The sequence below is a fragment of the Microcaecilia unicolor genome, unplaced genomic scaffold (assembly GCF_901765095.1).
Source record: "Microcaecilia unicolor unplaced genomic scaffold, aMicUni1.1, whole genome shotgun sequence".
Classification (NCBI taxonomy): Eukaryota; Metazoa; Chordata; class Amphibia; order Gymnophiona; family Siphonopidae; genus Microcaecilia; species Microcaecilia unicolor.
Window position 1 is genome coordinate 15,490 of NW_021963032.1, and position 144,179 is coordinate 159,668.

The 144,179-nt window shown below is 45.3% G+C and overlaps 1 protein-coding gene across 1 annotated transcript; it reads left to right on the forward strand.

Moving 5' to 3' along the window:
* The first annotated feature begins 35,025 nt into the window (after positions 1 to 35,025).
* On the forward strand, positions 35,026 to 94,211 carry LOC115458798 (urokinase plasminogen activator surface receptor-like). The gene is made up of 7 exons (XM_030188610.1): positions 35,026 to 35,246; positions 45,652 to 45,768; positions 62,241 to 62,393; positions 72,830 to 72,979; positions 74,113 to 74,262; positions 85,670 to 85,801; positions 93,807 to 94,211. Exons 1-7 carry the CDS (start codon positions 35,198 to 35,200, stop codon positions 93,974 to 93,976), a joined length of 921 nt encoding a protein of 306 aa, XP_030044470.1. The 5' UTR covers positions 35,026 to 35,197; the 3' UTR covers positions 93,977 to 94,211.
* The last annotated feature ends 49,968 nt before the right edge of the window (positions 94,212 to 144,179 follow it).

Here is a 144,179-nt window from a genome sequence, read left to right on the forward strand (position 1 = left end):
GGAATCTGCACCCCCACATATTTCAATGATTTATCTTCTCACCTAAGCGGAAAGGGGCCCTTCCAAGATTGCCTCAGATTATCGTCCAGAGCCAGTGCACAGGACTTCTGTAAATTAAGGGAGAACCCCAACAGTTCTCCATATTGCTCCACCTCTCTCAGGACATGCTGCAAAAATTTTTGTGGTTCTGATAAGATTATTAATATGTCAAATGCATATGCTAGTGTCTTTATATATACAAAATGTCCGCTGATTAACGGACTCAAGAACCGTCAGCTCCGGGTACTGTCACCGATCTTCCCCGTTGTTTGGTTGTATTTCTGCTTGGTATTGTACGGGACTGCTTTCTTTAGTATCCGTTGAGGTTCCTCATTTCTCCGGGACTTCATTTTCAAAGGGAACACCTCTCTGTTTGAATTTCGGTTGCGGTGCCTGAATCGGGCCTGTGCTAACTGTCACCTTATCGGCCGTGAAGCAGGGCAACTACAATGACAACGACAGCACTATCATTACGTCCGACCGCCGGGTGTACCCGCTGGGGCGCTGGTCAGCCAGAGAGAGACGACATGAAGAATGAGGTCTGTGCAGTGGCCAGCTGAAGGGCAGTCGCAGCTGCGGAGAAGCAGCGAGATAGCGGGAAGGGAGGGATCCAGAGGTTTTGTAATGGTGTGCGGGCGCTGGGAGGTCGCATAGTGCTCCCAGTACCTGCCCCCTTCCCTGCTCTGTCACGGCACGCAAGCACTGGAACGGTGTGAAAAAATTATAAACTTAAAATGTCTAAACTTGAACGGAAAGCGACAGTGATAAATACTAAGACAATATCTGACAGCACATCTCGAAGGCCCAGGGTATTTGAACAGCTTGGACCCAGCACTGGGAGTACTGCTGAGACACAATGCCATAACTGGCTGAAGCCTGGTAGCTGCATCTATGGGAGCTCCTGCAGGTTTGTACGTGGCCCTTCACTGAGAGGTAAAGGATTTAGCGGCAGTTACAGAAGGTCTCCAGATAGGCCTACTGGCGATCTTCGTGAAAGAATGCAGAATAAGCGCCAAGAGGTGGAAGCAGAACCACAGAAACGTAGTACAGAAGAGCCAAATTCTCCCACAAGAAAACAGCCTTCAAGAGGAAGACAGAGAGAAAAGAAAGATATAAAAAATTACAAAGGAGCGAACACCAGAAAGTGAAAAGGAAAATGCAGAATGGGAAACAACAAGAGATGACTCTGATAATGGTGGTGTTAACTATGATTCTGTCCATGAGTTATCACTGGAAATGAAGCGTCAAAAGATCCAGAGAGAGCTCAAGAAGCTAGAACAAGAGAACATGGAGATGAGAGTGGAAATAGTCTTCAAAAAGGAGATTTCTCCTGAAGTGGTTAGATCGAAGATGTCGCCCTCACTGCGAAAATCCAGTAAATCTTCTAAACGAAAATCAAGTCCCAAAGTATCCTCCTCTAGCAAAAAGAAATCTTCTGCAGTGTCTTCCCCTTTGCAGGAGCAGCAGAGGCCGTGATTGTCACCTACACTGCTTGTCTTAGGCATCTGTCACTTCCTTCTCGGGTTTTACTGTCCTTTTCGCCTGCCTTTATGAGTCTCAGCCAGTCAAGACCTGATTTTGGTCTCTTCCTTACTTCCACTTCTTTTTTTGCTTTGTTTTCCCTGCCTACTTATTTATTTGGTTTAAGATTGTATTTATATTCCCTTCCCTTCCTTTCTTTCTCTATTCCTTCTACCCTCTCAATTCTCATTGCAATTATTTTATTAGTTCATTGTAAGTCGCTTTCAGGCTGCAAAACTGCGGCAAAAGGTGGGGTATAAATGATCTAAATAAATAAAAATAAAATTTACTTCTTCCCCTCCTATACGAACTCCCTTTAGCTCTTCTGATTTATTCAGTATTCTAATTAAAGGTTCCAGGGAAAAATCAAACAGAAGAAGAGACAGTGGACACCCCTGCCTTGTCCCCCTGCTTACCTTAAAACGTTCAGTTCTACCTCCATTTGCCAACACCTGGGCCTCTAAATTGGCATACAGGGCTTTTATTGCCCTTGGTACCACTCCGGTATGCCCAACCTTTCCAACACCTGAAATAAGTAATTCCATTTCACTTGATCAAACGCCTTGGCGGCGTCTAAGTTGACCAGCATTGCTGGTTCTTTGTCATTTATGCATTGTGCCATGGACAATAGAACCCTCCTCATATGTAATACTGAATGACGCTTAGGTACAAATCCCACTTGTGCAGGGCTGACCAATCTCGGTAAGTGGTCCCTCAACCTGCTGGACAGAATCTTAGCCAATAGTTTAATGTCTACGTTTATTAATGATATTGGACGATATGATTCTGGATCTTCTGGAGATTTACCTGGCTTTAAGAGTAAAGTTATCAAAGCTGAATTTTCATATATCAGAAATTCCCCTTCCCCAATGACCGCTTGGTAATAATCTAGCAAAGGTGCCACTAAGGACCCTTGCATTAGCTTGTAAAACTCCCCAGTAAATCCATCCCCCCCTGGTGCTGAATAGGGTTTTAACCCTTTAATTGCTTGTTGTAACTCTTTGGATGTCAGAGGGGCATCCAGCTGTTCCACTACTTCAGCCGAAATTGAGGGCATTCCTGCCCTATCCATTAAATCATTTACAGCACTCCTATCCAGGGACCCTTCTCCATGATATAATTTTTGGAAATATTCCTGTAAAATCCTGAGCTCAGAGTCCGGACGATTCCTTATTATGCCCCCCTCATCTTTCAAAGCCACAATAGTGCGATTTCCTTCCCAAGGTTTTACCAGCCTCGCTTGCATGCCTCCTGTTCGATTCCCGTATCTGTGAAACCTATATTTTTGAAACACCAACTGACGTTTTGTCTGCTCATGTATTAGGGAATTCAATGTTATCTGTAATGACACATAATTATCCCTGTTCCGCTGTATAGGAGTATTTATATAGATATGTTTGGCTTTACGTAATTTTTTTGTTAAATTAATGATGCCCGCCGCTACCTTTTTTCTTTTTGCTGAAACATAGGCGATGATGTCACCCCTTATCACTGCTTTCGCCGCCCCCCAAAATAATTGTGGGTTAGCTTTATGTTGTTGGTTGTGTAAGGAGTATTCCTCCCATCTCTTTTATAAGTACTCTCTAAACTCTTTGTCTCTCACTAAATGCCTCGGGAATCTCCATCCTTTCACTGTACTATAGTTCCCAGGGGCTTCCAAGTCTACCCACACTGGTGCGTGGTCAGAAATCACCACCTGTTCTATCCTTGCTTCAGTCACCCAAGGAAATATACACCCTGACATAAAGATGTAATCTATTCTTGCCCACGTTCCATGTGCCCTCGATCTATGTGAGAAATCCTTGACTCCGGGGAGTAATAGTCGCCAGGAGTCTACCACTGATAGTGAAGTAGTAAAGGACGACAACATCCCCCTGGGAGTGCCACCTATCGTGTCTCTATTTCTCGCCCCCTTGCAATCTACCTTGGGATCCATCAAGGCATTCATATCGCCTGTTATGATAAGTAGTTTATTCTGATATGGCAATAATTCTTTTAGGAGCTTCGGGAAAAAACTTGGGTCATGTGGAGTTGGTGCATAAACTAATAGCAAATATACCTCTCTCCTTTGCAACCATAACCTTATCAGTAAATATCTGCCTTGCGTATCCTGCAGTATAATTTCTGAGGTTTGGGCTAAATGTTTGCACACCAGAACTGCTACTCCCCCACTCCTCCTTCCCAATGATGTATATAGCACTTGACCCACCCAAGACTTCTTAAGTTTACTATGCTCTACATCCAAGAGCCTTGTTTCTTGGAGACATGCGATATCTATCTTGAGGTTATTTAAATGAGACAGTATCTTTTTACGTTTTATCGGGGAGGTAATTCCTCCCACATTCCAAGTTGCAATTCTACATTGAGGCATAACCTATTGTAATCAATTCACTTTGCGCTCTCTCCTGTCTCCACCTCCAGGGGTCCCAGCCAGCCCCCAGATCAGTACCACTATCCAGTCCTTCTACCTTCTCACATTCACCTCCAATCATACACTCTTCCACATGTATTTTCGACCCTTTTGAGGTAAATACCCTCACATGCTTCCCTCCCCTGGTTCCCTCCCCCCTCCACATCCCCCATACCTACCTTCCCCTCCCCCCAACAATTCCCCTCCCTCTACCAAATACCCCTCCCCCCACCATACCCTCACTGTATCCGATGGATCCGATACCATTGCTATGTCACATTCCCGAAGGGGTCCCCACTCTCCTCCACACGCCACAACCCAACCACAAACATGGGGATCAGAGCTTTGAATTGCCCCTCACCCTCCCATAAACCAACCAGTACTTTTAAGCCCAGTTCGTGTGCATTTGTATTCGCGCCATTCAGTTCAAGTCCCAGATGTCTGTTCCTGAGTCACTTCCACACTATTTACGAATTCTGCAGCTGCTGACTCCGACTCAAACGAATTCCACTTGCCCTGCATCTGAATCTTCAATAGTGCAGGGTATAAAAGCATAAATCGAATCTTCTTACTTGCCAGGGTCGTACACACTGGGTGGAATCGCCGACGCTTCTCTTGAACACTTGCTGAATAATTCGGGAAAATTCGTATTAATTTGTCTTCATAATTGAGTGAGTCCCATTTCAACCAATATCCCTGCATGATCTCTGCTTTATGGATGTAATTATGTATTTTTATAATCACCACTCTCGGCTTGCTCCCAACTGCGTGCACTTTTCCAATCCCATGGGCCCTTTCAATGCATAAGGGTCCGCTACTAACCGACAGTGCAAACTCCTTTTTTAACCATTTTTCCAGCAGCGGGCCCAAGTTTCGTTCTGGAACAGCCTCAAGTAATCCCACAATCCTCAGGTTACTCCTTCTCGCTCTGTTCTCCAAATCTTCAATTTTTTCCCAATTGTGCCCTTAGTTTCGCTTTTAGGCCTGCAAGCTCCGGTTCCCAGTGGGCCCAATTGTCCTTCTCTTCCGACACTCTCTTCTCTAATTGTACTGTTTGTTTCATTGTGTCAGCTACCATTGAATCCAACTTCTTAAATTGTTCCGCCAGCAAGTCCAGTCTGGGCTCCAACGCCGCTCCCACTGCTGTAGTTATCTGCACAAGCTGTTTATCAGTGAATTCCTGATTCGCCCTTGCTTCCTTGTCCGCCATTTTAGGCTCCGCGCTGCCCGATGGCGATTTCTCTTTCTCAGCCCTTGCACTGTTTTTTGTGGATCCAGGCGGCATTGAGGTCAGATATTTGTCCATGCACACTTCCCAAATTGAATGCTGATCTGGTTGCCGTTTTCAAATTCTTGTGGTGGGGGTGCAGCGTGAGAAACTGGAGCGGGGACCCTGGAGCAAAGCTAAGCTTTGACTATCCCTCTCAGCACATCATGTGACCCCCCCCCCCACTAATTATATATATATATATATATATATATATATATATATATATATATATATATATATAAAAATATAAATATATATATATATATATATATATATATATAGATATATATATATATAGATATATATATATAAGGCCTTTGGGAAAAAACCTGAGGGTCCCACATAATGACAGTGAGCTCACCCAGAACTGTCTCAAAATCCCTCAGGTCCTCTGCTCTTTTATTAAGAATGCATTGTCATAAATTAATTGGTTACATCACAAATCATGGGATACAAACTTTGAAAAATCATTCGCTAAATTATATTCTGCTTACATCTGCAAGTTCAGGAGATTCAGGGTACTTTCCAATACTGTTAGTGGTTCCAGTAAAAATCTAACACTTATAGGAATGCGGAACTATCATGCATTATTCCATACTTCATCTGTATGGTCAGACATCTGCATACATCGCATTCACTTCCCTGTTCTCTTCAAACATGTTTATATCTAATAATAGTTTCCTGCATCATTTTCCATCTTATTTACTGTACTAACATTTAACCTCTAATATTCCTCTCATTCCTCTCTGAATGGGGGGACCATTATTTTCAAATATAACCTTAATATCATCAACACCAAGAATCTTCATTTTATCTTTAAAAGGAAGGCAGTGATAGCCAATGGAAGGAGCCAAAGGAACTAGAGTGTAGAGACTGGGGAAATGGATGGAATTGCTGGCATTTAGAGTTGTGTAGGAAGAGAAGGTTGTCTTTAAGGCAGTCAGAAACAGCTTGAAAGCATGAGTTGAGAACAGATATTAAAGACTTGGAGCTGGTAAATCTATAAAGGATTTGAATGTCATCTGCATAACAAAATGGTATGCAGCCTTGAGATTGGATAATTGTGAGGAGAGGGGATAGAAAGATATTGAAAAGTATTGCTGCTAGCCCTGAGGGACACCAGAGATGATAGGAACAACATAAGACTGTGATAGGCCATGGGAGAGTTGGAAAGTGCGATTTAGGAGGTAGGAATAAAACCAATTCAAAATGGTGTCAAAAATACCAGTGGAGAGGAGGTGATGTAATATAAGGGTGTGGTATACTAAGTTGAATGTGGAGGAGAGATCTAGAGAAACCACAATAATTGATGAATATTGATCTAGAGATTATCTAATGGTATCATGAAATGCAGTGAGGAGGGTTTCAGTACTGTGAGTTGTCTTGAAACTAGCCTGTAAGGGTGCAGAATGAGTGAATTGTCTAGAAGAGTTTGGAGTTGCACGGATACAAATTTTTCTAGGAGTGTAGCAGAAAACGGGAGACTAGTAATAGGATGAAAGTTGGCAGGAATAGAGGGATTAAGTTGTGGCTTCTTGAGGAGCGGAGAAATTAGCGCATGTTTTCAGGTAGGTAGTAGATAGTCTTGTGATATGCTGTAGTGAATTGGTGGGAGGAGTAATGGCAAGAGCTGGAGGGCAAGCCATTTTACCAGATGTGGAGGCTAGGGATCCAAAGGAGAGGAGAAAGGATTCATAGACGACTAAGTTCAGGAGAGCTAAGAGTGGGGGGAGTTGAAAGTTGACCATTTAGTGGAAGGAAAGGTTGGAGGGGTGAGAGAAGTGGTAGAGGGAGCTGGGGAGAGAGATTTAGTAGGGCTAAGAGGAGGAGACGAGCACAGAGGCTGACACAGGGAGGAGACCTTGGATTGCTAGGCAGTCACTAATGTAGCGAGCAGAAGAACTGAAGTGTCATAAGGAGGTGGGAGACTGAGGGGGGTGCCAGTTCATTAATGATGTGGCAGAGCGCTTGTGGTTTGTTAGATGCTGATGAAATTCAAGTGCTATAGAAATGTTGTTTGGCCTTGTGCAAATTAATCATACTCATAGCACTTTATTTTGTATTGCTGGAGAGTAATTGGAGTACATGTCTTGTGCCATTTCCATTTGGCGCTTCTAAGGGCATTTTAGGAGGTGCAGAAGGGCAGAGAATCAGGGAGCCTCTAGAGGCATGACAAGAGGTGGGAGTTCATACTAGGTGGGGCAGACTTGTTCAGAATTTCAGAAAGAGGTTTGTTAATTTAATTAATTAATTAATTTGGATTTATTAACTGCCTTTATGAAGAGATTCACCCAAGGTGGTGTATAGTAGGTAAAGTTTAACATCAAACTTACAATTTTGTTAACAGCATAACAATAGTAAAATGTACAAATATAAACATAAATACAGCAAATTGAAACCTAATAATAGGACTACCATGAAACAGGATCAAAAATATACACATATGCAAACAACAGAGATATAATAGGATGTAAGCATAATACTAATGAATCATCTAATAAGCACACATAACATAGCTATGATACTAATGCTTTTCTACAATACCGCTTACCATATAGCTAAGGAGCCAAGTCCAGATATATAGATGGGGGACAAGATACTTGGTACAGAGTCAGTTGGGATAAATAAATGGGTGGCAAAACTAAAGGCAAGTTCTTTGCAGGGGCGTAGCCAGACTTCGGCGGGAGGGGGGTCCAGAGCCCGAGGTGAGGGGGCACATTTTAGCCCCCCCCCCGGTGCCGCCGACCCCCCCCCCCACCATTGCCGCCCCTCCCCCATTGCTGCCGACACCGCCCACCAGCCATTGTCGACCCACCCTCCCGCCACCAACCCGCCTACCTTTGCTGGTGGGGGACCCCAACCCCCCACCAGCCGAGGTCCTCCTCGCAAAAGGCTTCCTAGTCCTTCTGTTTCTGACGTCCTGCACATCAGGCTCACAGAACGAAGCCTTGCAATCAGCTGATCTGCAAGGCTTCGTTCTGTGAGTGTCATGTCTCTCGTGGAACCTCTGGGTTAGTGAACCCTTGGGCCACTGCCGCGGGGCAGCAGCGGCAGGAGAATCACCCAAACACAGACAAGGCAGAGCAGATGTACCAGCAAACCCAGGACAGGAACTACCAGGCGGAGACCGAAGCCAAGGCAACTCAAGCTGGAGCAAGCAGGACAGGAATTCAGCCCAAACTTCACCTATACATGACCGCCGTTCCTCAGGAGTTGAGCCCCTGAGTGCAGGTGGCCGACAGGACTTACCGGACAGGGCTAGAAGGCAGAACTACAGGAACAGCAACTGGCTGGCGAACAGCAGGAAACTTCCAGAGAACACACCAGGGTTCCAGGCAGGCAGCAAGCTGCAGAATAAACCAGAAAACAAGCTGGGTCTGGGCAGGCAGCAGACAGAAGAATAAACCAGGAGACAAGCAGGGTCAAAGCCAGAATCAGGAAATATCACAGCAGCACTGCAACAAACTCTCACCAAAGGAAACTCTTCTGAGGACCTCTGTTTTAAGGCAAACTAGAAAACTTCCCAGGTGATTAATAAAGGTAGCATATAAGGGAGTTCACCAGGTACGGGTACTGCTTAGTTCCAAAAAACTCCCACAACAATCTGGAGGGCTGGAAGATCCGGACCGGACCAGACCAGCATATCTTCTGGAACATGGGAAATGACAAGTCATCGGTTCACAGCAGCCACCAGGTCTAACCACCAGGGGGCGAGGTGACTGAGAGCAAGGAACCTGGGCACAACCGTGACAGTGAGTCTGACGTCCTGCACGTACAACATGCAGGACGTCAGAAACAGAAGGACTAGGAAGCCTTTTGCGAGGAGGGCCTCGGCTGGCGGGGGTTGGGGTCCCCCGCCAGCAAAGGTAGGCGGGTTGGTAGCAGGAGGGGGGAGGTTGAGCGGGTCGTCGGCAGGGGGGTCCAGGGCCCAATCTGGCCCCCCCAGGCCCCACGTAGCTATGCCACTGGTTCTTTGTACAGTTAATCAAGATATAAGGAACTGGTCTATGTTTCAGTGGGTGTAGCAAGCTAGTCCAAGTCCAGAATGGAAGTATAGTAAGTCAACCTATGTATTAAAGGCTTGGGAGAAGAGCCAGGCTTTTACCTGCTTCCTGAATTAGAGGTAGTCTTGAGTTATACGTAGCCTCTCTGGAAATAAATTCCAGAGCATGGGGGCTACTTCTGAGAAGGCTCACTGGCGAGTATCATATCGTACAATTTCGTTTGATGAGGGGACAGATAATGATGATCCTTGAGAGGAGCTTAGAGGTCTCAAAGGCATGTAGAGGGCTAACTTATTCTTTAAGTACTACTACTACTACTACTATTTATCATTTCTATAGCGCTACAAGGCATATGCAGCACTGTACACCATACTCAAAAAGACAGTCCCTGCTCAAAGAGCTTAGAATCTAGATAAGACAGGTAAACAGACAGAACAAATAAGGGTAAGGGAATAAATAGGCGAGGTAAAAGGACAGGGCAAGTGAGTAGTGGTTAGGAGTCAAAAGCAGTGGTAAAGAGGTGGGCTTTAAGTTTGGACTTGAAAATGGCTAAAGACGGGGCTAGACGCACAGGCTCGGGAAGTCTATTCCAGGCGTGAGGTGCAGCAAGACAAAAGGAACTGAGTCTAGAATTAGCAGTAAAGGAGAAGGGGACAGATAAGAGAGATTTATCTACAGAACGGAGTACCTGAGGGGGGGGGGGCGTAGGGAGAGATGAGAGTGGAGAGGTAATGGGGAGCAGCAGAGTGAATACACTTATAGGTCAATAAGAGAAGTTTGAACTGAGTGGAGGAGTGGCCTAGTGGTTAGAGTGGTGGACTTTGGTCCTGGGGAACTGGGTTCGATTCCCACTGCAGGCATAGGCAGCTCCTTGTGACTCTGGGCAAGTCACTTAACCCTCCATTGCCCCAGGTACAAATAAGTACCTGTACATAATATGTAAGCCACATTGAAACTGCTATGAGTGGGAAAGTGTGGGGTACAAATGTAATAAAATAAATAAATAATACTGAAATGGATAGGGAGCCAGTGAAGTGACTTAAGGAGGGGGCTAATGTGAGCATAGCGACTTTGGCGGAAAATGAGTCGCGCAGCAGAGTTTTGGACTGATTGAAGAGGAGAGAGATGGCTAAGAGGGAGGCCGGTGAGAAGCAGGTTACAATAATCAAGACGAGAGGTGATAAGAGTGTGGATAAGGGTTCTGGTAGAGTGCTCAGAGATGAAGGGACAGATTTTGCTAATGTTATAGAGAAAGAAATGACAAGTTTTGGCAATCTGTTGAATATGAGCAGAGAAGGAGAGTGAGGAGTCAAAGATGACACCTAGGTTCCGAGCTGAAGAGACAGGGAGAATGAGAGTGCCATCCACAGAAATAGAGAAAGGGGGGAGAGGAGAGGTAGGTTTAGGGGGAAAGATGAGAAGCTCGGTTTTGGCCATGTTAAGTTTTAGATGACGGTGGGACATCCAGGCAACGGTGTCACATAGGCAGGCTGAAACCTGTACTCTGGCCCATTTCGTCTGAGGGCCCTGAAAATCAAACATAGAGTTTTAAATTTAGCCCTGTAAGGTACTGGTGGCCAGTGTATTTTTTGCAGGAAGGGTGTGATGTGGTCATGCCATATGCAGCCTTCTATCAGTCATGCTGCAGCATTCTGAATTAGTTGGAGCTTATACAAACTCTTTTTGGTTTGACCAGTGTACAGGCATAGGCGCCCTGTATAAGAGGCTTGGGGAGGCTGTGAGTGACCTACCCCACCTGCCTTGTCTTCCTCCAAATGTCCTGAGACTCTTGTCCCGCTAAATTCTGCCTCTGCTTCTGTTGAGCAGCGACAGGAACAAGCACAGATCGTTAGGCTGCGAGCATTGAAAGGGGGCAGAAGAAGGCGAATACAGCCCGGCATAGGCGCCCGGTATAAGAGGCTTGGGGAGGCTAAGCCTCCCCAGCCAAAAGTGCAGCAAGGGCGGGGCGGGGCGGGTGCAGCTCGTGAACTTCTCCCTCCCTCCCTCCCTCCCTCCCCCCCCCCGACTGGTGCGTGACGGTCCCGATCTTTACCCCCCCCCGTCCAGTACGGTGCCGCTCTCCCCCTCCGCTCCTGTCACGTCGTCTTTCAACGAGGCTTCCCATCCTGTTCCTGTAGCAGCAGCAGCATCAGAAATAATGTAAGCGCCGCTGCTTTCAGCCTGCCCCGGAAGCCTTCTCTGGACAGCGTCCCTCCTACGCGGGAAGCTGTTCAGAGAGTGCTTCCGGGGCAGGCTGAAAGCAACGGCGCCAGTGTTGCCAGGTGGGCGGTTTTACCGCCCAATTGGGCGGTTTTCTGCGACCCACCGTGGGAAATTTTTGCCCGCGGCGGGTTGCGGTTTTTTGGGCTGTTTTTGGGCTTCAGGGCGGTTTTTTCGGCCGCGGGGGGCGGGGTTAGTGACGTTTTTTGGGCGGGGTTAGTGACGTTTTGGGCGGGGTTAGTGACGTGGGAGGCGGGGCCGATGACGTGGGAGGCGGGGCCGATGACGGGGAGGCGGGGCCGATGATGTGGGAGGCGGGGCCGGTGACGGCGGGGGCGGGGTTGATGACGGCGGGGGCGGGGGTGATGACGCGGGGGTGGGGGTGTCAGGGGCGGGGTTTGTGTTTGGGCGGGTTTTGGGCTGTTTTTTGGGCTGGATTGGGCTGGAAAAAAAATTTCCACCTGGCAACCCTGAACGGCGCTTACATCATTGCTGCTGCTGCTACGGGAACAGGAAGCCTCGTTGAAAGACGACGTGACAGGAGCGGAGGGGGAGAGCAATACGGTACCGCACTAGTCCGGGGGGGGAGGGGAAGCGATGCCAGACAGACCGACCAAAGGGAAAGGGGGGTGGAGAGAGGAGGATGTGAGATGCCACATCTAAGGAGAAGAGGGAGGAAGGAAAGCAATGGCAGGGCATGGGAATGGGAAAAGGGGGGGGGGGTGGAGAAAGGAGTAAGAGTGATGGAAGCAAGAAGGGGAGGGAAGAGAAAGGTGGGATGCATGAGGGAGAGGAGAGATGCATGAGGACGCTGGAGGAGAGAGAGAGAAAGTGGAAAAGTGCAGGGGAGAGCCAGAGAGAGATGGGGAGAGAAAGAGGGGACATGGAAGAGAGCAGGGGAGAGCCAGAGAGAGATGGGGAGAGAAAAAGGGGACATGGAAGAGAGCAGGGGAAAGCCAGGGACATGGAAAAGAGCAGGGGAAAGCTAGAGAGAGATGGGGAGAGAAAGAGGAGCCATGGAAAAGAGCAGGGGAGAGCCAGAGAGAAGATGCTGGATGGAAGAGGGGTACAGAGAGAGAGAGAGATTAGTGGAAAGATGGGGGAGAAAGAGGGGACATGGGCAGGAGAGAGAAGCTGCTGGGGAGAAACTTGGGGAGACCCTAGCTGTCAGACGGAGAAATGCTGAATGAAAGGAGGGAGAAAGAGGGAAAAGCTGGAAGGAGGGGGCAGAAAGAGGGAAGACAATGGACGTAAGGGTAGGGAGGGAAAGAGGAAAGACACTGGAAGGATGGGGATAGGGAGGACATGCTGAATGGAAAAGGGTCAAGAGAGAACTGTTTAGAAGGAAGGAGATATAGAGGGAGACAATGGATGGAAGGAGAGGGAGACAATAGACAGAAGGATTGGGAGAGGGTAATGGGTAGAAGGATGGAGAGAGAAAGAGGGATGACACGGGATGGAAGGGTAGGAGAGGAAGAGGGAAGGTGCTGGACATGGATGGATGGATGGAGGGGAGGGAAGAGAGGAGAAATCTGGACATGGATGGAGTGGAGGGCAGGGAACAGAGGAGAAATGTTGGACAAGGATGGAGGATAGGAAAGACAAAGGAAGTACATGCACATGGATGGAGGGGAGGGGAGAAATGCTGGATATGGATGGAGGGAAAATTGCTGAATTTAAGGGCTGGATCGGAACACTTTGAAGGCAGATGCTGAAACTGGAGAAAGGATAGGGACAGGGCTACAGATGGTAGACAGGACGCATAAAGACACACAAGGACGCATAAGGACACAGGAGGATGGTGGACATGGTGAGAGAAAAAATATCAAATGGAAAGAAGAAATTGGGACCAAAGTGAATAGAAAAACTAAATGATCAGACAACAAAGGTAAAAAAAAAAAGTATTTTATTCAGAATTTATTAACTGGAATATGTCAGCTTTTGGAAATGTGCATCTGTGATATTTTGCATGTAAGTTTCAATTTTTCTAGGATTGCTGCATGCTGAGTCTGACTTCTTGAGGTAACTTTCCAGTTTTGCCTTCATATCTGTTGTGTCTTGTGTTTTTCATGTGTAATCAAGGTGCAGTATTCTACTAGTGTGTAGTATTTACAGCCCTTTTTGGTTTTTTTTTTTGTTTCACTAGGTTTTAGAGCCCGGAGTAATTACAGTGCTGCCTTTCCACGCATAAGGTTGTAGCTCGTCCTGTCCTTGGAATTCCTGCTGTTAAGGTTTGCTAAGGTTATGAGTGTGTTTTTGCACAAGTTTGTGTATAGTGTTTTGCAGTGGAGAGATTGTGTATTGGCCTTACTGAGGTGGCACCAAAACATCAGAAAGGGTTTTAGAGCCTAAATCATGACACACTACCTCTTGAAGGATCTACATATAGTCGTTAATAAAAGGAGCTCATTGTGAACACTATCCACCCTAAAAGGGTGTTTTGTGGCTCTACGTGAGAATTGTGATATTATGATCCCTTGTTTCATATTGTTGACGGTCTGCATTTTCCATATGGGTGGTATATTGGTGTATTAGGGTCTGCCTAGTGTTATGGTACAGTAAGGTTTTGAGTGTGCTTTTGCACAAATTTGTGCATAGTGTTTTACAGTTGAGCGATTGTGGTTAGTATACGCTTTGAGCAACCACTTTTTTCTTTGACATATGATACATATCTAATATCTAAATTTAATAAAAGGTATTAATTGTGACTTTTATTTTTATTTATTTTTTCTGTGTGTTATCAGACAATTATGGATTTAAGCTCCACCCCTGGCTCCACCCCTTTAGCCTCCCCAAACAGTTGGGCCACCGGCCGCCTATGCAGCCCGGCGAGGTTCCCTCTCCTCTGAAACCAGTACAAAAGCTGCTGGTGACTGGCAGGCGAGGGTTTTCAGGGAGAAGAGCTATGAACCAGACGCCACAGCACAAGTGCTTGTGTTTGCTCACATTTAAGTCTGTTGCAGGGAACACAGGCTTTTAATATCGGAAGAGAGCTGTGCAAACTCCATCCTGGGCTGTGCACTAATGAATTGGAACCCCGCCCCCTTTCCCCTCTCAAAAGCGATCACCCTTGGAGACAAAGATTTATTATGGATAGGTGTATTAACACCTCCTGGGTCCGGGGAAAGAAACTCAAACCTTTTTTTCTCTCAGGCCCAGATGCACTAAACTTTAATGACCCTTTAACAACCCTTTAACGAAGAATTTTTGAACCGTGGCATGCATTAAAGGCCATTTTCCGACCACAGTAGCAGAAAACGAAAACGGAATGCAGATGAGCAAATTGTGTAGAAACCCCATTGAAACGAGATGCATCAAAGTTTTCCGACTACCCTAACGCAGGAAAACTGCCAGAAAGCTAACGACAGGTCTGTACCTGTCGTTAGGGCTATCCGACTAAAAACTTTAATGTAAAAAACAAAAAAAAAGAGAGGGGGGCGAAAATGCAAGTCAGGGGCGTCTTTTATTGACGCCCAAGGTCGCTGCTGCTCCCTGCTCCCCCTGCATCAATATAAAAGTGAAAAAGAAAAAAAAAAAGGTTCAGGAGGGGGCAAAGGCACTCGTCAGGAGCGTCATTTATGGACGGCCTTGCCCCCCCCCCCCACCGCCGTGGTCGCCGCTGCTGCTCCCCGCTTCCTTCCCCAGCATTAAATAAAAACACAAAACAAAACTCAAAGCTTTAGGAGCCCTGGCCCCCCTCCCTTCATGTCTCTAAACTCTTTCTCCATACAGCTCCGCCTCCCTCCGCCCCCCTCCGCCCCCCCCCCCCCCCCCCCCCCCCCCCCCTGAGATCGTCGCTTTCCCTCCCCCCCTCCACTGGGCCCCCCCCCCGCATTACCGGGCCCGTGCAGCACCTCTCACCTCTGTATGAAGGCGCTGCACGGGCAAGAAGACCATCAGATCGCTGCAGTCTTCAGGACGTCTCTCTCCTTCGTCTTCCCTGACCTGGGCCCGCCCCCGTCTGACGTAGGTTTCTTACGTCAGACGGGAGCGGGGCCAGGTCAGAGAAGGAGAGAGACGTCCTGAAGACTGCAGCGATCTGATGGTCTTCTTGCCCGTGCAGCGCCTTTATACAGAGGTGAGAGGCGCTGCACGGGCCCGGTAATGCGGGGGGGGGGGGCGGTGGAGGGGGGGAGCGACAGCGACGATCTCAGGGGGGGTGGTGGGGGTGGGGCACGGGGGCGGAGGGAGGCGGAGCTGTGTGGAGAAAGAGTTTAGAGACAGGAAGGGAGGGGGGCCAGGGCTTCTAAAGCTTTGAGTTTTGTTTTGTGTTTTTATTTAATGCTGGGGGAGGAAGCGGGGAGCAGCAGCGGTGACCACGGGCGGGGGGGGGGGCAAGGCCGTCCATAAAGGACGCTCCTGACGATCGCCTTTGCCACCTCCCGATCCACGTGTTTGTGTTTTGTTTTGGGTTTTTTTTGGGGGGGGGGGGGTTGACGTTTGTGGCATGCGCAGAGCAGCCAGCATAACACTTGGCTGCTCTGCGCATGCTTTAGGGGCCGATTACCGACGGGGATTCCACCAGATTGATGCATTGCACTTTACAATACCGCACCGAACATGTGCGACTTGTTTTTTTGCTGCATTGTTCGTTTTAAAAAATTCGGTAACAGCTTTTACGTTTTTGCTTTTTTTACGTTTGGTTGATGCTTCTGGGCCTCAGTGGTTACAAGTGGCCTGGCAGCAGCTAAACTGCTTTTATGTAAGTGTTCCCCCCCCTCCCCAATAAGTAAGTGGCTCTTAAAGCACTCTGACGCAGTCTCTGTAACATTGTGCTCCCTGTAAAAAGTGACTTTTTTTTAATCCTAATATTTACTGATTCTCTTTAGGCTAAATCCTGCTGAAAAGTGGAGATGAACAAGTGAATAGGAGTTACAAGCAGGCTGGAGCTTGATTGAAGTACTGATTCAGGAACTCTATAGGGAAGTGACGTGAGGACGTTGGAGGAGAGAGAGAGAAAGTGGAAACGTGCAGGGGAGAGCCAGCCAGGGACATGCAAAAGAGCAGGGGAGAGCCAGAGAGAGATGGGGAGAGAAAGAGGGGCCATGGAAGAGAGCAGGGGAGAGCCAGGGACATGGAAAAGAGCAGGGGAGAGCCAGAAAGAAGATGCTGGATGGAAGAGGGATACAGAGAGAGAGAGAGGGGACATGGGCAAGAGAGAGAGAGAGGGGACATGGGCAGGAGAGAGAGAGAGAAGCTGCTGGGGGAGACCCTAGCTGTCAGACGGAGAAATGCTGAATGAAAGGAGGGAGAAAGAGGGAAAATGCTGGAAGGAGGGGGCAGAAAGAGGGAAGACACTAGATGGAAGGGTAGGGAGGGAAAGAGGAAAGACACTGGAAGGATGGGGAGAGACAGGACATGCTGAATGGAAAAGGGTCGAGAGAGAGAACTGTCTAGAAGGAAGCGAGATAGAGGGAGACAATGGACGGAAGGATTGGGAGAGGGTAATGGGTAGAAGGATGGAGAGAGAAAGAGGGATGACACTGGATGGAAGGGTAGGAGAGAAAGAGGGAAGGTGCTGGACATGGATGGATGGAGGGGAGGGAAGACTGGAAGGAGATGCAAATGGATGGAGGGCAGGGAAGAGAGGAGAAATGTTGGACAAGGATGGAGGGAAGGAAAGACAAAGGAAGGAGATGCACATGGATGGAGTGGAAGGGAGAGAGGAGAAATGCTGGACATGGATGGAGGGGAGGGAAGACAGAGGAAGTACATGCACATGGATGGAGGGGAAGGGAGTGAGGAGAAATGCTAGATATGGATGGAGGGAAAATTGCTGAATTTAAGGGCTGCATCGGAACACTTTGAGGGCAGATGTTGAAACTGGAGAAAGGATAGGGACAGGGCTAAAGGTGGTAGACAGGACGCATAAGGACACAGGAGGATGGTGGACATGGTGAGAGAAAAAATATCAAATGGAACGAAGACACTGCATAAAACAGAAGACACTGGGACCAAAGCGAATAGAAAAACTAAATGATCAGACAACAAAGGTAGAAAAAAGTATTTTATTCAGAATTTATTAACTGGAATATGTCAGCTTTTGGAAATGTGCATCTGTGATGTTTTGCATGTAAGTTTCAATTTTTCTAGTATTGCTGCATGCTGAGTCTGACTTCTTGAGGTAACTTTCCAGTTCAGTATTTTGCCTTCATATCTGTTGTGTCATGTGTTTTTCATGTGTGATCAAGGTGCAGAATTCTGCTAGCTTGTAGTATTTTCAGCCCTTTTTTTGTTTTGTTTTTTTTGTTTCACTAGGTTGTGTACTGGTGTTTTAGAGCCCGGTATAATTACAGTGCTGCCTTTCCACGTATAAGGTTGTAGCTCGTCCTTGGAATTAGTGCTGTTATGGTTTGGTAAGGTTATGAGTGTGTTTTTGCACAAGTCTGTGTATAGTGTTTTGCAGTGGAGAGATTGTGTATTGGCCTTACTGAGGTGGCACCAAAACATCAGAAAGGGTTTTAGAGCCTAATAATTGAGGCTCATTTTCAAAGCACTTAGCCTCCCAAAGTTCCATAGAAACCTATGGAACTTAGCCTCCCAAAGTGCTTTGAAAATATACCTCCAAATCATGACACCCTCCTCTTGAAGGATCTACATATAGTCGTTCATAAAAGGGTGTTTTGTGGCTCTACATGAGAATTGTGATATTATGATCCCTTGTTTCATATTGTTGACGGTCTGCATTTTCCGTATGGGTGGTATATTGGTTTATTAGGGTCTGCCCAGTGTTATGATACAGTAAGGTTCTGAGTGTGTTTTTGTACAAAGTTGTGCATAGTGTTTTGCAGTTGAGCAATTGTGGTTAGTATACACTTTGAGCAACCACTTTATTCTTTGACATATGACACATACAGTATCTAATATCTAAATTTAATAAAAGGTATTAATTGTGACTATTTTATTTTTACTTATTTTTTTTCTGTGTGTTGTCAGACAATTATGGATATAAGCTCCGCCCCTGGCTCCACCCCTAACCCCACCCCCTTTAGCCTCCCCAAACAGTTGGGCCACCAACTGCCTATGTGTACAGGGCATTACAATAATCTAGTCATGATGTTATCATGGCATGGACCACATTGTCAGACTAATCTTTTCAATATATAAAGAGAGATTTCGTAGCTATCATAGGTGATAGAGACAATATTTAAAGGTTGTTTGAATTTGCAGGATTAGAGTGAGTGATGAGCCTAGCAGTATTCCTAGATTCCTGACCTGTGATTTTAGGGGGAGTTCATACTTCCCATAAGGTATCTTAAAGTCAGATATTTGTCCACTTGTGTTAGGTACCCAAAGAACCTCTGTTTTGCTTCGGTTCAGGCAGAGTTTGTTGTTTCCCCATTCCTGAGTCGCGGTTAGGCAGGCAGACAGTTTATTCAGAGCTGTGGGTAGATTTGGTTCAATGGGCATGAGTAGCTGCACATCATCAGCATAGATGTAGAATTTTGTATCCATCAACCGAAGCAGCTCAGCCAGAGGCTTGAGGTAGATATTAAATAAAATGGGAGACAGTATGGATCCCTTTGGCACTACACAGTTTAGTGTCCAGTGTGCTGGTGCTGAACAGAACTGATTATTATCTGTCTGACAAGCAGGATTTGAACCATGTAAGTACTTTGCCACTGATACCTATTTCTGCCAGACTTGTTATGATCCACAGTATCGAAGACCAGTGAGAAATCTAGCAACACTAGTATAGAGGCAGATCCCCTGTCACGATTTCTGTGCAGATCATCAAGAAGGGACACAAGAACTGTCTCTGTCTTGAACCCAGGTCTGAAGCCAGATTGACATGTCTAGTGCTCTAGCCAATTACTTTCAATTAGACAGTCTTTGAGTTGAATGCAGACTGTATTTTCTATAAGTTTTGCTAGGAAAGGAATGTTAGAGACTGGTCAGTAGTTTTCAAGCTTGTTCTGGTCAAGTGAGCTCCTTTTCAGTAGGGGGCGCACCACAGCTCTTTTTAGTGTCGGCCTCTGCCCTTCCACAAGAGAGGTGTTAACAATTTTTGTGGCCCCTTCAATGAGGTCTATGCTTGCTCGTTGTACTATCTTTGTTGGGCAGGGGTCAAGAGGGCACGTTGTAGGCCATAGGCCTTTCTGGATTTTTCAAGAACTTCCTCTGTGACCTGGTTGAATGAGTCCCAGATGGATGGGCATGATGAGGAACAGGGAGTGTTCTCTTCATTAGCTGGTGGGAGCTCTGACTGAAGAGGGGAAGGGCAGGAGAGGGAGAGGCAGTGTTGAAAGTAAATCAGATATTGTTAGGAAGCAGTTCTCAGATTCTAGAAAACCTGGAAGGAGGAGCAGGATATGTATGAGGGAGTTAGAGCAGAAGAGAGAAAGTAAGAAGGAAGTGGTCAGTCCACTGTAGGCGAGTGGACGAGAGGGAGGAAAGAATTAGAGGGGCCAAAGAGTGAGAAAAAACTAAGTCGAGGACATTGCCAGCACAGTGAGTGGGAAAGAAAATGTGTTGGGTAAAGCCATTATTGGAGGTGAAAGTGAAAAATGAAGAGGCAAAAGACGAAGTAGTGGGGAGGTTGAAATCCCCAAGTATAAGAAGTGGAGAGTAGTGAGAATGGGCCAAAGAGAAGAATGTCTCTAGTTCCTCTATAGAAAAATGAGAGGGATGCGGTGGATGGTAGATGAGAGCGATATAAAAATAGAAGTTAGGAGTATCGAAATGCATAATAACAGCATCAGAGAAAAAAAGAGGCTTAAAGGTACAGAGTGAGGTGCGAAAAGAAGAAGAATAAAAAAAGGCCACCCCACCACCTCGACCAGAAGAGCGGGGTTTGCTTTTAAATAAGAAGTTATCAGGTAAGGATTCAACTGGTGACAATGATTCACCAGGTCTAAGCCATGTTTCTGTGATACACAAAATGTCAAGAGAGTGATCCCGAATTAATGAAGCTACAAGCGGCACTTTACGCCTTATTGACCGCACGTTCAATAGGCCAAGTTGAATGTGTTGGGGAGGGGGTGGAAAAGGTTGAATGTAAATAAGGCACCGATATTTGGGACGTTGACGGTAAGGTGGAGTTGGGCGCGGGTGCAAGATTACTTTTATGAATGAAGCAGTAGTCAACAAGGGATCAGAAACTGAATCAGCCATAGTGGATAATTCGGAGGACATACAAGAGAGGAGAGAGAAGAGTAAGAGCAAGATGAAAGAGAGTGGCATCCAAGGAGGCACTCCAAGCTGTGCACAAGTGCAGTGGAATCTGCCCAAGGTGCAAGCAAGATGAGGTTAATAATTCAGCAGATGTGATGTCACCTTGTGTTTGGAGAGGACAAGGGACAGTATCAGGGGAGTGCAATGGTTCAGTGCTACGTCTATAGAAGAGTAAGACAGCCAGTTAGCCAGACAGCTAAATAAAGACTGCAAAAACATAGGTAATATGTACAATCACAAGCACCTTGGGCAAGTTGGATTAAATAATTCAGCGGACTTGACATCAACTTGGTTTCAGAGAGGCAGAGAGACAGTATCAGGAGAGTGCAATGATTCAGTGCAATATCTGTAAAGGAGAAGGACAGACAGCCAGACAGGTAAAGACAGCAACAGCATAAGTAAGATGTACAATCACAAGCACCATGGAACAAGATGGGTTAAATAATTCAGCAGATATGATGTCCTTTTGGTTTTGGCGAGGCAGAGGAACAGTATCTGGAGAGTGTAATGTTTCAGTGTAAAGTCTTGGTTTTGGAGAGGCAGAGGCACAGTATTGGGTGAGTGCAGTGGTTTGGTGCAAACTCTTGGGTTCAGAGAAGCAGAAGGACTGTATCGGGAGAGTGCAATGGTTCAGTGAAAGTCTGTAAAAGAGAAGGATTGCCAGTTATTCAGACAGTTAAATAAGGACAGCAATTGCATAAGTAAGATGTACAGTGTGAGGCAACAAAAAAGTAAGCCCCTAGAGTTTTTTGCTGTTTTCTCAGCAACCATTTAGAATTTCAACATGAAATTTTACAGCTTAATTTATTGTTATTATCTACATTTATGTGCCAAGTGGAATGAGATTATCTTTAAACTTGGAGAAGTTAGACTTTTTAGCATGACTACCCAGAAATGTTTGCACATTCAAAATTTTTGCACTGTAAAACTACCATTATTTGAAAAATAAAAAGGTGTACCAGCTTACTGTTAATGATGTCACAGTGGTGTAGACTTTTGTAAACAATAATTTGAATTTGAATAATTTGTATTTGATAATATGATAATTTACAGATAATTTCTTTTAAAAGCATTTCAGATCGGAATGGCAGTCATGGGTCTGGCCTCTACTAGGCATTACGTTAGCCCTGTATATTACCAGTTACCAAAAAACAAATTTTTAATCCTTAATCCCAATTCCTTATTTATTCCAATTGATGATGAAATAAAAAAAAAAAACAAGTGTCATGGCCCCAGTCTGTAACTCCAACCTGATGCATCTTTTCTCTCCTTCTTCGTGGGTCCCATGGTGTTCGGGGCTCGCAGATCATGGGCAGGTTTGGTGGGCCACTTGTGCGGCCACCTCAGGCATCTCATGGCATTCCTTGGACTCAACATGTTTGCAGCAGCTGGCTCTAGGGCACGGGCATGCACCGAACAGCTGTCATTAAAGGGGTAACACATTCCCATGAACGCCTGCGGAGACCCACTTCCGGCCTTGCAGTTACTTAAGGGAGGTGCCTGCTCTCCATCAACAACTTCACAACAAGGTCTCCAGCCGTGTTCCTGTTCCTGCCTGGTTCCTGTTCTAGTCTTGATTCTGTTCCTGCCTGGGTTCTGCCAAGCTCCAACCCTGCCTTGTCTCTGAGTTCCTGCCAAGCCCCAGCCCTGCCTTTTCTCTGTGTTCCTGGCATGCTGCAGCCTTGCCCTGCCTTCAAACATTGTCCTGTCTTTGACCCAGCCAGTCTTGCCCTGCCTTGGACTCTTGTCCTTGCCTGACTTGCTTGGTCTTGTCTAGATCTTGCCTTGCTTTGTCTTGTCCCAGCCTTGTCTGTCTTGCTCGTTGCCTTGTCCAGTCCTCTCCGGATTCAGGTCTTGCCTTGCTCTTGGCTTGCCTGTCTCGTCCCAGTTCTAGCCTAGTTTCTTGTTTTGCCTTGTCCAGTCTGGGTTCCAGTTCTAGCCCCGTTACATTATTTTCCTTGCCCTGTCTGGATCCGGTCCTTATTTTGCCTTGTCCCTTGTGTCCTGCCTTGTCTAGTCCTGCTTTGCTCTGTTTAGCCCTGTCCTGTCTTGCCCTGATTCCTGCCTTGTGCCAGTTAGGGAAACCTGTCTGCCACAGCTCTGGCTGCAGTCCAAGAGCTCACCGTCCTATGGTCATGGCAGATTGCGAAGGCCATGAGCTTGATGAGTCATCTGGTGTTGGTATTCCTGCCTTGACCTTGATCTTGTTTACATTCTAGTCCTGCTTCAGCATTATGTCTTCAGTTTTGCTTTTGCTCTTGTCCAGCTCCGCCCAGGACCTAGCCATCCACTTGGACTTGCCCCAGCAAACAGAAAAGCATCCTCCTTGTTGGATGAACAGGATGCTACTGATCTCCTGTTGGGAGGCTTCTTTGTAGGAGTAGCCTAGTGGTTAGTGCAGTGGATTTTGATACTGGGGAACTGAGTTTGATTCCCACTCCAGCTCCTTGTAAATCTGGGCAAGTCACTTAACCCTCCATTGCCCCTTGTACAAAATAAGTACCTGAATATATGTAAACCACTTTGAATGTAGTTGCAAAAACCTCAGAAAGGCGGTATATCAAGTCCCATTTCCCTTCCCCTTCCCTTCTTTTACAGCTTGCTTGCATTCAGCCATGGCTGATTGGGTGGCTATAGTCCCTGTGAACTGATGTCTTCAACCTTGTGTTTCCTGTACCATGCCCGAAGAACTGGACCATTGGGATGTGACCTAGGGCCCCTTTTGATTCCAGATGGGCCTGTAGCTACTAGGACTCTTCATGGAAATTTGCTAGTCTTGTTCCTGTGGAGGTTCTCCTATTTCTTGTGCCAACCTGCCAAGAACTGAAAAGAGGAGGCCTTCAAGGAAGGGATACTGTCATGGCCCCGGGCTGTGACTCCCACCCGATGCACCTTTTCATTCCTTCTTGGCAGGTTCTGCGGTGTTCTGGGCTTAAAGATAATGGGCAGGTTTGGCTGACCGCTTGTGCGGCCGCTTCCAGCATCTCTTGGTGCTCCTCGGATTTGACGTGCTTGTGGGGGCTGGCTCTAGGGTGCTTGTGCACATGCTAAACAACTGCCATAAAGAGGCAGCATTCTTGAGTTCTGGGACACCTGCAGAGACCCGCTTCCAGTCTTGCAGGTACTTAACAGCGGTGCCTGCTCGCCTCAGTTTAATACTAAAGCAAAAAACAAAGTAAAAATAACCAAGGAGACAACTCCAAGGGGAGGGGGAGGGATTGTGAGAATATGAAGCCTGCTGTCCTCGGAGAATACCTACTACAGGTAAGCAGTGGCGTAGCCAAGGGTGGGCTTGGGTGGGCCCAGGCCCACTCACTTTGAGCTCAGGCCCACCAGTAGCAGCACACCTATGATGTGGCTGGCAGAGATTCCCAAGCTGAAAACTCCCAACAACTGTCCTTCCTGCATACCTTATAAATAGCAGATCTTCGCCTGCAGGAAGCAGCGACTGATACATACTGCTCAAACCGGCCCCAAAGCCTTCCCCTCTGATGTATTCCTGCCTATGCAGAAACAGGAAGCTACATCACTGGGAAGGATGTGGGGCCAACATGAATACTGTGTATTAGTTGCTGCTTACTGCTGGTGAAAATCTGCTATATAAAAGGTGTGCAGGAGAGGGGGATATTTGAGAGACCATATGGCATGCAGGCGAGAGAAGGAGAGACCAAATCACCTGTGGGATGGGGTGGGGTTCTTCTGCCCACCCATCTTGGGCCCAGGCCCATCCAAAATTGGGTGTCTGGCTACGCCCTTGCAGGTAAGTATCTTCGCTTTCTCCGAGGACAAGCAGGCTTGCATCTTCTCACACGTGGGGAATCCCTAGCATCCAGGCTCACCCAAAACAACAAACATAGTTTAATTGGGCCTCGCAACAGCGAGGACATAATGTAGATTAACCTGAAACTATATAGAACTGAGTGAGAGTGCAGCCTGGAACAGAATAAAATGGGCCTAGGAGGATGGAGTTGGATTCTAGACCCCAAACAGATTCTGCAACACTGACTGCCCAAACCGACTGTTGCGTCGGGCATCCTGCTGAAGGCAGTAGTGTGATGTGAATGTATGGATGGAAAACCATGTTGCAGCCTTGCAAATCTCTTAAATGGAGGCTGACTTCAAGTTGGCTACCGACGCAACCACGGCTCTGACATTATGAGCCGTGACATGACCCTCTAAGGTCACCCCAGCCTGGGCATAAGTGAAGGAAATGCAATCTGCCAGCCAATTGGATATGGTGCGTTTCCCGATGGTGACCCCCATCCTGTTAGGATCAAAAGAAACAAATAGCTGGGCGGACTGTCTGTGGGGCCTTCTCTGCTCCATGTAAAAATCCAGTGCTCTCTTGCAATCCAAGGTGTGCAAGCTGCTTTCGCCAGGATGGGCATGAAGTCGGTGAAAGAATGTTGACAATCAACTGGTTCAGATGGAACTCCGACACAACTTTCGGCAGAAACTTAGGGTGCAGGTGGAGGACTACTCTGTTATGATGAAACTTAGTATAAGGTGCATCCACTACTAAAGCCTGAAGCTCACTGACTCTACGAGCTGAAGTAACAGCCATCAAAAAAATGACCTTCCAGGTCAAGTACAAGATGGCAGGAATTCAGTGGCTCAAAAGGAGCTTTCATCAGCTGGGTGAGAATGACGTTGAGATCCCATGATACTGGTGGAGGTTTGACAGGGGGCTTTGAGAAAAGCAAACCTCTCATGAAGCGAACAATTCATGAACATCTATTGAACTAAGAAATGAACAATATCCCTTCCACATAATCCTATTACTTCAAACTGTATGAATGTTACCATTCCAGTTATAATTAAGTGTACTTCTACACTTATCCTACTCTGTATTGCTCACTAGAAGCTGTAGTCCCATCCCTGGAGACTTATCAGCCTCATTGGGATTACTTCTCTCTATATGCTACTATATATTCGTCCCAGAGTTGTATTCTCTTTTCCGGAACCTTATCAGCTTCCTTGTACCTACTGTTACTCTATTTTCCACTCTGTATATATTCCCGGAGTTGGTACTCTCCTCTCCGGAACCTGTAAGCCACATTGAGCCTACGGCTATGCAGGAAAATGTGGGATACAAATGTAATAAATAAACTAGAAGCCTCTAGTTGTTTGCTTCATGAGAGGTGTGCTTTCCTTCTACACATTGATGATAAGCACTGATTGCACTAAGGTGAACCCTTGCGGATTTGGTCTTGAGACCAGACTCTGATAAGTGTAGAAGGTATTCAAGCAGGGTTTGTGTAGGGCAAGAAAGGGATCTAAGGCCTTGCTCTCACACCAGATGGAAAACCGCCTCCATTTAAAAGAGTAACATCTCTTAGTGGAATCTTTCCTGGAAGCCAGCAAGACCCGGGAGACACCCTCCGAAAGACCCAAGGAAGCAAATTCTAGGCTCTCAACATCCAAGCTATGAGAGCCAGAGACTGGAGACTGGGATGTAGAAGGGACCCCTCGTTCTGCATGATGAGGATCGGAAAACACTCCAATCTCCACGGTTCTTCTGAGGATAATTCCAGAAGAAGAGGGAACCATATCTGACAGGGCCAGTACGGCACGATCAGAATCATGGTTCCGCAGTCTTGCTTGAGTTTCAAAAAAGTTTTTCCCACTAGAGATATCGGAAGATACGCATACAGAAGGCCTGTCCACAATTGAGAAGGAAGGCATCTGATGCTAGCCTGCCGTGGACCTGAAGCCTTGAACAGACCTGAGGGACCTTGTGGTTGATCCGAGTGCCAATATGGAGAATCCACTCGTGCGGTTGCATTATCCTGCTCAGCCCGTCGGCCAGGGTGTTCTTTGCACCCGTCAGATAAGTGCCGTGTTGGCGAGCCCAATGCCACATCCAGACGGCCTCCTCACACAGAGGGCGAGATCCGGTGCCCTCCTGATTGTTGATGTAATACATTGCAACCTGATTGTCTGTTTGAATTAAAATAATTTGGAAAGACAGCCGATCTCTGAAAGCATTTAGAGCGTTCCAGATTGTTTGAAGCTCCAGGAGCTTGATCTAAGATTTGTTTCCTGGGGTGTGACCAAGCACCTTGAGTGTGAAGCCCATCTACATAAGCTCCCCAACCCAGGAGGGATGCATCTTTTGTCAGCACTTTCTGAGGCTGAGGAATATGGAATGGCAGTCCCTGAGTCAAATTGGATTGAATGGTCCACCACTGTAGAGAGCATACAAGCTCTGGGGACACCTGAATGACATCCTCTAGACTCCCCGTGCCTTGATACCACTGAGAAGCTAGGGTCCATTGAGCAGATCTCATGTGAAGACATGTCATGAGCATAACATACACTGTGGAAGCCATGTGGCACAACAATTTCAACATCTGCCGAGCTGTGACCTGCTGAGAGGCACGAATCTTGGACGCTAAGGAAACAAGATTGTCCGCTCGCATCTCCGGAAGATAGACTCAAACTGTCTGTATGTCGAGCAGGACTCCTATGAATTCCAATCGTTGAACAGGGTGGAGATGGGACTTGGGTATTTTAAAACGAACCCTAGTAGCTCCAGCACCCGGATAGTTATCCGCATGGACTCCTGAGCACCGTCCTCCGAGGTGCTCATCACTAGCCAATTGTCGAGATATGGGAACACAAGGACTCCCAGTCTGTGCAGTGATGCTGTGACTACCACTAGACACTTGGTAAAAACCATGGGAGCTGACGTGAGGCCAAAGGGCAACACGCGGTACTGAAGATACTTCCGGTGGGCTGGAAGTATTGGGATGTGAGTATATGTATCCTTCAAGTCCAGGGAGCATAGCCAATAGTTTTTCTGAATCATGGGAAGAAGGGTGCCCAGGGAAACCATCCTGAACTTTTCTTGGACTAGGAATTTGTTCAGGGCCCTTAGGTCTAGGATGGGACGTATCTCCCCTGTATTTTCTGGACACAAGGTAGTACCTGGAATAGAATCCCTGCCCTTCTTCCCTGGTGGAATTGGTTCAACCACATGGGCCTTTAGAAGGTCGGAAAGCTTCTCTGCAAGTACCAGCCTGTGGTGAGAGCTGAATGAAAGACCAACAAATATGAACTCCTTCGCACATACCCAGAATTGTCTTTACTATCTGCTTGTTATATTAATATCATGCTTTAACATTATCATGTTACCCAAGATCCTTCTTGGTGGGCAATTTGGAGGTCTGGAGAGCAAATTGAGATCATATCCAAGACAGACTATTTGAAGAACCCACTGGCTGGAGGTTATAAAAAACTCCTTTGGTGAAAAAGTTTTAACTTCTCCCCGACTGATAAGTCGTCTGGGACAGACACTTTTACTGCAGCTATGCTCTTGCCCCTTGCTTTTGCTGGGGAGCTGCGGGGGCATTAGGCGCACGCTGTTGACATGAATGAGCGCGCTGGGGCTGAGCCTGAGCAGACTGGTGGGTTGCAGGAGTGTACCTACGCCTAGAGTAGTAATAGGGAGCACTCCGTGGCTTGCCGAAAAACCTCCTAGATGAGGAGGTGGATGCAGAAAGCACCCAGTGGGAGAGAGAAGATATAGTATCAGTGTGTTTCTTGATTTGGTCTGCGACCTCTTCAACCTTCTCTCCGAAAAGATTATTACCCTGGCAAGCGGCATCTGTCAGCCTCTGCTGAATAGAATGTTCCAAGTCTGAAACATGCAGCCATGAGAGTCTGCTTATTGCTATACTTTGTGCAGAGATCCTGGATGCCACATCAAAAGTGTCGTAAGTGTCCCTGCCCAAGAACTTTCGACACGCAAAAAGGCTCGGCATGCTCCAGAGGGAGTGTATCGACCAAGTCTGACAGCTGTCTCACCAAGTTTCACAAGTAAACACTCATGAAGAGCTGGTATGACTGTATACAGGAGATTAGCATTAAGGCTTGATACAACTTCCTCTCAAAAGAATCCAGGGTTTTAGCTTCTTTGCCTAGGGGAGTCGAGGCATAGTCCCTAGTACTCCTGGTTTTTTTGAGAGCGGAGTCCACTACCATGGAATCGTGAGGTAACTGAGACCATACAAATCCAGGCTCACTGTGGATCCCTTACTGGGTGTCAATTTTCTTGGGGACAACAGGGACTGACAGAGGGGATGCCTAGTTCCTAACAAGGACCACCTTGAGTACCTTGTGGAGAGGAGCCATCACAGCCTCCTTAGGAGGATATGTATAGTCCAGGACCTCGAGCATCTTGGCCTTCCACCTCCAAAGGAAATGGAAAGGCATCAACCATTTCCTTTACAAAAGATGGCAGAGACTGTCTTCTTTCAGGCAGTGGGGAGGGCTCAGAGGGAATCCCATAGGACTCGTCTGTGGAAAAGTACCTGGGATCCTACTCTGTTTCCCATGAGTGCTCCTCCTTGGTGTTGGACAAGACCTCCCTAAAGGATGTTTCAGACTGAGCCTGCCTCAATGCCGAGGAGCCATGTCCTTGACAGCGGCGTTGAGAGACCGGCTCCTGCCTCAAAAGTGAAGCTTCCTCCACCAATGTCTAGGGGGTATCAGCCTGGGTGGCAGTCGACACTGGGACTGCAAGTGGTGCCAGTGTCGGAGGCCACACCACAGGCTGAGGGCCAGGCAGGGCCGCAGCAGAAGGTATGGCAGGCGCAAGCACCCTCAATACCGATGCACATTGCTGCATAAGGCCATCCAACAGCTTGGAGAGCAATATCCAGATCTGCTCATAGAGGGCCGACATTGGGAAAGACTGGGGTGTCGGCCGAGGCACAGGTTGCAAAACCGCTGGGGCTGGGAGCAGGATCTTGGCTGCTTAGAGACAAGCACACCTGCACCTCCTGTATGGAGGGAGAGCGGTCCTTCTGGTGCTGACGCTTCTCAGGTGCTGAATCCCTTGGTGCCCTGGTGCTCCCGGCACCATGTATCGAGGGTGACCGATGACCGTACTTCTTGGCCTTTGCCCGAAGCACATCACCCATGCTTCTCAGTGCTGATGAGGATAATGTCGAATCCTCATGTCACCTCAGGATCGGGTCCGATGATGGACGGTCTTAGGGGTCCTGCACGGCAGGAGGCCTTGAGACAGGTGGAGACCCACTCAATGCCTCACTGCTCCCCATGTCCACAGGTCTTGAAGCAGCCATGCTTACTGTGGCTCCTGATGCCAGTGCAACACTCGACGTTGATGCCAACTGCTCCGAACCTCGATGTCGACGTTGAGGAACCGGATGTAGCTCCAAAAATCTTTTCACATTGAGCTTCTCAGGAAACCTGGGTCCTCTTTTTCATACAAAGACAGAGAACACAGTTAGCAGAGCTATGGTCAGGCCCAAGACACTGTAGACACCAAGAAGGATATCCTTCCCTGAGGTGGTCCAGTTGCACCGGGTACAATGCTTGAAGCCACTGGGAGTCTTCGTGGACATGGAAGGGAAAACTTTGCTGGCCAAATCAAACAGCATGATGTGCCTGAAAAGGGGTGAAGGCACAAAAAAGAAGGAAGTACTCAACTGGGTCAGGCCTAAAACCGTCCTGTGTTGAAAATAAAGGAAACTTAAACACAGGCAAAAAGAACTAAGAGAGTAAGTGGGGTTTTTTTAAAAAAAAAGAAAATAGAAAAGGAAAGGCTGAATGCACTCAAAAACAGCTCTAAGACCGAGCGTGTGAGGAGAGACCGAGAAAATGCAGCTGCTGCTCACGCGGAAAAAACAAAACAGATTCATGCAGTGGGTGGGAAGGCACTTGCGCATGTGCAGTGGAGCGTGGCTCGCACTTCACAAAGCTCTTGTTTTTTACTGGACCAGGCGACGCAGATCGGCGTCTACCCACATGTGAAAATATGCAAGCCAGCTTGTCCTTGGAGAATTCCTTATATGGCACAATTGTTAACACTGTTTAACTTCTGCTGTCTAAGACTTTCCTGTCAGTTTCTGATCACACACTTATTTTTCCAATTAGATTAATTTATACTGATCACACGTCAATCCTGACAGTCCCCATACAGTCATCACAGCTAATCAGCAAGTAATCTTCTACAAACTGACTAATTTTCTGCATCAACTAACTCTCACTAAAGCCAATCTGAACACTATTGACACAACTCTGGTTCTGTCACATGAAGAATCCTTTCATAACATAGTAATGAAGAAGTGATTTTTCACTACTTTGGCCTCTACAAGGTGTTACCGTTAGCCCTGTATATCGTGAGATTTAAACCTGGGATTGCCAGTTACCAAAAAACAAACTCTTAATCCTTAATCCCAATTCTTTATTTAATCTAATTGGTGATGAAAAAAAAAACAAGTCAGTCACATACAGTTGCTTTGAGATGGATTAGAGATTCTGCATATATAGATTGAGTCCGTGTCTGTGATCAGCCTCTCTCCTGAGAGGAGGAACTGTCATTACCTGGTAATTTGTATACTGAAATCAACAAGCACAGCAGCTGCACAGGTAACCGTAAGCAGCCACACAGAGCACATACCTTTCTACCCTGAGAGGATAAAAAATAACAAGCAGCAGTTTACTGCCTCAACATGGAGAGTTCATGCCCTCTACACGTTAGATCTAAGACAGCTTCCAATCCTTTCTCAATTCTCTCATAGAAATCAGTCGGACAATACTGCTCCTCCCAGCAGTAACAAAGCTCTAAAAGACACTGACAGGGGAATGATCAGAAGCAAACGCCGGTGCTAGAGGCTGTTAGCGCCATACTAGCGCCGGCGTTTGCTACCACCCCATGATCAGAGCCCTCGAGTGTGTGAAACAATGCGCTCGAGGGCTCTGAACGCAACTAGCATGCAAATGCATTCAAAACAGGGCTAAACATATTCATCCCCAATGATCAGCGACCAGCGTGCCAGAGATTGGGTCGCTGGCCGCTGCAAACCCTACGCCAGCTCCGAGCTGGCGTTAGGGTTTGCAGATCATTGGGGAGGAATGGTGAGCCCTGTCCAGCATGCATTTGGGTGGTTCAGTTGCTGGTCACACCATGGAGTGATTCTCATTTTTGTTTTTCTTTCCTAATAATTCCTAACCATCTATTTGCTTTCTTAACCACCACTGCACATATGCACATAAATGCTAGATTTGTGCCTGTGAGCTATTCTGTAACTCTGCACATAGTTTGTAGTTGCAGGTGGAGCACACATGGGCAGGAACTGTGTGGAGTGTGGGCAGCTGTGTGGTTGGTCATTTAATGTTTCTAATCATGTTGATTCCAGTCTCTGGTTTCTGCTGTCTTGCGAGGGTTTCTTTTTCCATTTGTCATTTTTACCTCTCCTGTCTTCTTCACTTCCTTCATTATATCCATATCCAGCATTGATCTTTTCCTTTCAGTTTCTTCCATTTATTTTTCTGCCTCTCTGTCCAGATTTCATTATAACTAACCAGTCTTCAATTTCCCTCTTTTTACTGCATCTACCTACAAGTTTCCATTTCTTTCCCTCACCCCAGCTCCCTACCTCATATTCCCCAGACTTTCACTAACTCTGCCCTCTCCTCCTTCTGTCCTCTCTCCCCAATTCCATCCTGTCTCACCATTTCCTTCCATCCCCTCTCTCTTCCCCTATTCCATCCAGCATATTCTCCCTCTCTCTCCTTTCCATCTAGTGTCTCCTCCCCCTCTCTCTTCCCCTTTCAATCAGTGTCTCCGCTCTCTCTCCCTCCCCTTCCTCCTGTCTCTCACATCCCCCTTCCACCCAGCATCTCCCATCTCTCTCATCCCCTTCCATCCAGTGTTTCCCCTTCCCTCTTCCATCTAGCATCCTCCCTCTCTCCTTCCCCATCTCAGCATCCCCCATCTCTCTCTCTCATTTCTTTCCATCCAGTGTCTCTTCTTCCCAGTGGTGTACCAAGGGCGGGGCAGTCCGACCAGGGTGCATGTTGCAAGGGGGTGCAGGGAGCAGCCGCACGGCTGTCAGCTCCGCTGGTTTCCTGCTCCCTCTCACATTACTTCCTGTTCTGGGGCAGGGAACCAGTGGAGCTGACAGCTGCGCAACTGCTTCTGCATCCCCAGGAGGTGATGCACCGGAGGGGGTGGAGGTGATGTGCCAGGGAGGGTGGAGGTGATGCACTGGGGGGGGGGGGGGGTGCGCCGCTGCGATCCACACTGGGTGGCAGCTGACACAGGAACACCACTACCTTTTCCATTCAGCATCTTCCCCTCTCTCTCCCCCTTCACAGCACCTCCCATCTCTCATTCTTTTCCATCCAGTGTCTCCCCTTCCCCCTTCTATCCAGCATTTCCCCCCTCTCTTCCTCTTCATAGCATCTCCCATCTCTCTCATTCTTTTCTTTCCAGTGTCTCCCTTTCCCCCTTCCCTCCAGCCATCTCCGCAGCATCTGCCATCTCTCTCATTCCCCTTCTATCCAGTGTCTCCCCTTCCCCCTAGCATCTCTCTCCTCTATCTCCCCATTGGCAGCATCTCCCATCTCATTCCTTTCTATCCAGTGTCTTCCCTTCCTGCCACCATCTCTCCCTCTCTATTCCTTGCATTGCCTCCCCCATCTATTCACTGTCTCTTCTTTCCCCGTTCCATCCAGTGTCTCTCCTTTCCACCTTGAATGTCCTCCCTCACTCCCCTTCCCTGATACAGCCATCCAAGATCTATTCTCCCCCACCTCACCTCTCTGCTCACTCACCCCCTCCCCCGGAGAAGGATAGGGACACTTGCTTCTCCTTCCGACTGCTGCTGTGGCAGCCTTGAGGAACCACGAGCTTCCATGCTCTACCCTGCCTTTCCATGCTTCTCACTCACTCTCTCTGATAACTTCTGAAGAGGAATTACTGGTCTTTGGGGGAAAATGTAGGATATTTGGCATCAATTCCATCAACTCATGTTAAAAATCTTCTGGTCCCATAAATCTTTTTGGTCTTCAGAAGTTATTAGAACTTATAAGGTATTCATTGTTGAAAAAGCTCAGTGCCCCTGATTTGGATAATGGGATCATTGAGAACAATATTGTGAAACGGATTTTCAGTTTGGAACTCCTAATGAAAGTATTACAGCTGTTCTGATTTCAGCAATGATCACTGGAGAAGGACATTTGTGGATTGCGCTGTGTGGAGGGGGTAGGATATTGTGAGATTAATAGTGTTTTATTGTTAGATTAGAATGTTTTCATAATAAAGATTGTAATTTTTAATGCAGGTATGATTGAGTTTCGAGTGTTCATTTTGCTGTGGAAAACATATTGTATTAGTCAAGAAGTATTGATATATGAATATGCATTAGGGATATTATGAAAACTTGACTGGTTTGCAGCCCTTGAAAGATTGCCATATGACTCCCTTGTTTTAGTGGGTTCTTGGATAGGAGACAATTGTAGAGTATCAGGGGCTGAAGAACTGTTAAACTTTTCTCCCTCACGGCAGTCAGTAGTTTTTAAATGTCAGCTGTGGGTAAAATAAGTCCTGATATTCAGTGAGAGTATCTGAATAGTGGCTACTACTGAAATGTATTTGGAGTCAGCGCTGACTGGTTCTGCTATCTGGTTAGTGGTGATAGATATCTGAATAAAGTTAGAACAGCCGGGACTGCCCAACACTATCTGGCGGTCAGAGAAAATATTCAGCGGCACCACTAGTTAATACTGAGAAATATCCTTCTCAGCAGCACTTATGCGAGGAGCAGCTCCTCTCCTCTCCAGAGAAGTGCCTTTGAACATCGATTCCTTACTTCTTTTGTCTCCATTATTTCCAACAGGATCCTGTTTCATGCACTGTCCACATCTCACACCACCAACATTTGACATCGCAATGCAGCCTTAGTTGTTTCTCACATCACTCACCTCAGATACTGCAATAGCGTCTCCCTTCTGTAGATCAGCTTCACGGACGCACTGCAAGCACAGTCTCCTGAGTCCACATCAACCACTCTGCTCACCTTGATGACTGTAAGACCACACTTAGCCAGTAGCAGGAGGAAATAGAAGCACTCTATAATATGTATGTGTTTACTGATGTGTTTTTGTTTGTGTCTGGGGAGGGGCAGGCGTGGAGGAGTGGCCTAGTGGTGGACTTTGGTCCTGGGGAACTGGGTTCAATTCCCACTGTAGGCACAGGCAGCTCCTTGTGACTCTGGGCAAGTCACTTAACCCTCCATTGCCCCAGGTACAAATAAGTACCTGTATATAATATGTAAGCTGCATTGAGCCTGCCATGAGTGGGAAAGCGTGGGGTACAAATGTAATAAAAAAAAAATAAGGATGTTTCAGGTTTGTGGGATGCAATAAACAACATCACCATTATATCCAGCTTAGATGTACCTGATATTATGACAATTTCAGTAACCCAAACAATTGTTTTGGGCAAGTTCTAACAAGCCTTGGTGAGAACTGGGTCTTATCCAGCTCAGTTGGTATTGGCCTGGTTTTGGGAACGCTCTGTCACAGAGCAAGTTTCCTCATATCCTGCTGCCAAACTGATTGCTGAAGAACCTGTCCGTAATTGTGTCAGACTTTTTATCTACCTCTGTTTCCCTCAACCTGGGACAGTGGCATCTCTGCAGCAATCAGAGCGCAAGTGAACACAGGGAAAAGGCTGCTCCTAGATCTGCCATCAGCACCAGAGGATTCCTTCCAGAAAGATACAGGCAGCACAATAACACCATGAATATACTGATGGGAATCACATTCACGTCCATCCTACTGCCCTTAGGTAAGAAGTGACTATTGTGCACATCATACACAAGCGAAAGGACACACACACAGCATGATACAAACACACACTCATACATCATAAGAATCATAACAGCAACAGGTGAGATGTACTAATTCTGGGAGAAAGAAAAAGAGAGAGTGAGTGCGATAAAGAGAAAAAGGAATGACCAACAGAATACTAGGGAAGGAGTGTGGAAGAAAATGAATGAGAAACAGAAAAGATAATCTTAGAAACATGAAACAAGTCCATAGCAACACAGTAAATGAGAGCAGATAAAGACCTGAACGGTCCATCCAATCTGCCCAACAAGATAAACTCATTTTACATGGTATGTGATACTTTATATGTATACCCGAGTTTGATTATTCCTTGTCTTTCTCAGGGCACAGTCCGTAGAATTCTGCCCAGCGTACTAGCCATTTCGACTGTTCTTGTACTAAATGTTCTGAAGCTCCATATCCATCCAGCCCATCCATATCTATTCAGTTATGATCAGGGCGTAGACCGTAGAAGTCTGCCCAGTAGACCATAGAAATCTGTCCAGAATTGTAGCTAACTTTATTTCTTCTTAAAATACATTTTAAGTACTTTTCAGTATCCAGCTGGGTTGGGAAGCACTAATGCAGTGTCTCAGTCTGAACCATCTACTGGAAACTTGGAAAAAGGGTTGACCAGGGTCCTGGAATTTACCATGTTGGACTTCAGCGGTTTTTCAATAGGGTCAGATTGAAAAGTACTACAAATTCCATGCATGGGAAATGTTTTAACTATCCTGAGTGGTTTTTTTTTAACTACAAAGGAGGTCAGTGTCTTTGTTAAACTAGGGGCCTCTAAGGCTTGAGGGTCACACTCCATTCTAGTTTTCAGGGTTTCCACAATAAATATATGAGGGAAAGGGATTTAATATACCACTTTTCTGTAGTACAATCAAAGTGGTTTACATTTATTATACATAGATACTTTCTCTGTCTCTAGGAGGCTCACAATCTAAGTTTTGTACCTGGGGCAATGGAGGGTTAGGTGATTTGCCCAGGGTCACAAGGAGCTGCAGTGGGAATTGAACCCAGTTCCCCTGCTGATCTGCCCACTGCTCTAACCATTAGGCTACTTCTCCATGCTGCCCCCTTATGTGCAAGCGGATTTCATGCATTTTCATTGTAGAAATCTTGAAAATCTGAAAGGATGGGAGCTTCGAGGACTGAGTTTGTTTTAAGCACTGACTGCCATGGGTATTTTATACCTGGATATTAAGCGTCAGGTGATACCCAAATCTCAGCACTGAATATCCAGGTATTCAGTGCCAGCTGGAAGTTATCCAGGTACAGTAGTTGTCCTAACTTGAACATAAGAATAGCCATACTGGGTCAGACCCATGGTCCATTTAGCCCAGTATCCTGTTTTCAACAGTGGCCAATCCAGGTTACAAGTACCTGGCAGAATCCCAAATAGTAGCAACATTCAATGCTACCGATCCCAGGGCAAGCAGTTACTTCCCCAAGTCTATCTCAATAGCAGACTATGGACTTTTCGTCCAGGAATTTGTCCAAACCTTTTTTAAATCCAGATATGCCAACCATTGTTACAACATCCTCCAGCAACAAGTTCCAGTGCTTAACTATTCTTTGTGTGAAAAAAATATTTCCTCCTATTTGTTTTAAAAGTATTTCCATGTAATTTCATTGAGTGTCCCCTGATCTTTGCACTTTTTGAAAAAGTGAAAAATCAGTTCACTTTTACCCATTCTACACCACTCAGGATTTTGTAGACCTCTATCATATCCGTCTCTTTTCCAAGCTGAAGAGCCGTAACCTCTTTAGCCTTTCTTCATACGAGAGGAGTTCCATCCCCTTATCATGTTGGTTGCTCCTTTGAACCTTTTCTAATTCTGCTGTATCTTTTTTGAGATACGGTGACCACAACTGAACGCAATACTTAAGGTGAGGTCTCACCCCATGGAGCGATACTGAGGCATTATAGTATTCTCGGTCTTATTTACTATCCCTTTCCTAATAATTCCTAGCATCCTGTTTGCTTTTTTGGATGCCACCACACACTGGGCAGAAGATTTCAGTGTATTGTCTACAATGACACCTAGATCTTTTTCTTGGGTGCTGACCCCCAAGGTAGACCCTAGCATCAGGTAACTATAATTTGGATTGTTCTATCACTTTGCATTTGTCCACATTAAATTTAATCTGCCTGGTACCAGTGCATAATATCAAGCAATACCCAGACAACTTCTGGCTGCATCTTAGCTCTGCCCTGGCACTACCCAAAAGTGGTGCGAAGATAGTCAGACATGATATTCAGCCGCATTATCCAGAGAATGCACTTTGATATCACTGCCTGAGCCTGATGAGCACTAGTTATCCAGCTAACAAATGCTGCTTCCCAGATAACTGGAGTTGAATACTGATCCCAAAGTGTCTGAGGCCATTTGGACTGAATCCACTGGAACTCACAGCTGACTGGCTGTTCTTATAATCCACGACTGACTGATTTGGGAGACTGCATACACAACCCTGAGGGAAAAGCAGTATTAGAAACAACTAATCCAAGCAATGAATCAAAGAGAGAACAAAATAAGAGCTTGAACGTCTGTGCTGGCGTGTGGTCAATGGTTTTCCAGAATAAGAAATTCCTGATTCAGGCCTATGTTCCCTGTGATTTCCATGAACAATGTATAGGCTCTGCTTAAGCAGCCATGACAGTTATCTTGTCTACATTAAAGATATTAATATTTGAAGGCATGGGAACAATTCTATGAGTTGGTACCTCAGTCTAGGTGCCCAATGCCATGCACTTAGCACCAATTCTATAACAACTCCTTAGCACGAAGATTCCATTCTAGAATACTAGTGTAAGGTTGGCATTGGCACACCCATGTGTAGGTGCCTTCTTACGCAATGTCAGTGGCAAATTTAAGTTGACACATCTAGGTGTAGCAAATGATGTGCTTAGTTAAGAACATAAGGGAAAGGAGAAAGAGAAATGAGACTTGATATACTGCCTTTCTGTGGTATTTTGCAACTACATTTAAAGCGGTTTACATATATACAGGTACTTATTTTGTACCTGGGGCAATGGAGGATTAAGTGACTTACCCAGAGTCACAAGGAGCTGCAGTGGGAATCGAACCCAGTTCCCCAGGATCAAAGTCCGCTGCACTAACCACTAGGCTACTTCTCCATAAGTGTGGTCATACTGGGACAGACCAAAGGTCCATCAAGTATCCTGTTTCCAACAGTGGCCAATCCAGGTCACAAATATCTGGCAAGATCCCAAAGAGTAAAACAGATTTTATGCTGCTTATCCTAGGAATAAGCAGTGGATTTTCCCATCTTAATAATGGCTTATGGACTTTTCTATTAGGAAGCTATCCAAACCTTTTTTTAAAATCTGCTACCTGAACCTCAAACCATCAAAGAAGGCTGTAGTTTGTGAGAGAGAAATACTACGCCTGAGAAGAAGCAGGAGAAAAAAGGGGGAATCCCTATTGGGAGAAAGGAAGGGATACCCTACCTACTAAGGGGTCACTTCTATAACTGGGCACTTAGAGAAGCCTATGCTAAAAGTAATGTAGAGCATAACAGGGTGTATACATGCATATGTGATTAGGCATGAGCCATACAGCAGGTATAGGTGCTTGAGCCTAAGTGCTGGACATACACACATAACTTATAGTATTCTATAAGCTACCCGCATGGGAGTCCCACCCATGCTTCACCCAGATTCCACCCTTGTGTACACTGATCTGTAAAATAGTCTAGAGGTGCCTGCTCTAGTGCAAAATGTGAATAATCTTCAACCCAGCTGTTCAATCTTTCAATCTGTTTATAACATCACTCAGATCCAAACTCCTTTTGTATTCCAACCATCTTGAACTTTATTCTTAGAAAATATTTTCCAACTTGTATCAAAATACTTTAAAATGCTTTACAGCTTCCATTTGTATCACTTGTGTATCTTTCACATTAGATTAAAAAATGTGCAGTACACGGATGCCTCCACCTACATGTGGCATGTTTCGCAATTCGCTGCCTCAGGGTGTGGTCCGAAATTCAACTAAAGAATAAAACATACAGTCAACTTCCTTGAGATACTAATAGTGGTCAGAAAACATTTCAAAACACTTCTCTTACCTAAATTGCAAAATAGTTTTTCCACATTGCATCGGTGTCTGCCATCTTAGTGCTTGTTTCACCCATGCACAGTGTTGCATTTTTATAACGCTTCAAGGCTCAGAATGTCAGTAACTATAGTCCCACCCACTAATCTCATCACATCACATTACATCGCAGCTGTCCAATCAATTTCTAAATTTAGGCCTCCAGGCGTCATGGTTCCTAACGTGCAAATCCACCATTGCACTTTATAGCTGAGCAGGCTGTCAGCATCACTTCCCTCTCTCCCCAACTGGATCTGATCAATGACACACAAAGGCATTAGAGTACATTCAAATGTGTTTGTGGAATGAACTCATTCACTCCAGAGTTTCGGAGGAAAGAGGAAGAGAAGCTCCAGTGTAGAAGAAACAGTTGGGCTTAGACAACAGGAGAAAGTAGCAGGAGAGAAGAGCCCTGATGGAGAACTTCATCCAAGATCAACTGAAATCTAGAATGAGTGATTTGAGTTTTTCATAATGAACTGTGAATTAATAGATACTGTGATCTTTTTCATTAACCCAGTAAATTACATTTTAATCCAAGTCCCTGAGATGAAGTGGGTATGTGGAGTGAGTAGAGAAACAGAAGAAAGTGGAGGAGAAAGACCAGAATACCTGACAAAGGACTTTGAAGACAGAGTTCCCCCTCCCCCCCACCCCTCAGGACCCAAACAGACAGAACTGTCTGTAGGCCTAGAAAATTCTGTCAAGTTAACGGTTCATATATATCTATAGAGAGGTATAATTGGTACTCAGGGGTATGTGGTCAAATGCACTTGATAGAAAAGGTGAACAGTGGCTCATTTTCGAAAGAGAAGGATGTCCATCTTTCGACATAAAATGGAAGATGCACGTCCTTCTCCCAGAGACGTCCAAATCGGTATAATTGAAACCCGATTTTGGACGTCTCCAACTGCAGTCCGTTGCAAGGACGGCCAAATTTCAAGGGGACTTGTCAGAGGCATAGTGAAGGCGGGACTTGGGCGTGCCTAACACTTGGATGTCTTTGACCATAATCGAAAAAAACAAGGACGTCCCTGACGAACACTTGGACGTTTTCACCTGGACGTGTTTTTATTATGAATAAGGTACAAAAAGTAGCCCAAAATGACCAGATGACCACCGGAGGGAATCAGGGATGACCCCCCCCTTACTGCCCCAGTGGTCACTAACCCCCCTCCCACCCGCAAAAAACATCTTTAAAAATATTTTGTGCCAGCCTCAGATGTCATACTCAGGTCCATGACAGCGCATGCAGGTCCCTGGAGCAGTTTTAGTGGGTGCCGTGCACTTCAGACAGGCGGACCCAGGCCCATCCCCCCCTACCTGTTACATTTGTGGAGGAAACAGCGTGCCCTCCAAAACCCACCAAAAACACACTGTACCCACATCTAGGTGCCCCCTTCACCCATAAGGACTATGGTAGTGGTGTACAGTTGTGGGTAGTGGGTTTTGGGGGGCTCAGCACACAAGGTAAGGGAGCTAGGGTGCCCGGTTGGTGTCCTGGCATGTCAGTAGGACCAGTGCACTACAAATGCTGGCTCCTCCCACGACCAAATGGCTTGCATTTGTCCATTTTTGACATGGATATCTTTGGTTTTGAAAATCGCTGAAAGTCAGAAATGTCCATGTCTAGGGACGTCCAAATTTAAGGATTTGAATGTCTCTGACGGTGTTTTCGAAACGAAAGATGGACATCCATCTTTTTTTGAAAATACGGGTTTCCCCGCCCCTAGATTTGGACGTTATGCAAGGACGTCCAAATCACAACTTGGACATCTCTTTCGAAAATGCCCCTCCAGGTCTCTCTGTGGTGCTATTCAAGATCGTGAAATGACAGCATTGGCCTTGTAAGAGCATTAAACAAGTCCAGTCTAGAAGAATGATGAGTTGCTGGAATTTTCTCTGCTGGTTTGGGGACATAGGAGACAACTAGGGATGGACTGACAGAAAACTTTTGTCTTGTGTCTTTCCTGTTTCATTTCCAGAAATGTTCATTTCAGTCATTTTCATTTGGCCATTTTTTGGTCACAGGAGCAAAGTCATATACCCCTGGATTCAATAAATGACACCTATAATTGGGTGCTGATTGAAGATGAGTGCCCTGACTAAATTGGCTAACGAGCCAATTAGTGCCAATAATTGGGAGCTAATCGGTATTAATTGGCATCAATTTGGATTTGTGCGCCCAAATCCCATGGTGCACAAGTCAAAAGTGGATATGGCCATGGGAGGGTACATGGGTGGATCAGGGGTGTTCCACAAATTTGCACATAGTGCTATAGAATACTGGAGGTGTGTCCCCAAATTGGGCGCCAGGAATTACACCTGGTTTTAGCAAGCGTAAGTCCTGGCGTCCAAATTTGTGCACCGAAATTGGCACTCAATGCTATTCTATAATGGATGCTCATCTTTCAGTGCCTTTTACAGAACAGCATTGAGCAAAGATTTTTTCAACACCAATTTTTTAACATGATATACTGAATCTGGGTCCTAGTGCACATTTTTCAAACAGTGGCATAGCTATGGGTGGGCACAGGCCCATGACGAACAAAACAGCGAAGATGACTGGAAAAATAAAAAAAATAAAAAATACAAAATGAAAAATACACAATAAAAACACAAAAAGTTTAAAAAATATTATTCAAATATGTGTATAAAAATAGAGCAGCGACACTGATTGTTAAAATTAAAAAATAGACTTTATTTATCAGTGGATAGCAGGGAGAAAGGGACTCGACACAGCTGTGTTTCGGCCATACAGGCCTGCGTCAGGAGTCTTCTCACTGTATGCTGATTTGTTATACCTTTCAAATTGTGGAGAGAATATATGTATCTCTTTCTTATGTGATAGCGTTAAACAAAACTTGAAACAAAGTCAAGCGGAAAAGATCAGAGCAGCGTCTCGTCTCAACTGTGTCGAGTCCCTTTCTCCCTGCTATCCACTGATAAATAAAGTCTATTTTTTAATTTCAACAACCAAAGTGTCGCTGCTCTATTTTTATACACATATTTGAATAATATTTTTTTTAATTTTTGTGTTTTTATTGTGTATTTTTCATTTTGTATATTTTATTTATTTTTTATATTTTTTATTTTTTCAGTCATCTTCACTGTTTTGTTCGTGGGCACAGGCCCACACATTCTTGCCTTAAGCCCACCAGTCTAGTGCCTCCCAAAACACCTAATTTGCGGTGCCTCACTCCTCTCGTTCTCTCTTTCTTCTCTGCTGGTGGCACAGCATCTGCTCATCTCTCTATGAACCCCCTGCCCCCACAGTCTACCTTCGAGCCATCGCCTGCAGTGATTCCTGTTGGCAACCTGAGCTGGCCTACCTTAAATGGCATCACTTCCTGTTTTTTCACTGATGGGCATATGGTAGAGAGAAGCCTGCAGGACCGGCACAGGTTACCTATGGGGGGGGGGGGGGGGACAGAGAGAGACAGGCAGGCAGATGCCAGGCTGTGGGTGGAGGGGGAGAAAGATGATGGGGACAAAAATGATATGTGAGTAGGGGCAGAGAAGATGAATGGGAAGAAAGAGGGAGAGATGGGCCGCTGAGGCAGAGGGAAGGGTTAAAAAAACCTGTATGTACGTACGGGGGTGGGGGTGGAAAGGGCCCTCCCAGGTTAACTTAGGGCCTACCCAAAATGGCAGGTCTGGCTACACTTCTGCTTTTGAAAGCATGCGATGAAACTACAGTGTAGTAAATTTAAAACAAATCGGAGAAAATATTTCTTCACACAACGCATAATTAAACTCTGGAATTCGTTGCCGGAGAACATGGTGAAGGCGGTTAGCATAGCAGAGTTTAAAAAGGGGTTACATGGTTTCCTAAAGAACAAGTCCATAAACCACTACTAAATGGACTTGGGAAAAATCCACAATTCCAGGAATAACATGTATAGAATGTTTGTATGTTTGGGAAGCTCGCCAGGTGCCCTTGGCCTGGATTGGCCGCTGTGGTGGACAGGATGCTGGGCTCGATGGACCCTTGGTCTTTTCCCAGTGTGGCATTACTTATGTACTTATGAAAGAGTGCATTCTATTTGGAAAAAGGGTATAGTCTTTCTGAAAGAGTGTACCCTCTTTTCTGAATAGCTTGCACTGATGTGCATGTGCATGCTAATTGAATAATGTGCATTGTGGCAGTTCACGCACATCCAATGGGGCCCACTCTTTCGAAAGAGTACGCAGCATTGTTGGCAAACAAGCCCCCCCCCCCCCCACCCCCATAGATTTTCAAGTTTTTTTTCTGCTTGTTTTGGGGTTTTAATGACATGCAGTGATATGGGATATGCTGCTGACATTTCTCATGTCATTGTAAGCCCATCCCTAGAGCCAGATCACACTCAACACAAATTACCCTTCCCTGGACACAGTGAAGAAATGATTCAGTAGCAGCAGTACATAAGTACCCACTGCACTAGGGAGCTGCCTCCTATCACTCTGCAGCTGTGTTTGTGAGATATTCACGCTTTGTCTTGCACCTTGGAATGTAGCACTTTCTGTCCATACAGTTCCGAGGAAAAAGAGAGGGAAAAACAGCATACACAAAAAGTATACAAACCAAAAAAGCACAACTGGGCCTTCAAGACTGAGACAACAGGAGTTTACATACAAGGGGTTTCATAAACTATTATGAGGGGCTTATGGCACATAGATATCCAAGTGCTGATTCAACAAGGCAATTTGGGGCCAATGTTCAACGGGGCAAGCGCTGCATAAAGAGAACTGATTATTTGAATATTTTTTATGCCTGATATTCAGTCAGGTATGTGGATATTTTGGCCCCATTGAATATTGCAGATTAAAGCTATCCAAATTATTTATTCATATATCTAAGGCCTGCGATATTTACAACCAAGATATTCGCATGAAAGAATCCAGAGATGGCAGCTGAATATTGCTGTTCTTTGGAAAACATCTTGATGTGCCCCCAGAGTGCCCCTTGCCTTCTCCTTTTCTCACATGGATAAATTTTGGCTGGACATCGAGTTATCCAGCCCAAACGTATCCGTTGGCCATCACAAAATTTTTAAACAAAAGGACTTATGCAATTATCACCAATACTAATCTGGTAAGTCTTTCTAAATATCTACCTCCTTATTAGGTGCATCTCAAACAAGGGTCTCCAAAACCCGGATCCCGTAGTTCAATATTGCAGAGGCTACACTTATACGGATATATTAGTTGGCATATATTCATTATTTAGAGAGTAATAAAACTAATAAAAATTGGCACCACAGTCAGACAATCCAGAACTGTGTCCTGTAACCATGTCTGCTCTGCTTAGTTCAATGTATTGCTAAAAAGGCTGTGATCTTCTGAAGACCAGGTCTGAGAAGTTTCCTCTTATTTATTAAGTGTATGTTCCCTGACAGCATTGGGTAGTGTTGTTAAGTTCCACCATATCCATCCTCTACACAACTGCCCCACTCAGGGCCAGCGTTAGGAGGGACAAACAGGGCAGTTGCCCTGGGGCCTGGGCCCCACAGCTCCAGGAGGCCCCGCGGTCCAGGCATCTCTTCCCCTTTTCCCTACCACAGTCTGTCTCCTCCTCCCTTCCCCTCATATTCCCAATCTTCTTTAAAAATGTATTTCCCTTCTCAGAGGGGCCCCGGTGCAGCGGCCATCTTCATAAGATGCCTCTGGCTGCCTCAAAGCTTTCCCTCTCTGCCGCGATCTGCGATCTGCCCCCCCCCCCCCATCACAATTTCCTGTTTCCGCCTGGGCGGATCACGGCAAAGAGGGAAAGTTTTGAGGTAGCTGGAGGCAGTTTGTGAGGATTGGTGCTGTGTCGGAGCCCTTCTGAGAAGGGAAATATATTTTTAAAGAAGACTGAAAGGTGAGGGGAAGGGAGGGCGATGGACCGTGGTAGGTAGAAGGGTAAGAGAAATGCCCAGACTGCGTAGTAGCAATGCAGGTGGGTAGATCGGGGGGATGGAGGAGGAGAGGGGATCAGGGGCACCCTACTTAATTTCTGCTCCTGGGCCCCCCCCCCCCATGTCTAAAACCAAAACCGGACTAGGCCCCACTATAGGACTCCAATTATTCTTTCAGAAGTTGATTGGCTGCTACTCTGAAACCAAGCCTGCTACAACTCACAGTTGAGTTTCTCTTTCTCCTTGTCAAATTGCTACCACTCACAGTTGATTGATTTGTTTTCTGAAATAGACAATCGATCGGTTAGTAGAAATCTTTCATTCACTAACAGGACTTGACTTTCTTTCTCAGCTTCCAGCCTCCAGTGCTACCAATACCAAGGAGTGTCCTGGTTACCTCAGAAGCAAAACGTGATTACATGTGAGCCCAATGCGGCCTTCTGCACCTCTACTTTAATCAAATTGAATGGTAAGGACCTGGAAGTTGTAACCCTTGCAGTTAAAACATATAAATATAATGAGGAGATCCTTTACCTTTCAAAGATATTGGACATATATAACCACAATTAAACCCCAGGGAGCAGCCATGCTGCAGAACTGTCGCAGAAGTCCCCATGTGGAATGGTAATCTAGATTATTCAGTCAGTAAGTGTGTTATTTATGCTTTTTATTCACATATTACGCACTATTTACTAGGCAGACCACAATAAAATATACATAAAAATCCAGTCATTAAAACTATCAGGTCAATATTTAGCCTGCAGAGATGAGCAGCTTACAAGCTATCCAGCTGTGAGTTGACTTGACCCTGGATATTCAGTGCTGAGGTATGTGCGACTCCCGGCATTGAAAATCCAGGTTTGACTGCTGACCTAGAAGTTAACTGGGCACCAGCTGATATTCAGACTAAGTGGTCCCAAAGGCGTTGATGTAATGCTCAACAGGTGGTGGTCGGGACAGGAGACTATAGCGATCATGCGGCAGGCTGGGTGGAAATAGGCTCAGACGGAGAACGTCAGGGGGAGTCCTGGGGAGCAGAAGAAGTTAGCAGCCTGGAGGAACAAGAAGATGCCCGCAGTCGTTGGCCCAAACGTGCTACCTGCAAAGCTGGAAATGCAAGAGTGTTAGACAGCAGTGAGCTCAGCACCGACAACGTGTGCCATCACACCAGATCCATGTGGAAAAGTGTTGCGTGCTCGAGGACCTTGGCATACTGTCAGGCTTCTTCCCCGGGAGCACTGGGTTCGTGAGCCCATGGGCCACTACCGTGGAGCGGCAGTGGCAGGCAAGATCACCTCCAAGGTAGAGATGAGACAAAACTGGACCGGAACCCCGGACTGGAGTTCTACACCGGAATACACGTAACTGGAACGCACCGGACGGGTGCGCACTGGAGTGGAGCCCGCTGGACTGGAACACACTGGAGGGCCCCACAGGACTGGAACATACAGGAGTGAAACCCGCTGGACTGGAACACACTGGACCTAGGCTTCACCTACGCTTGACCACCTTTCCCCGAGGGTTGAGCCCTCAGGTGCTGGCAGCCGGTAGGACTTACAGGAAAACCCGGAACTGGAACTTGCAAGCAGGAACAGCAGGAATGAAGATCCAGGAGTGCCCCCTGGCACCTAGGCACAGGCAAGGCCGACAGGCAGGGACTGTCCGGGTTCTGGCAGTCGGCAGGTTTAAAACAATGACTAGTAAACTGTACCTAGGCTAATAGAAACGCTATACCCAGGCAAACCAGTCATACACAAGAAACATACACAGAGCACACTCAGGGGACTTGAAAGCTATACACCAGCTAACAACAAAGCTGTGCCCAAGCTAACAAGTCATGCACTGGAAACAAACACAGAGCACTAGCAAAGCTATACACAGGCTAACAAGCCACACGGTGCCTAAGCTGGCTAGTCTAAACAAACACAGGGCACTAGCAAAGCTATACACAGGCTAACAAGCCACACGGTGCCTAAGCTGGCTAGTCTAAACAAATACAGAGCACTAGCAAAGCTATACACAGGCTAACAAGCCACACGGTGCCTAAGCTATCTAGTCAAACATAGAAACTCACACAGAGCAAACACTGAAACAGTGTACAGAGCACTCTATACACCAGGGCCCTAAATGAAATGCAAAGGCCAGGGCTGTAGTCTCTAAGTGATTAATAAAGCCCTTCCACACCAGAGGCACAGCTGCAGCAATCACCTTGCATCCAAACAGAGGCTTGACACACAGAGAAGTCAGCCCAGCGGGAGCCATCTTGGATCCTGGCATACAGGAGTCGGCGGCAGCCATCTTGGAAAAGGCATAGCCCACACAGGTGAGGTTCAGTAGGGCAATCAGCACACAGAGCCAGAGAGAAACTAAGACAGAGACAGACACAGAGACAAGCAGAAGCCAGCACAGCCACTGACTCCCAGAAACAGGGTAAGTCTGAGGGTGGTCACGGCCACAGACGTAACAAAAAGGATACTGGAGGCTAGCGGAGGCCTTCAGCAGCTGGAGGTTGACAATGCCGGGAGCAATAGAAAACGTACAGCTTTACTCTCCTTAAAATGAATGTTCCTGTGTGACAGAGTGGTTAGATACCTCTGAATGTCTGATCATAATTCAAGTTTCAAGTATGATATTTATTTAATATACCTCCCATTGGCAAGCACCTTCTTTGCGGTTTTTACAATAAAATAAGTACAGAGCAGGAAGGAACTACGAATGTCAGGTAGGAAAGAAAGAATAGTTAGCTACTGTATGCCTATGAGTGCCTCCACTGTCCACTTCCCTAGCAGGAGTATAAATCCATAAAACAGAAGCATAGAGGGACCTTTTTACTAAAGGGCTGCTACGTGGTAACCCAGACTACCGCCGGCCCAACATGGCTGCCGGCAGAAATTCCACCTCCAGCGTGCACCATTTCCAGCACTGCTGGATTTAAAAAATATATATACTGCAGGGGGTTGCCTTGCGGTAATCAGGCAGTGCTGCACACTGAGTAGCACGGATCCCTTATCGCCAGCTCAGTGGGTGACAGTAAGTGATTCCCCCGCCGAATGGCCACGCAGTAAGTGCAAGGTCACCATATTCAGGGGTGTGCTGGTAAATTTTTAACAACAGGCTCTTTCTCCGGACATAGCCAGCTCTGCAGTTGGAAGGGCCAGGGGTGGCCGGGGGGAGGGGGGAGCAACACTTGTCTCTCTCTCCTCCCTCCCTTGGTGCAGGCATACTAGGCATACCTTTGCTGGCAGCCAATAAATGGACTGCCACCACTCCCAACGTCTTCCTCTGAGCAGCATGCTGGAACTTCTCACACATGCTGGAGAAATCCCAGCCTGCTGCTCAGAGCTGGAAACAAGGAGCGGGGAGCAGTAGCAGTCTATTTACTTGGCTGGCAGGGCTCAGCATCCCCACCAGCAAAGTAAAAGAGAATTCAGCAGGGGGCCCAAGCCCAAATTTTGGGAGCCAGTTGTTAAAGTAGCCATGGAGGGCCCTACTTTAACAACCAGCTCCCAAAATTCTTAAAAACTTAATAACCGGCTCTTGCAAGCCCGTGAGAGCCTGCTCCAGCACACCACTGACCTTATGGCTATGTGTTTATTCAGGCTTTTTACCTGCTGCGGTAAAAATGGCCTGGCATGTGGTAAAAACAGCCGCTGTTGCTACTGCAGGGCCCTTTTTACCGCAGGTTGGTAAAAGGACCCCATAATGAGGAGCTCCATATCCAAGAGCCGTATGGGTTGACAACTTGATCCAGATTCACCCAACAGGCGTTGGGAGGCAGGTATTTCTTGCTGTCAACATATCACACCATTACTCTTATCACTTCATTTGCTTCCAATCAGGTTTCATGTGATTTTTTAAAAATACTGGTAGGGTTGCCAATTGGATCCAGATTCACTCAACAGGGTTGATCCAATCCTGGGCGTACCCCATGGCCCATTGCATGCAGGGACCTGTAGTTCTGATTTCCCCATTCCATTCCTTAAAAAAAAAAAAAGACTCCATTTGGCAACCCTACCAGTCTTTTAAAAATCACACAAAACCTGAGTGGAAGCCAATGGAATGATTGGAGTAGTGGTCTGATATGTTTATAGTGAGAAATAACTGCCACCAGACAAGCAGCAACATTAAGAACCAGCTGTAGTGGACAAATTGAACCAGAGGGAGGACTAACAGTAAAGAATTGCAATAATCTAATTTTAATAATATCATAGTTTACAAATCTGTTCTGAAATCGTCTGGAGAAAGCATGGGTTTAAGCCTACTAAGCTGTCACATCATTTATTTATTTATTGCATTTGTATCCCACATTTTCCCACCTATTTGCAGGCTCAATGTGGCTTACATAGTTACTGTAGAGGCGATCGCCAATACCGGTATGAACAAATACAGGGTGAGGTTATGGTAAAGTAAAGTTCATGTGTGACAGATACATTGGGAATCATGAGAAGGAAGAGTTAGGTTATGTCCAGTACCAGCTTATATTTTGTTGTGTTGCAGGGTTAAGGCATTTAAAGTGGATCGCTAGGGTATGCCTTTTTGAACAGGTTAGTTTTTAGGAGTTTCCGGAAGTTTAGGTGGTCATATGTTGTTATCATGGCACTGATACCATGATATTACTGTCCATTTTAGTAAGGTGCTTGTTAAGATGGCTGGTTTTTAGGAGAATCTCAGAAGTGCTGTTTCAAAATATTTTATAAAGACTGATTTAGCAATATCGGTGTCAATAATTAAATCGTTTCTGTGGGGCTATCTGCTGATATTCAGTGGCACTTGACTGGATAGTGCCACTAAGTATCAACAATAACTGCCAAACTTGAAGCCGACAATTTTGTGGGCAGTCCATGGGTAGAGTTGGCACTCATTCAATTAAGTACCCATATTCAGCACTTAACCAAATAAATTAACTGGACAAATTGGACCATATGAAACACAGTCCTATCTTTCTGGTTTAACTTATGTGGTTTAGTGCTGAATATCACACTTAACCAGACAAGTGATAGCTGGCTGCACATTGATGGATATTCAGTTCTGGTGCCCGGACACGACCTGGCATTGAATATTTGGACATAAAGCCGATGGTGTCCAAAAATCCACTGATGCCACTGGCTGAATATTTACCTTATCATTATTAGTTGCAATGCAGTGTTCAACTGCTGCCTGCCTGCAGGGCCGCCAAGAGACAAAGATGGACCTAGGGTAAACAATCTTCTAGGCCCCACTGCCGCCACTTCCCCCTCACCACCCCTAAAGCCACCCCCTCCCGCAGCAGCGAACGAGAGAGAGTACTCTGCCGACTATAGGTCCTTCTTCCTGCCATGGCCCACCTCCTGTGAAGTAACTTACTGTTTCTGCATAGCAGGACACGGCAGGAAGAAGGACCTTTGACTGGCAAAGCAGTCTCTTTTCATCGCCGGCGCTGGGCCTGGGGAATCTTCCCCCTGGTGGACCTGCCTGCCTGTTCTTTGAAATTGTGCACCGTACATAACAAATACAACTTTATTTTGAAAGACACAAGAATTCCCTGGTGGTTAGTGGTGGAAATAGATCCAGGGATGGGCTGCAATCAGGGCAGGGCAGAGATATGTAAACTTGCAGAACATGACTGACCTGAATCCTGCGAAGCTTTTGACTCTCCTTCTTTTAATCATCAATTACCCAACCCTGACTGAAGAGAGACTGATGAGTAGGTTTTTAACTCTGGAAACAATTCCCCAAAATCCATCTTCTTGCAGCAAGTATTTCTTAGCTGCATTTTAAACGTAATAGTAGGATTAAATGCTTTTTCTACCCTGTGTCTGGCATTTTCTTTTCTCTCTCTACAGCTCCATTTCATTTACTTTGTTGCCTTTTCATTTATTCTTTTCTCTTTACACTCCTGGCCTTCTTTTTTTCTCACCTTCTTCTCTCAACAATTCCTTTCTCTTTCCCTCCCCACATTTCTTACTTGTGCTACCTTCATCCTACCTCCAATTTTCTGCGGTCTTCTGTCCCCATACCTCTTCCCATCATTCTGCCCTCTGCAGCCTTCTCATCTCTCCCCACCCTCTGAAGCCTTCTCTCTCTCCTCATCCCTCCCCTCCCCACCCTCTACAGTCTTCTCTCTATCTCGTCATCTCTTACCACCCTCTGCAGCCTTCTCTTTTTATCACTTTCCATCTTCCACAGCCTTCTCTCTCTCTTTTCACTCCATCCTCTACAATCTCCAATATGTCCTTTCCCTGTGCAGCCTCCTCTCTTCACTCTCTTCTACCCCCCTCCCAGTGCAGCTCATAGCAACATACGAATAGCCATACTTGGGAAGCCAATGGTACATCTAGCCCAGTATCCTGCTTCCGATAGTGGCCAATCCAGGTCACAAGTACCTGGTAGAAACTCAAATAGTAGCAACATTCCATGCTACCAATCCCAGGGCAAGCAATGACTTCCCCCATGTCTATCTCAATAATAGGCTATGGACTTTTCCTCCAGGAACTTGTCCAAACCTTTTTTTTTAACCCAGTACACTAACTGCTGTTACCACATCCTCTGCTTCTCTTTATCAGGTTCTCTAAGCTTGCTTCAACTTTTCCTAAGTCTTCCAACCTACCTTGGCCTCTTCCCATCCTGTTTGTCTGAGTGTCTCCTTTGGCAGCCCCACTTTACTCACTAGGAGCCTGGATTCTGTGGCCTTGTTCTTCATTCTGGCGGCCCAGTTTTTAATCCCTCTGGTAGCCCATTCAGTTTGGCTCATTGTGCTGGGAATGTTTATATTTATTAATAATTTTGATATACTGCCATTTAGAAAAAATATAGGTCACAGCAGTTAACAATAAAAAAACAAAATTAAAAGAAAAAAAAATCAAGAAAATGGGAAAAAGAACTCCAATTTAAGAGTAAAGAACCATCCACACAGAGAAGCACACATACACGGTTAAAATAACAAACCAGGGGTACTCTGCATCTACAGACAGCTTCTGCATGAGGAAACTGCTTCTCTCAGTACTGGTGCCCTCTGCTGTGTGCAAAATTCATTCCTTCATTCAATCTCACTCTCCTTCACATAGCATCGGGTGCTGGCAAAGGAGAACTGCTGCATGCATCAGTAGTTATGCAATGTCAGCACAATATCACATTTGCAAAAAAATGAGCCTTTTTCTGTGATGTGATACTGTTCAAATTGGTCCTTGTCATGGTGATACCACTTAAAGCAGAAGTAAAACTCTTGGGGCTCGATGCAATAAACCTTGTGTTAGAACCGTGTGGTAAGCTTAAGTGCCCAGTATTCTAACACTTGCACCAAATAAACCTTTTACTCCTGATGCAGTAAAATAATGGTGTGCAAATTACCATGGCCTTAAAAAAGTGTGTGCTGCAGTTGATAGGAAAAACAGTGCACATTGCTGCAGTAATTTGCAGCAGTTTGCTGCACTGGGAGTAAAATGTCTGCTTTTCTGAGTGCATGAGAGGGGAGTTCCCCAGGGTTCTGTCCTTGGGCCCCTTCTTTTTTCAATCTACACCTCTTCCTTAGGCTCCCTAATCGCTTCTCATGGTTTCCACTATCATCTTTATGCTGACGACACCCAGCTTTATCTCTCCACACCAGAAATCACTGCGGAAACCCAGGCCAAAGTACTGGCCTGCTTATCCGACATTGCTGCCTGGATGTCCTACCGTCACCTGAAACTAAACATGGCCAAGACGGAACTTATTATGTTCCCACCCAAACCCACTTCTCCTCTCCCTTCATTCTCTATCTCAATTGATAACACCCTCATCGTCCCTGTCTCATCTGCCCACAACCTTGGTGTCATCTTCGACTCCTCCCTCTCCTTCTCTGCGCATATCCAGCAGATAGCCAAGACCTGTCGCTTCTTCCTCTATAACATTAGCAAAATTCGCCCCCTCCTCTCCAAGCACACCACTCGAACTCTCATCCACTCTCTCATTACCTCTCGCCTTGACTACTGCAACCTACTCCTCACCGGCCTCCCACTTAGCCATCTATCCCCCCTTCAGTCCATCCAGAACTCGGCTGCACATCTTATCTTCCGCCTCAACCGATATACTCTTATCACCCCTCTCCTCAAGTCACTTCACTGGCTTCCGATCAGATACCGCATACAGTTCAAGCTTCTCCTACTCACCTACAAATGCACTCGATCTGCAGCCCCTCCTTATCTCTCTACTCTCATCTCCCCTTATGTCCCCACCCGTAACCTCCGCTCTCTTGACAAATCCCTCCTTTCAGTACCCTTCTCCACCACCGCCAACTCTAGGCTTCGCCCTTTCTGCCTCGCTTCACCCCATGCTTGGAACAAACTCCCTGAGCCCATACGCCGGGCCCCCTCCCTACCCATCTTCAAATCATTGCTCAAAGCCCACCTCTTCAATGTCGCCTTCGGCACCTAATCACTACACCTCTTCTCAGGAAATCTAAACTACCCCAACTTGACATTTTGTCCTTTAGATTGTAAGCTCTTCTGAGCAGGGACTGTCCTTATTTGTTAATTTGTACAGCGCTGCGTAACCCTAGTAGCGCTCTAGAAATGTTAAGTAGTAGTAGTAGTAGTAGGATTGACTCACATACTGACAGGAAGAGAGGCATTTATTTATTTGTTACATTTGTACCCCACATTTCCCACCTCTTTGTCCAGACTCCTTGACCTCAACCCCCTACTCCCATCCATAAACATTTCCTGGGGTATCTGGTCCAGGGACTCCCTGCTGTATCCTTCTCTCACCACTGACATCTAGTAAAATGGCAGTGCCTGAACCCTAGCAGTGTGATTAGGGTTACCATACCTCTTTTAAGAGGACATGTCCTTCTTTTGGACTTCTTCAGATATGTCCTTCAGTTTTTTTTTTAATTTTAGGACAATATCCTTTTTTTCTTTTATGTGCCAATGAGCAAGACACCTACCCACCTAATGAGAAAAACCATCTCTGGCTTATTAGTCAGTCTTGACACATGGGGGTGCTAAAGAGAAAGAAGCATATGTCACAGAAATACTTTCACATGTATCTGAGAAGCCAGTCAAAGATGTTGAGAGACATCTTCTCTTCTGATAAGTATGCTTGGGCTCAGACCCAGTCAAACTCAAATCCAGAAGTTTTTGAAAAGTAGATTATTGACTACTGCTGTATTGTAAGTCAGTCACTATTTGATGTGTAGTCATTAACTAAAATCCATTTACACATTTAATGTGATTAAGTATTTCTGTAGCAAAGGTAGCAACCATTTTTGTGTGTGTTTGTCCTATGGTAACCCTATGTGTGATGCACCACTAGGGGTTGCTCCAGATGTCACACCCTCCATTTTTCAATATGGTGGTGGTGAGAGAAGGTTACCTCTATGTCTCCCCAGACCAGGTAAGTATTACCTCCAGGGACATGCAGCGGCATGAGGTTCTCTGGTTCAGGGCCTCCCTATGCTGGGGTGATCCAGGGATGCCCTGTCCTGGGGTGTCCCAGCTAGAGATGCCTGGGACAGGAGCACCCTGTATTAGATAACCTTGAGTTGTGGGTGACTCTGAGGTGAAGCATTTCACTTCACTTCACATAATCTGTTGCTCCCATGAACGTTCTTTACATCAGTTCTGAGCTGAAGGAAGGATTCTGTAGTAAAAGGAAAGTAAAAAAAAAGTGTCAAAATTCAATATGCTTTTCTTACATCAGGCGCAATTCCCAATTCAGTGGGCTATATGTCAACCATGCTGCCCTGTAACATAGTAATTTTCCTGCAGATTTTCTGTACTAATACCGTACTGCATTGGAAGCAGGATTAGCACAGGAAAATCAAAATCAAATTACCATGCTAAAGGATAGTGCAACTTATTACATCGAGCCTTTAATAATGCAGAGGTTGATATGTAGCAGAATAAGTTATCTGAATATCTTTAAGCACATTTTCATCTATACTATGGTGGCAATTTTATAACTGTGCATCGATGTATAGGAGCCAAGAGGGTACCTACTTCCCTTTATAAAACACTAGGGCAGGGGTTCTAAGCCTGGTCCTTGGGACACACTTAGCCAGTTAGGTTTTCAAGATACCCATAATGAATATGCATGAGAGTATTAAGGAGGTAATACATGCAGATTTATCTTATGCATATTCATTGTGGATATCCTGAAAACCTGACTGGCTAGGTGTTTCTTGAGGACTGGGTTGAGAATCCCTGCACTAGGGTAACCAGGTAAGTGCATATGCACTTAAGCGCAAGCACTTACACCAGCCAGCTGGATGTGTTCTACAGATATTTGTGTAACTTATAGAAGTATATAATGTAAGTGTGTAGCTTTGCACCATGCCCGCTCTCTGCCCAGACTCTGCCCATATGTATGTCAACCTGCAAAATACATGCCATCGAAGATATGCACATACAATACTGGTCCTAACAGTAGGCCACCTTTTGTGAGGCAGGAACCCCCCCCCCCCCCCCCGCTCTTCCCTCCCCAACCCCCTTCCCTGAAATTACTTTTTTCTTTTCTTGTTTTTCAAAAGAAGGCGGCAGCAGTGACTCCCATAGATTGGCCTGCCATCAGTCCCAGCCCCTTCTCTCTACTGCGGGTGACCTGCCTCCGAGGAAACAGGAAATTACATCAGAGAAGCAGTAGAGAGAAGGAGCCAGGACCAGTGGCAGGGCAGCCTATGGGAGTCGCTGCCACCGCCTTCTTTTGAAAAACAAGAAAAGATAGGAGAAAGGTCATTTGGGGGAAGGGGGTTGGGGAGCCAAGGTGGCAGCTCATTTTCTGACTCAGGCAGCAGATTGTCTTGAGCCACCTATGTGCACATAGTCATAAAGTAGTGCTTAGTTAGGCGCATATCTGGCATGTATGCACACATATGAGTGGATATACTACTTTTCTAAACATTTATGCTACTAGCAATTAAATTTTAAAACTTACTTTAAAGAATTACCCCCTATTAGTCTAAGTTGGACTGATGAATGCATAGTCCTAAACTTAAACGAATAAGTTATCTAGTTAAGTTAGACCAGCTATTTTATGCACTCTTACTTAAACAGATAATGTTATCTAGTTAGTACTATCTGGAAACATTTTGGCCCTTCTCCTTTACAGGATCCTTCCTGGCCCTCCTCCTCCTAAGTGCACAAATTTTGGCCGGACATCTTGATATCCATCCAAAAGTTATAATATATAGCAGGTTGTCTTTAATTTTCGGCCCAAACAATTTATGGGTTAATTCCAAAGATGAGCATATAAATAGTTTTGAATAGAGATCTTGCAGCTATTCAAACTAGGAAGAAAAAAATAGTGGATGCCTTCATCTTGCATGCTCTTCTCATTTTAAGGTTAGACTACTGCAACTCTATGAAAGCATATCTCCCTTTCAGGCTCATTTTCAAAAGAGAAAAACATCTAAAAAGTGACATAAGTCTGCATTTGGACGCTTTTCTCACAGAAACGCCCAAATCAGTATTTTCAAAACCTATTTTTAGACGTTTTTCTATGAAGTCCATCAGAAGTACGTCCAAATCTTAAGGGTGCATTTCAGGGGCGTATTCAGGGTGGGACTTGGGCATTCCTAAGACTTAGATGTTTTTCAGCCATAATGGAACAAAATAAAAACATCCAGGACTAAGACATTTTGAACGAGATGTGTTTTTATTACAAATAAGGCACAAAAAGATGCCCTAAATGACCAGATGACCACTGGAGGGAATCAGGAATGACCTTCCCTTATTCCCCCAGTGGTCACTAACCCCTTCCCACCCCCCAAAAATGTGATGAAAAACATTAATTGCCAGCCTCTATGCCAGCCTCAGATGTTATACTCAGGTCCATTAGAACAGCATGCAGGTCCCTGGAGTAGTCTAGTTTTGGGTGCAGTGCACTGCAGACGGGTGGACCCAGGCTCCTACCTGTTATACTTGTGGAGGAAACTGTGAGCCCTCCAAAACTTACCAGAAACCCACTGTACCCACATATAGGTGCCCCCTTCACCCGTAAGGGCTATGGTAGTTGTGTACAGTTGGGGTAGTGGGTTTTGGGTGAGTTTTGGGGGAGCTCAGCAGACAAAGTAAGGGAACATTGGTGAAATGTGTACCTGGGTGCATTTTATGAAGTCCACTGCAGTGCCCCCTAGGGTGCCCTATTGTTGTGCTGGGATGTCAGAGGGACCATTCTACTAAAAACACTGGCTCCTCCTACATCCCAGTGGCTTGATTTTGTACGTTTTGCACTTGGATGTTTTTTTTTCCAAAATGTACCAAAAAAAACCAAACAAACCGGCTAAATCACAAAACGTCCAAAATATAAAACATCCGTAGTATTTGTGTAAAATGTCCAAATTCAAATTTAGACGTTATATCGATAATGACCCTCCAAGCCTCAAGTCAAACGACTTCAAACTCTTCAGAACTCTGCAGCAAGCTTTTTTTGTAAGGCTGGCAAATTTGATCATGTCACTCCTCTTTTTATTCAACTAAACTGGCTTCTGATTCAGTTTTGAATCCCAGTTAAGATTCTAACTCTCGCTCATAATGCTTTTCATTCTGGTGTCCCCCTGTATTTCTCTGTTCTAATGGTTCCTTATACTCTGTCTCACACGCTTCGTTCTCTAGATGATAACTGGGTAGGCACAGGCTCACCCATTCTTGCCTCAGGCCCACCCAGTCTAGTGGCCCCAAAAACACCTAATTGGTGGTGTCTCACTCCTCTCTCTCTTCTCTGCTGGTGGCACAGCATATGTCCATCACTTTCTGAACCCCCCGCCCCCACAGTCTACCTTTGAGCCATTGCCTGCAGTGATTCCTGTTGGCAACCTGCGCTGGCCTGCAGGCTGCCCTCTACTGCGTCCTGCCCTCAATGGTGTCACTTTTTGTTTCTTCACTGATGGGCACGCAGTAGAGAGAAGCCTGCAGGGTCGGCGCAGGCTGCCTACAGGAATCGCTACCTGTGACTGCTTGGAGGTATACTATTGGGGCGGGGGGTTCAGAGAGAGACAGGCAGATGCCAGTGGGGGGAGGGGCAGATGCAAGGTTGCAGGTGGAGGGTGAGAAAGATGGCGGGGAGAAAAATTATATGTGAGTAGGGGCAGAGAGGATGAATAGGAAGAAAGAGGGAGAGATGGGCCACTGGGGCTATATATAGTGTGGGGTGGCCCACCCAAAATTGCAAGTCTGGCTATGCTCCTGGTGCTGAACGTTTTTTTTTTCTTCTCATTTTAAGGCTCTCCTCAAGGCTCACTATTTCACCTTGGTTTTTCACATTCATTCTAAACCTGTAATGAGTTCTCTGCTGGAAGGTTTGGCCTAGGATGATTCAGTTGGCATTCATTGTCCCTATGTGAATGTTGGTTGTGATAGCCTTTTCTTTGGATGGGTGTCCTGTGTAATTGTGTTTGGTTGAATGGTCTGCCTATTTTTTCTGTCCTTTTTATTATTGCATTCTTTTCTCTCTGTTAGTTTTAGTAGAATTGTAAACCGAGTACACCCACTAGCTTGGAATATGTGGTATAGCAAAGTTTTAATCAACATAAACATCTTGGCAAATATTCTTCTGATTATTGTAGGCTCTCACTCTTGAGTCTGCTGTTAGCATTTCTCTACACCACTTTAGGTCCTAAGAGGCTATTGGAAACATTCAGAAAAGTTCTCTCAACTCAGTCCCAAAGAGAAGATTAATTCAGAGCATAAGTATTGCTGTACTGGGACAGACTAAAGATCCATTAAGTCCAGCATCCTGTTTTCAACAGTATCCAATCCAGGTCACAAGTACCTGTTGATCTCAAAAGAGTAAAATCAATTTTTTGTTGCTTATCTTAATGGATTTTCCCTAAGTTCATCTTAATAATGGTTCATGGACTTTTCTTTTAGTAACATGTCCAAATGTTTTTTAAACCTTGCTACACTAACTGCATTTTCTGGCAACGAATTCCAGAGTTTAATTACATGTTGAGTGAAGAAATATTTTCTTCAATTTGTTCTAAATTTACTACTTAACAACTTTATTGTGTGCCCCATTTGTCCTTGTATGTTTGGAAAGAGTAAATAAGCAAGATTTTATAGACTTCTATCATACTAGTAAAAAAGGCCCGTTTCTGACACAAATGAAACGGGCGCTAGCAAGGTTTTCCTCGGAGTGTGTATGTTTGGGAGAGTGTACGTGAGAGTGACTATGTGAGAGTCAGAGTGAAAGTGTGAGTGTGTGTGTGTGAGAGAGAGAATGAGTCTGGGTGTGAGTGTGTTTGTGAGAGTGTGTGTGTGAGAATGAGAGTGTGTGCAAGTGTGTATGTGAGACACAGTGTGAGAGTGTGTGTGCGAGAGAGAGAGAGTGTGTGTGAGACACAGATTCTCTGTGAGAGTGAGTGTATGAGAAGAAGCGAGTGTGTGAGTGACTGTGTGGCACATAGAGAGTGAATGTGATACATTGTGAGACAGAGTGTGTGAGAGTGAGAGTCAGAAAGACATTGTATATGAGAGAGAGAGTGTGAGCCTTGCCCTCCCAATCCATGGCCATCTGTCCCCTGCCCCCTCCATTCATCCTTTTCCAGCAATTCCCCTCTCTCCCTGAGCCCTGCCATCTCAATCCATGCCCATCCATGCTTCTTGTCACCTGCCCCCTCCATTCATCCTTTTCCAGCAATTCCCTTTCTCCCTGGCCCTGCCATCTCAATCCATGCCCACCCATGCTTCTCTGTCCCCTGCCCCCTCCATTCATCATTTTCCAGCAATTCCCCTCTTTCCCTGAGCCCTGCCATCTCAATCCATGCTTCTCTGTCCCCTGCCCCCTCCATTCATCATTTTCCAGCAATTCCCCTCTTTCCCTGAGCCCTGCCATCTCAATCCATGCCCATCCATGCTTCTCTGTCCCCTGCCCCCTCCATTCATCCTTTTCCATCAATTCCGCTCTCACCCTGAGCCCTGCCATCTCAATCCATGCCCATCCATGCTTCTCTGTCCCCTGCCCCCTCCATTCATCCTTTTCCATCAATTCCCCTCTCACCCTGAGCCCTGCCATCTCAATCCATGCCCATCCATGCTTCTCTGTCCCCTGCCCCCTCCATTCATCCTTTTCCATCAATTCCCCTCTCACCCTGAGCCCTGCCATCTCAATCCATGCCCATCCATGCTTCTCTGTCCCCTGCCCCCTCCATTCATCCTTTTCCATCAATTCCCCTCTCACCCTGAGCCCTGCCATCTCAATCCATGCCCATCCATGCTTCTCTGTCCCCTGCCCCCTCCATTCATCCTTTTCCAGCAATTCCCCTCTCACCCTGAGCCCTGCCATCTCAATCCATGCCCATCCATGCTTCTCTGTCCCCTGCCCCCTCCATTCATCCTTTTCCAGCAATTCCCCTCTCTCCCTTCCATGACCCCCCCTCGCATCCATGCTCTTCTGTCTCCCATGTCCCAGCATGTCCCGCCCTCTTCTTCCCCCCCCCTTCGCATCCTTGCTGTCGTTTCTCCTCTGCCCTCCCGCTCCCATTGTTCAACTGCCCACCCTCTTCTCCTCCCCCTACATCTTTTTTTTTTTTTTTTAAAGTTACCTCCGTGGCGGCGGTTCCGGCAGCGTCAGGGAAGGAGGCGGCGCTCCCGACGTCTAGCCTTCCCTTCGTTGTGTTCCGCCTTCTTCTGACGTCATCCTTGACGTCAGAAGAAGGCGGAACACAGCGAAGGGAAGGCTAGCGACGTCGGGAGCGCCGCCTCCTTCCTTGACGCTGCGGTTTTTTTTTTTTTTTGCGCCGTCGACGTCATGACGTTTGACGCGACGGCGGGGCAGAGACGGCTGGCAGCCTGGCTGGCTTCACAACACGAACGCCACGAACCCCACGAACCCTTCAGTGAGTGTTTTAGTGACTTCAGAACGTTGTCCTCATTAGAACGTTCACGGTGCGTTTTATTATATTAGATTCCCTCTCAGCTGTATATTCTCCAAGTTGATAAGCCCTACCTCTTTAGTCTTTCCTCATAGGGAAATCATCCGATCCCTTTATCATTTTGGTTTCCCCCTTCTCTATACCTTTTCTTATTCTGCTATACCTTTTTTTGAGATGCAGTGATCAGAATTGCATACAATATTTGAGGTGCAGTTGCACCATGGAGCAATATAAAGGCAGTATATTATTCTCAGTTTTATTCTCCATTGCTTTCTTAGCAGCCGCTGCACACCAAGCAAATTATTTTAATGTATCATCAATGATGACACCCTCCTGGCCATCACCACCCAGAATGTGAGGAATGTTTCTCCTCAAGTTTAAATAATTATATTGCGTTACATTTGTGCTTATACCTCGCTAACACCTTTTCAGTTCTAAGCAGTTTACAAACAGCTTAAATGGATATAGCGATCAGAACATTCCTCTGAGAATTACAATGGTTGCTTTGGAGGCAAGCAGAAATTATAATACATATTTCTTAAATAAGAACATGTGTTATCTTCCTTTGAAACATGAGATATGATTGTGAAGGAGAAAACAGCAAGAGATTTGTCCAAGAGTAGTAGTCTGTTCTTACACTTAGATGAAGGGAAAGTGAAGAAATTAGCAGCTTCCTATCTCCTAGTTCTGGTAGAGGTTGCGAAACAGAAATGAGCTAGCAGATAGCTAGGGATGAGTCCTTGTAGTCTTTTAAAATGGAAGCATGCCAGTTTGAAAAACACTCGCCTCAATGGGTAGCCAGTGTAGTTTGATATAAAAAGGGGAGACTCTCTCAATTGTTGATAGCCCGAAGATTAGTCTGATTGCTGTATTTTGAATGGGTTGAAGTCTCCTTGGGGATCTATGTGGTTTGACCAGTTGGCATATCATCATGCATGAATCTTTCTGCTCAGGGCCATGTTTTAGTAAACACATTTGCAATATTGATTGGACATATCTAATGGTAACTCTTCCCATAGCCATCAGTCTTCCAAACTTTCATCTACCTCTCCAAGGTAAGATACATACATTATTTCCCATTGTAAGTGCTGATACCTTTTCTTTTTTCGGGCTTCTAGGGACACTGTATGGAGAAATCCTGGTCAAGGGCTGTTTGGCAGGAAATGAAAGTACCTGCAACAAGACCACAACAACAGACAAGAAAATTACACAAATTTACGAGAGTGTGCAGTGCTGTAACACAGAGCTATGCAACTCGGACCTCATTCCTGGTAAGAATCACTGTGTCTTTATTTGATGCTTATGTTGCAAGTATTCCCCGCCTCCTTGAGAGATACAGGGACCCTTTCACTAAGCCGAGTAGGCGCCTATGCGTGTCAGTTTTGAGTTACTGCCCGGCTACTGTGTGGCCCTTGCGGTAATTTCATCTTTGACATGCATCTGCTACATGCGCTGGAAAATATTTTTATTTTCTGGAGCACGGGCGGTAATTGGCATTATACGCATGTAGACAATTACTGCCCGGTTACCGCGTGAGACCTTACTGCTAGGTCAGTGGCTGGCGATAAGATCTCAGACCCAAAATGGACGCGCAGCAATTTTCATTTTACCACACGTCCATTTTTGGCAAAAAAAAGAGAAAAGGCATTTTTAACAGGTGCTGCACACGCCCAAAGCACGCGTCTATACTACTGCGGGCCATTTTTTAGTGCGCCCTTGTAAAAGGGCCCCACAGGTAGTTGTAGAACCTCTGAGATTTCCAAGAGATGGATAGGGGAAATCCTTCATCAAGTATGGAGTGTGGCTGACTTCTAAGCAGTTCTCTGACAGACTTAGAGCATAAAAATTAAGTGTTAGTTGCTTTGAAGGTCTAAAATTAATTTGTGTTTATTTTAGATAGTCTTAGGGGTTGATATTTAAAGCAATTTAACTAGCCAGAGATGGCTCCTGGCTGGTGAAATTGGTTGTAATGGGCTATCTGTTGATATTCAGTGGCATTTAACCAGTTAGTGCTGCTGGATATCATCACAGACCGCTAAACTGAGAGCTGGCTATTTTATAGGCAATCTGGGGGTGGAATCGATATTCAGCATTTAGCCACCAAAGTTAAGCAACCAAATTGGACTACATAAAAGTGATGGCGTTGGCTAATAAAAATGTAAACTCAGAGAACACTCCACAACCTCATAGGAAAATAATTCCATATCAACAAATATTGTGGGTTAGATAAGCACTATATTTTACATACATGAAAAACGGAGGGAAAGGGCCTCATAAATCGCCAGTGATACTTCAATGACTTCACTCATAAACGTAGTCACCTCTAAGACTTGTAATCATCATTGCCCAAAAAGACGCCTTTTATTCAGTCACTTTATTATGTATAACAACTTCCTCTTTTATAATTTTTGTAACTTTTTTCTCTTATAAATAAAAATCAATTTTATTATGCATAATGCATAGTACATATGATCACAACTTTAAGCACACTTATCTTATACTTCTGACGGGGTCCCATTTTGCCCAAAGCTTTATAAAGGGAGTGTGCCCAAAAATGATCTAAAACTCCAAATAAACAAATATAGATGTAACAAAGTGTTCAAATTATAACATCCAGAATAACAACGTAAAGGAATTATAAATTCACTCAGCATTCTGTTGCTCTCATCTTCAACACGGAAAGCTGTCCAACATGGCGTATGTATTTAACTAAGACGCCCACAAAGAGCTGAATTGTGATGTCATAAAACTATGGTGTACAATAACGGACAAAAGAACAGCATTGCAAAACAGAATACTTATTAGGGCAATGGCTTTTCTGAGGTCTGCCTTAGTAACAGTCAGTGGCGTTCCTAGGGGCGCTGACACCCGGGGCGGATCGCCGATGCGCCCCGCCCCCCGGGTGCAGCGCCCCCCCCCGTGCAGTGTGACCCCCCTCCCCCGGCGAAAGAACACCCCTCACCCCGGCGAAAGAACCCCCTCCCCCCTGGGTGCACGCCGCTGGGGGGGGGGAGGTGCCGCGCGCCGGTCAGCTTCATTCGTTTCCATGCTCCCTCTGCCCCGGAACAGGTTACTTCCTGTTCCGGGGCAGAGGGAGCATGGAAACAAACAATGCTGACCGGCGCACGGCACCCCCCCGGTGGCGTGCACCTGGGGCGGACCGCCCCCACCGCCCCCCCCCCCTTGGTACGCTGCTGGTAACAGTTTATAGACTTTACCTCCAAGAATTTGTCCAAACCATTTTCAAACCCAGCTATGCTAACTACTTTTCCCACATCCTCTGGCAATTGACTGAAAAAAATATTTTCTCCTATTTGTTTTAAATGTATTACCATGTATTTTCATGGAATGTGCCCTTGTCTTTGTATTTTTCAAAAGAGTAAACCCTTTTACAGTCCTTAAAATCACCCTATATATTCACCTTCCTTAAAACCAATTCTTCAGTTTCTTTTTAAAAATTGATTTAAAAGTCTCAAAGCACATCTCTAAAGGCAGTGAATTCCACAGTTTGAGTCCTGTCACCATAAAGATTTTTGAGTGAGGAAGCTGCATTCTCTGGGCTTCTTTTACAAAGCTGTGCTACCGATTCCTGTGCAGCAAATGAGAGGAAGTCCATAGGAATTGAATGGGCTTCCTCTCATTTGCCGCATTGGGAATCAGTAGCGCGGCTTTGTAAAAGAGGCCCCCTATTTACTAGGTATTACAAGCAAAGCTTGTTGTGAAGAACAAAGATTTCTAGAGGGTTCATACCTACCAAGCAGATTCCACAAATACATTGGACCTTCCAAATTCAAGGTACAAAAAAACCCCCAAGCAAAGTAATTTAAAATAGATTAAATATTCAACTGGCAATCAGTGAAGTTCTGCCAAGATCAGGGATTATGTGGTCCAAAGATTTTTCCTTCATAAAGAGATAAGAAGCTGTATTCTGTACTACCTGCAGTCTCCAGCTGATATAAACTGGTTACAATAACCCAGTCTAGAAATAACATATGCATGAATCAAAATGGCCAAATCCCTCTGGTCCAAAATTAATGATGCCACCTCATGAACAACAGAAGTAAACTGGTTGTAAGGGTCAGATCTATATCCAACCAAACACCCAGATTTCTTACAACCTGCTTCTCAGTGAAACCATAGCCATCAATAGCTAGAGAGAGTGTAAGAACATGCTGGCTCCTGTAAATAATTTGCGTGCTCCCACCAATTATCTCAACCTCATATTTCCCCGGACTGCCCCTACACAGTCCAGGAATTAACAAGCTCCATAATCAGAAGGACTCGCTGGGATATAAGAAGATAGTTTATTACAATCTCACCAACAGCAGTACAGGCAAATTAGGCATTCATCATGGACCATGATGGGACAACATTTCACACAGCAGGTGCAGTCTGATCTCTCTCCCCAGCCTTCCGGAGCCTTCTGATTCTAATACCCTTCTGACTCCCCTTTTTATACCATTTTGACCCTATTTATTTCAATGGACCCCAGCTTTCTCACCAAAGCTCTTTGCCCTTATCAGTTGATCAGAATGACTTCACATGTTCCCAAACTCTAAGTATAAACAAATTTATGTTTAGGACAACATCTGCGAAGAAATAACGTCACAGGTCATTTTGTCCTCCTTAGCTCCCCCTCCCTCTACTTGCACCTGACCCATTACTCACTTGCATTAGCCAAAATATCTCAGCTCATGACTTCTCATAGGTGCCAGTCCCAGGAATGTTGACAAGAGCAAATGCCCCCTCCCTTGCCAGCTTCAAAATGGTCTTTTTCCCATGGAGAAAAGAAACATCTTACTAACTCCACTGCCAAAAGATGCTAAGAAAAGCACAATGGGATCTAACCAACTATCGCCCAGTAGCATCTATTCCACTCATAACTAAACTCATGGAGGGCATAGTGACGAAACAACTCTCTGAATACCTAACTAAACACTCAATTCTGCACGAATCTCAATCAGGATTGCGGTCAAATCACAGCACTGAAACAATACTAGTATCTGCAATGAACTCATTCAAACAAGCAATTGCAACCGGGAATAACATACTCCTCCTACAATTCGACATGTCCAGCGCCTTCAACATGGTTAACCATGAAATACTATTACATGTACTAGAATACTTCGGAGTAGGAGGCACAGTTCTCAAATGGTTCAAAGGATTCCTGACCACAAGATCATACCAAGTTACAACCAATACGGACATATCACCCCCATGGACACCTGAATGCGGAGTTCCCCAAGGATCCCCCCTATCACCAACTCTCTTCAACCTAATGATGATACCGCTAGCCAAACTTCTCACCAATCAAAACCTCAATCCCTATATATATGCTGACGACATCACGATTTACATCCCATTCAAATATGATCTAAACGAAATCACCAACGAGATCAACCAAAGCCTCCAAACCATGCACTCCTGGGCTGATGTGTTCAAACTGAAACTCAACGCAGAGAAAACACAATGTCTGGTACTAACCTCACAACATAACAAAAACAACTACTCCAAAATAACCACACCATACTGTTCTCTTCCCGTTACACAAAACCTAAAAATCCTTGGAGTGACCATCGACCGAAACTTCACACTCGATACTCGTGTGAAGAATACAATGAAGAAGATGTTCCACTCCATGTGGAAACTCAAAAGAGTAAAACCTTTCTTCCTGAGATATATCTTCCGCATCCTGGTACAGTCAATGGTAATAAGTCACCTGGACTATTGTAATGCACTATATGCCGGCTGCAAAGAACAGACTATCGAAAAACTCCAAACAGCACAGAATACCGCCGCCAGACTCATATTTGGAAAAACTAAATATGAAAGTGCAAAACCCCTAAGAGAGAAACTTCATTGGCTCCCACTCAAAGAACATGTGGCGTTCAAGATCTGCACGATTGTACACAAAATCATTCACGCGGACGCCCCAATCTACATGCTAAACCTTGTGGACCTGCCTCCTAGAAACGCTGTAAGATCATCCCGCAAATTTCTCAATCTACACTTCCCCAGCTGTAAAGGACTAAAATACAAACTGATACACGCCACCACCTTCTCCTACTTGAGCACGCAGCTGTGGAATGCTCTACCTACAGATCTGAAAGCTACTGAAGAAATAACTAACTTCCGCAAATCTCTGAAGACACATCTCTTCCAAAAGGCCTACAAAGAAAACACATAACCTACAAAACTACCTCAACAATCCGCACAGTTATTACAGTTCACCTATATCCTACCTAACACCTTTCGTCTATCTTCCTTTACCTAATCTTCAAACTTTAATGATTGTATCTGTTATCATGAAATGATTATGACTATCTTCCTTCACCTAAGCTTCAAACACTAAGAATTGTACCTATTATCACGAAATGATTATGTCATTACCCTTACTCTGTAAGCCACATTGAGCCTGCAAATAGGTGGGAAAATGTGGATTACAAATGCAATAAATAAATAAATAAAGTCCAAGACTGAGCAATTTGCATAATAACTATTTATTATTTGGGCTTTATTAACCGTCTTTATGAAGAGATTCACCCAAGGCGGTGTATAGCAAGTAAAATTTAACATAAAACTTACAATTTTGTTAATAGCATAATAGTAAAAACACCCAAATATAAACATAAATACAATAAATGAGGTAAACTTGAAAACAGCAAATTGAAACCTAATAATAGGACTACCATGAAACAGTATAAAAAATATACATATTTAACAGCACTGAAATTCAAATAACAGATACGATGTCAGCATAATACTAATGAAACATCTAATGAGCACACATTAGAACATTCAAATCACATAGATATGATGTTAATGCTTTTCTACAACACAGTTTACCATGTAGCCAAGGGGCCAAGTGCAGATGGGGACAAGATGGGTGGTACAGAGTCAGTTGGGATAAATAAATGGGTGGCTAAACTCAATGCAAGTTCTTTGAACAGTTAAACAAAATATAAGGAACTGATCTAAGTTACAGTGTGTGTAGCAAGCTAGTTCGGGTGTGGAGTGGTGTATAATTAGTTACCCTATGTATTAAAGACTTGGGAGAAGAAGAGTCAGGCTTTCACCTGGTTCCTGAAGTAGAGATAGTCTTAAGTTAGATGTAGCCCCTCTGGGAGTAAATTCTAGAGTGTGGGAGCTATTCCTAAGAAAGCTCGCTGGGGGGGGGGGTATCACATCGTATAATTTCCTTTGTCTATAGTTTATTTGTACTTACTATACCACCCAAGCTAACTTGCAAATCTGGGCAGTTTGTAGATTAAAAACAGAAAGTTTCAGAAAAGAACCACAATATTTGATAGAACAGACATTATCACTCAGAGGTAGCACAATCAATCAAAGGTGAAGGGTAAAATAGAGGAAAAAAAGGAAAGGAGAGAGAGACAATTCTTAGACCAAAAACCGGGGAAAGGGGAAGAATTAAACGTGCATTATAACCCAACTCTCTTATTTATTTATTTATTTATTTATTAAAATTTATTTGCCGCCTCTTTGAAGGAATTCACTCAAGGCGGTGTACAATAAGAATAGATCAAACATCAACAATAAGCAATTACAGCAGCAAAAATATTCAAATAACAACACAAAGTATGGCATGGTATATGACTTGCAATGACTACACAATACGTAATAGAACATTATAATTGGTAGTGAAGGGTATAAACAAAGATGGAACATGTGATAGGTAAGAGAATAAGAAGAGTTAGAAAGTAAGGTGACTAATTTAAAGAAAATTGCACATTAATCTTATGTGATTAATTAAAAGCCTGTTCGAAAAAACAGGTTTTCAAAGCTTTTTAAAAAGTTCTTAAAGGAAAGTTCAGAAAGTATCAGTTCAGAACGTATCAGCAACAGAAGGGAGTTCCATTGGGCAGGAGCTGCAAAAAAGGAAGTGCGGTGGGGGGGGGGGGGGGGGTGGATTCTAAGTGAGCTTCTTTAGGATGAGGAAGGACAAGATGACGGTTGTTTACTGAGTGGAGAAGGCGTGCTGGGGAATAGGGGATTGAGAGCAGAGAGGTAGTCAGGAAGACCTCTAAGGGGTGGAGGAGTGGCCTAGTGGTTAGGGTGGTGGACTTTGGTCCTGAGGAACTGAGTTCAATTCCCAGCACAGGCAGCTCCTTGTGACTCTGGGCAACTCACTTAACCCTCCATTGCCCCATGTAAGCTGCATTGAGCCTGCCATGAGTGGGAAAGCACAGGGTACAAATGTAACAAAAAAAAAAAAGTGCACTGAAAAATGGCTTGCAGTAGTGTAGGCACAGGTTTTGGGCACACGCCAATCCATTTTTCAGCATGCCTGTAAAAAAGCCCTTTTTAAAATTTTTGCCGAAAATGGACATGTGGCAAAATCAAAATTGCCGTGTGTCCATTTTGGGTCTGAGACCTTACCGCCAGCCATTGACCTAGTGGTAAAATCTCACATGGTAACCAGGAAATAATGACCTACGCATGCCAAATGCTACTTGGTGCGCATAGCTGACATGTGCCAGAAAATAACAAATATTTTTCAGGTGCGCATAGTGGACACACACCAAAAATGAAATTACCACAAGGGCCACACGGTAGCCGTGCTGTAACTCCATTTTGGCATGCGTTGGGCACTCATAGATGCTTACATGGCTTAGTAAAAGGGCCCCTATGAGCCTTGAAAGTTAGTATAAGAAGTTTGAATTAAATACGTTTAATGAGCACCTTAGAAGTCTCAAAGGTGTATAAAGGGCTATGATGGGTAAGAGGCAGTTCTATAACTGGGTGCCCCCTGCTAGGTGACCCAATGCTGTGCAGGGAGTACCTATTCTACAATGGTATCTGGGCATCCAGATTCTGTTATAGAGTACCAGTGTAAACCTGCATTGGCATGCCTAAATGTAGGCATGGGCATTTATGCAAGGTCAATGGGCATGTCTAACTGCAGAGTGAGGACTAGATAATGACACGGGGACAAAATTTGTCCCTGTCCCCGCCCCGTTTCCATGGGTTCTGTCTCCGTCCCCACCCCATCCTCGCAGGCCCTGTCTCCATCCCCATCCCGTCCCTGCAAGCCCTGTCTCCATCCCCACCCTGTCTCCGTCTCTGCCCCACCCCCATGGGCTCTGTTCTCATCTGCAGAAGCCTCGAACACTTATGATTTTATATTTAAATCTTTTTATTAAAGTATAAAAATGAACAATATGCTGTGCAACTGTTGTGTATAAATTACAAATTATTATTATTATTATTTGTAGCATTTGTATCCCACATTTTCCCACCTATTTGCAGGCTCAATGTGGCTTACATTTGCCGTACATTTCTGGGTAACAGAATTACAATTGGTATTGCATTAAGGAGCATACATACATGGTAACATTCAAGGTGTATACATACATGGTATCACATATGGGACATAGTGTATATGGAACAAATTGTGATACATATATGGTCAAGAATAATTTGTGGTAGTGCAAGAAGTTTCCTGAGTAATACATACATGGTAAAGAATACATTATGATAGTGCAGCTATAATAACCCCACCACCACCACCCTCTACCCTTCCAACCCCAACAATAGCTGACTTCTATTACCCCAAAGAATCCTAATCCACCCTGTTAAATTGTCCAGGGGTACAAAATACAACCTGTTCTGTATACCCTAGAGGGGAGAATTATGCCCTATAAAGCACTGTTATGATCTTTTAATCTGCGGATGAATAAGAAGTCATCAACAATCTCAGGATTCAGTCTAGCTCTCCTGTCTTCCACAGTCCCTCCTGCAATGGAAGATGTCTTCTTAGAAGATATGCTGGTAGCAGGATGTACAGGATCCCCTATGCAAATTTTGCTAGCTATGGCCAGCACGTTTGCTTGTTTTTCCAAAAAATAAAAATATTGTCATTTTTATCAAACATAAATTACAGTACAGTTCATTAATAGACTTCAAAGTAGAAAGTGACATGGGAACAAAGTTTGTCCCCATCCTTGTGTCATTCTCTAGTGAGGACCATCTCAACTATCCATTCAGTGAGAGACATGTCTAACTGCGGCATGAAACATGTGTAACACAGTAAATTGCACATATAAGGGGCAGCCTTGCCCATGCCCCTCCTATGCTCTGCCTATGTGTACACCCCCTTGCAGTTATGCAATATAGCACTTACTCTTGCCTTTATAGCAGGGGTCCTCATCCAGTCCTTGAGGTTCATAGCCCAGCCTAGTTTTCAGGATTTCCACAATAAATATGTATCGGATCTTTTTGAATTCACTGCTTCCATTGCAAGCAAATAGATCTCATACATATTCAGTGTGGAAATCCTGAAAACCAGGCTGGGTTGTGGACTTTGAGGGCTGGATTTGAGGACTCCTGCCTTGTAGAATAGGCATAGTGCACTTACACATGTAAATGACACTTTTCTGTGCACTTATGCACACGAGGCATGTGCTCAGTTATAGAATGGCCTTTTAACTGTAGCAAATGGTGCAGCCAAATCCAACAAGATGAGGAGCACATTTTTGCCTCTATCTGGACTGGAACGAAAAAAGAGAAACCAAGGTACATAAAAATACAAGTGGAAATAAAAGTGTGTGTCTACTTTGTATATGTAAAAAGGTTTTTATAACATACTAACACACTAGAAGCTAAACGACTCTACAGGGCTGTGTTTCGGAACATGTCTTCCTCAGGGGGTCATAGAGATTCTACAAATAAACAAATATAAACACATTAATATATAGCTATTAAAAACATACATTGAAGTAAATATATAAATACATAAATACAACAAATAACAAATAATCATAAAAGGTGATACTTAAAAAAACATGCATGGCAAACCACATAATTAAACTATTTAAATATGGTAACATATAATAGTTAAAAGAAATACCCAGGAGGGAAACATATCATATAGCAACTACTCAAAGAGGGAGCAGAGTTTTCAAAACACATAATTAACTTTTCAAAACCAAAATATAACCCTTTATTAGACCAAAAATCAAGCAGTAGAGAATATTAGGTCACCTCTTTCTTCCATAGTAACTAAGGTGACCTGCTTAGGATACAACAAATTGTGTCATATGCACAAGAAACAAACAAAAAAAAAAAACAAAGGAAAGGGGAAAGAAAAGCAGGAATAGAATAAAGGGGGAAGGTAAGGAAGGAAAGGAAAAGACAGAGAAGATGAGTCTACTTTCTAACGACTGAATGATAAATGTGCTTTAGTTTTCTTCCTTCTGTGGCTTCTCTGCAGGTTCCCGGCCTTTCTTTTCCAGGGTTGCCAGTTCAAGGCTTGTTAGCCCTAAAAGGAGTATGGAGGCAGTTCCTTCTTATTATTAACTTATTTGTGGATTTATATGGTCACAAATTAGGATTGTTTCATGGAAGTCAGAGAAATCTGCATTAAAATCATTGAGAAGCACAGGAACCCTAATACTCAAAGTTTGTCTTGGGTGGGATCTTTGATGAGATTCCAGAAAATTCTCTTACTGGGTGGAATTCATATTACATGACTACAAATTCTCATCTGCCTGTCTTTTCCTAACAGGAAACAGCACAAACTCATCAGGAAACAAGCTTTAATGAGAGGGTAGCACCCATTTCCCTTTCAGTGACTACACCCCAGGCAGTGGCCAGCAGAAAGCACCAGCTTTGGCCATTCCACTTCACATTATTCTCTCTATCGTTATTTTCTGCCCAAACTCATGTTCTTGTCTTTCCTCCATTTCAGATGTCAGTTCTACAAAGGACCATGGAATCCAGTGCTACGTGTGTAATGGAAATCCTGCTAGCTGCAATGGTGACCAGTTACCTACAGTAAGGTGCACTGGAGAGCAGACTCAATGCATGGAGATCTCTATTGAGGGTGCTGTGACAGGAAGTAAGCTTCTTCACTATCCTCTAGTTCCGTTCTGTGAGAAAAAGGGTCTCTGAATATCCTAATAAGTTATGCTATACTTTGACAAAGAGATAGGGAGCTGAAACCTGGGAGAGTTGTGGGAGAGTTGATGATGCGATAAACCTATCCTAGTTAAATCCACTGTGGCTACCTTAGTACTGATATTCAGTGTCACTTAAGTGTACAGTACCACTGAATATCAACACAGACCTCTCTTGCACTGTCTGAGTAATGCTGAGGTGGTCCATGGGTGGGGACCTAGGATGAGCCAGGACTTAACTGGTTAGCAGCCATATTCAGACTGCTAACCGGTTAAGTAAGTGATTAAAGTTAGGACAGCATGTTCCAGGTTTACAGAGATTTGTTTCAGTTTCTCTGATTCATCAGCATTGAATACCATTTCTGTCACTGGTATCTCCCCCACGTCTTCCTTGGTGAAGACAGAAGCAAAGAATTAATTTAATCTCTCTGCTATGGTCTTGTCTTCCCTGAGTGCCCCTTTTACCAATCAGTCTCCCCAACTCACTCCCACCCCCGTAAACCTCCTCAGGCCTATCTTAAAGTTCATGGTGATCCAGGGAGGGTCCTATGAGCAGGAGCAATGCCCATTTGGTCCTGCCCATTGTAGGTCTGGCCACAAAATGGCCTGGCACAGAATATTCACAGCTAATTCTGCACGAAGTGGTCAGCATTTAAAAAAAAACTGACCGCCATGGACTGAATATCAACCAGCTATTTTGTAGCCTATCTCGTGTTAACGGCCCTTCCACTGACATTCTGAGGTTGTAGCATCTCTTGGGGTCCTAACCTCCACAGGTGCCAGAGGCACTCAGGTTTCACCCCAGCTTTTAGGGAATATGCATGTCTTTTCTTCATTACATGTTTCTTTGTAGACAGACATATAGACTAGGAACTGCAAACTCTGGTTGTAAAGGGCCACAGACTAACCAAAATAACGCCAAGAAATCTGACAAATTTATTCTGCAGATATCGTGAAAGCCCAACTTGTATGTGAAAGTCCAGAATCAGAGTTTGGGACCCCTGACATATGTGTATGTGTATGTGCGTTTCTGTTGTGTGTGTCCATTTAACCTGTGTGGTCCCCTTTCCTGCAGATGAAAAGACACGGTTAATGCTGAAAGGCTGCGGGAACCTTACATCCTGTGGAGAGTTTGCAGCATTCAGCAATGGTCTCCAGCCCCTCTCGTACTCTGCTGCCATGAGGTGCTGTAAGGGATCTGCATGCAACTCTGGGACGTTTGCAGGTGAGTGACTGCATCCTGTATAGCTGTTGGAAACCTGACAGCCATTCCAAGTCTTGTCTGTTGCTGTCTTTGTCATCTTAGATAAAGCTCTCTTTAGGCTAGTGCAGGCAGTTTGACTGGACGAGCTGCACTGGAGCAACCTGAACAGATGACACTGCCTTTCCCAGGCCAGTTCTCAAAGGGAGAGGTGAATCTTAACCTGGATCTGCCACTGAAGCACTAGCGTGGCAATCTGGTTGGGAAATACCAGGCACAGGAAGCTTAGTGTGTGCATCAAATCCTCCAACAGTACCTGCAAATTTAAAGGGCCCTTCAAATTCTAGAGAGTGTGCCACAACTTGGGCACCAGTTGGACATTTAACTTTAGGCGCTCATGCGGCAGTTAAGCACTAAAATGGGGGTGAAATGACAGGCACCAAAGTGCATTTAGACACTATTCTATAATTTGACCCTAAGTGTTTTAGCATGTAACTGCAAAGAGGACGTTCACATGGGCGGGCCAAGGGCTTTCTATTTAAGCACACACTGGCTTTAATACTATCAGTTCAGTGTGTAACTGCTGCATGTAGGCCTATTTGCACCTGCCATAGAGCGGGTAATGGATCAAGTACACAAATTTGCCATTATAGGATACTAGCTTACTGTATAGATTTTAGGTGCTTAACGTTTAGCGCCCTTTATAGAACTGTACCTAGGTACTTACATTTGTGTGTGCATTAACTTTGAAAAAGCCAATATTCTGCCTAAACGCTATCCTGGAAGTACCCACTTAACTTACATAGCAGGTATTTACATACACAGGAGCAGAGCATAGGTAGGGCTCCCACTTCTGTGTGTAAGTTACAGAATACACAGGGGTGGCACAAAGGCGGGGCAAACCACTTCTGTGTGTAAGTTACAGAATACACAGGGGCGGAGCAAAGGTGGGGCCCCCACTTATGTGTGTAACTTACAGAATACTGTAATTTATATGGATACCTGCACTTATATTAACTCTATGGCTGGCATAAATACAGGTGCCTAAATGTTATGCAAGCTGATGCCAGGTTACACTAGTATTTTATAATGAAACCTAGGTGCCTACGTTCTGTTGTAGAATAGGCTTCTACTGCATGGCCTTGGGGTGCCTAATCAAGGCACCCAGTTACAGAATTGCCCCCTTACAGGGCAGTTCTATAAGGGGCAGCTATTAGGAGCCTATTATTGTATAAAGGGAAGTAGCAGCTACTTTCCTTTATAGAACCATACTGTAAGAGGATATATAAACACGTGTAAATGTTACTGCTTTCTCTGTGTTTGATTCCCACTGCAGTTCCTTGTGACTCTGGGCAAGTCACTTAACCCTCCAGTGCCCCAGGTACAAAATAAGTCCCTGTATATAATATGTGAACTGCTTTGATTACAACCACAGAAAGGCGGTATACCAAATCCAGTGGTGTGCTGGAGCCGGCTCTCACCGGTTCTGCAGAGCCGGTTGTTAATTTTTGAAGAATTTAGAGAGCCGGTTGTTCTGCTCTCAGCTGTGACTTGAATGGGGGGTTTTTTTTTTCCACAAATTGCAGCAGGAGGCTGGAGGCACGCATGCCCAAACACACCAGCTGTCACCTGATATTGGTGCATGCGTGGTGTGTGGCAACCCTGCCTCCTCGTGCTGCACTGCAGGCAAGAGGTTAGTGTGCATCGTCCGTCCGAGTTCCTGATTCTCTGTCCCCTGCTACTGCCCTTCCCACTGCCCCATGCATTGAACTTTGTTTCTTCCCTCCGTATCTGCTCCCTCTCCCTGCCTCCCTCCTTCAACCTCTCCTCCCCATCCCCCGCCGCAGTTGGACCTGATCGTTACTTACTTGCAGGCAGGCAAAGGACACTGTCGGGACCAAGGAGGCAGCCCATCTACTCCAGGGTAAGAAAGGAAACCAATTTGTTTAATCTTTGTTTTCACTCCCCTCCCCCCCCCCCCCCCCCCCCCCCCCCCCCACAGCTGTCCTGTAGTGAACCAAACAAAGCAATCAAACCTATGATCTGCTGCATCCACATTCTCGGTTTTTTTTTTAATTCTTGGTCCATCTGTAACAAGTCTAAAGCTGTTTCAATTGGATAGGCAGTGCCTTAAAAGGTGGAGGACAAAAGTTTTTGTTTCGTTTTTTTTTTTTTTTTTACTTATTGGACAGATTTTTTATTTATTTGAAAGCTTTCCATATAATATAAATATCATGAAATAACAATTGAATATCACTAAAACATCTTTAAAAATTATTATAGCTGGTAGAAATAGCAATCTTAAACTTTGTATTTTGTGCTCATTTTTCTACACTAAAAAAATAAAAATAAATAAATACACTGTCTGTATACAATACAGATGGCCAAATTTCAGTGAGGATATCCTGTTTCCTGATGGGTTCATCTTAACTGTTGTTGTAATCTACCTTGGGAAGCCTTGTGTTATAAAGATGATGATGGAATATATTGAAATTAAATGGAAGTAGAATTAAACTCTCCTTTCATTGGGGCACATGGAATCAGATCTTAATCTGTTTTGTAGAAGTTTACCTTTTAGATACACAAATTGATTATTCTGTTTTGAACATGATTCAGGGGCAAGTGGTTTTATTAGTCAAAATAAAAATATTTTGTTTCTTGCAGATTTCTTTTGTTTAAACATAAATGGGCCATAAGCCCCTAATGCAGCCCATTGGTTTTCTTATATTTTGTTCTTGTGATAAATTATACTGTGTCAAAACTGAAAACTCTTGTCTCTATCTGGTCGATAATAAAAGGAGCTCATTGTGAACACTATCCACCCTAAAAAGTTGTTTTGTGGCTGTACATGAAGAATTATGATATTGGCTAAATACGTGTATGTGTGTGTCCCTAGTCCTGCATCCTAAATTTATATAATCCTTTCAAGAAATCCAGTTAATCTTTTAACTTATTAGTGGAGCATAACCACAGAGTCATTCTATGGTTGCATCTTCAATATCGTAATACTAGTGCCCATCTAAGGAACAGCCAGGTTATTTTGAGTTAGTCTTCACTTGCTTTCCTTGTGCCATCACTATCCAGCAGGTAGGCAGTGTCTTAAAAGATGGAGGATAAAGAATTTTTTTTACATTAAAAGAAGGTAAATTTGGATGTAAGGATTGTTTGAAAGCACGCTCCCTCCCCGGGTATAGCCAGCTCTGCAAATGTTTTTTTTTTTTTGGCGGGGGGGCATAGAGGTGTGTGTGTGGGGGGGGGGGGGGGGGCGCAGAGGTGGAGCAGGGAGAGAGCCTGTTGTTAAAAATTTACCAGCACACCACTGACCAAATCCCATCTCTCTTCCCTTTCCCTTTCTAGAATTACTCCCTTAGCACAAAGCTTATGTCACAGGAATTCCCCTCCCCTTACTTTTGCTGATATACAAAATGAAGAACGCTGTCTGTCGACTTTTGATTATTATAATGCTATCTATCTTGAACTACCAATGTCTACATTCCAGTCAATGCAAATAGTTCAAAATGCAGCAGTTAGGATAACACTTGGCTGTTCTAAATATTACTCCTTGACTTGAAATCATACATTGGTTATCAATAACTATGTGAACAAAATTTTGTTGGAATGTATTGTATTTTACATGCATTGCCTGTCACCTATTATTTCTCTGTGATTACTCTGTGACCTCTGATGTGAATTACTTAGAGAGGTCACACAGCTATGCAACTTCCTGTGGGGGTTAGATGCAGCACATGCAGCACATGGAGCACATGGAGCTCATGATCTCTCCTAACCTGAGAGGATCTATGGTGGTGTGAGCATCCATTACCATCTAAGCACATGGAAGGAGCTGATAATACAAATGTATAGTAATATGTATATATAAGCCTGTCTGATTATAATCTAACTACAAACTGTGAGTAAACAGATGTTTTGTTACTTCAACTTTAAAGTGACTCAGCAGTGAATTATTCAGGGGTGAATGAGAGAGAGATGAAGAAAGAAATTAACATTTCTAAAGCTGAAGCTGTGTGTACTAAAATCTGCTAATTATTTACTACAAATAATCCAACAAAAGGGTTATGGGCCCAGGGCCAGGAATTGAAAAAGAAGAGAAATATTACCAGGCAGAAAAAAAGGCCACATTTTTCTCTTAAGTCTTAAAGGAAAGATTCAGTCTGTCTCTCTCTCCCCCCACACAGCAGACAGAAGGCTAAGAAAATGGCTGAGGGAGGAAATTCACCATTGTTCTATTCTCTCAAGGTGCCTAAATTAACTGAGTTTAATTATCGGCAGTGGGAACTAAGATTCATATGTCTCCTTCGAGCAAAAAGATTAAATATATGCTTAGACCAAGACAGAACAGCTGAAAATATGGCTGAATGGGACAATGCAAACTATTATGTGAAGTGCATGCTTTTGGAAGCTCTCTCAGAGAAACAAGCCATATTAGTGGAGGGAAAAGATACACCAAAGGACATTTTATATAAACTGAGAACTATGTATGCAACTACATATGCAAAGCAGCAACCAATTTGGCTGGCAGAGTTGAATGAAACCAAATTAAGGGATAAAAGTAAATGTAATGATCACATTATGCATCTTATGTCTTCATTTCAAAAATTAGAACTTTCTGGAATTCCCATGTGTGATGCATTGAAAAGAGCATTTCTTTTTACCTCACTATCAAAGAAGTTTGATGTTTTTAGGTCTGTAAATGAGGCCATTGAAGGGCAATCTTTTGAACAGGCAACATCAAAACTAAGGCAGGAATGCATAATAAATGATTCTGAGGAGATGTGTTCTCAAAGCAAGTCAGAGAGAAATGAAACAAATTTCTTGGCAAAGAACAGAGGAAGGCGGAGCTATGGGAAAACTCCACCCAAGGGCAAGCTGATTTGCTACTTATGTGGAAAGGAGGGACATGTATCTAAATGGTGTAAGGAAACACAAAACACTCCCTCTAGCTCACCTAAGCCAATGGAACTAAAGAATTTTCAAACCAGGAAATGTATGAAGGACAAAGATAAACACAAGGGCTTTCTAATGGCAGAAAAATCTTTGACTATGGTAAATAATAATTCAAATGAAAGTACTTGGATTTTGGATTCGGGGAGCACATGCCATTTAACCAATTCTAAAGATTTCTTTCAGGAAATGTGTCCAGAGGAAGGTATTCTTAAAACTGCAAACGCAGGGACTGCTAAGATCCAAGCAAAAGGTATTGGATTCTTAAAATGCAAAGTGTCTAATGAAGTTAAAGAAATTCCTGTAAGTGATGTCTTGTATATTCCCCAAGCAGTTTGCAATATGCTTAGTGTATCTACATTAGATAAGAAGGGATTTGTGATTCATTTTGAAAACAGTAAGTGCACAATCTCTAAAAATGATGAAGTGTATGCTGAAGCTTTTATGCATAATGATGTTTATAAACTGAGCATTTCAGGTGAAGCCTCACATCTGGCGCAAGTAAGGAAGAATGATGGTAAATGTAGTCTGGAAATCTGGCACCGCCGCCTGGGACATCGTGATTCTAAGGTGATCCAGGATCTTTACAGTAAGCAACTAGCCACCGGCATTCAGATAAGTGCAGATGCTGGTAAAATGGAGAAATGCATAGACTGTGTTACTCAAAAGGGTGTGAGACCCTCATTTCCTGCATACACAGGAAATAGGAGTAATAAAGTACTGGACTTAATACACAGTGACCTATGTGGACCGTTTAATATCCCATCATTGGGAAATAACAGATTTGTGCTAATATTCTTGGATGATTTCTCTAGATATTGTGTGGCCTATTTGCTGAAAGAGAAAAGTCAAGTCACAGACATGCTGAAGAAATACGTAGCCATGGTGAGCAATAAATTTGAAAGAAAACCAAAGGTTCTTCAGACCGACAATGGTGGTGAGTTCACTTCACAAAGCATGCGCACATTTCTAGAACAAGAAGGCATTCAACATATCACAACAGTAGCTTATACACCAGAGCAAAATTCTGTTGCAGAGAGAAAATTTAGGTCACTTGTGGAAATGACCAGATGTATGCTGTCAGATAGCAATCTCCCTAAAAGACTATGGGGGGAAGCCATCCTCACAGCAGTGTACCTACAAAACAGAATGCCAACTAAAGGCGCTGAGCGCACACCACATGAGACATGGCATGGTAGGAAGCCAAACCTGTCACACATAAGAACATTTGGAAGTACAGCATATGCTCATGTACCAAAGCAAAGAAGGCATAAGCTGGATTCCACAACAGAAAGGGGCATTTTAGTTGGCTATACTCCAGGACACAAAGGATATAGAATTTTGAATATGAAAACTGGCATTGTTGGCATAAGACATGTTAAATATTTTGATGAAAACAAAAGGGTTGATAAAGGCTGGATTATCCCAGATGAGCCTTATCATCCAGAATATGAAACTAGAACCATAATAGACATGCCAGTGTATATAAATGCCATACCAAGGCAGATGTCTGAAAGCAACTCATCTGTATCTAACGAGGAACAGGCAGAGGAAGCAGACACAGAAAGGATCATTGAAGAAGACAGTACAGTTGGAGAAGGGGAATCAATTGGAGAAGAACTCTCAGATTTAGAGGATGCGGAAAGGTCAGACCAACCTGTTGTCAGACGCTCATCCAGGGAAAACAAAGGTGTTCCACCCCCAAGACTGTCTTACTTAACAAAGTCAGCAGAAGCTCAAGAGCCCTTAACATGGGATGAGATTGAGAAAATGCCAGCAGAAGAAGCTGCTGAATGGCATAAAGCTGCACAAGAAGAAATTGATGCATTGGATAAAAATAATACTTGGATTCTTACAAAATTACCTCCTGGCAAGAAGCTATAGGATGCAAATGGGTATTCAAGTTAAAAAGGAATGCACAAGGAAAAGTGGAAAGGTATAAAGCCAGATTAGTGGCAAAGGGATATCTTCAAAAATATGGAGAAGATTTTGATGAAGTGTTTGCACCTGTAGTGAAACACACGACAATAAGAACACTTCTGAGCATTGCAGTCTCAAAAGGCATGCAAGTCAACCACATTGATGTGAAAACAGCATTTCTTCACGGAGATATAACTGAAGACTTGTACATGGAACAACCAACAGGTTTCATAAATACAAAACAAAGACAGCTAGTGTGTAAATTAAACAAAGGTCTTTGTGGATTAAAGCAAAGTGCAGAATGTTGGAATGAAAAATTGCATGAAATATTGACAAATTTAGGATTTAAGCAAGGTGAAGCAGATAAATGCTTGTACACTAGGTGCACAAATGGACAATATGCATACATTTTAGCTTTGTTGATGATCTGCTCATTGCAAGCAAAAGTGAGCAAGAGTACAAGGACATTGTAAAATGTTTAAACCACAATGTTGAGATAAAAGAACTTGGTAATGTGTCATACTATCTTGGTATAGAAATTGAGAAACAAAATGATGGTTCTTATCTTCTAAGCCAGAAGCAGAAAATAAATGAGCTTATTGAAAGTTTAGGTATGCAAGATGCCCAAGTTGTAAGCACTCCCATGATCACTGATTTTCTGAAGGATGAAACAGTAAGAGAACCTTTACCAGATAACATCCAATATAGATCAGCCATAGGTAAGCTTTTATATCTAGCTACCACATACAGGGCTGATATAGCAAATGCAGTAGGAATTTTGAGCAGAAGGGTCAGCTCACCTACCAAATCAGATTGGACTGCAGTTAAAAGGATGGTAAGGTATTTAAAGGGTACCATTGATTGTAAATTAAAGATTTCAGCCAATAGTAATCCAAAACTAATATGTTACTGTGATTCAGATTGGGCAGGGGATCATTCTGATTATAAATCCACAAGTGGATATGTGTTTATGTATGGAAATGTACAAATTTCATGGGCCAGTCATAAACAAAGTATTGTGAGTTTGTCTTCTACAGAAGCTGAATACGTGGCCGTATCGGAAGCGTGCAGAGAACTGATGTGGATTGAAAAACTTTTGCTGGATTTTGGAATAGCTGAAAAGAGACCAATCCAGATAATGGAAGATAATCAGAGCTGCATCCGACTGTCACAGAATGACAAGGTTCAGTCACGCACCAAGCACATCGCAACGAAATACCACAACGTGCGAGAGTTGGCGAAAGAAGGGGTCATCAGTCTACACTATTGTCACACCAGTGAGATGACAGCTGACATCATGACCAAACCGTTACCCAGAGAACATTTTGTGAATCTGCGTATAAAGCTTGGACTTTGTATGAATAAATAATTGCATGACAGTTATGCATGAGAAGGGGTTTGTTGGAATGTATTGTATTTTACATGCATTGCCTGTCACCTATTATTTCTCTGTGATTACTCTGTGACCTCTGATGTGAATTACTTAGAGAGGTCACACAGCTATGCAACTTCCTGTGGGGGTTAGATGCAGCACATGCAGCACATGGAGCACATGGAGCTCATGATCTCTCCTAACCTGAGAGGATCTATGGTGGTGTGAGCATCCATTACCATCTAAGCACATGGAAGGAGCTGATAATACAAATGTATAGTAATATGTATATATAAGCCTGTCTGATTATAATCTAACTACAAACTGTGAGTAAACAGATGTTTTGTTACTTCAACTTTAAAGTGACTCAGCAGTGAATTATTCAGGGGTGAATGAGAGAGAGATGAAGAAAGAAATTAACATTTCTAAAGCTGAAGCTGTGTGTACTAAAATCTGCTAATTATTTACTACAAATAATCCAACAAATTTAAGATATTGATCTAATTACTTAAGCATCCATTCTAGCTAAAAGATGGAATGTCTCCACATGTTGTTAATCGCATGCCGTGGGTTATTGTCTGTACCTCGATGAAGGAGGAGGCTAAAGTTAGTATGTGAGATAGGGCAGGTCCAGTGTTATGGAATACTTTGGAATCTGATTATTTAAAATTCTGTCAAGGGGTGAAACCGTTGGTATGAGTGATGTGTGTCTTTACGTGTCTGTAATTGATATGTCATGTGTCTCATCAAGACTTGGTCTGATATTAAAAGGGGCTTAACTGACCAGCCTCTCTAGTTTTGGTGGCAGCTTTGATTATTATTATCACATGGGACAGGATAATTCCATATATCATTTACTCAGAAGGGTATTGAGCCAAGGAGAAAGAAAACAAAACCTGATGGGACAATGAGTGTTCAAAGTCATACTAGTGGTCATTCTAAGATTGTCAGCTCAAATGTATCTTTGCAATGTAGACATATATAAGGTCTGCTATGCCTTCATCAGTACATAATGTGGAAAGTTCCAGGAGCTGCTGTAATAAAGGGTGAATAAAATGCTGAGAGAAAGTTTTTGACCTCCCTAGGATATCCTGCATTTCAGCATAATTTATGCTAAAAACATGATTAGATTCAAATGTAAGGGGCAAAGTTTTCAATCTGGGCTACAATGAAGATGGGCTATTTTACTGTTAACCTGGGCTTGTAGTAACTAGGTCAACATTGCATAAAATAGGATCTGTGTTAAAATAGCACGAGTTGTAGTAAAATGATCCATCTTCATGGTAGTCCACTTTGATAACTTCTGCCGTAAATGCTGATAATAAAGATAATCCCATTGAATATATAATTCAAACAAAAAGGTTATCTCCCTCATTCTATAATCTGGCATATAAAGTTAGGCACCAATTGTATGCATAGGTTATAGAATACTAGCACGTATGTGCATATAATACACACTAGAGGGCGACCAACACCAGGTTTTTTTGATATTGGCCAAAACCAATTTGTAGCCTAAATGAACCACACAGTTTCAGCTGAAACTGAAACCAGTATGGCACAATCCCTCCTACTAAAAGCATGTCGCACACACCCTCCCAGTCCCCTCAACAGAAAGTGGGCCCCCCCTGATCAAAAGCGTCACCCTCCTACCACCTGTTGGCCCACCCCCCAAGCCTATCTTAGAAGTCCTGGTGGTCTAGTGGCCTAATCAGGGCAGGAGTGTTCTCCAGTTGCAAGACTGCTGCTGGAGGTCGTGGCAGCCATTAGAATTTGGAATCGGCATGGCAGGAGCAATCCCCAATCCCTCCTTATCCCTTCCCATGTGGTCCAACCTCCCTCTCAGAATCCCCTCCAACAACTGATTTTCCCCCTGCATGACATGCCTTGTTATTCTGCTCCTCCTCCTCAAAATCAAGGCCCTCTTTATGGGCTCCCAGCCCTTTTGTAAGGTCAAAGGTCCCCCTGCCAAATCCGATCCCCCCTCCCCTAGGCCAATTCCACCTACCAATCTGATCGCCTCCTTTCCCCTCTCCTCTCCCCCAAAGGCTTTAAACCTCAACATGGGGCTCCCCAATACCTTGTAGGCCCCCTTCCATAGGGCAAAATGGCTGCTTCCACCTCTAGATACTACTGTGAGACTACTGTTAGAGGTTGCGGTAGCCATTTTGCTTATGATGCTGCGATGAGCAGGAACAAAGGGGATTGCTCTTGCTCCAACGACCCCTATGGATGTTAAAAGTAAGCCCGAGAGAGGTCCTATGGGGTGTGGGTAGCCAGTATTGGGGGCTTAAAGCCTTTGGGGGAGAAGGATTGGATTGGAAGGTGGGCCTTTGGCTGTGACCTACATAAGTTCCGGCAGCTAGCTTCAGTCTAGTCAGGCCCAGATATGCAGTGCTGGTGCTATTTAATAATTTTGTTGAACAATAAACTTTGTACATACACTTTATGACTTCTGGCTTGGGCTCCTTTGTGGAAGTCCTATGGTCCTGCCATACTCGGTTTTGTTTGGTTAAAACCACTTGGACAATATTCAAGCTCTGCAGTTGACATTTCTTTTAAATGCCAGCCACAGTTTAAATATATATCCAGACAGTGCCGTGCCAAGGGCTGTGTGAGCGCTGTGGCTGCAAATATGAAGGGGGTGCAAAACTTGCTCCCAGACCACCATCTCATCTCATTGATTGCATAGGTGCTAGCTCTGTTGGTGCTGTGAATGATTGAGCAGCCCCATTATTGAGCAAATGCCTTCAACTTGTCCAAGAGGGGTACTTTAAGATGAGTTTAGCACCCCTAACCATTCTGAAAAGTTGGCTCCTATGATTTGTGGTGCTGAAGCAGGCAGGTGGGGGGGGGGGGGGGGAGGTTGTCAGTGGATGAGTTGCACAGAGTGTATCTATTGCTTGGACAAGTAGAACGCCATGGACCTTCTCTCCTTTCCTCCTTGCCGAATGTTACTGTGGTCTTGTTCAATTTCACTGTACCTGTTTGTCATCTCTGTTGCTGTCTTTATAACTTGCTCCAGTCACTGTCCTTAGTTCTTTAGCTTATGTATCTTCTGAGTTGAATCACTTCTGCTCTAAGGAGTCTTAATTTGAGCTTCTGCCACTAGAAGTGAATGAGTAGATCCATCTCATATCTTCTTAACGGTATCTCCTGTCTGTTCTTTCTCACGTACAGAATCTGAGCCTGGGAAGGAAAATGGTGTGGAGTGTTACAGCTGTGCGGACTCAGAGCAGGGGGGCTGTTCTCCAGAGCATGTGAAGAAGATGAAGTGCACTGGTGCTATGACTCAGTGTCTGGATATCATAGGTACAACCCTACAGTTTCATTCTTCCAGTCAGGGCCTTGAGAGTCCAAAACCTATAACCTTCACTAAAGACTACTGGGGACCTCATAGCCACTCAGGTTTTCATGAAATTCACAATGAATATGCATAAGTTAAATCTACAGATGGGAAAAGAAACCACCGAGGTGGTGTGGAAAGAACCACCAAGGTGGAGGAACTGCAAAGTTCCTATGAACGTGAAACAAATATCCAGAGGAGTAGGGTGAATGGATGGCTCTTCAAACACAAAACACATGGAAACAAAAGTCTATGGCATAAAGAGATTTATTGTTGTGGATACACTCAACCCTTATGAAGATATGTTGCTGTGTTTCGGCATAAATGCTTGCCTCAGGAGTCTTTGCTAGTGTAAATTATGTGTTAGAAACAGTGTGTTGAGTAGTCTAAACACAAGTTTTCTCGCACAATTGCACTTTTGCGATTCTCTCAGGCAGCACCACATTTTATTAAAGATTACTTACTTAAGTATTTAGACTACTCAACACACTGTTTCTAACACTTAAATTACATTCTCACACCAGCAAAGACTCCTGAGGCAGGCATTTATGGCGAAACTCGGCTCCATGTTGTCTTCAGATGATTTGAGTGTATCCACAACAATAAGCATCTTTATGCCATAGACTTATGTTTCCATGATTTTTGTTTGAAGTGCCGTCCATTCATAGGAGCCAACTTTTCAAAATTATTGGGGGTGCTAAGCCCAATGGAAATAACCCCTCCCTGGACACATACAAGGAATTTTCTCAATATTGGGGGTGCTCAAGCACCCACAGCACCCACAGAGTCGGCTCCAATACGTCCATTCACCCTACTCCTTTGGACATAAGTTAAATCTGCATACATAAGAGAGACAGTGTATACAAATTTAATTTAATTTAAAATGGGATTTTTTATTTTTGTTACATTTGTACCCCGCGCTTTCCCACTCATGGCAGGTGCTTTCCCACTCATGGCAGGCTCAATGTGGCGGGCAATGGAGGGTTAAGTGACTTGCCCAGAGTCACAAGGAGCTGCTTCTAACAATAAGTTTCAGAACCAGGTTCAATAGATCAGGGACTATAAAGCAATATACAATTTTATTGTTTTTCACCTTATTAACAATTATTTTGGTCTCAGCATGTATTTTATTTATTTATATATATACTTATTTAGCTCATAACTTTTTCGAAGGCGAGTTACATTCAGATACATACCTATCTTTTTCAACAATAAAAATTCAAATTCAGTATAAATCCCTTAACAATATTATCAACCCTTTAACATTTTCCAGTTAATTACAATCACACCAAACCTAGATTCTTTGTTAACACAATTCTAAAATCATAATTGGCCTTGAACTGCCCCCTATCCTATTGTAGAGAGTAACTAGGTGTCACAGAACGCTTAGCTACCCGCCTGGTGCTAACATTGCGGCCTCTTAGAGGGTCTATCTCCAGCACAGCTCAGGTCCATCTGCCGCTTATGCTCTACACTAGCAACCCTCCACCCCCACGTACTAGGTTCCAATTGCCTCTGTGTGAGTCTCCCACCCACAAGTTATTCCCCAGTGATTTCTTGGACACAGGGGTCACACTCCAGGGGTCCCCCAGTTCCTAGAAAGCACCCACAGACCCAAGAACATAAACCACCAAGATTCTTAGTCAGTCTAGACAAGCTAAAAAGGTTTGTTGTCAGAAAAATATTGAACAGTGAACCATAAAAACAGATGGAACAAAAACAGCAAACAATAACAGGTAACTGAATATGGATCAATATTAAAACTATCTAAACATTTAATCAATACCTGGATAGTGCCTGGGGAGTACAGGAAATATAGCTGCTCACAGGGTACAGAATATAACTGCTCACAGGGTCTCAGTGAAGAGATCTTTCTTTCTCCTCTCCCTGGTTGAGACTGGGGAAAAAGCCAGTACATTTTGATTGAATTTGAGCTCCTGCGCCATTCAGAGCCCAGAATAATATTTTATAAAAGTAGATGACCACATCACTGCAGGTTACTTCCTTTCTGTGTTAACCTAAAGAAGGAACAGTCATTTTTCCTGTGACAGCTTTAAACATAAACATGTACCACCTGCTGGCCAAACTAGAGAAATACACTTCCAAGAAATATTTTTAGAATTCATAAATTCACCATTTCATCCCACTTCCCCCCTTAAGAGAGAGAACTTGGACTGTGGCCTCTATAGACTCCTGATTGGGTCTTGACAGTCCAGTGTCAGGGCGGTTCTGGCTTTTACGTTCTGGAGAGTCCATCAACATTACTATGTTCACTGCCCTTCTGGTGCTGTATGGTGAAGTTGTACATCTGCAGGGACAGGCTCCACCGGAGTAGCTTCCCATTCTCACCTGAGACTCTTTTAAACCAGACCAATGGATTGCGATCTGTGATGACAGTAAAGTCTCGCCCATACAGAATGGCTCCAGTTTCTTAAAGGCCCACACTAAGGCCAAACATTCTTTTTCAATAGTGGCATAAGCTACCTCTCTGTCAAGGAGCTTGCTACTCAGGTACACAATGGAGTGCTCCACCCCTCTGCTAATCACTTGACCGAGTACAGCCCCAATGCCATATGCCGAGGCATCAGTCTGTACCACAAATCTTTACTGGTAATCAGGTGCATCTAGTTGTTAGCTAATGCTGTCTTTAATTTTTGATTCTGGCGACCAGGTAATGATTTGGGATAGTCTCCTTTTAGTCATGTCCGTCAGGGGCTTGGTTATACCCCGCTGTTCCAAGGAAGGCCAATACATTGCACTCCATTTAAGTGCACATCGGATAAGCGCATGCTCTGTTTAACTGCATGCCATACTTCGGTCCCGTTTTTGGCACCATCAAATTCTATGGGGACAAACTTCGGTTTAGCACACCACTGATAAGTGCAAGATTCGTTATATGCATGGTTTAAGACCGCTCCTCTGCAGGAAAGACTCCGCATGAGCGTACGCATGGAATATGGAAGCCGATTGGCACGTGACAAAGGGGCAATAAATTTGAAATCTCATTGGTTAATTGCCAAAGGCAGAATAAGCGAAAGAAAGTTGTTAGAGTGTACACTGGAGTCATTGTCGTCATCGCGCAACTGTAAGACTTTAACACTAGCTGAACGAGTAGAAGTTTTTAAAAAATTAGAAAACAAAGTCAAGCATCTATTGCTAAAGAATATGGTGTCAATCCCAATCAAATTTCACGTATCTTGAAGCAGAAAGATCAGCTTCTGGAAGACTGGCAAAACATTACAAATCCATACAGGAAATGTAAACGGGAGGGAAAAGCTGAGGATGTAGAAGATGCTCTTCTTCGGTGGTTTTCTCAAGTCAGGAGCAGACAGTTTCCTGTCAGTGGTCCACTGCTTATGGAGAAAGCTAATCAGCTAGCTGAAAGTCTTGGACTAACTGAATTCAAAGCCACTGTTGGATGGTTGGAAAGATGGAAGGAGAAGAATAACATAAAATTCAAGAAACAGCATGGTGAAAAACAAGATGCTGATGACTTTGGTGCTGAAAATTGGGTTGTTTCAGTTCTTCCTACCATCTTGAACGAGTTTGCACCTCATGACATTTCAATAGCGACGAAAACGGTCTCTACTGGTGAGCGATTCCTGATGGAACACTTGCATTCAAACAAGCTGAAACTACAGGATGTAAAACGTTGATGGACCAACTGATGATCCTCCTTTGCTGCAATATGGATGGGAGTGAGAAGTTGGAACCACTCGTCATTGGAAAGAGCAAACAGCCCCGTTGCTTCAAGAATGTTAAGCGACTTCCTGTATCATATGAGGCTAACGCAAATTCATGGATGACTGGGGAAATTTGGAAGCAGTGGCTAAAGAAGTTAGACACTAGAATGCGGGCACAAAAGCGTCAGATTTTGTTGCTTTGTGATAATTGTGCTGCACACAGTGATGATGTCAGGCTGTCTAACGTCGAGGTGGTCTTCCTGCCACCAAACACTACCTCTCTGATCCAACCTATGGATCAGGACATAATAGCCAATTTCAAAAAACATTATCGGGCTCTTGTGCTATGTCGTCTGATGAGCGTTATGGATGACCAGACTGGCAAGGATAAACATGCTGTTGAACTGGCTCATAATCTATCGCTGTTGGATTCCTTACATATGCAGAAAGAAGCCTGGAATCATGTTACACAGGCAACCATTGTGAACTGCTACAAGCGGGCAAGCTTTGTTAAGAATGTGGAGATGGGCGAAACAGATGCAGCTGTTGCAAACGCGTCAGATGAACAGGCTATTGACATCCCAGCCAGTGTTACGAAAGAGGAGTTTCATCACTACATAGCTGTTGATTACGATCTACAAACAGCTGACGACAGCACTGATGTCGAGATATGCGCCTACACGCAGGCAACAGCTGATGATGAAACAGATGATGAAATGAGCAGCGAGACACATGCTGACGAAATTCAACAACCTCCTGTCATTTTTGCAAGAGCGCTGGAGAGTCTCAACACCGTGTGGGCCTACCTATCTGGAGGCCACTGGATGTCAGTGCTATGACAGTTTTTACTATCTGGCAGACATAGTCTATGGAACTCACAGACACAAGAGTGTACAGAGGACTATGACTGATTACTTCAAGTAAGCCTAACGTCAGTTAACGGAGACTGTGTACTGTACGTATAATAAACAGTACTGTACATATGTTTATCAGATATCAAGCTTCTTTGGGTCACAACGGTTAAGTGCACGCTTCGGTAAACTGCATGTATTTCTTTGGTCCCAGACCCTTGCACTTAAGCGGATTGCACTGTACTTGCTTTTTAGTTTCGGGAGTGGGCCAACCCTGGATAGCTTCCACCTTAGCTGGCACAGGCTTTAGCTGTACAGCAGGACCTAGTTTAGTCTGGGGGGTGGGGAGAGAGAAAAAAGCAAGCATTATTAACTAGCTTCCATAGTGTACAACCCCTTTTCCATAGTTTTAAACTGAAACTTTTTCTACAAGTAGAAACTTAAAAGTCAAAGAACTTTAAAAAGGATAGTAGGAAGTCTCAAATCTTGTTCTAAAAGACAGTTATTTTCTGTTCTTTAGTTGCTGGAAAGGTAGCACTACTACTGACCTGAATTAGGTGTTAATTAAGGTGTGAGGAAGTAGAATATTTGCAGAGGTTATTAAGGGATAATCTGATTACTGAGTTAGCTTGAAAGGGTCTGTTTGAAGCAGTCCCCTTAGATCCAAACCTATATAAATAGGAAAGGTCCCACTTCCGTTTGTTTCTGAGAAGTTCTGAGAGAAGAGGACATTTCTCTGGTAAGTGAAGATTATTTTGCTTTGTGTGTCACATCTGTGCTCACCTCGCCCTCTGGTGGCCAGAACCGGTGGCTGCTATGAACTGCCATAGACTGTCTTGCTGTTCCTACCCGGTCCAGACTTCAGCCCAGTCCAGTCCAGATCTTCCAGACTTGCTTGCTTTGTTTGAACCTACACAGCACCCGTAGTTGCCTGGTGATTGCTGCACCTGAGCTTCAGCTGCTGCTGGGCTTATTAGCCATTTTGAAACTCTCTGGCTTTGCCTTTGCCTTGCGTCTAAGGCCCTGGTATGTTGGTGCTTGTTGCACTTCTCCTAGTCCAGTGTTTGCCTGAGATTCTTGCCTGTTTCTAGTTAGTCTGTGTTTAGTTTAGGTTTTGCTTGCTTTCCTTGCCTGGTTTCTTGTTTGTAATTCTGTGTTTAGTTTCTGTTTGTCTGTGTTATGGCTTTGGGGCTGCTTGCAGCTCTTAGTTCTGTGTCTTGTTAGTCAGTGTTTGTTCCCTGTTTAGTGGCTGTTCTGCAGCTTTCTGTTCTGCCCTTTAGCTTTCCCTTCCTTGCCCAGTCTCCTGCCTTGCTGCCCATGTTCCTCCCTTTCCCCTCTGACCCTCAGTCCCTGTGCTGCCTTGCTGTTATCCAGTCCTGCCCTGTCCAGCAAGTCCTGCTGGCCACCTGAAGCCCAGAGCTCAACTGGGTGAAAAGTGGCCAAGTGCAGGTGAAGCCTAACTGCTTGCCTGAGATTTGCCCTGTCTCTAGCATGGGGTGGTTTTGCCTGCCACTGCTGCTCCTCGGCAGTGGCCCAAGGGCTCACAACCTAGTTTCCAGCTTTGTAAATGTGACATTGTGCTTTGGGAATTTAAAGATTGGGGTTTAAAGGAGGAATTGTAGGTTAGTGATAGGCAGAATAAAAATATAAAAAAAGCAAACTTTATCAACTCATCTTCATACTCTTTTCCCCCTAGTTTTAAAACTTGAATTTTGTACCACAGCATTAACAGATAAGGCACAGCAGGACCTAGTTTTGGAAGCCTTCTCTCTGCAGTGAGCAACCTACCTATGAGGAAACAGGAAGTCGCAATACAGAGAAGGTGTCTGTGTCACACAAAGGCAGCATGCTTACGCTTACAGCAGCCTCGAAGATGGAAAGGCTGCAGTGGGAGGAGAGTGGAGAGGTGGAGGAGTGACACCGGAGCCTGCAGGAAGGAGTTGGAAGGAGTTGGAAGGAGAGAGATGCCAACATGCAAGCCGTTTGTGGGGGGGGGGCAATGCTCCCCCCTCCAAACTACACCCATGCATATCTGGCTCCTATAACTTAGCCGGTCAGCTAATGAATATCAGCTTAACCAGCTATGTTTTTAGCAGCAAAACCCCCCCAGAAATTTTAATACTGGTCACTGGATACAGTCCTGACATTGAATTTCCAGGTTTGTTGCCAAACCCAAGAAGTAGCTGGTTCCCTCCTGCAGTCTGAATATTGGCCCTGTTGTTTCTGCCAAAGGAGATGTTACAGAATACTGACTGGAAGGATGTCCCAGCTGTTGCACCTGTCATATTTACTGTTTTCTTATTTGAATCTTAACAAAACAGCAAATAAATAGTAATTATGCATTAAAAGTTGCAGAAAGTTGTTGACTTTAACTTTGTATCATGTGGAGGTTGTCTCAGCTTCTGTTCACATAACAATTCATTGAAGCATACAAGTTGACCAGGGGCGGTGATCAGCATCTTTAAAAAAAGTAAATTAGACCTGGATGCACTGAATATCCCCTTCCAACTCGTTCAGCATGATTAACCAGGCAGGAGTCCTCAGTTTCTATTTATGAACACACTGATCCACATGTAGTGACACATGCATTAAAAAGATGTATAACCAGCTGTCCAATGTTGGGGGAGCCCAGGGATGGACTGGACAGGGGGCAACGCATTCCCTTCTCCCCTTCTGTGTGCATTTATGTTTCAACAATTTTTTATTGGTGACATTCAAATAGATTGCAAACAACAATTTAGGTATCCAAAATATAACTAACAAAATAGACATAATGCAAATCAGACAATCAAAACCATCATCTAACTTTTTTGTTTTAACATTACTCCCCCCCCCCCCCATCCCATACCCCCCTGTAACCTAGTGCTTTTATGTGCACAAAAATTTTGAATTCAAGGAAATATGGCCAACAATCCAGCAAGAACATGGAATGTTTTATTGACTATACCCCTACAGCCCCCTCTCAACCCCTCTACCCCTAGTAAGCCCTATCACTCTGGTCTCCAAGGGCCTAGACTCTGATAGCCCCCCCAAGACCCAACATTCCGCCCAATCTGAAATTCCGTGTGCATTTAAAGTACCTTTGCTGGCACGGATGCCGAAGCCCCACCTGCCAAAGAAATTAAATGCCTCAGACACTCCATTCCACCTTGTGCTGCTGTTGTAATGTGGAAGTCAGCAGCATGCTTCAAGCCGCCGATGCTGGAGGCACGCTGCCAATTTCCGCATTACAGCAGCAGCTATAGGTGGAGGGGAGCAACTTAGACACCTAATTTCTTTGGCGGGGCTTAGGCAACCCTGCCAACCATTCGGGGTGTCGCAGGTTTGGAGGAGGCCTGAGCCCAAAGAGGGGGTCAAAGCCCCCCATGGCTATGCCACTGACATTAACATAAGAAAGTGTTTCACAAAGTCTGCTTTCTCTTTTTGTACAACTCCAGGTGATACACACAACCGGATCATCATGAAAGGCTGTGCTACAGACTCCTTCTGCCAGCGATTATATCCAGACTTCCGGATTCCTGTGAAGAGCAGCACTAGCTGCTGCTCTGGATCACTTTGCAACCAAGTGGGTATTGGTACCAGTGAAGAGGCGAAAACCAAGAACTGACCTTATTTACTTGTCTCCTAACCTACTACCCCTCCTCCCGCCCCCAAGCACAGTAGCACAGACCACTTACATCTAAGCCAACAGAGGTTTTCTATGGATGAAGAGCATCCTGTTGGTATAACCCCACCCAGCCTCACATTAGAATACTGCCTGGAGTGTAGAGATGGGCTGTTATATGTAACAATATGGGAAATGAAAATTACGTATTTTGTGTCATTGTATGTTGTTAAAACCCGACAAAGAGACGAAAAAAAACATCATAGAAATTTGTATTTTGTTATTTGCTAATAATAGCGCCCTCTCTGGAAAGAGTGCATCCTATGTGGAAAAAGAGTGCATTATTTCCAAAAGAGCACACATTTTTTTTCAATAATGTGCTACTGCGCATGCGTGAACAGCATATTCATGCTATCAGGAAAAGAGCGTACATTCTAATAGAAAGATTGATCATTATCCCCCTAATTAGTGCCAATAATTGGCTTTTAAACAAACAATTATTGGTGCGAATTGAAATCAGTGTACATGTACACGGGAATAACTTGTATAAAATGTTTGTACGTTTGGGAAGCTTGCCAGGTGCCCTTGACCTGGATTGGCCGCTGTCGGGGACAGGATGCTGGGCTCAATGGAACTTTGGTCTTTTCCCAGTATGGCATTACTTATGTACTTTAAGCACATGATTTGCACCTAAATTTTACTCACATCTCAGAAAACGGGGCGCAGAAATGGGAGGGTCATAGGTGTTTTGGGATGGAGCCTGGGCATGTATTTGAGTTACTCATGCAATTATAGAAAAGGGGGTTCCATGTGTAAATGTAGGTAGGGTTTTCGCAGTATGTTTTCATTTGTACAAATGGACACACCTAAATTTACGCACGACCCTGTGCTTAAGTGCTATTCTATAAACCACGCCTAACTTTAGGTGCAACTTATAGAATACACTTGAGTGGATTTTTTCAGCACTGCTTTTTTTGGCGCGGTTTATAGAATTCACCCCTATATGACTGCTCCTGTGATGAAAAAACAGCCAAACAAAAACAATCGAAACAAACATTTCTGGAAACAACACAAGAAATGGCTGCCCAACCCTACTGGGGTGTACACTAGAAAAATTAGCACAAGCTCAGAACTTCAAAACATCAACTTGCCTATTTCTTGGTTATATCACTTTTACATTTGTTCTTATTTCTAGCTCTTCTTTGTATGTTGTCTTGATATATTTTATTTCAGGAATTTTTCTCTTTTTTTTGTTAATAAAAGGTGTGCACTTATTATTAAGGTTGCATGTGGTGTTTATTTTTTAAATCTCCTTTCACTGAATCTCCTCACTAGCTATATTCAGGATTTGCATGTATGGCTGGTGCTTTTCTGGGATTCTGATAATGATCTACATAGCAAAGCCCTCCTGCCCCCAGATGTATGTAGATACTTTGCAGCGGGAGTGTCCAGGTTTCAAAAACTTGTTTATAACAAGTTGCAGAAAATTGACTTATTCAGAGAATGCATTCTTCACTGACATCTCTGTACGATGTGCGTCAGCAACTAAGAAGCAAATAAAAGCAAATAGAATGTTAGGTATTATTAGGAAAGAAATGTAAAACAAAAATGAGGATGTTAAAAATGCTTTTGTATCATTCCATGGTAAAACCACACCTCGAATACTGTGTGCAATTCTGGTCACCGCCAGTGATGTTCCTAGGTCGGCTGCCACCTGGGGCGGATTGCCGATGCGCACCCCCCCAGGTGCAGCATGACACTCCCCCCCCCGGGTGCAGCATGACACCCCCCTGGCGCAATGACACCCCCTCCCAATGCATCAACCTGTTCCGGGTCAGAGGGAGCAGGGAAACAGCGGAGCCAACAGGTGTGCAGCTGCTCTCTGAACCCCTCCAGTGGTGTGCACCCGGGGCGGACCGCCCCGACCGCCCCGCCCTTGCTACGCTGCTGGTCACCGCATCTCAAAAAAGATATAGTGGAATTGGAAAAGGTACAGAAAAGGGCAACGAAAAAAGGGGATGGGACTACTTCCCTATAAGGAAAGGCTAAAGCAGCTAGAACTCTTCAGCTTGGAGAAAAGATGGCTGCAGGGAGATATGATAGAGGTCTATAAAATAATGAGTGGAGTGGAACAGGTAGACGTGAATTGCTTGTTTACTCTTTCCAAAAATACTAGGACTAGGGGGCATGCAATGAAGGTACAAAGTAGTAAATTTAAAACAAATCAGAGAAAATATTTCTTCACTCAACTTGTAATTAAACTCTGCAATTCGTTGCCAGAGAATATGGTAAAAGCAGTCAGTTAGCGTGGTTTAAACAAGGTTTGGATAATTCCATAAGCCATTATTAAGATGAACTTGGAGGAAATTCACTGCTTATTTCTAGGATAAGCAGCATAAAATGTATTGTACTGTTTTGGGATCTTGCCATGTACTTGTAACCTGGATTGGTCACTGTTGGAAACAGGATGCTGGGCTTGATGGACCTTCGGTCTGTCCCAGTATGGCAAAGCATATGTTGTTATGTTTAAGGTTTGAGGATGGGTTTGGATCTAAGTAATGGTGAGCAGGGAGGTGGCGTGGAAGAGAGAATTCCACAGAGAGAAACTGCTGCTCACTTACTCTGTCCCTGCCCTCTAATACAAACCCTTCACCCTGGGCTTGCTCTCTCTGGCTTTTCAGTCAAGGATATTCATCCTTGGGGATGCTCAGATTTGTGATTCTATAGTCAACTCTAATGCATTTGGAGAATTAGCAGTGGTGACTGTGACCCATCAGAAGTCATAGGCATGGCTGAGGATTCAGGGACCCCAGCTCTGAGAAGTAGAGAAGAGAGAGGTCATGCCTTTCTTTCCCTTTCCCCCCAACAAACATAATTAAAGTTAGCAAAATCTCTGGTCATAAAAAGGCAAGTGAGGATGCTCTTACATTCATAGGAGGGTCTCTTAGGGAAATTAAGGTAAAACCAGGATGGCACAAGCCTTTCTGCCAGGTAGCAACCCTACTTCCATCTGCCCCTCTTTCTCCCTTCCAAGCTCACCATTCCCCATGTAACTCACCTACCCAGACTTTAAATAATCATAATAATAAATAGAATATTTATATACCATCTCTAACAAAATAACTAGAATGGTTTGCAATGATAAAAATACATTCATCTAAAAAACATAATAGACAATGGGAACATTGGAAAAAAATATAAATAATTCTTAATAGTTCATATAAATATTTAGGGCCCTGTTTACTAAGCCACGCTAGCATTTTTAACACGTGCTTAAAATTAGTATGTGCACGCGCTAATAGGAAGATACGGGCATCTCTAGTGTTTAGCACGTGCTAAAAGCTCTAGCGCACCTTAGTAAACAGGGCCCTTAGAATATAGCCAGGAATACAGAATCTTTCTAAAACTTAGATAATCAGTTTCACATCTTAACAATTCCGTAACAAAGGAACTGCAAAACCAAAAGGTTTGTTGCGTGACGAGTTTAAACAAATAGATGAAGCTAATGGAATCTCAAATTTATTGATGTGTACAGGTTGCATATAAACCTGACAGAATCTAACTTTTCAAAACTTTAGAAAATAAAAAGGACAGTTTCCATATAAAAATGTAAAAGCAAAACGTAAAATTTTAAATTCAATCTTTGTCACAACAGGCAGCCAATTAAACTCCTTTAATAAAGGTGACATTCTGTTAAATTTTATTTTTCTGCATGATGATCCATATTGCTGTATTCTGCAATAACTGTAAGTGGGATAACAAAATCTTAGAGAAACCTAAATACAGAGAATTACAGTAATATAGCCAAGAAAACAATTATGGCCATAACCTTTTGATGTTCATTTAGGGGTCCTTATACCAAGCTGCAGTAAAAGAACCCCTGCGGTGGAGTTGGCGCATGGTTTGCCTCACACTGAGGCCCCCTTTTACTGCATAGGATAAAAGGAGGCCTTTTTTTTTTTTTACAGAAATGGCTGTGCAGTAAGTTAAGCACTTGCCACACAGTCATTTCCTGGGGCAGCCCTTACCACCTCGTAAGGGCTCCAGTGCTAACTCAGTGGTAATCGGGTAAGCCTCCAGAATTTAAAAAAAAAACCATTTTTATGAGCACTGGAAATGGTAAGTGGCACATACCGGAACTACTGCCGGGCTCATGTGGTAGCCTGGCAGTAGGACCGATTTGCCGCACACCATTGTCATGGTAAAACTACCACAGCTTTGTAAAAGGGCCCCTTAATGAGAAAAATGTATGAATTTGATGCAGAAAATATACCTGTACAAAGACAGATGATACAACATGATTTACCTGGGATATTCCTTCTAGGGTAGAATCTAACCACACCCTAAACTTCTCACTGTTGTTTGGAGAAGAATGATCTTACCATCAAAGTTAAAATTCAACAGAGATATTGGAAACTGCTTACCTCCCATCCAAAGCAAAGAGGTTTTCTCAGTGTTTAATTTTAGTCTATGGATGATCATCCATCTTGAAATACCCTTCAAACTAGTTGTAATACATTTGAATGTATCATCTAAAACAGTGTTTTCCAAATCCGCTCCTGGAGTATCCCTTGCCAGTCAGGTTTTCAGGATATCCACAATGAATATACAGGAGCTTGATTTGCATACACTGCCTCCATTATATGCAAATCTCTTTCATGCATATTCATCGTGGATATCCTGAAAACCTCACTGGCATGGGGTACTCCAGGACCGGAATTGGGAAACACTGATTTAAAGAATTTGTCAATAGAAAAACATTGAACATTGTCAGCATGTATATAACTAGTGGAACCAAGCCCGTTTCCTCAACAATGAAACGGGCCCTAAAAAGGCTCTCTTGTAAGCGATTTTTTGTCTCTCCCCTGCCCTCCCGTCCCCTCCATGTCCAGCGATTCTTCCCTTCCCTTCCCTCCCCTACATGTCCAGCGATTCTCCTCTTCCCTGCCCTCCCATCCATGTCCCGCGATTCTCTTCTCTCTTGTCCTCTCCTCCCATCCCATCCAATCCCATCCATGTTCATAGATTCTTCTTCCTCTGCCCTGCCCTCCCCTTGATGTGGCACGATTCTCTCTTCCTTTGTACCTCATCATTTTCTGGCTGGCCTGGCTGGCTTCCCTTCCATTGGTAACATCCTGATGTCAGCTTGCCTCCAGCGTTCCCTTCCCTCTCACTGTTCCGCCCTCTGATGTCATTACGTTTTGACGCGAGGGCGGGGCAGTGAGGGGGAATGGAACGCTGGAGGCTGGCTGACGTCATGAGATGTTACAAACCCAGGCAGCCAGACAGCGATGGAACGTTGGAGGTGCAAATTATTATATAGGATATGTCAATCCCATAGCTTGGTGAAAATGTCCAAACATCGTCTGGCGAACATTGTGATTTTAAACCAGAAAACATCTATCTTTTTGTTTCAAAAATGGCCATTTGCTAGATGTTTTTGTGCTCAGTGTGTCTATTTTTATGGACCATAATTTCCAAGGGAAAAACGTCCAAGAACAAGTCATTGGAATGTATGGGGGTGGGGAGCATTCTTAGCAGACTGGCCACACAGATATCCCAGCAGAGCAGTGGGGCACCCTAGGGGGCACTGCAGTGGACTTTACATAAAAGGTCCCATGTACACATTTTACCGTTACCCCCAAAATCCACCAAAAACCTACTGTACCCAACTACACCACTACAATAGCCCTTATGCATGCAATTATCACCTATATGTGGGTACAGTAGGTTTCTGGTGGGTTTTGGAGGGCTCACACTTTTCACCACAAGTGTACTAGTTAGAGTGGGACATGGGCTTGGGTTCCCTTCTCTACAGTTCACTGTACGGACCACTAGACTACTCCAGGGACCATGATTGCTGCTCTAATAGGACTGGCCATAACATCTGAAGCAGTCATAGAGGCTGGTTCCTTCACAAATTTGGGGTGGGAGGGGGTCAGTGACCATTTGGTCATTTAGGGCACCTTTTTGTGACTTAGCCATGATTGAAACAGGTCTAGACCAAAACATCTAACTTTTAGCCCTGGACGTTTTTGCTTTGTTCCGTTATGGCAGAAAAAGTCCAAGTTTTGAAAACAACCAAGTTCTGCCCCTGACATGCTCCCTTGTGAGTTGGATGCACTGCAGAAGAATTGCATAGAAAAATGTCTTAAAATGGGTTTTGAAAATAGTGATTTGGATGTTTGTGCCATTTTTTGGATGTTTTTCTGTTTTGAAAATAAGTCCCTTAATTATCTTAAGCTATGTTGACGTTACAAACATTTTAGCATTACTATCTAATAACTACAAAAGCAGTGATTATTCTGTAAATGAGGGAAAAGTCTCAACTACTACAGCTATATTCACATATCAGTGTTAATTTTATAGCATGTAGAAAAAGTCATCACCGACTGAAAAACCCTCAAATATTTATTTTTTATCCCTATACTTTTTATTGAAAATTAAAAAAATATATATATATTCTCTAAATTGAATGACTGTGATGTCTAAGTGAAACTAAGAAATAACTTGTTCACTAATTAGAAAAAGTAAAGCCGTTCACTTATCTTGTCATATTCTTTTTTCTTTTTTTCTTTTTTTCAATACTGCACCTGTTCCATCTCAGTACTGTGCCGGTTCCTACGGTCCCGTTTCGAATATCTTCATCAGGGAACCCGCTCACACCAAGGTTTCAATGCCAGGCATGCTTTACGTCATTATTATCAACAATCTAAAGAACGAAATGTCAAGTTGAGCAGACTAGATTTCCTGGGTAGAGGTGTAGAGGTTAGGTGCCGAAGGCGACGTTGAAGAGGTGGGTTTTAAGCAGAGATTTGAAGATGGGCAGGGAGGGGGCCTGGCGTATGGGCTCGGGGAGTTTGTTCCACGCGTGGGGTGAGGCGAGGCAGAAAGGGCGGAGCCTGGAGTTAGCGGTGGTGGAGAAGGGTACTGAAAGGAGGGATTTGTCTTGAGAGCGGAGGTTACGGGTAGGAACGTAAGGGGAGATGAGGGTTGAGAGGTAAGGAGGGGCTGCAGATCAAGTACATTTGTAGGTTAGTAGCAGAAGCTTGAATTGAATGCGGTACCTGATCGGAAGCCAATGAAGTGACTTGAGGAGGGGGGTGGTATGAGTGTATCGGTTCAGGCGGAAGATAAGACGTGCAGCAGAGTTCTGAACGGACTGAAGGGGGGATAGGTGGCTAAGTGGGAGACCAGTGAGGAGTAGGTTGCAGTAGTCAAGGCGAGAGGTAATGAGAGAGTGGATGAGAGTTCGGGTGGTGTGCTCAGAGAGGAAAGGGCGGATTTTGCTAATGTTATAGAGGAAGAAGCGACATGTCTTGGCTATCTGCTGGATATGCGCAGAGAAGGAGAGGGAGGAGTCAAAGATGACACCGAGGTTGCGGGCAGATGAGACGGGGACGATGAGGGTGTTATCAATCGAAATAGAGAGTGGAGGTAGAGGGGAAGTGGGTTTGAGTGGGAAGACAAGAAGTTCGGTCTTGGCCATGTTCAGTTTCAGGTGGCAGTTGGACATCCAGGCAGCAATGTCGGATAAGCAGGCCGATACTTTGGCCTGGGTTTCCGCAGTGATGTCAGGTGTGGAGAGATAAAGCTGGGTGTCTGTGGAGAGATAAAGCTGGGTGTCGTCAGCATAGAGATGATACTGGAAGCCATGAGACGAGATCAGGGAGCCCAGGGAAGAGGTGTAGATAGAGAAAAGAAGGGGTCCAAGGACAGAACCCTGAGGGACTCCAACAGAGAGCGGGATAGGGGTGGAGGAAGAACCATGAGAGTGTACTCTGAAGGTACGATGGGAGAGATAAGAGGAGAACCAGGAGAGGACAGAGCCCTGGAACCCAAAAGAGGACAGTGTGTCAAGAAGTAAGTTGTGATTGACAGTGTCAAAAGCGGCGGATAGGTCGAGGAGAATGAGGATGGAGTAATGACCTTTGGATTTGGCGAGGAACAGGTCATTACAGACTTTGGATAATGCCGTTTCTGTCGAGTGAAGTGGGCGAAAGCCAGATTGAAGCGGATCGAGGATGGTATGAGAGGCGAGAAAATCAATGCAACGGCTTTGAACGGCACGTTCAAGTATTTTGGAGAGGAAGGGTAGGAGGGAGATGGGGCGGTAGTTGGAGGGACAAGTAGGGTCAAGTGAAGGTTTTTTGAGGAGAGGTGTGACAACAGCATACTTGAAGGTGTCAGGGACAGTTGCGGTGGAGAGAGAGAGGTTGAGGATATGACAGATGGGAGGGGTGATAGTGGGAGAGATGGTGGTAAGTAGGTTGGTGGGGATAGGGTCAGAGGAACAGGTGGTGCATTTCGAGGAGGAGAGAAGATGGGCGGTTTCCTCTTCGGTGATATCAGGAAAGGAGAAGAAGGAGGTCTGGGTTGATTGGTTGAGGGAGTAGGTGATAGGATGAAGGGGAGGAGAAGGTTTAGTGGTGAATTCGAGGTTGATCTTCTGGACCTTGTCGCGGAAGTAGTCAGCCAGTGATTGAGGAGAGAGTGAAGGGGGGGTGGGAGCGGAGGGCACTTTGAGGAGGGAGTTGAGGGTGGCGAAGAGACGACGAGGGTTAGAGCTGAGGGAATTAGTCAAATGAGTGTAGTAGTCCTGTTTGGCGAGGAATAGGGAGGACTGGAAGGAGGATAGCATGAATTTGTAGTGAATGAAGTCAGTATGGGTGCGAGATTTCCTCCATAGGCGTTCAGCCGATTGGGAGCAGGAGCAAAGGTAACGGGTGCAAGGATTAAGCCAGGGCTGGGGATTAGTGCGCCTAGTGGGACGGGAAACGGACGGTGCAAGGGTGTCTAGGGCGGAGGAGAGAGTGGCATTGTAATTGGAAACAGCCTTGTCGACGGACTCGGAGGACGTGATGGACGGGAGGAGATCAGAGATACTAGCAGATAGGGTGGGGGGGTCAACTGCCTGGAGATTCCTGGAGGTAGTAGTTAGAGTTGGGCGGGACTGAGGGGGAGGGTGATGAAGTGTGAATGTGATCAGGTGATGGTCAGAAATGGGAAGAGCGGAGACACAGAGATTAGAGGGCGAGCAGGTAGAAGAGAGGACGAGATCAAGACAGTGACCAGATTTGTGAATAGGGGTGGTGGAGCTCAGTTGGAGGTTGAAGGAGGAGGTTAGGGTGAGGAATTGAGAAGCATATGAGTCAGATGGGTTATCAGTGTGTATGTTGAAGTCACCAAGAATGAGGGATGGGGATGAGGGCTCAAGAAAAACGGAGAGCCAGGCATCGAAGTCAGTAAGGAAGGAAGGGAGGGACTTATCAGGGGGGCGGTAGATGACTGCAACTCGGAGTGGCAGCGGGTGGAATAGACGGATGGAATGGACTTCAAAGGATGAAAAGCAGTGAGACTGGGGTAGTAGGAGGGGTTGAAAACTGCAGGAGGGCGAAAGTAGTAGGCCAACGCCGCCACCGCGGCTAGCTGTGCGGGGCGAATGGGAGGAGAGGTAGCCTCCGTGGCAAAGGGCTGCGACTGAGGCAGAGTCGTCGGGGGTGAGCCAGGTTTCGGTTAGGGCGAGCAGATGGAGGGAATGGGAGATGAAGAGATCATGGGTGAAGGTAAGTTTGTTGCAGATTGAGTGGGCATTCCACAGGGCACACGAGAAGGGGAGGGAGGAAGGGGGAGGAGGGGAATGGAGATGAGATTGGAGATGTCGCGGGAACGTTTGCATAGATGAGACGAGGACGAGGACATGTGTGGTGGACCTGGGTTGGGATTGATGTCTCCCGCGGATAGCAGGAGAAGGAGCAAGAGAGAACGGAAAGGGTGGGGGAGGTAGGGCGACAAAGGCGCCGAAGGTGGGATGCGCTGAGGAGGAATGGGGAAGGGTTCATTGCAGGAAGGAGGTGTTGGAGGTTGAGAGCTAGGAAGGAGGAGGACAGTAGGGATGGTGAGGTGGTGGGGGATAGGGGTAGGTAGGGTATTGCAGTAGTGGACAGGACGGGGGGGGGATGGGTAGTGAGTTCATGTGGTAGACAGCGGAGGGAGGGGGAAGAGATTGGGGAGGGATAGGGCGAGGAATAGAATGTGAAAGGGGGCCATAGGTAGTGAGAGAGGTAGGGAGTGGGTGAGCAGGCAAGTTGGACAAGCTGGTGGGGTGGAGCAAGCTGGTGCAGATGGACTGGAAGCTGGATCAGGCGGGCTGGAGCAAGCTGGTGCAGATGGACTGTATCGAGCAGGGGAGGCTGGATCAGGCTGACTGGAGCAAGCAGGTTTAGGCGGGCTGGAGCAGCAGGAGCAGATGGCTGGAGAGCTGGATCAGGCTGACTGGAACGGCAGGAGCTGGTGGCTGGAACAGCAGGAGCAGGTGGCTGGAACAAGCAGGAGCAGGTGGCTGGAACAAGCAGGAAGAGCTGGATCCGACGGAGGCTGGAGCAGATGGACTAGGATGAGCAGGAAAGGCTGGATCCGACGGAGGCTGGAGCAGATGGATAAGGACGAGCAGGGGGAACTGGATCAGGCGGGCTGGGGCAAGCTGGATTAGGCGGGCTGGAATGGCTGGAGAGGCTGGAACGAGCAGGGAGAAGCTGGATCAGGCGGATAGGAACAAGCTGGTTTAGGCGGAGAGGAACAAGCTGGATTAGACGGGCTGGAACAGCAGGAGCAGGTGGCTGGAACAAGCAGGAAGAGCTGGATCCGACGGAGGCTGGAGCAGATGGACTGGAACGAGCATGAAGAGCTGGATCTGACGGAGGCTGGAGCAGATGGACTTGGACGAGCAGGGGGAGCTGGATCAGGCGGTTCTGGAGCAAGCTGGATTAGGCAGGCTGGAACAGCTGGAGAAGCTGGAACGAGCAGGGGGAAGCTGGATTAGGCGGGCTGGAACAGCTGGAGCAGGTGGCTGGAACAAGCAGGAAGAAGCTGGATCCGATGGACTGGAACAGGGTGGTGCAGATGGACTTGAACGAGCAGGGAGAAGCTGGATCAGATGGAGTGGAACAAGCTGGATGAGCTGGATCAGGCGGGCTGGACCAAGCTGGAGCAAGCAGGAAGAAGCTGGATCCGACGGACTGGAACAGGGTGGTGGAGATGGACTGGAACGAGCAGGACGCTGGAGCAGGCGGACTGGGACAAGCAGGAAGAAGCTGGATCGTGCGGAGTGGATGGAACAGTAGGTAGAAACTGGGTCAGGTGTCCTGGAGCAAGCTGAGCAGATGGTCCGGATTCAGCAGATGGATCAGAGCAGGCAGGGAAAAGCTGGGTCAGCAAAGTGGAGCAAGCTGGAGCAGGCAGATGGAGCGGAAGGAACAGAGCAGGCATGCAGATGGCCATTGCAGACGCTGGGTCTGCGGGCTGGAATGGGCCGGGGCTGGTGGACTCTCCTGTCGGCGCTGCGACCTCCTTTCCAGATGGTCGGTCCTTTAGGTGACTCGGTCCCGTGGTCTGCACTGCAATATGCGCCCAGGCCATTCCGGCCGGGGAGTGCGGCGGCAGTGCACAGGACCACGGTCGACCAGCGCGGCAGACTACGGCCCGCATGACCCCCCTGCGCAGGGAGCCCGAGCACTCCGGGCTCCCCCGGACTGCATGGGCCGAGGCAGAGAGACTGCGGGAGGTAGAGACACAAGTGTTCAAGATAAAGTCCATAAAGTGTGTTTGGGAATCTTGTCAGTTGCCTGGCGGTCTGTAGAGTAGAACTGCATTAAGGTGTTCCTGCAAATTTGGGTGATTGATTCTTACCGAGGCGATTTTAAGTTGTGGTAGAATGGATTCGGTTGTGGCTGTGATGGTGAACTCGGATTTGTATATTATGGCTATTCCTCCTCCTCTTTTTCCGTTTCTTGTCCAGTGGGTGATTTTGTATCCTGGTGGGCATAAATCTAAGATTATGGGGTCTTTAAGGTCGTGAATCCAGGTTTCAATGATGAATAGTAGGTCAAGATTGTCTGTGGTGATCCAGTCTGTTATAATCTCTGTTTTATTTACTACTGATCTGGCGTTTACGTACCCCATTTTGATTGAATGGTAAGGTTCGTTCGGTTTGGGACATGGCTGTGTTAATTTTTATTAGTTGCCTGTTTTCTTGGTATCTGGTTCTGTTGTGTCCTTTCTTCCCTTTCTGTTGGTTATTTCCTTATGTATTTGTTTTTCCTTTTAGTTGGTTGTTGTTCTTTTGGTCTGGTGAGCTGTGATTGGGATGTCTGTAGGGTTTGTGTGCTGTGGGTAGATTGTTGTTTATGTTGGGAGTAGTCCATGCATGGTAGATTAGGGGGAGGAAGTAAATTATCATGAGCTATTTGTTGATGTTCATGTTGGCTATGGTTTGTTGTGGTTGGTTATGCCTGGAGGTGTTAGTGAATGAAATTTTGTATGAACATCAAGCAGTATCAACTTTAGGCAGTGTCCATATCAAGTAGTGTGAACATTAAACAGTGACTAAATGTAGTTTCAAGCAGTATCCACATTAAGCAGTCTTAACATCAAGCAGTATCAACATTAAGTGGTATCAACATTAAGTGGTATCAACATTAAGTGTCGCGTCTCTCGAACTTGCCGCGCTCTCGAGGACCTTGGCATACTTTCAGGCTTCTTCCCTGGGAGCACGGGGTTTGTGAGTCCATAGGCCACTACCGTGGAGTGGCAGTGGCAGGCAAGATCACCTTCCAGGTAGAGATGAAACAAGACTGGACTGGAACCCCGGACTGGAGCTCTACACCGGAACACTCGGAACTGGAACGCACCGGACGGGTACGCACTGGAGTGGGGCCCGCTGGACTGGACACACTGGAGTGGCCCCACTGGACTGGAACATACAGGAGTGAAACCCGCTGGACTGGAACACCCTGGACCTAGGCTTCACCTACACTTGACCGCCTTTCCCCGAGGGTTGAGCCCTCAGGTTCTGGCAGCCGGTAGGACTTACAGGAAAACCCGGAACTGGAACTTGCAAGCAGGAACAACAGGAATGAAGATCCAGGAGTGCCCCCTGGCACCTAGGCGAAGGCAAGACAGACAGGCAGGGACTGTCCGGGTTCTGGCAGTCGGCAGGTTTCAACACAATGACTAGTAAACTGTACCCAGGCTAATAGGAACGCTATACCCAGGCAGACCAGTCATACACAAGAAACATACACAGAGCAAACTCAGGAGACTTGTAAGGCTATACACCAGCTAACAACAAAGCTGTGCCCAAGCTAACAAGTCATGCACTGGAAACATACACAGAACACTAGCAAAGCTATACACAGGCTACAAGCCACACGGTGCCTAAGCTGGCTAGTCAAGTATTAGGAACAAACACAGGGAACTAGCAAAGCTATACACAGGCTAACAAGCCACACGGTGCCTAAGCTGGCTAGTCTAATACTGGGAACAAACACAGAGAACTAGCAGAGCTATGCACTGGCTAACAAGCCAGACAGTGCCTAAGCTGGCTAGTCTACACCAGGAACAAACACAGAGAACTAGCAGAGCTAAGCACAGGCTACAAGCCAGACGGTGCCTAAACTGGCTAGTGTACACCAGGAACAAACACAGAGAACTAGCAGAGCTAAGCACAGGCTACAAGCCAGACGGTGCCTAAGCTGGCTAGTGTACACCAGGAACAAACACAGAGAACTAGCAGAGCTATGCACAGGCTACAAGCCAGACGGTGCCTAAGCTGGCTAGTCTACACTAGGAACAAACACAGAGAACTAGCAGAGCTATGCACAGGCTACAAGCCAGACGGTGCCTAAGCTGGCTAGTCTACACTAGGAACAAACACAGAGAACTAGCAGAGCTATGCACAGGCTACAAGCCAGACAGTGCCTAAGCTGGCTAGTCTACACCAGGAACAAACACAGAGAACTAGCAGAGCTAAGCACAGGCTACAAGCCAGACGGTGCCTAAACTGGCAAGTGTACACCAGGAACAAACACAGAGAACTAGCAGAGCTAAGCACAGGCTACAAGCCAGACGGTGCCTAAGCTGGCTAGTGTACACCAGGAACAAACACAGAGAACTAGCAGAGCTATGCACAGGCTACAAGCCAGACGGTGCCTAAGCTGGCTAGTCTCACTAGGAACAAACACAGAGAACTAGCAGAGCTATGCACAGGCTCACAAGCCAGACGGTGCCTAAGCTAACTAGTCTAAACAAACACAGAGCACTAGCAAAGCTATACACAGGCTACAAGCCAGACGGTGCCTAAGCTAGCTAGTCTGAACACACATAGAAACTCACACAGAGCAAACACTGAATCAGTGTACAGAGCACTCTATACACCAGGACCTTTAGATGAGATGCAAAGGCCAAGACTGTAGTCTCCAAGTGATTAATAAAGCCCTTCAACACCAGAGCCACAGCTGCAGCAATCACCTTGCAACCAAACAGAGGCTTGACACACAGAGCAGTCAGCCCATAGGAAGGAACAGCGGGAGCCATCTTGGATACTGGCAAAGAGGAAGAGGCGGCAGCCATCTTGGAAGAGGCATAGCCCACAGAGGTGAGGTTCAGTAGGGCAATCAGCACACAGAGCCAGAGAGAACCTAAGACAGACACAGACACAGAGACAAGCAGAAGCCAGCACAGACACTGACTCCCAGAAACAGGGTAAGTCTGAGGGTTGTCACGGCCATGGACGTGACATTAAGCAGTGTCAGCATCGATCAGTATCAACATTAAGCAGTAAATGCATGTGGTATATGTGGACAATTCAGCAATACGGTAGTAACTCTTATAATTTGGTGTATTAATTAATGTAATTTTCCAACAATTAGAAGGTTTCTAGGATAGCAGAGGGCTTACATGTCTCACATGAGCGTAACACATTACAGTATTATGCAGTGGCGTACCTAGGGTAGTTGACACCCGGGGCCGGTCATTTTTTAACACCCCCACCCCCCCCAAATCCAGTACTAGGCATGCCGAGAATACAAAACACTCAGGACCTATAGAGCAATTCTACCATACCATAAGCAGTCATTTCTACGAGTCACACAAGGAAAAGGAAAGCATCTTAAACACTACAGTGAGCACTAGAACATCAATTCACCTATTGTAAAGCGAAACCAGACAGAATAGTACAGATCGTTTATCCTGCACAGTCAATGCCAACTGAAAGCTATGTCTTTTTCACAAACACAGATACACCCTAATCCACTATAGAATAAGTAATCATAAACTTTCTATTTAGACAAAAATTAAACTGAACCCCCAATGCCAGACTCTGCATACAATGCAACACCACAGAAACAGAAACTGTCCCCTAGTACTGTGCAAAATATAAAGACAGCAGATGTAAATTTGAAAAAAACTAACAAGTACCAATCACCACTTTACAAATTAACAAATAGAAATAAAACAAATATAGAAAGTAAAATAATACCATTTTATTGGACTAATACATTTAGCTTTCAGAGGCCAAAACCTCCGTCCTCGGGTCAGTACAGTATAGTGCTGTTACAGTATCCTATCCTGACCTGAGGAAGGGGGTTTTGTTCTCCGAAAGTTAGTCAAAATGTATTAAAATTAGTCCAATAAAAAGATTACCTTATTTACATGTTCTATTATAAACATTTAACACATCTGCAATACTTTATCCTAAAGCAAAAAAAAAAAAAAAAAAAATATTTTATTTACAGTTTGTTGTCTCTGGTTTCTGCTTTCCTCATCTTCTTTTCACCGTCTTCCTTCCATCCAGCATCTGTCTTCACTCTCTCTCTCTCTGCCATCCAGTGTCTGCCCTCTCTGCCATCCCCTTCCATCCACTGCCTGCCCTTTCTCTCTGCCCCTTCAATCCACCATTTGCCCTCCCTCTCCCATCCATCCAGAGTCTGCCCTCCCTCTCGCTCCCCCTTCCATCTAGGATCTGTCCCCTCTCTTTCTCTCTGCCCCTTTTTTCAGCCCCCAGTTCCAGCCCCCTTCTCCTCTCTGAACACCCCAACCCCAGTCCCCTTCTCCCCTCCCCCCATCTGAGACCCCCACCCGTCCCCTTCTCCCCACCCCAGTCCCCTTCTCCCCTCCCCTTTTCCCCTCTGAACACCCCCACCCCAGTCCCCTTCTCCCCTCTGAGATCCCCACCCCAGTCCCCTTCTCCCCTCCCCTGTCTGAGACCCCCACCCCAGTCCCCTTCTCCCCTCTGAACACCCCCACCCGAGTCCCTTTCGCCCCTCTCCTTCCCCACCTCAGTCCCGTTAAAACCGGCGAAGCAGCGTCGCAGGCAGCACCTCGTGCCCTGCTTGTAAAAAAAAAAATCAAATCTCCTTCCTTCTCCTCGTCTTGACGTCGACTCAGGCCTTCCAATCAAATTGATTGGAAGGCCAGAGTCGACGTCAAGACGAGGAGGAGAAGGAAGGAGATTTGATTTTTTTTTTACAAGCAGGGCACGAGGCGCTGCCTGCGATGCTGCTTCGCCGTTTTTTTTTAATGTGCGGCGCCGCGGGAACGGCCACGGGAGGCGGCGGGAGCGGAGCACCCCCCACCCACTGGCACCCGGGGCGGACCGCCCCCACCGCCCCCCCCTTGGTACGCCACTGGTATTATGTTAAAAGAGTTTTCAAAGAGAGCAAATATTTGCAGGTTGCATCTAAGCATGGATTTCAGTAGTGAATCGTATTCAAACTACAATATTGGTAGTGTGAGCATTGTTCGCATTGCAGTGAGGTCCGATATTTAGTTATTTGTGTTGTTCTTGGGAGCGACTAGCCCTGCATATAGTAATCTAAGCGTGTGACTTGGATCAGACAGTATTGGAGTAAAGGGTGTAGATATAACCTATATTACCATCTATCGAAGTTATTGTTGGTTGTTCATTGTAGCATGCCACATGTCCTCCTCGTCAGTCGGGTTTGTGCTCCACACGTTGCTCTGGTCGGCTTTGTGAGATCTCGGAGTGTTGGGCCTCGCCGGCGATCGAGTAAGCTCACTGGATCGGGTCGCGGGGTGCTAGTCGATTTGTGTAGCAAACCATACGAGGAGAGACTTGCTGACCTGAACATGGATCCCGTCCCACTGCTCTTAGGACAATCTGCTGAATGCTTCCTGCCGTTTCGTCTCACCAATTGAGGGCATAAGAGCACTTCTCTTGTTCAGTCCGCCAAGCCGGACGCAGCTGAACGAGCTCCCACAACCTTTTCCTGGTATCAGCAAAACTTTCCGTTGAGTGTTTGCTTTTGATGTCTCCGGGTTGGAGCGGCAGTACGGAGGGGAACAGTTGATTACCCGTCTGCAGTTGGTCTCCAATGGCTTCTCTGCTCTCCTCGTTGTTCCGTCGCTGGTTTCACTATCGGAGGCTATCTCACCGGGGTGTCTGTCATTGCGTGCCTTCCAGGCAGCCCGTGTATATGGGTGGATCGCGGGTCAGAGGTTTTGTGCTTCTCCGGGGCAGTACGCATTCGATGGGTATCCCAACGGGGTGATTCCGTCCTCGCTACCGCTTTACTACTCCTCAGAATCAGCGCCAGGAGACTCCCGAATGGCAGGATGACCGGGGCGCTCGGGTGATTGCGCCAGGTGAGTGTCCCGAGTCATAGCGTCCGCCTCACGGGTCTCTAGGGATTTCCACGGCTTGGTTCGGGGGTGTCCACAAGTCCAAGAGTCCGTCTCTGGTCCGTTCTGGACTGCCTTCTATCCCTCAGCTGGACATGTGGCCTGTCGCGCGGTCAGGCTCACCTTGAGCCTTGTGGCTCGGGTTGGTCGCACTGGCGCCGTGTCCAGGTCTCAATGATATCGGTGGGGAGGCCGTCCGAAGCCTAAAATATGGCTACGACTCATCCCCACTATCTCCGTATCAATAACAGTAAGCTGATACCTGTTTTCTTTTTGTTTTGTTTTTGAAATAATGGTGGTTTTACAGTGCAAACATTTTTCACTGTGCGAAAATCGCTGGGTGGTCATACTGAAAGGTCTGTAACTTCGCCGTGTTTAAACATAATCTAATTCCACTGAGCACATAAATGTAGATAGTAGCAACAAATAAAGCTGTAACATTTCACATTGAAATTCCAAGTGGTTGATGAGAAAATAGCAAAAAACATCTAGGGGATTGCTTTTTTTTTTTTGTCTCACCCTGTGCACTACAAATAAATTCATTGTTAATTAGCAAGGCCTCTCTTAACTGCTTCCTGAGGCAGAAGCTAAGCACTATCCCCCCAGCCTATAATAGGTCACCCAAACTTTAGCACTATTTCCAGGATTACACGTCTGAATGACAGTGGCATGGTAAATGCAATGTTATAATTATGGGCACAGATGGCATAGGATTCAATTCTATAAGATGGCACCTTGATTTATGCACTACAACAAGGCACGCTTGGGGGAGAGGGAATTCTATATATTGCACCAAAAATATCAGTCTAAATGTATTCTATAAGACACGCCTAGATATACTACTACTACTACTATTAGCATTTATATAGCGCTACCAGACGCACGCAGCACTGAACATTTGACATAGAGAGACAGTCCCTGCTCAAAGAGCTTACAATTGTATAATTATGGTACAGCCAGAGACCCCCCCACTGGAATGGTGGAGGGCCCAGTCATAGAGCTCAGGCCATTACAGACCTTGGCTGAGTCAGAAATCTGATGGCTGACATAACTGGGAGCTTACTGGAAAAGTATGGCCTAGTTTGTAGCCCGGATTGAGGCCTAAATAAGCTAAATTAGGAAAAGTTAGGTCAATAGATATGGAAACAAAATGGAGGATTTCAGCACAAAATGGAAGCCGTATCTGTTACAAAGTGGAATTTTCTCTAATGTAAGTTAGAAAAACAAGTTGAGAAATGAGACTTTCCTGTGAGCAGGATTGTGGTCAGCCATGGTGTGAGAAAGGAAAGGTGTAGCTGGATGCAGGGTCTTGCTTAAGATTTGTGGTCAAGCGAGCTAAAGACAAAACCATGTTAGCAAGATAGAAGCTACTCATTAGCATGAGCCAATCAGTGACAACCATGACATTAGCATAGATCCAATCAGGTATATCTACTGTCATATTATCCATATCCTGAGGGCACCTATAAAAATCAGGGTATTTCCTGGTTTAAGTTAGAGAGAAAAGGGTTGCCACTCTCTCTCTCCAAGGGAAACCAATGTGTCCAGCAGAATTGACAAATTACCTAATTGCTTTCCCTTGTAAAACCTCTAATTGGTAAGAGAAATTATAAAAGATTAGGAACTAATTAACACCTGTTTGCAGCTGGATTATTATATTCCTATAACTAATTGATTGTATGTGCCTGTTGTCAATCACTGATTTGACTTGTACCTTGGCAAATAAACTCCTCATTCCAAATGATGATTTGTGGGCTTCACTTAATGATGAAAGGCTGTAAGTATAAATGCTTTTGCTGTATCAGGCTATCTTTCGCTGCATTGTATGACTTTTAATCTAAATCCAGTTTGTCATAAGGCTGGTATCTTTTCCTTAGACCTAACATCTCTCTTAGTGGCAATTCCTTTTAGAACTTCACAACTCCTTGATTACCCCAGTACTAGTGCTATTTAGAGATGGAGTCAGATTTAAGGACACTCCAGCCTTCTTGGGGGGCTCGGGACCCCTCAATTCACAACACAATCTAGGTAAAACAGGCAGACAAGACATTATGGGCAAGGGAATTACAGGGTAAGGAGGAACAGGGAGGAGGACAAATAGGTAGTGGCTAGGAGCCAAAGGCAAGGGAATTGCAGGGTAAAGAGGAGCAGGTAGGCGGACAGATAGGTAGTGGCTAGGAGCCAAAAGCAGCAGTGAAAAGGTGAGCCTTCAGCATATATTTATAAACAGGTAGAGATGGAGCTAGACGTATGGGCTCGGGAAGGCAGTTCCAGGCATAAGGTGCAGCAAGATAAAAGGAGCGAAGTCTGGAGTTAGCGGTGGAAGAGACTTGCATGCTGAGCAGAGGGTTTCATAGTATCATCCACGATGACACCTAGATCCTTTCCTGGTCGGTGATTCCTAATATGGAACCTTGCATCAGGTAACTATAGTTTGGGTTCCTCTTTCCCACATGCATCACTTTGCACTTGCTCACACTTGAGCACAATTTTATACAATAAAGCCTAGTGCAATTATCCATGAAACTGCTAATTAAAAGTGCATTTGATGCACTTAAGTGGTGCGTAGCTTTAGGCACAAGCTTATAAACTTGCCCCAATAGTGCATAAATACAAGGAGGTGTTCAAAGGGGCGGGGCATGGGTGGGCCATAGGCAGTTCTAACTGTTACGTGGGAAACTTAGAGAATATTGTAAGTTACATGCATAATTGCCGCATTTAGACGCACCCATTTATGTCCGCCATAGACCTGGTGTAAATGTGTGGGCCCACATTTAGGCACTCTGATGCCAGGCTACACTTTCTATTAGGACATTTACACATGTAAGCGGACTTATAGAACAGGCTCACTACCCCTGTTTTTTGGGCACATAATTGGCAATGCCCAGTAATAGAATTGGCCCTAGGTGACAGGGACCTAAAGTACTTGTGAACCAGAGTGACCAATGTCAGAGAAAGGATGCTGGGCTCCATGGACCTTTCTGATTCAGCATTAGTTTTCATATGTCTTTAGGTTATCAATAGAAATCAAAATAAAACATGAAAAAGAAAATAAGATGATACCTTTTTTAAGTCCTTTCTGTTGGGTGTTAAAATATTCAATCATTCTGACTTCAAAGGTCTTACGTTCTTGTATGGTTTTAAAGTTACCTTTCAGGATTCTCACTGTGAAGTCACTGGTACAGTGTCCTGGTCCTGTAAAATGCTGACCAACAGGGGTGGGAGCCCTACTGGCACCAGTATTGTTCATGAGATGTCTATGTAAATTGAATCTTGTCTTAAGCATCTGGCCTGTTTCTCCAATATAGCATCCTTCGTTACATTTTTTACACTGAATGATATATACCACATTGGAAGATGAGCAAGTGAAAGATTCCTTTATGTTGAATATCTTTCCTTTGTGGATGACTGTGTGGTCCTGTGAACTATTTTGGCATAGTTTGCAACTGGATAAATTACAGGGAAGTGTGCCCTTCTGTTCCTTTTCAGTCTGTGATGGAAGTTTACTTCTGATTAGCTTGTGTTTTAAGTTGGGTGGCTGTCGGAAGGCCAGTACTGGTGGGGATGGGAATATCTCTTTCAGTAATTCATCCTCCTGGAGTATAGGTTGTAGATCTCTTATGATTTTCCTCAGTTTTTCCAGCTCTGGATTGTATGTCACTACAAGGGGGATTCTGTCTGTGGATTTTTTCTCCTTGTACTGTAGCAGATTCTCCCTGGGTGTTTTGAGGGAGGAGGCAATATTCTTGGAGATTATTTTGGGGTTGTAGCCTTTCTGTTTGAAGGATGCAGTCAGGCTTTTAAGGTATCTGTCTCTGTCCCCTGGGTCAGAGCAGATACGGTGGTATCTTGAGGAATCTTTCACTTGCTCATCTTCTAATGTGGTATATATCATTCAGTGTAAAAAATGTAACGAAGGATGCTATATTGGAGAAACAGGCCAGATGCTTAAGACAAGATTCAATTTACATAGACATCACATGAACATTACTGGTGCCAGTAGGGCTCCCACCCCTGTTGGTCAGCATTTTACAGGACCAGGACACTGTACCAGTGACTTCACAGTGAGAATCCTGAAAGGTAACTTTAAAACCATACAAGAACGTAAGACCTTTGAAGTCAGAGTGATTGAATATTTTAACACCCAACAGAAAGGACTTAACAAGGATCTGGGGATCCTAGCCCATTATAAACCATAAAGCTGTATTCTCTGTTGATCACCCCACCCCTCACCTATCCACACCCATCCTGTTAGAATATCAATGATATGCTTTGATGTCCCCATGCATACCTCCTACCCACCCCCATCCTCCCACCCTGTCAGACTGTCATAGTAATGCTTGAAGGTTTTCACTTATATACACTGTCAGCTAGCACATTTGCTTATTTCCGATCTGACGAAGAAGGGCAACCTTTGAAAGCTAATCAAGAAATGTATTAAGTTATGTCCAATAAAAAAGGTATCATCTTATTTTCTTTTCCATGTTTTATTTTGTTTGATTTCTATTGATAACCTTAAGAGTGGACTAACACGGCTACCACACTCCTCTACATATGTCTTTAAAAATGTTTCTCTCAAGGTCTTGAAGCCGATTTGAAAAAGAGAGCACTGTAGCTCGGGATGTAAAGTCAGGGCACTGTGGGGAATATGGATGCTATCCATGTGTTCTCAGTCTGAGTTATCTGCCCCAGGACATTGTTCAGAGAGGCATCTGGGACTACTTGAGCAGAAGGCATATGGGGAGATCTGGGAAGGGATGTGGTACAGAGCAAGCCATCAGCTTGGAAGTCTCCTGGAACATTCCACTGATTGTGATGTGGTGGGGGGGGAGGGGAAGAAAGAAACGGGGAGTATAAACTCCACATTACAAATAAATGTGATTTTCTTTGTACTGTATTCCTTCGTCATGCTGATGTGACTCATGTCCCTCTTGCAGTCTTTGCTTTCAGTGAGTTGGGGGGTGGGGGTGTCATCCTACTGCAGAATGAGGAGAAAAACCTGCCTGTTCTCTATGAGACCACCTGCATATCATTGACCTACAGATCGATAGCAGGTGAAAAGAGATGAATTTCAATCTAATCAGTACAGATAATGATCTGGATTGGACATACAATGCTGTGGTTACTTGGCAATGCCCCCTTTTTCTGCCCCCTCTATGGAGCTTCTGGAATCCCATAGGAGAGGAAGTGGGCCTGCAACAGGCCAAAGAAAGCTACTAATCAGGGCCGTCCCAAGGGTGGTGTGGCCACAAATAAACAGGACACAAAAAATGTTCCTTGTCAATTGTCTCCCATGCAATGGCTGTGGCACAGTGGGCAGGACAGGGTGCTAGAAGGCATGTTACGATTCCAGCAAGGGGTACTCTTGCTACTATCAGAAGAGGAGGAGGGAGCACCTATTCTCATTCATAGTGCCAGCAAAGCGCAATTTACCTTATAGAGCAGACTTCCACGAGGGCTGCAACCTAGTCAGGTTTTCAGGATTTCCACAACGAATATGCATGAGATTTATTTGCATAGAATGGAGGCTGTGCATACAAACAGATCTCATGCATATTAATTGGGGAAATTCTGAAAACCCAACTGGCAGGGCCATGCCTAGGGTCTCTGGTGCCCCCCTGCAGACTATCAGTTGGCGCCCCCCCCCCAGCATAAAATGCCATAAATAAGTAAATAAATATAAACTTTAAACGTTGAGCACCTGATTATCAAAGTGGACATATTCCAAACACTATAATGAAAATAAAATGATTTTTTTTCTACTTTTGTTGTCTGGTGACTTTGTTTTTCTGATCATGCTGGCCCAGTACCTGATTCTGCTGCTATCTGTCCTCTTAACTTACCTTATTTACATGTTCTATTATAAACATTTATTAACACAGCTACAATACTACTTTATCCTAAGCAAAAAAAAATAAAAATATATATTTTATTTACAGTTTGTTGTCTCTGGCTTCTGCTTTCCTCATCTTCTTTTCACTGTCTTCCTTCCATCCAGCATCTGTCTTCGTTCTTTCTCTGCCATCTCTGCTGTCCCCTCCATCCAATGACTGCCCTCTCTCCCTGCCCCTTCCATGCACATCTGCCCTCTATCTCTGCCTCTTCCATCCACCATCTGCCCGTCTGCCCTCTCCCTCCCCCCTTCCATTCACTGTCTGCCCTTTCTCTCTGCCCCTTCAAGCCACCATTTGCTATCCCCCTCCCCCATCCATCCAAGATCTGTCCCCTCTCTCTCTCTGCACCTTTTTTCAGCCCCCAGTTCCAGCCCCCTTATCCCACCTGCCCCTAGTTCTAGCCACAGCCCACATCTCCCACATGCCCCCCCTTTTCAACCCCCAGTTTCAGCTCCACTCCCACTTGAGAAGCCCCCTCCCCACCCCCTTCTCCCATCTGAAAACCCCCTCCCATCTGAGCCCCCGACCCGACCACCAGCTTCGTCCAGAGAGGACAGCCCTCATCTCCTGCCACCTGCCTTTAAAGAAAAAGGTGTGAAGCGGTGTGGCAGGCAGCGCCTCACGTCTGCCCTGCTTGTAAATGAAGTAAATCGCCATTCTCCTTCTCCTCCTCGTCGTCAGGCCTTCACTCACTGGGTCCCGCCCGAACCAGTGAGTGAAGGCCCGACGACGAGAAGGAGAAGGAGAATGGAGATTTACTTCGTTTACAAGCAGGGCAGACGCGAGGAGCTGCCTGCCACGCCGCTTCACACCTTTTTCTTTAAAGGCAGGTGGCAGGAGACGAGGGCTGACTGCAGCGACAGCGGAGCACCCCCCCACCCACTGACACCCGGGGCGGACCGCTGCCACTGAATTTACCTCAGTCGCAGCATTCGCAGCATTTCAAAACCCTGCCGTCTCTAGCTTTCCCTCTCTTTGTGAGTTCGTTCGGCCTCAGAATCCCGCCTTCTGACGTAATTTCCTCGAGGGCGGGACTCTGAGGGAACGAACTCATGAAGAGAGGGTAAGCTAGAGACGGGCAGGGTTTTGAAATGATGCGAACGCTGCAACCGAGGTAAATTAAACATTTAAACCCCCAAGCAGTATGTCGGCGCAGCACCACAGCGGCGCCCTTGAAGGCAGGCGCCCCCTGCGGTGCTTACCCCGCTTACTGTGTTGGCATGGCCCTGCCAACTGGGTTGCAGACCTTGAGGATTGAGGTTGCCCACATCTACTATACAAGCTGCTGATGACTGGGGGGAGGGGACATGGAGGAGGTGAAGACAGAGAGGGAGACAGAGGGCATAGATAGAAGGATAACTGAGCTGTGATATGCAGGTCAGAGTGGAGGGACATGATGGCCAGTAGATGAGTGAAAGGTAAAAGACTGGGGAGAAGCAGAGGAAGAGAAGGGAGGAAGTGGTGATAGAGGAAACAGAGGTAGATGTTATGAAAGAACTGGAAGGAAAGAGCAACATTAGACTGTGGGGAGGGTGAGATGGAGAAAGGAGAAGAGCCAGAGAAGAAAGAAAAATGAAAGCTGTCAGGTGAAAACAAGATAAAAGCAGAGGAGAGAGAGAGAGAGGAGCATGCATGGTATAGCAAAATTCCAAGATAAATGTATATATGCATTTCTTATATTTCTAGAATTGTCCTTCCAACAAGGTTGTGGGCAGACAATAAAACTACCCCAAATTAATACATAACATATTTTCAATTTATACATCTAGGTGTGCAGCGATGGAATGTTTTAGATTGTTTTAAATAGACACAGCAAGTACCATTTTTCCTCTCCTTAATGGCAGTGTCAAAGAGCTACTGTTTGTGAAGTGATAAGCTGCACAAACAATGCAGCCACACAGGGCGCAGATATGAAGGGGCACAAAAGCTGCTCCCAGCCCACAGTCTCCTCTAATTGGCAGTGGAGAAGTGGGCAGGACAGGGGGTGCCAATGGGTGAATCACACACAGCACAGTTATAGCTTGGTACGGTCCTGGGGCCCAGACACTTTACAGCTGTGTGCCATGGTTTAGGAACCCCCCAGTCAAATTGTATGCTTCAGTGAATCCCTAACTGAACAGAAACTGATACAGCCTCGAGGTAAAAGGTTAAACACGACCAGGCCAATGTTCAAAAAGCAGTTATGCATTTGGCGCCAGTTAAGTGCCACTGAAAATAAGGAGATGGCTTGCTTAACTTGCAGTTACACAGCGAAACTAAAATGACACTATCAGGTGAATTTTTGAAAGAGAAGGGCGCCCATCTTCCGACACAAATCGGGAGATGGGAGTCCTTCTCGCAAGGTCACCCAAATCGGCATAATCGAAAGCCGATTTTGGGTGCCCTCAACTGCTTTCCGTCGCGGGGACGACCAAAGTTCATGGGGGCGTGTCGGAGGCATAGCAAAGGCGGGACTGGGGTGTGATTAAGAGATGGAGTCCTCGGTCGATAATGGAAAAAAGAAGGGCGTCCCTGACGAGTATTTGGCCGACTTTACTTGGTCCCTTTTTTTTCATGACCAAGTCTCGAAAAGGTGCCCAAACTCACCAGATGACCACCGGAGGGAATCGGGGATGACCTCCCCTTACTCCCCCAGTGGTCACCAACCCCCTCCCACCCAAAAAAAAAAATTAAAAACATTTTTTTTCCAGCCTCTATGCCAGCCTCAAATGTCATACCCAGCTCCATCACAACAGTATGCAGTTCCCTGGAGCAGTTTTTAGTGGGTGCAGTGCACTTCAGGCAGGCAGACCCAGGCCCATCCTCCTCCTACTTGTTACACTTGTGGTGGTAAATGTTGAGCCCTCCAAACCCCCCCAAAACCCAATGTACCCACATGAAGGTGCACCCTTCATCCATAAGGGTTATGGCTGTGGTGTACAGTTGTGGGGAGTGGGTTTTGGGTTTTTTTGGGGGGCTCAGCACACAAGGGAAGGGAGCTATGGACTTGGGAGCAATTTGTGAAGTCCACTGCAGTGCCCCCTAAGGTGCCCGGCTGGTGTCCTGGCATGTCAGGGGGACCAGTGCACTACGAATACAGGCTCCTCCCACGACCAAATGCCTTGGAGTTGGTCGTTTTTGAGATGGGCGTCCTCGGTTTCCATCATTGGCGAAAACCGAGGTCGCCTATCTCTAAGGTCGGCGATCTCAACTGTTAGGTCGACCATCTCTAAGGTTGACCTAAATGTTAGATTTGGGCGTCCCCGATTGTATTATCGAAACGAAAGATGGACGCCCATCTTGTTTCGATAATACGGGTTGCCCCGCCCCTTCATGGGGACATTCTCAGAGATGGGCGCACTTAGAGATGGTCGTCCCCGTTCAAAAATGCCCCTCCATGGGGTCCTTTTACTAAGCTGTGGTAAAAGGTGGCCTACGCTAGCTTTAGCGAGTGTTTTGGACGCGTGCTGAGGCTCTCTTTTACTGCATCAGGTAAAAGGCTCTTGTTTGAAAAGTGAACCACTTACCGCACGGCCATATCAGGTGGGGAGCACTTACCACCACCCATTGAGGTGGTGGTAAGGGCTCCTGAGATAACCTGGCGGTAACCAGGCAGCACACAACACTGCCCAGTTACCTCCGGGTAAACACCGGTGCTACAAAAATAGAAAATATTTTTGTAGTGCTGGAAATGGCGCACGCTGTGGTGGGAAGTACCGCCGGGTTCCTGCAATAGCCTGCTGTAGTTTCTGTTTGGTGTGCGGTAAGCCTGTGGTAAGCTTACTGCCGCTGGTAACAGGGCCCCTAAGTGATTAAAATAAGGAAAAAATGGAGGATACACATCAAAGCATAATAAGAGAATTGGAATAACATGAAACAAACAAACGTATGCGTGTTTGCCTTGTACATAATTTGCTGAAAGCTTCATGTTACTTCTAGGGGTTTTGACTTCAGCTTCTTTGTATTGTATACTTTTCTTATTTGGTGCAAAAACACAAAAAACAAAGCGAGCAGGGGCTTCTCCTGACTGCTTGAACCATGTTGAATATCAATCAAATATAGTCTGGTGCTTAACCTTCTACTAGGGCTAAAATTGCCAGTGTAAGAAGTGACAGTTGATATGTGCAATGCTTCACGATATCCTGCACTGTTTAGCAACTGACGTTTTGAGTTTCCATTTTTGGAAAGGTGAGGAAGGCTGTTACGCACACTGTAACATATGCTTCTCTCTGCCCTCCCCCTTGTCTTCCAAGATTTCACGTAGAATGGTGTGGCATTCCTGTGGTAGCACCCCAGTTTCGCCATGCTATGATGTGGTATTTGTGTAGTATTGCACTGGGTTACACATTTTTTAGTGCAGTTTGCCTCTTGTGTGTCACTAGCACAGTTATTTTTCTGTTTGGACCCCAGACTCAGGCGTAGTGGACATGGTTCTGAAAGACTGTGCCACCATTGAATTATGTAATCAAACCACAACAGCGGATGTGGAGAATGAATTTGACCTCTTACATGACTTCTAGCTGCTGCAAGAGCAACTACTGTAATGTCAACTGTTTCATATGGTAAGAGAAGCTACCAGCCCCTTACAAGCCTGCATCTGTGAGCTGTTAGATACAAGTTTTCTCCTATCCTGCCTCTATGGCCCCAGCAAGGTGGCATCTTAAATTGAACAATGCTTTGGGAATCTTATGGAGATCGAGCAGCCCAAAGAGAGTGGGGGGAAGGGTCAGATCACAAGGATGTTTGGACCTGACCAAGAGCTTCCCTGCTGGTGAATGGAGGAACCCAAATCCCTTACCCAGCCACCTCCACTTATTTCCAGCCTGGCATAGGAGCTAGTTTTAAAGTATGGTGGCTACTGACACAAAATTCAGAACATCTCTCAGGTAAAAGCCATACCAAGGGATACTAAGTTTAAAGGTAAACCTCCCTCTGCATTCTTTTTTTCCATGGCAGTCACCCGCAGGGGTAGCAGACTGAAATGGCATTCCCTGTCATTCTGGCTGCTCCTCCTCCCCTTCTGCTTGGTGATTACAAAGTAAGTAAGGCCCTCATGATCAAAAGCAAACTCTGGCGCTAGAGGCTGTTAACGCCATACTAGCGCCGGAGTTTGCTGCCGACCCATGATCAGAGCCCTCGAGCGCGTGAAACAACGCACTCAAGGGCTCGTAGAGCAAGTAGCATGCAAATGCATGCTAATCAGCGCTTAATGCATTCATCCCCAATGATCAGCGTCCAGTGCGCCAAAGATTGGGTCGCTGGCCATGGCAAACTCAACGCCAGCTCTGAGCTGGCGTTAGGGTTTGCCGATCATTGGGGAGCAATGGTGAGTCCTGTCCAGCATGCAGTTGCATGCTGGCAGGCCCCCGTTCCCCCCCAAAGCAAACGTGAACAGGGGGCTGGAGGTCCGGTGGACCTCCGGTCCCCCCGACGATCCCCCCCCCATGTTCCCCCCCCATGCTCCCTTACATGGTCTGTAGCCTCGCCCAGTGCATCCCAGGATGCAATGGGTGGGGCTGGGTGCTGCCATTTTGCGGCGGCGTCGACTGGAAGAGGAGGGAGGCAGGCTGTGTCCCTCCTCCAACTAAAGGTAGGGGGGCCGGGAGGGGGGTTGTCACTACTACTATTAGTACTACTTCTACTTAGCCTCACGGACCACCAGGGATTGGAAGGACAATGCTGGGGGGGGGGGGAGGGGAGTTGGGGTGGGCTGGAGGTCCCCGTCGCTGGGTGGGAGGGTGGAGAGGGTTTGGCCGGCGGCGGCCACTTGACATTTTCTGGGGGTTTGGGGGGGGCTGGAGACCCACCGGACCTCCAGCTCCCGTTGTTCGGGCCTCGGGGCAGGGTGTTTGACAGGTTTGGGATTTTGACAGCCCAGATCTGTCAAACAAGTGTGGGAGGATTGTGCTGAGCGCATGCTTGGCACAATTCGCCCGCACTTTTACCTGATAATCAAAGATAATTGCGCTGCTTAAATTTGCATGCATTATCTTTGATCATCCATGCGGTAAAGCCCCGCGCTGTTCCAGCGCTATTTTTAGAGTGCTGCTTGGAACAGCGCGGGGCTTTTGATCATGAGGGCCTAAGTATCATGAAAAGGGAGCAACCAATGAGACAGAGAGCATACACTCACCATGGCCCTGCCTCAGTGACATGATGCCACTCTGTTCATAATACTTTGACTCAAGAAACAGAGAGTTCTCCATGGACAAGCAGGATGAGTCGGCCACACACTGGTGACATCATCTGACAAACCCGGAAACAGATAAGCTCTCCCAGAGAAAAACCTAGAGGAAAGAAAAGGAGAGAAACAGGAAAAGGTTGGGAAAAATATAAAGATACCTGGTATGATTTGGTTTGATTAGATTTCATGTTTTGATATTTCATCCTTCACAAAAGCATCATGATAGATTACAATACAAAATGACAAATACAAATTATAGTAAAACAATATTAAATCTAGACCCCAAAAACCCTAAAAATTATAATAAGTATGAAAATACATCTCATATTAAAATTTAAACAGAATCATATGCATATCATTGAAAAATCCGTATATTACTATGGAATATCTTGATAGTCCCCATCTTATTTCCCCCAAATCCCTTGGAAAATATACAATACAGTTCTATAATGGGGTGTGTGCAGTTGGTGCTGAGAAAATTAGCACTTATGTGCTAAAGGCTAGGTTATGTATATGGCATCCAAAATGTAGGCGCACTGGAATAACGCATCTAGTGCTATTCTACAAACGTCTATAGTAAGATGTGGTTTATAGAATACTGTATAGGCCAGGGGTTCGTGTGTACATTTAGGCATGGCCACTTGCAAACTGAAAACCTGGTGTAAATGCCCTCGTCTACATGTATGCATGTTCCCCTGAACTCTATAGCAATACAATTAAATGTGATTGACACCCCTGACCTACCCAGACTCCTCCCATGCCCATACCCCCTTTTCAGCTACACATGTTGAAATTTATGTGCCTCTTTTAGAATATACCTAAAAATAATTGCGTGTAAATTCCAATTATTGCCAATTAGTGATGATAATTGGTTATCAGACACTTATCACTAATTGGCTTATTACCCAACTGAGTAGCACACATAAATTGGCCACGCACACAATTTAATGCACGCTAGTTGGGGTAAGTGCACTATGCACTATTCTACAATGGAGATGGTAAGTACCTTAACATGGAATTGAAAGGGGGCATTCATGTGGACAGAACATAGGAAGGGCATATACTTATGCATGTAACTTATAGATTACAATAAGTTGTGCCCATAACTTGCAACACTTATGCCTGTCATTGACATGGAGTAAGCAGTGTGCCAAAATGTAGGTGTGAGGATGCTCACTTAAGCTAGTCCTATATACATAAAGAAATCCTATTCAGAAGGAATGGATCCTAAGGAGCTTAGCCGAGATTGGGTGGCAGAGCCAGCCAGTGGTGGGAGGCAAGGATAGTGCTGGGCAGACTTATACGGTCTGTGCCAGAGCCAGTGGTGGGAGGCGGGGCTGGTGGTTGGGAGGCAGGGATAGTGCTGGACAGACTTATACGGTCTGTGCCCTGAAGAGGACAGGTACAAATCAAAGTAGGGTATACACAAAAAGTAGCACATAAGAGTTTGTCTTGTTGGGCAGACTGGATGGACCATGCAGGTCTTTTTCTGCCGTCATTTACTATGTTACTATGTTACTATTTAATTTAAAACGATGTAGCATTTGTTAACTTAAAATAACACACAGTAACATGAACAATGAACAGCCCTGAAGCTCTTGGACAAAAAGGAGTAAAGTGTCTGATGGGAGGCGGGGATAGTGCTGGGCAGACTTATACGGTCTGCCAGAGCCGGTGGTTGGGAGGCGGGGCTGGTGGTTGGGAGGCGGGGATAGTGCTGGGCAGACTTATACGGTCTGTGCCCTGAAGAGCATAGGTACAAATCAAAGTAGGGTATACACAAAAAGTAGCACACATGAGTTGTCTTGTTGGGCAGACTGGATGGACCGGGCAGGTCTTTTTCTGCCGTCATCTACTATGTTACTATATATATAATAATTCTCACCTCCAACAGGATGTGCTTGGGACCGTGCCTGCCGGAAGTGGTCTGCTAGGCAGGAACGCACTGACCTCACCCAGTGGCAATACTGCATACTGCCATGTGGAAGGTCTCTGGTTTGATCCCTGATTCTGGTCTGTTTCTTGGGTCAACTGAGACTGACTTTACCACAAAAGTAGTGTTCATAATGCTGCAAGAAAACAGAGCAGTTGTTCCAGAAGTGATGAATGTTATGATACAGACATTCAAATATTTGAAAGGTATCAATCCGCAAACGAACCTTTTCCGGAGATACGAAGGCGGTAGAACGAGAGGACATGAAATGAGATTGAAGTGGGGCAGACTCAAGAAAAATGTCAGGAAGTATTTTTTCATGGAGAGGGTGGTGGATGCTTGGAATGCCCTCCCGGGGGAGGTGGTGGAGATGAAAACGGTAACGGAATTCAAACATGCGTGGGATAAGCATAAAGGAATCCTGTTCAGAAGAAATGGATCCTCAGGAGCTTAGCCGAGATTGAATAACAGAGCCAGTAGTGGGTGGCGGGGCTGGTGGTTGGGAGGCGGGGATAGTGCTGGGCAGACTTATACGGTCTGTGCCAGAGCCGATGGTGGGAGGCAGGGATAGTGCTGGGCAGACTTGTACGGTCTGTGCCCTGAAAAAGACAGGTACAAATCAAGGTAAGGTACACACAAAAAAGTGGCACATTTCTTGGGCAGACTGGATGGACCGTGCAGGTCTTTTTCTGCTGTCATCTACTATGTTACTATATAATAATTCTCACCTCCAACAGGATGTGCTTGGGACCGTGCCTGGCGGAACTGGTCTGCTAGGCAGGCACGCACTGACCTCAGTGACATCAGTGACAGACAATTTGGCAAAGCAAAACAATCTGAGTGCTAGCCATTAGGACACAGGGTTGATAGGACAGTTTGAAGGAACCGAAAGTGTTAAATGGGGGAGGGGGGGAGTTCTGAATGACTGAAAGACATGAACATTTGGGAAAGGAAAACAATCTGAATGCTGGCCATTAGGACACAGGGTAGATAGGAGAGTTTTAAAAGACTGAGGCCCAGATGCACTAAACCTGAACAACCCTTTTAATGACCCTTAACGAAGAAATTTTCAAACGTAGCATGCATCAAAGGCCATTTTCGGAGGAAGCTAGCAGCTAACGAAACTGGAATGCAAATGAGAAACTGCCATTGAAATGTAGACAATTCGGAATGCACTAACCATACCGACGATAGCAATGATTCACTTACCGCCAGAAATTTAACGTCAGCTCAGACCTGTCGTTAAAGCCTGAGCTGTCATCTCCCCGCTGCCCCCTGCACGATGAAAAACCAAATTGCTGGCATGTTTAAAAAGAAAAGTGGCTCCCTGCTTCCCTGTGCCTAAAATAAAAAACGAAACTAAATTAAAAAAGGATCGGGAGGGGGCAAAGGCACTCATCAGCAGCGTCCTGTATGGATGGCCTTGTCTTGCCCCCCCCCCCCCCCCAAAGTCCCCGCTGCTCCGATTGTGAAATAAAAGCTGTTAAAAATGAAACCTTTGCAGTTGCTGGGCTCCCCCTCCCTTCCCGTTTCTCTCTTCTTCAGTCGGCAATGCTCCGCCTCCTGCCCTCCTCCACCTCCGTGCCCCGCCCCCCCCGAGTTCGTCCCCGCCGCTCCCCCCCTCCACCGAACCCCCCCTCCACCATAATGGCCAGTGCAGTGCCTCTCACCTATGTTTGAAGGCGCTGCACGGGATGATCAGCTGTTCTTAATCTCTTCTGTCTCCTCCAATGTCTCCTTCTTCTTCCTGTGCCCACCCTCCTCTGACGTCAGTTATCTACGAGCACAGGAAGAAGAAGGAGACATCGGAGGAGACAGAAGAGATCAAGAACAGCTGATCCATCCCATGCAGCGCCTTCAAACATAGGTGAGAGGCGCTGCACCGGCCATTATGGTGGAGGGGGGGTCCGGTGGAGGGGGGGAGCGGCGGGGATGAACTCGGGGGGGGGGGCGGGGCACGGAGGTGGAGGAGGGCAGGAGGCGGAGCATTGCCAACTGAAGAAGAGAGAGACAGGAAGGGAGAGGGAGCCCAGCAACTGAAAAGGTTTCATTTTTAACAGCTTTTATTTCACAATCGGAGCAGCGGGGAGCAGCAGGAACTTCGGGGGGGGGGGGGGGGGGCAAGGCAAGGCCGTCCATACAGGACGCTGATGAGCGCCTTTGCCCCCTCCCGATCCTTTAATGTTTGTGGAGACATGCAGGGGAAAGTGGGGAGCCACGTGTTTGTGTTTTCTTTTTTTTCTTTTACGTTTCTGGCATGCGCAGAGCAGCCAGCATAACGCTTGGCTGCTCTGCGCATGCTTTTCGAGCCGATTACCGACGGGGATTAGTGCATCGTTCTTTACAATACCGCACCGAACTTGTGCGACTTGTTTTTTTGGAGCATTGGTCGTTTTTTAAAATTCGGTAATGGCTTTAACAATTTTGCTTTTTTTACGTTTGGTTGATGCATCTGTGCCTGAAGGAAACAAAAGTGTTAAACTGGAGAAGGGGGGGGGGGGGGGGGGGAGTTGTGAATGACTGAAAGACATGCAAATTTGGGACAGGAAAACAATCTCATTGCTGGCCATTAGCACACAGGGTACATAGGAGAGTTTTAAAAGACTGAAGGAACCAAAAGTGTTCAGGGGGGGGGGGGGGGGGGCAAGTTCTGAATGAATGAAAGAAATGAAAATTTACGAGAGGAACACAATCTGAATGCCGGGCATTTGTACACAGGGTAGATAGGACACTTTTTTTAAAAAATGAAGGACGTGAAAGTATTACATCTTGGGGAGGGGTGAGGAGGAAAGCGCTGGGGTATCCGGATACTGGGCGTTAGGGCCACGGGGGTACATAGACTTTTGAAAGCCTTAAGGAACCCAAAGTGTGGGAAGGAGGAGGAAAAGGAGGGGAGGGAACGGGGTGAGGGGCATTAGGAACAGGGGAGGGGGCCCTGTCACACACTCTCATTCTCACACACACACTGTCACACAGACAGTCTCACTCTGTCACACACCCGCACAGTCACTCTGGCTCTCTCTCTCAAACATACACACTCCCAGGAAAACCTTGCTAGCGCCTGTTTCATTCGTTCCAGAAACGGGCCTTTTTTACTAGTATTTTATAACAGCCCAGAGACTGTTATAAATTAGTGCTCAGCGCATGGCATCAAGGCACCTACATTGTGGCACCCAGTTATAGAATTGCCCCCATAGCTTTTAGTCATTTTCTAAAATGTAAATAATTAGGACTTGCTTTTGTTTATAGAATAGGCTCTAAATAGGTATCCTCTAAGTGCCGAAATGTTGCACCTCTTTATAGAATTTGCCGTCTTACTTCTATAAAGTAAATTCTAACATTTATGCACCAGTTGTGTGTGTAAATGTTTAGAATACCAGTATATATGCACGTACATTTGCATATGCCAAAAAACAACAAAACAAAAAACATAAGAATAGCCATACTGGGTCAGACTGATAGTCCATCTAGCCCAGTAAACTGGCAGAATCCCAAAGAGTAGCAAGATTCCGGAATCCCAGAGAGTAGCAACTTTCCATGCTACCAATCCCAGGGGATAAGTGGTGCCTTCTCCTATGTCTATCTTAATAACAGACTATGGAGTTACCTGTAGAAACTTCTCAAAACCTTTTTTAAACCAGATGTGCTGCTATTACCACATCCTCTGGCAATAAGTTCCAGAGCTTAATTATTCATTGAGAGAAAAAATATTTCCTTCTATTCATTTTAAAAAGTATTATCATGAAACTTCATAGGGTGCCCCTAGTCTTATTACTTTTCAAATGAATAAATTGATTCATGTTTACTCATTCTATACCACCTAAGAATTATTCTGTAAATATGTGTGTATCTTGCATTACATGTATTTTACAGATAGGTGGAGTCTGGGCAGAGTTATGCATGTTCGTCTGGCACTTACATGCAAACACACCAGGTCTGTTGGTGGCATAAGTGCTTGTACCTAAATTATAGATGTGTATCTTACCTGATATACTAGTATTTTATATAAAAGGAAAGTAGGCACCTACTTTTCTTTATAAAATAGATACTACATAGGTGCACTGTTATAGAATTACCCCTGTATGTCCATAAGAAATTTAGCACACATATGACGGGAACAATCTTAGTAAAGCAAAATATAGAAATTTCCACTGAAATCCAGTATCCCTTCTCTGCTAATTATAGTCATTTTCCAATCTTTATTCAATGTTTTTTGATTAATAGAGTGAGCATTAATTAAATCTGCTCCAATCTCAATAACATTCTTGCCCTCTAACGTTTATAAAGTGGGACAGGAATCAGCTGGGCATGAGGAGGAGACAAAGTAAAAGAATGTGAGGAGGGAGATTATTGTAAGTGGTATTAGTACCTGAGATGGGCAAGCACTAAGGCCCAGATGATCAAAAGCCCTGTGCTGTTCCAAACAGCGCCCTAAAAATAGCGCCGGGACAGTGCAGGGCTTTTCTGCATCGATGATCAAAGATAATGCATGCAAATCTAAGCAGCGCTATTATCTTTGATCATCATGTTTAAAGTGCGGGAGAATTGTGCCGAGCATGCGCTCAGCACAATCCTCCCGCACTTGTTTGACAGGTCTGGGCTGTCAAAAGCGCAAACCTGTCAAACAGCCTGCCCCGAGGCCCGAACGAGGCCCCCCCCCCAAACCCCCAGAAAACGTCGTGGCCGCCGCCGGCCAAACCCTCTCCCACCCTCCCACCCAGCGAAGGGGGGGTGGGGGCTGGAGGATCGGTGGGTCTCCAGCCCCCAAAACCCCCAGAAATTGTTGCTCCATCGACGGGGGGGGGGGGGGGGGGCTTGAGGTCTGGTGGACCTCCAGCCTACCCCAAATCCTCCCCCAGCATTGTTCTTAGATTCCCTGGTGGTCCGTGGTGTCGTGACACCCCCCTGGCCATGTCCCGGCCTCCTCCCGGCCCCCCTACCTTGTGTTGGAGGAGGGACGCAGCCTGCCTGCCTCCCTCCTCTTCCAGTCAGTTGATGCCCAAAATGGCGGCGCCCAGCACCGCCCACTGCATCCTGGGATGCACTGGGCGGGGCTACAGACCATGTAAGGGAGCGATTCCCTTACATGGTCTGTAGCCCCGCCCAGTGCATCCCAGGATGCAGTGGGCGGTGCTGGGCGCCACAATTTTGGGCGTCGACTGACTGGAAGAGGAGGGAGGCAGGCAGGCTGCGTCCCTCCTCCAACACAAGGTAGGGGGGCCGGGACGGGGCCAGGGGGGTGTCACGACACCACGGACCACCAGGGAATTTAAGGACAATGCTGGGGGGAGGATTTGAGGTGGGCTGGAGGTCCACTGGACCTCCAGCCCCCCCCCCCCCCGTCGATGGAGCAACGATTTCTGGGGGTTTCGGGGGCTGGAGACCCACCGGACCTCCAGCCCCCCCACCCCCCGTTGATGGATCGATGATTTCTGGGGGGTTTGGGGGCTGGAGACCCACCGGACCTCCAGCCCCCCGTTTGCGTTTGCCTTGGGGGGGAAGGGGGGCCTGCCAGCATGCAACTGCATGCTGGACAGGGCTCACCATTCCTCCCCAATGATCCGCAAAATCTAACGCCAGCTCGGAGCTGGCGTTGATTTTGCTGCGGTCAGCGACCCAATCTTTGGTGCGCTGGTCACTGATCATTGGGGATGAATGCGTTAAGCGCCAATTAGCATGCATTTGCAAGCTAATTGCGCTAGAAGCCCTGTTTAGCATGCATTTGCATGCTACTTGCGCTGAGAGCCCTCGAGTGCGCTGTTTCAGGCGCTCGAGGGCTCTGATCATGGGTCGGCTGCAAACTCTGGTGCTAGTATGGCGTTAACAGCCTCTAGCGCCAGAGTTTGCTTTTGATCATGAAGGCCTAAGGGAAGAGGAGGAGGAAGAAATGTAGGAGGATAGGAAAAGAGGAACCTATAGAGGGAATAATGGTCAGGGTTGGAGAAGACTCTGGAAGAAGCAGAAAGGAGTAGGGGAAAGGGGACAAAAGAAGAGAAGAGAGGAAGACATTGGAGGTAGGTGATAAATTGTGATGGGATGACAATGCACCACTCAATTTTCTCTATTTTTATAAGTCCAAGGTCTGCCCATGTGTATCATATTGGCCTTTCTTGCTTAACTCTCTAGGTGTGCTGAAAAATGGCCAGTGGTAGTGTAGGTGCAGGTTTTGGGTGCACGCAGATCCATTTTTCAGCAAGCCTGTAAAAAACGTCAGGAGTCAGGACTCACAGAAACAGATCAGCAAAGGCGCCGGAGACCGGCGCTGAAGAAGACTTTGGCTGGCAGGGGTTGGGGACCCCCGCCAGCAAAGGTAACAGGCAGCGGTGGCAGCGGTGGCGGAGGCGGCTGTTGAGGGGATCAAAAGTGGCAGGAGAAAGTCGGCGGCAGGGGTGGGTCGAAAGTAGAGGGAGCCATGGCTAAATCTGTGGGGGCCTGAGGCCACCTAGCTACGCCCCTGGTATGGGGCATTTTGGGAAGGTGGTAAAAAGGTGCTCATGCTGCATACCGGCACATACCACTTGAAAAATAGCCCTGAAAAAAGGAATTACCTATACTGCTTCTCTTAGAAAACTGGCCAGTAAAAAAAGGTGTCCAGTGCTTCGGAGGACATGAAAAAACACAATGTCATCAGGAAGCCAGGCTCAGATACAAACCTTTTATGTCTCACTGACCACCATTGCCACACAGCTTAATTCTAGCAGAGGGATACCCAGGAATAGCTTTTTTAAGTAAAAACATACCAGGGTCCCGAGGAACCAAAAAGAACAGTGAGCATTTGATTCAAAAGCGGACGCCCTTCCAAAAGGCCCAAGCCTTAGGACATGTCCACCAAATATGAAAAAGCATGCCCACTACTGAGCAGCTTTGTAAGCAAAAAGGGAAACAGTTGGGTATTATCTGTGCTGTTTTTCGGGGTGAGTACCAGCGATATACCATTTTAACATGATTTTCCTAAATAAATTATGATACCGCCAACTTAGGCAACAAGGCTTCAATCAACACCCAGTCAGCACCAGGATAAACCACCACAATATCCCAGCCCCAATGAACCCTGTGAGCAGGCCCAGGCAGGTCAACCTCAATCAAGCATCTATACAATGCAGTTATCAAGTATTTAGTGTTATGAAAATCCTCATAGATATCTTCAAGGTCTGTCGCCTCTCTGGACAATCTACCCAATATATCCCGCCCAGCAAGCAAATGCGTTAGCTGTATGTAAACAAACCGATGTGAAGGAGGAAGAAGGTAAGTCTGTGCCAATGCTTCAAATGTCAGTAATTTTAAGTCATCATCATGCAGGTCACCCCAGACTGAAAGCCCTTGACAATCCCAAAATTTAAATACAGAAGAGGTAAACATAAAGTGGCTAGGACTCTTCAGCTTGGAGAAAAGATGGCTGTGAATCAAGCTGTGTGGCAATGGTTGTTCGATGAGACATAAAAGGTTTGCATCTGAGCCTGGCTTCCTGGTGACATTGTGTTTTTTCATGTCCTCCGAAGCACTGGACACCTTTTTTTACTGGCCAAAAGGTAATTCCTTTTTTAAGGGCTATTTTTCAAGTGGTATGTGCCGGTATGCAGCATGAGCACTTTTTTACCACCTTCCCAAAATGCCCAGTGCCAGGGGCGTAGCTAGGTGGCCTCAGGCCCCCACAGATTTAGCCATGGCCCCCTCTACTTTTGAGCCACCCCCGCCGCCGACCCTCCCCCGCCACTTTCAATCCCCCCTCCCGCCACCACCGCTGCCTGTTACCTTTGCTGGCGGGGGTCCCCAACCCCCACCAGCCAAAGTTTTCTTCAGCGCCGGTCTCCGGCGCCTTCGCTGATCTGTTTCTGTGAGTCCTGACTCCTGACATCCTGCGTCAGGACTCAGGACTCACAGAAATAGATCAGCAAATGCGCCGGAGACTGGCACTGAAGAAGACTTCAGCTGGCGGGGTTGGGGACCCCCACCAGCAAAGGTACCAGGCAGTGGCAGGGGAGGGTCATCATCGTTGGGATCAAAAGTGACGGGGAAGGGTCGGCGGTGGGGGGGGGGGGGGGTCGAAGGTGGCGGGTGGGTGGCGGCTGGGGGAGGCGGGCTAAACTGTGCCCCCCCACCTTGGGCTCTGGACCCCCCTCCTGCCGAGGTCTGGCTACGCCCCTGCCCTGTGCCAACCACAGCAGCCTCAATCACATCACCCTGTGAGCAGACAGTCCCTCAGCACTCTTTCTTAGCTTCCCCAGCATACTCACCCTCCCCAGATACCAGCCAGTACCCTCTCTCCATCCTTAACCCCTCAGGGCTCCAAGGTCCACCGTAATCGCATCATCCTGAAACCTGTTGCAGCCAGCAGGAAAAACACAAGGAGGCAGTGCAGGGCCTTGAATTTCAACCTGTGCTGAATCCTCAGTCTGCTTTGTTCACAAAGGAAGTCTGTATTGAAGAGGCCAGGATGTGAGAAGTATACCAAGTCAAACGTTTAAAAAAAAATATTTCCCATTTTTAATATGAACATCACCTTAGGAAAATTAAATATGCAAAATCAAAACCTCCACCAATTCAAACAAAATATCTCGTAGACTTTAATAGGAAAGCACCACTTCAGTCTGATAGAAGGAAAAAGCCTCAAGACTTATACATACAAAAGCTACCACTACCTTTTCCACTTCAAATTTATCTCTTCAAAAACCCTATGAATAACCACACAAACTATAGATGCCCTCTCCACCATTGCACAACACTATTGTAACTCCACCAAAATGTAAAATTGTAAGCCACTTTGAACCGAAACTTCTTTTTGGATAATAGTGGGATACAAGAATACATAAATAAAAATAAATAAATAAATAGCAGCATATAATAGCGCTCAATCCTTATTCAGTCATTGGCAAAAACCTTCCACTATTATCTCATATCATTAAAGTGATTAAACTGTATTTTTACTGTAAACTTATCTTTAGGGAAGTACTCTAATTTAATCTTTAAGGTTGCTCAGATCCTTTCAACGCTGGCCGTCATTGTCCAAAAAATCAACCGCTTGTATAATTATGGTACAGCCAGAGACCCCCCCCACTGGAATGGTGGCGGGCCCAGTCATAGAGCTCAGGCCATTACAGACCTTGGCTGAGTCAGAAATCTGATGGCTGACATAACTGGGAGCTTACTGGAAAAGTATGGCCTAGTTTGTAGCCCGGATTGAGGCCTAAATAAGCTAAATTAGGAAAAGTTAGGTCAATAGATATGGAAACAAAATGGAGGATTTCAGCACAAAATGGAAGCCGTATCTGTTACAAAGTGGAATTTTCTCTAATGTAAGTTAGAAAAACAAGTTGAGAAATGAGACTTTCCTGTGAGCAGGATTGTGGTCAGCCATGGTGTGAGAAAGGAAAGGTGTAGCTGGATGCAGGGTCTTGCTTAAGATTTGTGGTCAAGCGAGCTAAAGACAAAACCATGTTAGCAAGATAGAAGCTACTCATTAGCATGAGCCAATCAGTGACAACCATGACATTAGCATAGATCCAATCAGGTATATCTACTGTCATATTATCCATATCCTGAGGGCACCTATAAAAATCAGGGTATTTCCTGGTTTAAGTTAGAGAGAAAAGAAGGGTTGCCACTCTCTCTCTCCAAAGAAACCAATGTGTCCAGCAGAATTGACAAATTACCTAATTGCTTTCCCTTGTAAAACCTTTAATTGGTAAGAGAAATTATAAAAGATTAGGAACTAATTAACACCTGTTTGCAGTTGGATTATTATATTCCTATAATTAATTGATTGTACGTGCCTGTTGTCAATCACTGATTTGACTTGTACCTTGGCAAATAAACTCCTCATTCCAAATGATGATTTGTGGGCTTCACTTTATGATGAAAGGCTGTAAGTATAAATGCTTTTGCTGTATCAGGCTATCTTTCGCTGCATTGTATAACTTGTAACCTAAATCCAGTTTGTCATAAGGCTGGTATCTTTTCCTTAGACCTAACATCTCTCTTAGTGGCAATTCCTTTTAGAACTTCACAACTCCTTGATTACCCCAGTACTAGTGTTATTTAGAGATGGAGTCAGATTTAAGGTCACTCCAGCCTTCTTGGGGGGCTCTGGACCCCTAAATTTACAACACGCTGCATAAGGGATTTTTAGACTGGACCAGAGCTTCCACTATCGACTTTCATTTACATTTCTGCAACAGATAAATAACTCAAGTGCAGCATGAAAGTAATAATTATACTAGAACCGATTTCTAACTTACTCTGTGCTGCTCCTTTCCTTGCAATTGCTAGAAGCACTTCAAAACAGCACCATGCTGTTCTTATACAATCCCTCCAATCAGAAAACGTCCTCTCTTATGATTGGACGAAACAGGATTATTTCAGAAAAAAAGAAAAGCAATCAATGGCTGCGTTTAAGCCATGAGGTTGAACGATATTAAGCGTAAAGATCCAGTATCGTTATTAGGGTCTACAAGATGTTACTTTTGAATTGGTTTTGTACATAATTTCATCTCTGATAGTACTCCATATCCCTTTAGTTATACCTTTGGAAAATGTGCATCTCTGATGTCTTGTATTTTGTGAAGAAATGCATTTCAAAATGTGTGGTCCCTAGTTATGTTTGAAGAGGGTCTTTTTTGCATTGTGATCAAGGAGCACGATTCTGCTAGCATATAATCTGTGTAAGAACCTGTCTTGCTTTCTCAGTAGGAGATGTATTAGTGCTCTAGATACTAATGTAAATATTTGCATTGCTGCCTTTTAAAAGGTAGGGTTGGCGCTGTTTGGACAACTTTTTTCATGCAAAGAATAGTTAAGCTCTGGAACTCACTGCCAGAGGATGTGGTAACGGAAGATAGCCTATTTGGTTTTAAAAACAGTTTGGACAACTTCCTGGAGGAAAAGTCCATAGTCTGCTATTGAGTTAGACATGGGGGAAGCCACTGCTTGTCCTGGGTTTGGTAGCATGGAATGTTGCTGCTATTTATGTTTCTGCCAGGTACTTGTGACCTGGATTGGCCATTGCACTGGGCTAGGTGGACCATTGGTCTGATCCAGTATGGCTATTCTTATGTTCTTATCAATGCTCACCTTCTAGGAGGCCATTTCTTGATCGCCACAAGACTCAAGGTGGTGAGTGAACAGCAGGAATGGCACATTCTGGAAAAAGAGACCTGTTCATCAGTGACATTCAAAATTGTGTACTCCAACTCATTAGCCACCACATCTGTACATTAAGTGCTAAACACAATGCACCAACTTATGTGTAAATACTCTTCAATTACTTAACACCACACCTGATTCCTACTCAGTGTGTTCTCCCACACACCTGCAGGTGGACAGGGGGGATCATGGAATACCATGCCCAAGAGCAATACTGTAAAGCATACAAAAGACCAGCACTATCTCAGTGACAGTCTCTAGGGCATATTGTAGGCACCACCAGTCTTATCCAATCAACTAACATGACTTTTTAAAACGACAAAGATGCACTCGATGACAGATCGAGTGGCTATGTGGGCCTAATTGCACCGCTGTTCTGCAGGTGTTCCAGGATCACACAGGGGAGTGAAAAGCCAGCCATGACAGCCGTATCCTGTGCCACCTAGAAGATCAGTACAGACTACAGAATAGTGTTATTGTCAGGTGACATGTAAGCTGCTAAGTCTAAAGTCAGTGCTAAACGAGGACTTCTAATTAACATGTCACTCATGTCTGATAGTTGCGGCATCAGTTAACTCTCTTAGATCATCAGCATAAGTGCCGCCCTGGGTCCTGCAAACTTAGCGCTCAGTTGGAGAGGATTTGGAGTACCCTTTGAGACTTGGTGCTTGCAGAGATTGCAGAACAAATGTAGCTTTTCCAACAGGAATATTTTAAAACTGGCAATAGGGCGGGGAGGTTGCTATCCCATAAGTTAACAAAGAAACAGCATAAACTTAGAAATTACATTTTAGCTATTCATGATTCAGGGGGTATATTGCACAGAGACTCCTGGACACATAAAAAGTGGAGTCAATCAATGGAAATAGGAACCAGGTCATTCTTTAACAAACAACTCTAAATGAGAGAAAACCCAACATAGCTATGTTTTGGCACAGCATGTGCCTGCTTCAGGGGCAACTGTTCTTATATTTCAGATGACAGATGGGTTAGCAAAAAAAGCATCAAAAGCTGGTCCTATATGTTGTCAGTCTTGACAAACAACCTAAATAGGTCTCAACAAGTCCAAGTGCGATGAAAACCATGAGTTGTATAGCGCCTCACTAAGCTGTGAGGAATGGGTAGATACTCAGAAGGGGAAAGGGAGAAGAGGGGCCCTCCTTCCATATAGGAAGCTCAAGAGGAGAGAGGGTGACTACAGAGACTACAAGTCCCAGAAGCCTGAGTTAAGCAGGAAACAGGAGAGGGAGGACTTTCCTTCCCAGAGAAGCGGGGGGGGGGGGGGGGGGGGGGGGAGGAGGCTGATTGGGAAATGAAGTCTGAGGAGGGGAATGAGGCACACCTGCAGGGGGAGGGAGGGAACGAGCATATGGACTGGCAAGCAGGAGAAGAAGGGGAGGAGCCGGAGGAGATGGACTTGACAGCTTTTGCTCGCAGCAGGAGGGGGACTAAAGAAAAGTAAGTCCTGGGGAAAAACTGTATGAATTCCAGACCTGAGTGGGTGGTTGTCAGGAAGCAGTGCTGACAAATGAGGGAGGTGGGTCCCTAGGGTTAGCAAGTAGGAATTGCTAGCCCAAGGAGTGGATTCATATAGTAGAGGGAAAGCTTTGAACTGAAGAACATTTGAACTGGCGAGTGGAACTTTGAATTAGAATGCTACAGGGGGGGGTAGGGAAATAGATTGAAGGTGCCTGTGCCCGGAACAGGACTAGTAGAGAAGCATTTGGCTTCATCCCCTGGGCTGGAGAGGAGTCAGGGAGTAAGTAAACTTTGTGACTTATCTAAAACTGAGAATACTGGGTCTGCTCAAAGTAGAGACAGTCCTCTTCCTAAGGGAAAGCCCAGGGGACAGAATTGATTTCTCTGTGCTTCACAAAGAGAAATATCCGGTCCGGTAGGCCGGCCGGCCTGGAACTAATTGGCTGGCGGCCGGCTAGAGTGAACTTAGCAGACGAAGCATGATCTGTGGTGGAATACTGACAAGCAGGAGCTTGCAGCAATAGGAGGAGGAGGAGGATTAGCCCCAATTGGGCGGGCGAAGAAGGACAGCACGGAGAGGTGTCCAAGTGAGAGCGGACAGCACGGAGGGGTGCAAGCTGACAAAGCAAATCATACAAAATCAGTTTTGTCGCCTTTTCTTAATAACGACTCATTAAATATGCATCGTATTTTTTCAGCAGAACTCATAGTGGTGGCTACTCCATTTTGAGACAGTAGCAGAACTTCTAGCAGTCCAGCTGCCATCCATTTGTTACAATTTATATTGTATCTAAAAGTTGAAAGAAGCTTTAACCCAGTCAATTTACACATTATTGTCTGTATACGCCATTAAGATATAGCGAATGGATACTCATTATGAGTATCTAATAGTTACAATGTGGCGTTCCTCCACACAAGTTTTACTCTTGGTAATCACACAGGAGGATGTTTTTAGTATAAATGTCCGTTCTCTTTTTTTCCAGTATGACTATATTAATGTATTTTAGACATCAGCTATTTTTTGGCGCTTCTTTAAAAAAAAAAAAAACAATTTGTTTACAAACATATTTTCAAAACAAGTTTTTATCAACATATTTTATTAACAGGTTTTACCAAAACTTTGGCTTTAGCATTCCTTTTATTTTCAAAGGAGGAAGCTCTGCCTCACATACAATCCATTCCATGTTAGAACACATTTGGGGACCTGTTCACTAAACAGCGTTTTTAACGTGCGTTAACCATGTACATGCCTACAATATCCCTATAAATGCCTACATGGTTAATGCATGCACTAAGTGTAGGCATGCTAAAAACACTAATGCACCTTAGTAAACAGGGCCCTTGGTGAGTTTGAACAATTAAGCAATTATGATCATTCTATTCTCTTCTTTTTAAAGATATATGTACAAAGTTAAACAAAAAAAAAACAACCCAACATTTATACATGGTCTTCCTCTTTTCAGACAGTTTGATTGTGTTGACATTTGTTCACATTGTATGTTCAATGCACTCTATATAAAAACACTTCACATTCATGCTTACTTCATATATGTAATTATTTATTATATGTTCCTACCCATTTTTTAAATTAACATATCTTATTTGTCTATGTTTGATTTATATTGTTGTCCATGTTTGACGTAGACCCCTGACATAGGCGCTGTGTGCCGAAACACGGCACGTGTCGGATCATTAATGTAAGATTGATTTTCAAGTCAAATAATTAAAGGAACTGTGTCCCGATTTTGAAAGCTCTTAGTGCTTCTTTTTCTTTCTTGGACTTTGTTCTGTACTTTGAACCCTCTCTGTGCTGTGCTGTGTTTTGTTTTGGTTTTAAATGTTGACATTGTTAAACATGGGAAAATGTGTAGGCTCTAATTCTGACCATTGCTTTCAATGCAGAAGTTCCCCTAATGCCCCTTTCTGAGCACACTACCAAAACCCTTATCCACACTCTTCACCTCTCGCTAAGACTATTGCAACTTGCTTCTCACAGGTATTCCACTAAGCCATTTTTCTCATATTAGCTCTCCTCAAGTCACTTCATTGGCTCCCTATCTGTTTCTGCATACAGTTCAAACGCCTCTTATTGACTTATGAGTGCATTCACTCTGCAGCTCCTCAGTACCTCTCCACTCTTATCTCTCTCTACACTCCGTTCATTAGGTAAATCTCTCTTATCTGTACCCTTCTCCTCCACTGCTGCTAACTCCAGACTCTGGGCTAGATGCACTAAACCTTAACGACCCTCTAACAACCCTTTAACGAAGGAAATACCTAACCGTTGCATGCATTAAAGGCTTTTTGCCTACGAAGCAAGCAGCTAACGAAAACGGAATGCAAACGAGAAACTACTATTGAAATGTGGACAATTCGGAATGCACTAACCATACCGACGATTGCAACGAATCATTTACCGTCAGAAATTTTACGTGAGCTCAGACCTGTCGTTAAGGCCTGAGCTGTCATCTCCCCGCTGCCCCCTGCACCATAAAAATCCAAGCCGGCATGTTTAAAAAGAAAAGTGAGATACAAACACAAAAACGTGGCTCTCTGCTTCCCCCTGCATCACTATAAAACTAAACATACCTCAAAAAAGGATCGGGAGGGGGCAAAGGCGCTTGTCAGAGGCGTCCTGTATGGACGGCTTTCCCCGCCCCCCCCCCCAGATCATACAGACACTGCTCCCCTGCTTCTCCCTGCAGCTTAAAAATCCTGTCTCTCTCTCCTTCTCCCACAGCTTTGAAAATTAACACTCTCTGCTATCCCCTGAAGCCAATTTCCCAGTATTGTAAACAAGCTGCCCCTTCCCCCTCCCTTCTTGTTCCATCACAGTGAAAGAGGTCTTTTGTTACAAAAGGGGGTTTATGAGGGTCTTTCTTTTTAGAGTCATCTTCAACTGCACTCTCCTGCTAGATCAGAGAGCTTAAAGGCTTGCAGGTCCGGGACCTGCAAGCCTTTATGCTCTCTGATCTAGTAGGAGAGCTAGATCCGATCCCCCCCTTGCACGCCCCAGTCTGACGTAAGCAACCTACGTAGGTTTAATACGTTTGTGGCAAGCTCAGAGCAGCCAGCATAACGCTTGGCTGCTCTGCGCAAGCTTAAGGGGCAAATTAACGACGGGGATTATGAACCTTTGATACATTGTACTTTTCAATACTGCACCGAACATTTCTGAGCTGTTTTTTTAGTGCATTCTTCGTTGTTTCAAATTCGTTAAGGACTTTTACGATTTAGATTTTTTAACGTTTGGTTGATGCATCTAGCCCTCTGTTCCTTTTACCTTGCTGCACCATATGCCTCAAATAGACTTCCTGAGCCAGTACATCAATCAAGCTCCATCTCTGGCTGTCTTCAAATCTAGGCTAAAAGTCCACCTTTTTGTTGCTGCTTTTAATTCCTAACCCCTATTCACTTGTTCAGTACCCATGTCTGTTTTATCATTCCCACCTTACTAATTCCCTTATCCCTTATTTGTCCTGATTAGATTGTAAGCTCTGTCGAGCAGGGACTGTCTCTTCATGTTTGTGTACAGTACTGCATACGTCTAGTAGCACTATAGAAATAAGTAGTAGTAGTAGTAAGTAGCAGAGTTCTGAAATCCTGAACTGTCTTCTCCAGGCTGGATGAGTGCACTTCTGTGGAGTATGAGAGTTGCCAAGTTAGGTGGTTCCAGGCAGGACCCTTTTTGTCCACTCCAGGTTTGGCACTTACATCTCAAAGCAGTGTGGGATTCGTAGTGGCTGAGCCTGGCCAGTGAAATCAGTGCTGCAGATCCCATAATGCCCCAGGTTGGGGAGTTTAGAAATCCAGAACTGTCTCCAAATCAACAGGCTGAAAATGGATGTGTTCAGTTCTCTGATGTGTACAGAAGGATAAGAAACCCACACACCTCACATTTAATGTGAAAATCAGTATGAGCATTATCAGTGCTAGATTACACAAACTGAATAGAAATAAGCTAGTTATGAACAGTAAAACTTTGCACCATACCCTGTAGCAATCCATCAATTGCACCCATCACATGCAGTAGCCTACGGATGTTATGAAACTGTTCCCTCAGAGCTGCCCACTGTTGCCAGTCATTAGGAAATTATATGTAATTCCTAACCCAGCTATTCATGGTACACAATTGTCAAGTCTCTCGAGACTTGTATAGCTGTTTCTTAAGAGTTATCTAGCTATAAGTCTCAATATCTTGAAGTATAAACCCCTAGCACATCAACACACCTAAATCTCTTGTTCTTTTCTGAAGTTCCTTTATTGAATAACATAGATGATTACTCACAGTTAGATGTTCATAAGCACAAAGGAACCCTGTAGTTTCATGAGCTGTATCAGTGGAGAGAAGGTAGAAGCTTAAGTGGGATCAGTTCATTGCAAACATAAGAAAAGTAGTTCCACAGTTAGAGGCAGCTCAGAGTTAGGTGTTTGGGAGTGCAGTACCCTCTTCTAGGAAAGTATTTTCGGGGTGAAAAGACTAGTGCTTTTCCAGAGCTACAACAGGATCATTGCTTTGTCCTGGAGCAAAATGGATACTGACCTCATGGACAGGGGGGGCGGAGCCAGAAGCTCATACAGACTCAGAGAAGAAGGAGTAGAAAGGCCAATAGGGACAAAGCCTGTCCTCGAGTGGCAAGGGTGGCTCTAGGGGGCAGCCCCTGATTGGAGGAAAAGGTCATACCTGGCTGACCTCTCAGGACAGAGGTAGTAAGAATGGCCAGGAAGTGCTGGCACATAAACAAAGGAGCCAAGCTTGGCTGAGACAGAGGAGTGATCTAAGCAGCATCACAACCAGTAGTAACAGATCTTATACAGACAGGCAAGTGGGGTTGTGTTGTCTGTGAACTACATTACTCACACACATATCTTAGCAGTGAAGACTGCAGCAGTCAAGATCTTTAGGAGTAAGAATAGCAGTGAAGGCATTAACACATTTTAGGGTCACACTACAACTAGTGCCAGGCTGTCAGGGGACAGAACACTCCCCGTCTGGTATCGGAGATACCACTATTATTATTATCGCATGTTATCAACTACTAGCATGCAAAGTCCATTGTCTGTATTCAGGTTGTCTGTCAGCTGTCACGACCCCAGGCTTTAAACAAACAGTCACGAACTCTGGAACAACGTGAGTCCTTGCCTTATTGTCATCGAACGGCAGCAGGAGGCAGGCCTCCCAAGCAGGACTAGACTAACAAGCTTGGCTTGGCTGGAACCAGATGCTGGGACGGACTTGGCTTAGCAGGAACAGGATTCAGGATGCTGGAACAAACTTGACAGGAACGGGAGGCGTGGGACAAAGGGTGAGTCAGAGAGGGATCACGACGACAGTTGCGACACTGACTGTAGGGTCATCTTCTTCATCACACAGGAGCTGAAATGAGAGACAGACAACAACAACTCTAGACAACACAAAAGAGAGAGAGTCTTTGAGTCTTTGGTCTTCATGGGAGGATGGCGACTCTCTGTGCTTGTGCTTCTTCGGGTGGTCCAGGAAGCGAAATCTTGGTAGTGGATCATATGGGCCATTCGTTGTAGACAGGATGCTTCGTTGGGTGCGCTGTTGCAGCTGGGTGGAGACCCAAAGGGTGAATTCCCAGCTTAGGCCAAGGCGGCGTTGAAACAAGGGTGTGTCTGCACCCAAGTCTAGATCTTTCAGGTCTCTGGCATGGTCTACTGAAGGGAATGACTCATCTTTACCAAACTCTTCGTTCATCATGCTCAGGAACTCTTTATCTTTTGTGGAGAAGGCTGGTTCATCTCCATCTTTGGTGTTCTGGAACACTGAGCTTCCCAGGTGTTCTCCTAGGCCTGCTTGAGAGACTGTTTTGTAGAGCGTTGGGACAATACTCTGTTTCTTCTGGGCGGGAGCTTCTTTGGTGGTTAGATGGTTGGTACATGGCTCGAACAAGGAAGAGCGCCCGCTGTCTAGGACATTGGTGTGAAGTACCTTGACATTTGACTTTCTTGTTCGCTTGAGGCAGGCATCGCCTACTGTTGTCCAACCTAAGTTGGGTGGGTGTACATAGGGAGCACTGCGTGGGCTCTTGCACGATTCACGGATGTCCAGGGATTCTGGTACATCTCTGTCCGGCAAGAGCGAGATCTCAGCATCTG

What these genes read in the sequence shown, in the direction of transcription:
- LOC115458798 (XM_030188610.1), top strand. Translation starts at nt 35,198, where the DNA reads ATGAATATACTGATGGGAATCACATTCACGTCCATCCTACTGCCCTTA. An exon ending in CAACTCGGACCTCATTCCTG is followed by an intron (nt 62,394 to 72,829) that starts GTAAGAATCACT and finishes CCTCCATTTCAG; the next exon opens with ATGTCAGTTCTACAAAGGAC. An exon ending in TCAGTGTCTGGATATCATAG is followed by an intron (nt 85,802 to 93,806) that starts GTACAACCCTAC and finishes GTACAACTCCAG; the next exon opens with GTGATACACACAACCGGATC.